We start from the raw sequence: 138,134 nt of genomic DNA, 5'->3' as shown, positions 1-138,134 counted from the left end.
TACATGTATGTGTTGAAATCCTATGTATGAGGTGTGTTGAAATGTTGGTTGTGTTTGAACCAAAGATGTTTGAAATGGCTATGTATGTGTTGAAATGGGTATGTATGTGTTGAATGTGTATGTGTAGGAACCCTAGATATGTTAGTGGATTTGGATATGAACCCTATATTTGTTCAAATTCTATGTATGTATGTGTTGAAATGTCTAATATTTGCCTAGCAAATGCATTCAAATGTGTTACATATGCCTAGTATTCTTGATGGAATAACTCATATTTGTTAGGAATGTATGTGTGATGGCTTATTTGGATATATTCTCATGTATGTGTTGCTCATATTTGGTATGAATGGCTCATAATATGTTGTATGTGTTGCTCATACATGTAGGATGGTGTGGCTTCTGGATGAAGAGTACGACAGGGTGCACCGGGCTGTTCATATGACGGAGAAGGGAACGGATCTTCAACCTTTGAAGATTCGTTACCATGGCACATCGGATATACCGTATGACGAGAGGTACACGGAGTTCATCCGGCCTACCGGTCTTCTCCCGTTCATATCCCTTGTAAGCCGTGGGGGGCCACTCATGAACCCTCGGCACTCACCGCCCTTGTCGACCGGTGGAGGCCGGAGACTCACACCTTCCACTTGAGGGCCGGCGAGATGGCCCCTACTCTCCAGGATGTTTCCATGATCCTTGGACTACCTATTCAGGGCGAGCCACTGTGTATGAACACAGCTTCTGATGGGTGGCGCCAGCAGATGGAGGTGCTTATTGGCAGGGCTCCTCCGCCGCGCCAGATCCAAAGAAGAGAGCTCCCGCCGGCGCGTCTTTCGAATGGATCAGGACTAACTTTGGAGAATGCCGGAAGAGGCCGACGAGGACACTCGGAGGACGTACGCCCGCGTGTACTTATGGTACATGATTTCGAGGACTCTCTTTCCTGACAGTGGGGGGAAGCTGGCCCATTGGTGTTGGCTGAAGGCGCTAACGGTGTTGGATAACCGTTGGAGTTGGGGAACAGCGGCACTTGCCTACCTCTACCGGCAGGTGATGATTTGGTCTATGTACTATTTTCCTATAGTAGTGTGCTAGACAAAGTACTAACCAAATGTCTTACGTGCGCAGTTGGACGAAGCTTGTCGCAGAACTGGGAGCAGGATCGGGAGCGGCGGTATTGGTGGATGCATGCTCCTACTTTCCGTATGGAGCTGGGACCGCCTATCGGTTGGGCGGCCTAGGGTACTCAACGAGAGGCCATGGCCTCATTACCCTCACTTTCGATCGGGAGCCCACTTGGGCATACCTTTGGGACAATGTCTCGGAGATGTCGGGCGATCCAAAGATCATGTACATGCAGTACACTGCGGAGTTGGACACTCTTACCGCTGAGCAGGTAACCGATCACTCTTTTGCAATCCTAGTTTTCATTGATTCTACTCGCATGTTCTAAATTCTGAGATATTTGTATGCTGCAGGTGGAATGGGAGCCATATGGTAGCTACTACCGTATTGGCGCGTCGATGACTGACCTCAACTACAAGTGCACGGAGGAGGCGCGGTTCTGGCGTATGCGCTGCCCACTCATATGCATGTGGCTTGTTGAACACCACCAGCCGCAAAGAGTGATGAGACAGTTTGGGCTGGATCGAGTGCCCACCAAGTGTGGCAAGACACGGACAAGGCGCTTCATAGGTAAACTTCTGGAATCATGCGATGGAAGATTCTTGATAGAAGAGTTACAAACTAACTTGTTGATTCTTGCAGGCTTGATAGGCAGCGGCAGAGGAAGATCACAAATTGGCCAGTCCATCATAGCGGCCACATCGCAGCGTTCCAACAGTGTTTGGAAGCGGCACGGAATGCTGGCCCTGAGCAGATTGTGCCTCACAACTTGGCCGCTTTCAACAACTACCTCGAGTGGTTCCATGAGAACACGCGTATCGAGTTAGTTAAGCACGCGTATCCTGAGGAGATCTTGGACGACCCCATCCAGTTCGATGAGGTTGGGCAAAGCCAGCACGACACCTTTGCTCGCAGAGGGAGATCGACTTCTATTGCTTCCGAGCTGAACTTCGTGGTATTCTATTCTCTCACTAACTAGTACATCATCTACATTGCCATGTGGTCGCTTCAATTGTGTATGCTATGTTTGTCACAGCGGAAGGAGATCGAAAAAACAGCTGAGGAGTGCGAGGTTATGTGGGAGCAGAGCGGGACAGATGACAAGCCTGTCGGACCGTTGCGGTATTTCATTAAGGTATGATCACCAACTTTGAATGTACGATACTATGATGTGGTGGATTTGTAACCATGAACGGGATGATGCAGAACACTGCACGAAAGATGCGGCGGTTAGCCAGCTTGCTAGGTTGCCGGGAAGCCGAAATCGCTACATCTTCCTCTTCAGAAGAGCGGGAGGTATGGACTATTTTGTTGCTGTCAAACATGTTCTTCCTAATTTCAACTTTGTAATCTCATGTGTTCGTGTTTGTGAAGATTCCTGAGGACGAGCTAATTCTGAGTCAAGCCATACTTCCAAAGCGTACCTCGCAGCAAGCCCCACGGTCAGCTTACCAGTTGAAGCCAAGGGGCAAGGGTCCAAACCGGTACACTCCGGAAGATTATGTCAACCGAGGAAAGAAGGTTGTCACTGAGGAGGATGAGGGGCCGCGACGGAGATCAGCTTTGTCGAAGATGAGGAACGACGAGCCGTTCTCTTCAGAGGAGGAGGAGGAGGAGGAGGAGCAGCAGCAGCAGCAGCAGCAGGAGCAGCAGCAGGAGCAGCCACGGCAGCGGACGAAGAGGATGGCCGTCCGGAAGCAGCCCGCGAGGACGGCACGTCGAGGACGCTACTAGGATGTGCTACGTGTTGTTGTGAACTCTATATTCATAAGTATCGATTTGTGAACCCTATGTCATTTCGAACCATGGTGTGTAATGCTACTTGTTGTTTGAATCTACGTGCTACAATGTGACCTATGAAGTGTTATATGTGTATGTCATGAATTTGCTACTTGTTGTGTCCAATGTTGTACTCGTAACTGTTGGATTTTGGTACTATTTTTCATGTTTTTAACACAAGTCAATGTGTGGCGCCCTTCAATCTGGCGCCACAAGTGCTTGTGTGGCGCCCGTGGCATCGGCGCCACACATGCCAACTTATATCAAGTATTGGGTCGAAAACATCCAGGGGCTCCGGACGATAAGTCCTTAGCCGTTTTCGCGAGCCTCTATGTGTGGCGCCCGTAGCATCGGCGCCACACATGCTAGTGTGCCGCCCGTGGCGTCGGCGCCACACTTCGAGCCTCGCAAAACGGTTAAGTCCCAGAGGAATTGTCCCACAGTATGTCCTGGGGGATTACAAGTGCATGTGTGGCGCCGTTGGGAGGGGCGCCACACATGCTGCCACGTCGGATGGGCGCACCAGCTCAGCGGCCAGGGGGCCACGTCGGCTGGGTCAGTGGCGCCGGCAGGAGGGGAGCCACATGGGCATGTGTGGCGCCCGTGGGAGGGGCGCCACACAAAAGGGTTAGATTGGTGAAATAATTTCGCCGGAGGGTTAGTCTGTGCTTTTCTTTCACTTTTGGGTTATTTTTTTGTAAATCGCCGCCGCCTCGCCTTCGTCTCCCCCGTGTTGTTGTTCATTACTCCGAGTCCGAGTTTCCCACTACAACAACCCCTGGCCCACCCACACTCACGCGCGCCCGTATAAGTAGCCCTACCGCAGGCACGGACACACTTCAACTTCGACACACGGACACGGCAGCCTAGCGCCGGAACCGACTCCTGCTGAGACACCCCCTGCGAAGAAGACGATAAATAGGTCGATCCGCGGCACGCCAAAAGCCTCTCAGCGGCATTCCAGATACGCAATCCACACGCATCATCAGCCATGAAGTTCGCGTGCTTCGGAGGCGCAGCGGCCGTGGCCGACGAGACGGTGGCGGCGGCTACCCGTCACCGACGCAGGGGGACCAAGTTCCTCTTCGGCAGCAAGGGCGACAAGTCGACGTCGCAGCAGACCAAGACCAAGGGGACCACGTCGCCTGGCCGCCGCCGGGAGATGACGGACTTCGACATCTACATGGCCGCCGCCGCCGCGAGGAAGTCCTCCGCGCCGTCCACGTCGTCGTCGGCGCTGAGTACCGCGGCGTCGCTCGACTCCGCCTGCACCTCCTCGTCGTCCTCCATATCCTCCTGCTCCCGGTCGTCCTCCTCGTCGTCGCTGTCCTCTCTGGCAGACACGACGCCTCCTCGGCCTGCCAAGAGGCCGCAGCAGCAGGGCGAGCGGAAGCGGTCGCCCGCGCTGGGCCCGGCGGCGGTGCTCGTCTGCCTCGTCATGATGGTCTTCGGCGGCCGGCTCGTGGCCACGCTGCTCACCGCGGCGGTGCTCGCCTTCTTCCCGCGCCAGTGCCCTGCCACAGGACTGCTCCGGCGTCCAGGAGAGAGGCGATCGACGCGACGGCGGTTATCCGTAGTTTCCCCTAGCTTGTAAAGAAACCAAGACCACTTTTTGTCCGAAAGTTTGTATAGATATTTGTAGATATAAAATTCGGATTAGAACTTGAACCAAAATACGTTTGCAGGATGATATTTTGCACCTACATACTTCAAAATGCAATCAATTTGTAGTTCTGTATTGCGAGTTCTGGAGTTCATGCATGTAGACATGGCACGGTGGATGTTGCATATGGGAGAGGAGGGACGCGTAAGAGCAACACACGCCTAAAACAGCCGCCACGTTTAAACGAGTTTACGACGTCTATTTTGCTAGTTTTGCATGTGCGGAAGGGGATCACTTCATCGGGTGTCCATAAGTATCAGGCGCGAAAAGAAGCGTTTTAACAAACGCGCTAAAATAAAGCATGCTGGCACCTCAATAAACACCAAATAACAACAAATATAGAACACTGAAGATCAAGCAAAACCAAAAAAGACATCAATTATATAGTTCAATTATTATTACAACACAAACAAATAGTTTATTGTCAATACATCATATAGTTCGTCAACAATAGAACAAATAGATCACGAACAGTACAACATGTAGTTTTTAAACAGTACAACAAACATTCATATGAGATGAAACATACTATTGTTGGCCATTCCACGTCCACCACTACTCGATGAGATCTTTTTGAAGCTGATCATGCATATCGTTCTCTCGAATAGCTTTGTATGAGGCAATGAAGCGGGCTACCCTCTCTTCTCCTCTACGCATTTGCACGGGGTGTCCCATCAACTCATAGTGTGAGTAGTCATTATCTTACCCTCGCTCATTCTCAATGATTATGTTACGCATGATGACACAAGCGTCCATAATGTACCAAAGAATCTTTTGATCCAAAATCTAGCCAGTACTCTCACAGTAGCAAATTGGGCTAGCAAAATCCCAAATATTCTCTCCATTTATTCTCTAGCCGCTGCTTGTGCATTTTGAAACTGAAGTTTTTTCTTACCGGGTGGTTTGTAAACTGGCTTCACAAATATCTGCCACCTTGGGTAGATGCCGCCGGCTAGAAAATAGTCGTAGTTGTAGGTGCATCCATATGCTTCAAACTCCACCTGTGGTGTTTCACCAAATGTAATTTTGTTCATTAGTGGTGACCGTTGAAGAACGTTGATGGCATTGCATGAACCAGGCATTTCGAAGAATGCATGCCAAATTCAAGTCTCGTAACAAGCCACAACTTCAAGGATTATAGTTGAATCCTTTTCCATTGCCTTTAAACTGTACATACCATGTTGTACGTAAGTTCTTTCAACTCCAATGCATGCAATCAATTGAACCAAGCATCCTTGGAAATCCTCAATTTTTGTTGAACTCCAGAAGCATGGATGTGTCTTGAGCATTGGGAGCTCTCAAGTATACCTCGCCAAACACTTATACAATTCCTCAATTTTTGTTGAACTCCAGAAGCATGGATGTGTCTTGAGCATTGGGAACTCTCAAGTATACCTCGCCAAACACTTATACAATTCCTCTACAGCAAATCATTTGACACACTTGGTAGCTTGAATCTCACCCATTGCCAAATGGTTATCAACTTGATCCACTGGAATCCTATATGCCAACATACGCAAAGCGGTGGTGACCTTTTGGTAGGTGATATGCCCAAGTTCTCCAGCGGCATTTCTCCTTTGGTAAAAAAACTTGTCATAATTCGCCAGATCCTCCACGGTATGCTTGAACAAGTTGATGATTATTCGAAAACGGCGACGAAAATAGCTTTCCGGAAATGTTGGATTCTCGGGCGTAGGCACGACGTCAGCGGCAGCGATTCGACGTCAACACAGCATGGGCGGCAGGATTCGCGCGGTGGGGTCGCGGGTCGCCGAAGGGGAGGGGGCATATGAATCAGCGCCGACGGGTGCCCCGGGCATAAGGGCTCTGCTAGCTCTATCGATCGGCGTGACCTCGAGATAACCGGGAAAGAATAGACTCCCTTAGCACAGGCCGCGCTTGTTTGTTGAAGCTAGCGGGCGATGCTGAGTTTACCTACGGAGGGAGTTGAGTGGAGAGTGCAAGATTTTGCGGGGACATCGAATGTGAGCGCCGGCGGTGGCTTTGGAGTAAGCGGCTGTTCGACCCTATGTTCGTAAGGGTATGATTCAACCTTATTTTTTATGGGCCAAACCTATAACCTAATGGTAGCAAGACATAGGTGCGGGACGAAGGGCAAACGGGCCAACCCGGACCATTTGCAACTTGAATTTTTCCCAAATCTGAAAAGCTGTGGAATCCGGATCTGACTTTGGTGAATTGCCCGGTAAATAAGTTAGAGAACCAGAAGTCAAAAGCTAAAGACTAAGTAGAAACCACAAAAGAGGCATCAAACTAAAAAACAAAAGAGGCATCAAACTAAACACCTGACGATATCAGTATCCGGCCGTAAGCTTGACGTCCGCAGTTCAGCGATTGCATTTCCATTACCAACACGAGGAAAACACGCGAGGACGGAAACACTATTGTCGTTGCAACCCCGACCGATCGAGCACCATATATATGTCCGTTCTTCAGGGACCAGGAGGATCAACACATTGTCGCTTCTCGCGACGTTCGCGTGCGTGCTGACACGCTAATGATCCTCAACCGCGTTGCCGGCCGCGTACGTTGGCTGCTAGCCCTCGTGCGGCACGCGCAAGGAGGAAAAAGAGGTTTACAGACATATATTGGGATGTAATTTTTCTCACGATTATTATAATATATTATATAATTTTTTCGACATCGTATGCAACCAGAAAAGCCTTTTTATCTTTTTCTAAACTTTTTTTTACAAAAAAAATAGAAATTCAAATTTGCAAAAAATGTTTGAATGCTAGACGAAAGCCCTGTTTAAACCGGAACTAATGTGATCCATTAGTCCCGGTTTCTTTTTAAACCGGGACTAAAACTCCCATGAATGCTAGACGAAAGCCCTGTTTTCTACTAGTGTGTCCCATTTTTTTGTCTATCCATATCAGTTAGAACTAATTTAACTCTCAACCGATCTAGTACTAGCAAAAGAGTTTTCATATTTTAATATGAACGACCGAAATGAGTGAACAAACACAGTATGAATTATGTCTAGACACATTCAAATTCACGAAAACGTAGAACATCTTATAATTCGGAGCGGACTAATACTTGACAACTGCAAACTAAGTCTAACTTGTTCGTTCAACATCGTTGCCTCATTCTGTCTTTTCTTCTCAAAATTATTGCAAAACTACATCATCAACAAACTATTTCATATATTTTTCGGCAGATCAGATTTTATGAAACCACAATTTTTTAATATCTGCATACATTAGCTAGCTTGAAACAACACTGGTGAAGATTATTCCCGAGAATGGGCACAAAGCAAGGAAATGGCTTCTTTGATAGGGAGGATTTCATTTTTTTTCGACAATACATATATTAATAATTTTTCCTGCATTTGTCATCTGATGTAGTACTACTAGATAGAATCCTTATATTTTTTCCTAATTATTAATGGGCACTCTATTTTGGAGAATAAAATAGACCCACCCAAGACCTATTTGATTTGTATATAACATAAGTGTCCTAGTAGACCAACCACAGAGTTGGATAAAAAAATGATTACCTATTTTATTCGGTAAAATTATTGAAACTAAAGCATCAAGGAATATTTTTTTGGTAAATCAAATTTCAAAAGCCACAATTTTTTACAATTGCATACATTAGCTGGCTTGAAACAACACTGGTAAAGAGTATTCTCGAGAATGGCCACAGAGCAACGAAATGGCTCCTTTGATAGTTAGGAGTTTTTTTTCTCGAGAATACATATATTTATGAATTTTTCCTGCATTTTTCATTTAATGTAGTACTAGATAGAATCCTTAGATTTTTTTCTTAATTAGCGCACTCTATTTTGGAGAATAAAATACACCCCCAAGACCTATTTGATTTGTATATAATATATTGGCTTTGTCAAATAAAAGGATATCCTAAATTTATCTAAATCCACATGTATCTAAACACAAACGGAGGGAGTTGCTGTCATAGTAGACCAGCCAGAGTTGGAGAAAAATGATTGCCTATTTAGAGCCCTGTCGTACCAAGCAGCAAGGTTACTCCGCTGATGGGCACGTACCATGGCGAAAAGACTCCACTAGCCCCGTGCCGCCATTCCCACAGAAGCCCATCAGCTCTATTAACAAAAATCCTTGTGACTTTTGCTAGCTTTCCTATCTAACCAAAGGTACTAGCATGTGGCGATTAAATAACACAAGGGTTATCCCTTTCTACAAAGTGATCGACTTTAGAAGAAGCCTTGAAAAGGCCATTGGAAACTTAGGACGGGGGGCATCAATAATCGTATTCCTCCACGGTAATTTTCTGCGTAGCTACATACAAGAAGCTAAGTGAACGATACATGAAAATTTATGAAATGGCTATCTGCCCTTTCCTTTGAGTAAGTGCGGTCAACGAACAACTTACTTGGTACAACCGGTAAGCATAGAAAACTACTAGTAGAGGTGAAAACTACCCTTTGTCCTAAAAAAAAGAGCTTCACTATTGTTATGATATTTGTTTTCCTCACACGCTTATACTTATTTTAGGTCTTTCCACTTGTGATGGTCATAAGAAGATGATTTTTTTTTTCATTCCCCACCTGAATTTCATTCATGATCTAAAACCCCTTTTTAGAGTTCAGAGTTACAAGCTGAGAAATGATCTCGCCATATCATGGCATCCTCTTTGTGCCTAGGGTTTTTAAACCTATGCATCATAAAAAATCATCTTCATAAGAAGATGATGAAGACATACTACAAGCCGCTTATAAAATAAAACATTAAGAGAATGTTAGGGCTCCGGATTTTGAGCTCTAAATGGTGATTGTGGGTTGGGGAAGTGTGTTCTGTGTGCCCCTCGGGCTTAGAGGGATGAGGAGGCAGATCGGCTATACCATGTGGTACTACTAGTTAGACATGCGTTACGTGGCAGATCGATTATCGATAAGGATCTAACAGACGTCAACACTTTGGAGGAGATGGTGAGGAAAGTGGTTAGTAGACATGCAAGAATCAGGAATATAGCGATGATACGTGGGCATAGGGTGGTGGCCGACATCTAAAAAGCACACTATATGGGAAATTGGACCATGATCGATTTGACATGTGTAGTCATTGAAGAGACAGGAGAAGCAAACGGTCTGTAATGATATGTGAAATGGTTGCAGGGGAAGTGGTTAGCACACAAGAAGAGTGAAAGGCGAAGACGGGGACTTACATGCCTAGTGTGGCGTGTCACCATATGTTGTTTTGTGCCATGGTGATTTGGCATATGTGGTAGCTGAGGACATATAAGAAAAGGGCCGACAATGATATATCGGGTGGTGGCGAAAGAAGTGGCTAGTACACACGAAGAGGGAAAGGGGGAGACGAGGACACGTAGAGGCCTGGAGTTGGAGAGGTCCGTCAAAAATGATCAAAATAGTTAGGAGTAGCTGCCTTTGCTTGTGCGGTGAACATTTTGCTGCTTCAATCTGAATGTAAAAGTTGCCCGAACAAAATAGAAAGACGAGATTCCGGTACGAATTTAGACAAATGTACGATAGTTAATATGAAACGGAGAAAGTAATAATGAATTATAGTCACTTAACCGGTGAAAATTGAGCGCGGTCAAAATAGGGTTGCTCATTGTTTAGCCAATATAGGTAGATCTGGCTTGGCCACCAATTTGTTGGGTGGGCCCAAGTTCCAGACTGCATTTCTGATCTTTTGTTGGCTGACTGTAATCCTAATATAGAGAAATAAAATCTCGATATTCCCCCCCGGAAAAAAAAAACGCAGCGTGCAAAACGCTAAAACGAGTAAAGACCAACATCTTTCGCCACCACCACGTATAGGCTGAACGTGTAGGGCCGATGGATTCGATACCGGGACCAGCCACCAGAGCAAAGCTCGACCGAAACCGAGTCGGACCCGCAAACGCGCCAAACTCCAAAACAAACCGAGCCGCCTCGCCTTCGTTCGTCTCCCCAGTGTTGTCGTTCATCACTCCGAGTTTCCCACTACAACAACCCCTGGCCCACCCACTCTCACGCGCGTATAAGTAGCCCTACCGCCGGCACGGGCACACTTCAACTTCGAGACGGACACGGCAGCCTAGCGCCGGAACCGACTCCTGTTGAGAGACCTGCGAAGAAGATAAATAGACACGCGAAAAGCCTCAGCGGCATTCCAGATCAAGACACGATCCACACGCATCAGCAGCAGCCATGAAGTTCGCGTGCTTCGGAGGCGCAGCGGCCGTGGCCGACGAGACGGTGGCGGCGGCTACCCGTCACCGCCGCAGGGGGACCAAGTTCCTCTTCGGCAGCAAGGCTGACAAGTCGACGTCGCAGCAGACCAAGACCAAGGGGACCACGTCGCCTGGCCGCCGCCGGGAGATGACGGACTTCGACATCTACATGGCCGCCGCCGCCGCGAGGAAGTCCTCCGCGCCGTCCACGTCGTCGTCGGCGCTGAGTACCGCGGCGTCGCTCGACTCCGCCTGCACCTCCTCGTCGTCCTCCATATCCTCCTGCTCCCGGTCGTCCTCCTCGTCGTCGCTGTCCTCTCTGGCAGACACGACGCCTCCTCGGCCTGCCAAGAGGCCGCAGCAGCAGGGCGAGCGGAAGCGGTCGCCCGCGCTGGGCCCGGCGGCGGTGCTCGTCTGCCTCGTCATGATGGTCTTCGGCGGCCGGCTCGTGGCCACGCTGCTCACCGCGGCGGTGCTCGCCTTCTTCCCGCGCCAGTGCCCTGCCACAGGACTGCTCCGGCGTCCAGGAGAGAGGCGATCGACGCGACGGCGGTTATCCGTAGTTTCCCCTAGCTTGTAAAGAAACCAAGACCACTTTTTGTCCGAAAGTTTGTATAGATATTTGTAGATATAAAATTCGGATTAGAACTTGAACCAAAATACGTTTGCAGGATGATATTTTGCACCTACATACTTCAAAATGCAATCAATTTGTAGTTCTGTATTGCGAGTTCTGGAGTTCATGCATGTAGACATGGCACGGTGGATGTTGCATATGGGAGAGGAGGGACGCGTAAGAGCAACACACGCCTAAAACAGCCGCCACGTTTAAACGAGTTTACGACGTCTATTTTGCTAGTTTTGCATGTGCGGAAGGGGATCACTTCATCGGGTGTCCATAAGTATCAGGCGCGAAAAGAAGCGTTTTAACAAACGCGCTAAAATAAAGCATGCTGGCACCTCAATAAACACCAAATAACAACAAATATAGAACACTGAAGATCAAGCAAAACCAAAAAAGACATCAATTATATAGTTCAATTATTATTACAACACAAACAAATAGTTTATTGTCAATACATCATATAGTTCGTCAACAATAGAACAAATAGATCACGAACAGTACAACATGTAGTTTTTAAACAGTACAACAAACATTCATATGAGATGAAACATACTATTGTTGGCCATTCCACGTCCACCACTACTCGATGAGATCTTTTTGAAGCTGATCATGCATATCGTTCTCTCGAATAGCTTTGTATGAGGCAATGAAGCGGGCTACCCTCTCTTCTCCTCTACGCATTTGCAGGGTGTCCCATCAACTCATAGTGTGAGTAGTCATTATCTTACCCTCGCTCATTCTCAATGATTATGTTACGCATGATGACACAAGCGTCCATAATGTACCAAAGAATCTTTTGATCCAAAATCTAGCCAGTACTCTCACAGTAGCAAATTGGGCTAGCAAAATCCCAAATATTCTCTCCATTTATTCTCTAGCCGCTGCTTGTGCATTTTGAAACTGAAGTTTTTTCTTACCGGGTGGTTTGTAAACTGGCTTCACAAATATCTGCCACCTTGGGTAGATGCCGCCGGCTAGAAAATAGTCGTAGTTGTAGGTGCATCCATATGCTTCAAACTCCACCTGTGGTGTTTCACCAAATGTAATTTTGTTCATTAGTGGTGACCGTTGAAGAACGTTGATGGCATTGCATGAACCAGGCATTTCGAAGAATGCATGCCAAATTCAAGTCTCGTAACAAGCCACAACTTCAAGGATTATAGTTGAATCCTTTTCCATTGCCTTTAAACTGTACATACCATGTTGTACGTAAGTTCTTTCAACTCCAATGCATGCAATCAATTGAACCAAGCATCCTTGGAAATCCTCAATTTTTGTTGAACTCCAGAAGCATGGATGTGTCTTGAGCATTGGGAGCTCTCAAGTATACCTCGCCAAACACTTATACAATTCCTCAATTTTTGTTGAACTCCAGAAGCATGGATGTGTCTTGAGCATTGGGAACTCTCAAGTATACCTCGCCAAACACTTATACAATTCCTCTACAGCAAATCATTTGACACACTTGGTAGCTTGAATCTCACCCATTGCCAAATGGTTATCAACTTGATCCACTGGAATCCTATATGCCAACATACGCAAAGCGGTGGTGACCTTTTGGTAGGTGATATGCCCAAGTTCTCCAGCGGCATTTCTCCTTTGGTAAAAAAACTTGTCATAATTCGCGGATCCTCCACGGTATGCTTGAACAAGTTGATGATTATTCGAAAACGGCGACGAAAATAGCTTTCCGGAAATGTTGGATTCTCGGGCGTAGGCACGACGTCAGCGGCAGCGATTCGACGTCAACACAGCATGGGCGGCAGGATTCGCGCGGTGGGGTCGCGGGTCGCCGAAGGGGAGGGGGCATATGAATCAGCGCCGATGGGTGCCCCGGGCATAAGGGCTCTGCTAGCTCTATCGATCGGCGTGACCTCGAGATAACCGGGAAAGAATAGACTCCCTTAGCACAGGCCGCGCTTGTTTGTTGAAGCTAGCGGGCGATGCTGAGTTTACCTACGGAGGGAGTTGAGTGGAGAGTGCAAGATTTTGCGGGGACATCGAATGTGAGCGCCGGCGGTGGCTTTGGAGTAAGCGGCTGTTCGACCCTATGTTCGTAAGGGTATGATTCAACCTTATTTTTTATGGGCCAAACCTATAACCTAATGGTAGCAAGACATAGGTGCGGGACGAAGGGCAAACGGGCCAACCCGGACCATTTGCAACTTGAATTTTTCCCAAATCTGAAAAGCTGTGGAATCCGGATCTGACTTTGGTGAATTGCCCGGTAAATAAGTTAGAGAACCAGAAGTCAAAAGCTAAAGACTAAGTAGAAACCACAAAAGAGGCATCAAACTAAAAAACAAAAGAGGCATCAAACTAAACACCTGACGATATCAGTATCCGGCCGTAAGCTTGACGTCCGCAGTTCAGCGATTGCATTTCCATTACCAACACGAGGAAAACACGCGAGGACGGAAACACTATTGTCGTTGCAACCCCGACCGATCGAGCACCATATATATGTCCGTTCTTCAGGGACCAGGAGGATCAACACATTGTCGCTTCTCGCGACGTTCGCGTGCGTGCTGACACGCTAATGATCCTCAACCGCGTTGCCGGCCGCGTACGTTGGCTGCTAGCCCTCGTGCGGCACGCGCAAGGAGGAAAAAGAGGTTCTGAGACATATATTGGGATGTAATTTTTCTCACGATTATTATAATATATTATATAATTTTTTCGACATCGTATGCAACCAGAAAAGCCTTTTTTATCTTTTTCTAAACTTTTTTTTACAAAAAAAATAGAAATTCAAATTTGCAAAAAATGTTTGAATGCTAGACGAAAGCCCTGTTTAAACCGGAACTAATGTGATCCATTAGTCCCGGTTTCTTTTTAAACCGGGACTAAAACTCCCATGAATGCTAGACGAAAGCCCTGTTTTCTACTAGTGTGTCCCATTTTTTTGTCTATCCATATCAGTTAGAACTAATTTAACTCTCAACCGATCTAGTACTAGCAAAAGAGTTTTCATATTTTAATATGAACGACCGAAATGAGTGAACAAACACAGTATGAATTATGTCTAGACACATTCAAATTCACGAAAACGTAGAACATCTTATAATTCGGAGCGGACTAATACTTGACAACTGCAAACTAAGTCTAACTTGTTCGTTCAACATCGTTGCCTCATTCTGTCTTTTCTTCTCAAAATTATTGCAAAACTACATCATCAACAAACTATTTCATATATTTTTCGGCAGATCAGATTTTATGAAACCACAATTTTTTAATATCTGCATACATTAGCTAGCTTGAAACAACACTGGTGAAGATTATTCCCGAGAATGGGCACAAAGCAAGGAAATGGCTTCTTTGATAGGGAGGATTTCATTTTTTTTCGACAATACATATATTAATAATTTTTCCTGCATTTGTCATCTGATGTAGTACTACTAGATAGAATCCTTATATTTTTTCCTAATTATTAATGGGCACTCTATTTTGGAGAATAAAATAGACCCACCCAAGACCTATTTGATTTGTATATAACATAAGTGTCCTAGTAGACCAACCACAGAGTTGGATAAAAAAATGATTACCTATTTTATTCGGTAAAATTATTGAAACTAAAGCATCAAGGAATATTTTTTTGGTAAATCAAATTTCAAAAGCCACAATTTTTTACAATTGCATACATTAGCTGGCTTGAAACAACACTGGTAAAGAGTATTCTCGAGAATGGCCACAGAGCAACGAAATGGCTCCTTTGATAGTTAGGAGTTTTTTTTCTCGAGAATACATATATTTATGAATTTTTCCTGCATTTTTCATTTAATGTAGTACTAGATAGAATCCTTAGATTTTTTTCTTAATTAGCGCACTCTATTTTGGAGAATAAAATACACCCCCAAGACCTATTTGATTTGTATATAATATATTGGCTTTGTCAAATAAAAGGATATCCTAAATTTATCTAAATCCACATGTATCTAAACACAAACGGAGGGAGTTGCTGTCATAGTAGACCAGCCAGAGTTGGAGAAAAATGATTGCCTATTTAGAGCCCTGTCGTACCAAGCAGCAAGGTTACTCCGCTGATGGGCACGTACCATGGCGAAAAGACTCCACTAGCCCCGTGCCGCCATTCCCACAGAAGCCCATCAGCTCTATTAACAAAAATCCTTGTGACTTTTGCTAGCTTTCCTATCTAACCAAAGGTACTAGCATGTGGCGATTAAATAACACAAGGGTTATCCCTTTCTACAAAGTGATCGACTTTAGAAGAAGCCTTGAAAAGGCCATTGGAAACTTAGGACGGGGGGCATCAATAATCGTATTCCTCCACGGTAATTTTCTGCGTAGCTACATACAAGAAGCTAAGTGAACGATACATGAAAATTTATGAAATGGCTATCTGCCCTTTCCTTTGAGTAAGTGCGGTCAACGAACAACTTACTTGGTACAACCGGTAAGCATAGAAAACTACTAGTAGAGGTGAAAACTACCCTTTGTCCTAAAAAAAAGAGCTTCACTATTGTTATGATATTTGTTTTCCTCACACGCTTATACTTATTTTAGGTCTTTCCACTTGTGATGGTCATAAGAAGATGATTTTTTTTTTCATTCCCCACCTGAATTTCATTCATGATCTAAAACCCCTTTTTAGAGTTCAGAGTTACAAGCTGAGAAATGATCTCGCCATATCATGGCATCCTCTTTGTGCCTAGGGTTTTTAAACCTATGCATCATAAAAAATCATCTTCATAAGAAGATGATGAAGACATACTACAAGCCGCTTATAAAATAAAACATTAAGAGAATGTTAGGGCTCCGGATTTTGAGCTCTAAATGGTGATTGTGGGTTGGGGAAGTGTGTTCTGTGTGCCCCTCGGGCTTAGAGGGATGAGGAGGCAGATCGGCTATACCATGTGGTACTACTAGTTAGACATGCGTTACGTGGCAGATCGATTATCGATAAGGATCTAACAGACGTCAACACTTTGGAGGAGATGGTGAGGAAAGTGGTTAGTAGACATGCAAGAATCAGGAATATAGCGATGATACGTGGGCATAGGGTGGTGGCCGACATCTAAAAAGCACACTATATGGGAAATTGGACCATGATCGATTTGACATGTGTAGTCATTGAAGAGACAGGAGAAGCAAACGGTCTGTAATGATATGTGAAATGGTTGCAGGGGAAGTGGTTAGCACACAAGAAGAGTGAAAGGCGAAGACGGGGACTTACATGCCTAGTGTGGCGTGTCACCATATGTTGTTTTGTGCCATGGTGATTTGGCATATGTGGTAGCTGAGGACATATAAGAAAAGGGCCGACAATGATATATCGGGTGGTGGCGAAAGAAGTGGCTAGTACACACGAAGAGGGAAAGGGGGAGACGAGGACACGTAGAGGCCTGGAGTTGGAGAGGTCCGTCAAAAATGATCAAAATAGTTAGGAGTAGCTGCCTTTGCTTGTGCGGTGAACATTTTGCTGCTTCAATCTGAATGTAAAAGTTGCCCGAACAAAATAGAAAGACGAGATTCCGGTACGAATTTAGACAAATGTACGATAGTTAATATGAAACGGAGAAAGTAATAATGAATTATAGTCACTTAACCGGTGAAAATTGAGCGCGGTCAAAATAGGGTTGCTCATTGTTTAGCCAATATAGGTAGATCTGGCTTGGCCACCAATTTGTTGGGTGGGCCCAAGTTCCAGACTGCATTTCTGATCTTTTGTTGGCTGACTGTAATCCTAATATAGAGAAATAAAATCTCGATATTCCCCCCCGGAAAAAAAAAACGCAGCGTGCAAAACGCTAAAACGAGTAAAGACCAACATCTTTCGCCACCACCACGTATAGGCTGAACGTGTAGGGCCGATGGATTCGATACCGGGACCAGCCACCAGAGCAAAGCTCGACCGAAACCGAGTCGGACCCGCAAACGCGCCAAACTCCAAAACAAACCGAGCCGCCTCGCCTTCGTTCGTCTCCCCAGTGTTGTCGTTCATCACTCCGAGTTTCCCACTACAACAACCCCTGGCCCACCCACTCTCACGCGCGTATAAGTAGCCCTACCGCCGGCACGGGCACACTTCAACTTCGAGACGGACACGGCAGCCTAGCGCCGGAACCGACTCCTGTTGAGAGACCTGCGAAGAAGATAAATAGACACGCGAAAAGCCTCAGCGGCATTCCAGATCAAGACACGATCCACACGCATCAGCAGCAGCCATGAAGTTCGCGTGCTTCGGAGGCGCAGCGGCCGTGGCCGACGAGACGGTGGCGGCGGCTACCCGTCACCGCCGCAGGGGGACCAAGTTCCTCTTCGGCAGCAAGGCTGACAAGTCGACGTCGCAGCAGACCAAGAACAAGGCGACCACGTCGCCTGGCCGCCGCCGGGAGATGACGGACTTCGACATCTACATGGCCGCCGCCGCCGCGAGGAAGTCCTCCGCGCCGTCCACGTCGTCGTCGGCGCTGAGCACCGCGGCGTCGCTCGACTCCGCCTGCACCTCCTCGTCGTCCTCCATATCCTCCTGCTCCCGGTCGTCCTCCTCGTCGTCGCTGTCCTCTCTGGCGGACGCCACGCCTCCTCGGCCTGCCAAGAGGCCGCCGCAGCAGCAGGGCGAGCGGAAGCGGTCGCCCGCGCTGGGCCCGGCGGCCGTGCTCGTGTGCCTCGTCATGATGGTCTTCGGCGGCCGGCTCGTGGCCACGCTGCTCACCGCGGCGGTCCTCGCCTTCTTCCCGCGCCAGTGCCCTGCCCACAGGCCTGCTCCGGCGTCCAGGAGAGAGGCAATCGACGCGACGGCGGTTATCCCTAGTTTCCTCGTCAGGAACCGCAACAAGTACTCATAGATTAAGATTCGTTTACACCTTGCTTGTAAAGAAACCAAGACCACTTTTTGTCCGAAAGCTTATATTCATGTTTGTAAATATACACAGTATAAATTTCGGATTAGACCTTGAACCAGAATACGTTTCAACTTCAAGTACTGTAGTAAAAATATGTGTAGTTCAAATTGCAGCCATTTTGCACTTCTGTATTGCGAGTTCTGGAGTTCTTGTAGATTGACACGGTGGATATTGGCGATGGGAAAGTGAGAGGGACGCGTAACCTTCTTGAAAACGAAATCCTAATTGCGGGCGGCAACTCACTCCATCATGCGTGCTGCATGTGTAGCTAGTGGAAACTAAACTTTGTGCGAATATATATATATCCAATAACGCGACCACTTCTATGCTTGAAGACAAGTGACTTTTAGGAAGATTGCCGATGATTGGTGCCTTTGCAAGGGTACGTGTTGTTAGTGCTTAGTCCTTTTTATGCATGGCCAGTCAAGACACGTGGACAGTGGACTGCAGAGTGAAAGTTCATACACTATCAACCAATTATTAGTGGGGGAGGAGATTTGCTCCTGCATGGTGCGTAACTGTGTGTACATAAATAATGCACATATCCTGTGCACACGGGACGACATTTCGTGCATATTTCTATCGTTAGATTCACTTTGTTTCATGCTTTGAGATCTGTGCTTCAGGTTTCATTATGTTTAGTGAAGTTTCGAAATTTTGAAACGTAATGATATGCAACAAAACTTGTGGATTTCGTGCGCGGGAGGTCCCGTGGACTGTGTACCCCTTTGCTATAGCATAGAGTTCTCCGCCAAGCAAACTATATTCACGACTTATCTTATGATGAGGAAAATATCTTCTTAGACTATTTCATGAGTGCATATCACACGCATAGCTTTAAGCTGAACAAATATCGCCCCCCTGCAAGTTTTGTCATACGCTAGAGAAATCATCCTTCTTTAGTCGATCAAGTTGCACGTTATTAAACACTAGGGTTGTAGAAACATTGTGCGCAAATATAGGTCTACGAAGGTTCGACTGGCCCACTAGAGATGAACAACGAATGTCCCGAGTCTTTTCCTTATTTAGAAATAAGAATGTGAAGTTACTGCATAGACGCTCCTCTATGTCTCAGTATTGGCAAAAGTTAACCCTTTCGGAATTATGAAATGGTTCAAGCCGTTTCAAACAAGTTAATGGTTTATCGTTGAAGATTCAAAAAAACATTTGGAGTAAACATTCAGATTTGAAAAAAAAAGTATTAGTGTCTTTGCAAGGTATTAGAGTATCTCTAGCAGATTCCGTAAATCTGAACCTGTAAACATGTGAGTACTAGGCATGGTAAACACGAATTTTGTTTAAAACGAAATTGGCAAAATATCATGAAAGATAAACTTTTAAAATATCATTGGCGCATGCAACTGAACCATCGGTGCATGCAGAAATTGAAAGGGGGTCGTGTTAGCCATCGGTTCACCGCAAGGTCCGGCCCTCGGCATTCCTAACCGTTCAAACCGACACCTATTTTTAAACGCATCCCCATTTGTCCCGGCCGCGCGCGCCGGCGCCAATCTCTGCCCTCCTCCTCGTCCGTCCGTCTCACCATCGCTTCGCCTCTCTCTGACGCGCCACCGTACGGACCCAGCTGGTTACCTCTCTTCACCGTCGTCGTTCCTCTTCCATTGCTCCTGACACCGGAAGAGGCGGCCTCTCGGCGGTCAGGGAGGAGGCGGCCACCGAGTTAATTCTTAAGATGGGTCTGGAGCTGGATAAAGTCCTGATGCTGCGCGCCACCGTGATCGCCGCCGTCGTTGGTCTCGCCGCCGCCGCCGGATTCATCTCAAGTTGGTCCACGGTCATCCTCGTTATGGCGCTTAATTCCCATCATTAATTTGACCTACGTGATTCAGTTTTCTGGATACGTGGTTTGATCTGTCTGACCGATCTGCCGTTTGGCCGCGTGGATGCAGATGACGCGCTCCACTCCCATGGCGCCGCCGGCCGGAGCTTGCTACAGACCAAGAAGGGTAAGTGCATTCTTTCGCGGTCCTCTCCCTAGTCCTGCGTACATTTCCCGTGCTTGCCATGCTCGTGGATTGTAATTCCCCGATCGATCGCTCTCGCACGCAGATTGCCCGGTGACCTTCGAGGGGGCGAACTACACGCTCATCACGAGCCGGTGCAAGGGTCCGCTGTACCAGCCGGCGCTGTGCTGCTCGGCGCTCGCGGACTTCGCCTGCCCCTACGGCATCTACATCAACGACCAGTCCACAAACTGCGCCGCCACCATGTTCAGCCTGATCCACCTCTACGGCAAGTACCCCTCGGGGCTCTTCGCCAACACCTGCAAGGGGGACAAAGATGGCATCAAATGCCCCGACGACGTACCGCAGGTCCAGCCAGGCCAGGAGGGCACGAACTCCGCCGCCCTCGCTACCGCTGCGCAGGCGGCGCTCGTCGCTGCTGGCGCCGTCGCGTTCTCTCTGTTCATTGTACTGTCCTGATCGGAGCCGGACCGGCGGCTGGTCGCCATGATCAGAAAGCATTCATGTATGTGCTCGCGCGTTCATTCCTATCTGTTGCATGCATGAGTTTGCGGTCATATGTAAATTCTGGATCCTATACAGGGTGCTAATTCACCAATTAACCTTTTGACTTGTTCTTTTAACGCTAGATCAACTTTGTGTGTACATATTAGCATGCAATGGCATCTCTTAAGTGTTCTAGTGCACTAAACTCCTAATTCAAAAATTCAAAGAAAATATACAAATTCAGCATGAAGGAAGTCTTGAATTTTTTCAAAAAAAGATGGCGACACTATGTCAACATTTTCCAGATCCAAATTCTATCGACAATTAAAAACCATAAATCCTACTACTATGAATAGTACCTACTTTATGGTATTGACTCTCTATCCTAATTTCGTATTATTCAGCCTATTTTCTGTTACAACTGGATTTGTCTTTTTACAAGAACGTGGATAAATGATTTATTTTAAATATTCTTGTGTTATGTTTGGAATTTTTAATATTCTTGGATTCTTAATGTTTTGGTATGTTCATTTTCATATGTCACATGCAAAAAAGAATTTCTATGTCAATTGTTTCGTGCTGACTAGCTAGAGAAAAATGAGTACTCTATGAGGAAATGAAGTGGGCTCAAAGAGCCAAGGTAAAGCATTTGCAACAAAGTGGGAACAACACAAAGTACTTCCATTTGGTTACAAACGGGAAAACACCGTAAGAAAAAGATTTTCCAATTAGAACAAGAGGAGGGAATAATTGTGGGGGGAAGACAATCTAAAGGTCTATATTTCTGAATACTACAAAAAAAAAATTGGGGATCCAATGCCAAAAAATTTGCACTGGAAGATTCAGTGGTTAATCAAGATGTACACCGAAACTTTCAGTAGATGATAATGTTAGCATTACTGCTGACAGAGGTTGAGGTTTACAATGCTATTATGCAAATGCAGAGGAACAAATCCCCTGAGCCTGATGGTTTTTCAGCTGAATTCTATCAAGCATGTTGGGGTTTTATCAAATTTGATCTAGTGGACATGTTTGCAAGTTTTCATTATGGAGAGTTACTTTTGTATCATCTTAATTTCGGTTCTATTGTTTTTCTACCAAAAAAAAAAAAAAAACAAAATGATGTCCAGATCCAGCAGTACCGTCCCATTTGTTTGCTTAATGAGAGTTTCAAGATATTCACTAAAGTAGGAACAAGTAGACTGACTATTGTAGCGCCTAAAATTATTGGTCCTACTCAAACTACGTTTATGCCAGGACGCCATATTTTAGAAGGGGTGGCAATTATTTATGAAACCATTCACAAGATTCATAGGAAAAAGTTATATGGTGTCCTACGTGTTAGACTATGTATAGCTTCTGTATACGTGTACGTATTGTACCATTGTAACACACCCATTATATATATAATGTGATAGGCCACCCCTAGAGGGTTGAGCCGGTTCCCCCAATTCTATTGTCTCACATGGTATCAGACTAGTTTTTGGTCCTACGCTTCCGCCACCCTAAACCCTAGCCGCCGCCCACCTCCATCGCCGCCCGATCTTCGCCGCCGCCATGGACAGCGCGGCTACCTCCGGCTCCTCCACCGCGGGCTACCTTCCGGCCTCGCTCGCGGCGCTTCTCTCCCGCCCCGTCGACCCCGCTGCCCTGCAGCAGCCTCCGATCGGGACAAGGAGCGTTGGCTCCTTCTTCTCCAACCCGCATGCGCTCATGGTTGCTACCTCCGGCGCCTCTTCGCCCGCTTCCTCGGCCGCCGCCCTTGGGTCCCTGGCCCTCACGTCGACGGAGGGGTCGCCGGCGGGGACGGTTGGATCCTCCGCCACCGGGCTTGCCTCGGTGCACCCTGCCCTCACGGCGTCCGCGCCTCCGGCAGGGTCCGCATCCTCGACGGCGCTATCGCCGCCTGCGGGTGTCACCTCTGCGCCCCTGCCCGTGCCGCCCGTCTCTGCCCCCATGGCGTACGCGCCCTCGGCAGTCTTCACAACGGGCTCGTTGCCTCCGCCGTTTCACTTTGGCAACCTCATCACCGTCAAGCTGTCGCCAGACAATTACATCTTCTGGCGTGCGCAGGTTCTGCCGCTTCTTGGGAGCCATTACCTGCTCGGCTACGTCGACGGCTCTCTCCCTTGCCCTCCCGTGCTGGTGGACAGCGTGAACGGTCCGGTCTACAATCCGGCGCACCGTGTTTGGATGGGGCAGGATCAGGCGAACCTCTCCTCCATCCAGGGGTCGCTTACCCCGGCTGTTGCCGGGCTCATTGTCTTTGCCAAGACGTCTCACGAGGCATGGACCATCCTTGAGCGTTCCTTCGCGTCGCAGTCGCAGGCTCATGCTAGTGCCGTCCGTCGTCAGCTTGGCGAGTGTGAGAAACTCGACGCCACGGCCACGGAGTACTACAACAAGGTTAAGTCCCTTGCCGACACGCTGGCATCCATCGGCCATCCGCTCACGGACTCCGAGTTCAACTCCTTCATCGTCAATGGTCTTGATGAAGAATATGATGGCCTGGTTGAAATCATCAATGAGCGGGGGCACTCCAATCCTATGATGGCCCATGAGATATACTCCCGCCTTCTTCTTACTGAGCAGCGTGTTGAGGCGCGCCGCGCTAGCCGTGGTCGTGGCTCTCCCTCCGCGCATGCTGCCTACAAGGGCGGCTCTTCCGCATCGGGCGCCCCGACGTCCGGCAAGGGGCCCGCGCCGTCCTCGTCTGCGCCTGCTCCTCCTTCGACGCTGCCTGGCAGTGGGGGGCGGCGGGTCTGCCAGCTCTGCGGTATTGATGGTCATTGGGCGTCCAAGTGCCATCGTCGCTTCCAGAAGAGCTTTCTTGGACTTGGCAATGATGGCCGGGATACGCGCAACAATGCGCGTCAAGCCGCCATGGCTGATCGCCCCGCCCCGCCTTCGAAGTCTCAGGGGCACACTCAGTCCTATTCCGTTGATCCGCATTGGTACATGGATTCTGGGGCAACAGAGCACTTGACGAGTGAGATGGGGAAGCTCCACACCACCGAGCCCTACCATGGGTCGGACAAAGTCCACACCGCCAACGGAGCAGGTATGCACATCTCCCATATTGGTCAAGCATCCCTTCTCACTAGCCATGCAAATAGGAGTCTTCAGCTTCGCAATGTTCTTAGAGTACCATCTGTGACGCGCAATCTTCTTTCAGTTCCTAGACTCACTGTTGACAATAATGTGTTTTGTGAATTTCACCCGTTTGATCTTTTTATTAAGGATCGGGACACGAGGGACGTGCTTCTTAGTGGGCGTCTATGCCAGGGCCTCTATCGTCTGGAGCATCCTGGCGTCTCTCGCGTTTTCAGTGGAGTTCGCGTCTCGCCGTCACAGTGGCATGCTCGTCTTGGTCATCCTGCCACTCCTATTGTTCGCCATGTTTTGCGTCATCAAGAGCTTCCTACCGCACCTAGTAATAAAGATGTAGCAGTGTGTGATGCTTGTCAGCAGGGGAAGAGTCATCAACTTCCTTTTTCGGAGTCTATTAGGGAGGTCAAACATCCTCTAGAGCTTGTATTTTCAGATGTATGGGCCCCTGCCCAAACCTCTGTTAGTGGTCATAATTATTATATCAGTTTCGTTGATGCTTACAGTCGTTTTACTTGGCTTTATCTTATCAAGCGCAAATCTGATGTGTTTGATATTTTTGTTCAGTTTCAAAAACATGTTGAACGCCTTCTCAAGCATAAAATTGTTCATGTTCAGTCTGATTGGGGTGGTGAGTATCGCAACCTCAACTCCTTCTTCCAGTCGCTTGGGATTGCTCATCGTTTAGCATGTCCACATACACATCAGGAGAATGGCTCTGTAGAACGTAAGCATCGTCATATTGTTGAAACTGGTCTTACTCTTTTGGCCCATGCATCGGTTCCCTTTCGGTTTTGGAGTGATGCTTTCACCACTGCATGCTTTCTCATCAACCGTACTCTCACACGTGTTCTTAACATGAAAACTCCTATTGAACTTCTCTTGAATGAACAGCCTGACTATACTTTCTTTAAAGTGTTTGGCTGTGCTTGCTGGCCGCATCTACGCCCATATAATAAACGCAAGCTGGAATTTAGGTCCAAAAAGTGTGTCTTTCTTGGCTATAGTTCCCTTCATAAAGGTTACAAATGTCTTCATGTTCCTACTAATCGTGTCTACATATCTCAGGATGTCGTGTTTGATGAGCGTGTGTTTCCTTTTGCCAAACTTCCTGTCTCCACCGATGAGTCTCCCTCCTTGCATTCATCTTCCATTGCCTCTGACCAATTTGATGATGTTGCATATTCTCCTGTACTATTACCTAACCATGGTGCAGGCACTGGACGTGGAGCTCGTTTGGAAATTCTGGAGGTCCCAGAACCTTCGTCGCCGCTGCCATCCGACGCGCACGTCGATCGTCCTGCGCCCCTGCATGGCCTCGGTCCGAGCGCCCATGCACGCTCGCCCGACCCGCCCGCCACGCCGCGGGCTGCCTCGCCTTCTGGTACTGGGCCGGCCTCGCCCCGGACCTGGCCTGCCCCGCCGAGCCCCACGCCTGCCTCGTCCTCGTCGCCAGCCTCTCCTGGACTGCCTCCTTCGTCGGGCAGTTCACCGCTCGTGACGCCTTTGGCAGATCCTGGCTCAGTCTCTCCGACGCGCCGTGCATCGCCCAGTCCTTCCCCGACTGGGTCACTGTCATCGCCATCATCCAGCCCCTCGCCGGCTGGGCCCTCTCCGTCGACGTCCTCCAGCCCCTCGTCGGCTGCTCCTTCGACATCGACAGCTCCTGTGCTGCGCCCGCATACGCGCAGCCGAAGTGGCATTTTTCGCCCCAAGGAGCGCACTGACGGTACTGTCGCCTGGCATGCTGCGTGTATGGCTGCCGCCATTGCAGATCCGTCCTCCGAGCCCCGCACATACCAGGCTGCTATGAGTATTCCTCATTGGCGAGAGGCTATGGAACAGGAGTATCATGCTCTTCTTCGTAATGAGACATGGACTCTTGTTCCTCCACCACCACGAGTTAATGTCATTGATTCTAAATGGGTCTTCAAGGTGAAGAAGCACTCTAATGGGACTATTGAGCGCTATAAAGCGCGTCTTGTTGCTCGCGGTTTTCGACAGCGTTATGGTCTTGACTATGAAGACACCTTCAGTCCAGTGGTCAAGCCTACCACCATCAGGCTTCTTCTCTCTCTTGCGGTCACTCGAGGTTGGTCTCTTCGGCAGCTTGATATGCAGAATGCCTTTCTTCATGGCTTGTTGGAGGAGGAGGTATATATGCGACAACCACCTGGGTTTTCTGATCCTGATCGTCCTGATCATCTCTGTCGTCTTACTAAAGCACTCTATGGGTTGAAACAAGCTCCTCGGGCCTGGCATGCCCGCCTTGCGACTGCTCTTCGTGCTCATGGTTTTACACCGTCTGCCGCTGACTCCTCATTATTTCTTCTACAGAAGCCTGCAGTCACTATGTACTTGTTGGTGTATGTGGATGATATTATCTTGGTCAGCTCCTCTCAGTTTGCTGCTAATGCTCTTATTCGTTCCCTTGGTGCTGATTTTGCTGTCAAGGACCTTGGGCAACTTCACTATTTTCTTGGAGTGGAGGTTGCTTCTCGCGGTGCTGGACTTGTTATGACACAAAAGAAGTACTCTTTGGACTTATTGCAGCGGGCTGGGATTCTCACATGTAAGCCGACTACTACACCCATGTCTTCCACTGACAAGATTACTGCTGTTGATGGTGAGCTTCTGTCTTCTGAGGATGCGACAGTCTACAGGAGTATTGTTGGTGGTCTCCAGTACTTGACGATCACACGCCCAGATATATCTTATGCTGTCAACAGAGTTTGTCAGTATTTACAGGTGCCTCGAGACACTCATTGGTCTGCTGTCAAGCGCATATTGCGCTATGTTCGACTTACTGTGTCTTATGGCCTTTCTATACGACCGAATCCCTATGGGGTGCTCTCGGCGTATTCTGATGCGGACTGGGCTGGCAGTCCGGATGACAGGCGATCTACGGGGGCTATGCTGTGTTCTTTGACTCTACATTGATCGCCTGGAGTGCTCGGAAACAAGCTACTGTGTCACGTAGCAGTACTGAAGCTGAGTATAAGGCTGTGGCTGATGCTACTGCTGAGATCATTTGGGTACAGTCCTTGCTTCAGGAATTGGGTATATCCCAACCGCAGCCTCCTATCCTTTGGTGTGATAACATCGGTGCTACATACCTCTCTGCAAATCCGGTATTTCATGCCCGAACGAAACACATTGAAGTTGACTATCACTTTGTACGGGAACGTGTGTCACAGAAGCGATTACGGATCAGGTTCATCTCTTCTAAAGATCAACTTGCAGACATCTTCACCAAGCCGTTGCCTCTACCACAGTTCGAGGCCTGTAGGCGCAATCTTACCCTTCTCGATTCTTTAGGAAGTGGCTAAGATTGAGGGAGGGTGTTAGACTATGTATAGCTTCTGTATACGTGTACGTATTGTACCATTGTAACACACCCATTATATATATAATGTGATAGGCCACCCCTAGAGGGTTGAGCCGGTTCCCCCAATTCTATTGTCTCACACTACGTAAAATAGATTTTGAGAAGGCCTACAATAAAGTTAAATGATCATTTCTCCAACAAGCTAAGGTATTGATCCTAAGTGGTGTACCTGGATTGACAGTATTTTAGTGATTTGCAGCACATCAGGTATGTGTATTAGATCTCGGGGCGGTCCATGGTTCTGCAACAGATGCATGTATTGTTTATTACACATGAACTATATGTTATTTCCGAAGTTATAATTTCCAGTAAAGAGCATAGTGTATTTGTCAATTATTGCTAGTATATATAACCGTATTGTATTTGTATAGATATACGGTTGTATATATGTAGTCCTTGTATAATTGTCCGTGTATTGTATGACCCGAACTCTGCCTTGTAACCTCTATATATTGATCCCATATTGATCAATACAGGGCACCACAACGTGTGGTTTCCATAATCTTACATGGTATCAGATGTAAAACCCTACCATGCGCCGCCCATCCTCTTCCGCCACCGCCGAAACCACCAAACCCTAACCCTCGTGCCTCGCTGCCGCTCCTGTCTCCATGACCCTCTCCCACGACGAGGCTGCCAAGGCCCTCAAGGAGCAGGCGGACGCAGACGCTGCCAAGAACAAGATGGCCCTCGCCACCGCCAACAGATCGACCTCACGGGCGTTCTCTCTGACCTCCCTGCATGCCCAAGCCGTCGGCCTGCAATCCATCAAGGGGCACGTCCCCGTCGAGCTCGCGCTTGACACTGGCGTTCACCGCCAGTGGCGCACCTTCTTACGCATCATTGTCCGCAAGTACGCCCTCCTTGATCACCTCGACAACGCCGCCCCCGAGGTGACATCGCCGGAGTGGTCTCTCCTGGATGCCACGGTCTTCTCTTGGCTCTATGGGTCTGTCTCCATCAGCATCCTCGACGCCATCATGACACCGGGCGATGACCCCCTCGCTATCGATATCTGGAACGGCATCAACAGTCTCTTCAACGATCACAAGATCAACCGCCAGCTTCACCTCATGGCCGAGCTTGGCGATGTCAGCATGGGCGAGCTCAGCATGACCGACTATCTGAAGAAGGTCAAGTCTCTCTTTGATGAGCTATCCGATCTTGGTTCCCCCGTCAAAGAGGCCGATATGGTGATCCACTTCCTCAACGGTCTCTCCGAGCAGTACGACTCCGCCGCCAATCTGATCTTGCTCATGCCAGGGATCACGCTCGCGCAGTGCTGCTCTCTCTTGGAACTTCAGGACATGAAGCGCAAGAACCGCGGCGGCCCTCTTCACCAGCCCCGGCGCACCTGTCAGGGGCACCGGGAAGGGCAAGAAAAAGAAGAACATTGCTGCCATTGATGCTGCCAAAGAGGTCACGCCACCCACCGGCCACTGCGCCGCCAGCCGCTCCTCCCGCTCCGGCCTCCGCTTCTCCGACACCCCTGGAACGGTGCCATCCAGATGTGGCCCTATGGCCAAGGGGTCTCCTCGGCCGACCGCCCTTCCACGCCCCTCACCAGCATAGTGTCGCGCCACGCCCCCTCGCTGCATGCCTTCTACGCGCAGGGGCCCTATGGTGTGGCGCCCGTCTCCTACAACTACGGCTACGCAGCCGCGTCGCTGCCCTACGGACTCAGCGCCACCCCTCCGCCATCACCAGGACCATCGACAGCCTCATGGGATCAGGCCGCGTTGATGAACCAGTTCCAACCATGGGCTTGCAAGCACCTACAGAGAATGGATCATGGACACTGGTGGCTCCTCCCACTTCACCTTCGATCCCGTTATGCTCACCTCCGTGTGACCGTGTCCCCTCCTTCTGTCTCCTCTCGTGTTGTCGTCGTAGGTAACGGCTCCTCCCTTACTATCACCGGGACCGGACATGCATGCTTTCCTGTTTCCACTTCATCTCGACCTCTTTACCTCCATAATGTTTTAGTTGCTCCTTTCATAGTCAAGAACCTTTTGTCCATTCGTCAGTTCACTATTGATAATCGTGTTTCCGTCGAATTTGATCCTGTTGGTTTTTCTGTGAAGGACCTTCTAACTAGGACCGATATTCTCATATACAATAGCTTCAGATATCACTACTCCATTTGTCCATCTTCCACTAGCCAGCCACACACACTCCTCGTTGCTGATCAAGCACTCGGGCACCGTCGGCTTGGACACCCAGGGCAGCCCGTCATGGAGACTTTAGCTCGCTCTTCGATTATTCCTAGGGATAAGAATAAAACTAGCTTGTGTCATGCTTGTCAGTTAGGTCGTCATGATCACCTTCCTTTTTATTCTACCAATCGTGTAACCACTTCACCATTTCAACTAGTTCATTGTGATTTGTGGACATATCATGTTTAGAGTATTTCTGGCTTGAAGTATTACCTAGTGTGTCTAGATGATTTTACTCAGTATGCTTGCGGTTTACCCTCTACGTCTTTAAGTCAGAAGTTTTCTCTCACATGTCGTCCCTACATGCTTTGGCTCTTACTCAGTTATGTGTGCCCTTGCAAGCTGTCCAATGTGAGAATGGTCGCGAGTTCGATAATTCCCTACTCCATTTGTTTGCCCAACGCCATGGAATTGCACTTCGTTTTTCATGTCCTTATACTTCCCAACACTTTGTACACCATGTTTCTTTAACACAAACATTCATGGAGTATGTGCTTACGATAAAGTAGTACTCCCTAATGCTTATCAATACATTGCATATTAGTTTTGGTTAAAATGAAATTCTGTAACGTTTGATGAAGTACATAGAAAAATTTCAGCATTCACAGTGCCTAAGGTTGGTACTCCTTCTATTGAATCTCAAGATATGTAACAACACTTTGTACACCAAGCTATTGGCTCAGTATATAACATGGAGGCGGCCCAAGACATAGGGATACGCTTAACAAAAACTTATAAATACTTTTCCATATAAACTTGGTCAAACTAACAAAGTTTAACTTTGATTAAAACTAATATGCAGTGCATTGAGAAACATTGTGAGTTGATAGTTGACCTAGTGGACACTTAACTCACAACATTATGGCCGCATTTGCAACATCAGAGTTTCTAGGGACATACGCACGAACTAGCACTTCTCTCGACCTGAAATTCAATAACAATGTAAATGTTATTATTTTTTCAGAACTTTTTATGACTTTTAGATATACTTTTTGCAGTGTAGAGCACCCTTGCACGGTTACACCTCAAGGTGCGTCCTCCACCAGAATTAACAAATGCCAGCCCCTAAATCAGCAGTGCACCATGTTTCTTTAACACAAACATTCCTGTATAACGCGAACAAGCCAAAAAAAAAAAAATCACCCTAATCTAGTCAATGCGAGCACTTGGAGCTTTAGTATGGCGCCACTCAAGATGCGTACTGCATAAAGTGAGATGTTTAATGCATCTTGATACGCACAATCAGTCCAAATTAGGCAAAGCTGTGACTTCTGTGATATACCCATGGGAGACAATGTTTAAAAATTATGCAGGATTGGGTCTTTTGTTGATGGCTATGAACATAACATGATTTAATATGGGTCCTGCCGTAGTAGCTTCGCCACTAAGAAATACCAGAACAGAAGATGGAGTCGTGTTAAACCCTAAAGGCGATGGGCCTCAGAGGATTAAACTAAAAAAATAGCTTTTAGCCTGCTTTAGCATCGCATCCACTGTAAGTCTGTATTTCTCTAGAGCACTTAGTTAACTAGAATGGGAATATAGATGAGCTTGACCAACCTAACACGGTTTAATTAAGCTCGTGGAGTGCATGCCTATGCTAAAGACGGTTTGATCACATGTGATAGCAACAAATATTCACTGCCGAACACATGGTTTTCACATGCAGAAATGTCAAAACAATATAAAAAAAACTGCAGTTTAGTCATGGCGTCAAGCCAGACATGTCTTGTGCGTGTTAAACTTTCAGAAGATGTAATCTGATGCAGAAGTACTGGACTGGAATATGCCAACTCTTTCGCTAGCTTAAAGAAATGAAAAGATACGTTATGAGCTCTGATTTCAGCTGAATTTCAACAAAAAAAATCCTCCAGATTTTGCACTATAGACTCCATTTTGAGGACGCTAAGTTTAAGAGACTCGGTGGAGTTGGCAAATAGTGTGTTCCTATGAACTGTCTAAACAAGCATTGTTCTCTAAAGTATTACTGTCTCTCCAAAACTTATTTAAGTACATTTTGCATGATATAGTTGCTTGAGTGTACTGCCATAGAAGAAGGAATTACGCAGATCATGAGAAATTGAGTGTGGCCCCTGTATACTCGTTCACACCCCGGGTGTTGCCAATGGTGGCGGCTGATATCGATTTTTTCTGTTGTGTGTCTTTGAGGGAGTGCAACCTTCAACTCGAGACCTGTGTGCCAAAATCAAAGAAGAAGCAAAAAACTTGGGTTATTGCAGGCGCAAAAGGGCTCAGAGATGTGTTGCCAACAACCTGGGACGTTCACTGAACTCCCCAATCTGTAATAAACTGTGTGCAAACTTCTTAGGAGGTGTGTAAACCAATTCTATCTTTTCAATGAAATGTAATGCAAAGAGTCCTTTGCGTTTTCTCGAGAAAAAAAAGTCGTTGTTCGCTTTGGGATACGTTTCATCTAGATTTTGACATTACGTTGTTACAAATGCGAAGTATAGTTGGGTATCATCTTGATACTAATATGTTCTCTTTACGGAAAAATGAGAAAATCATTGTAGTGATTAGTTCCTTGGATACAGTGATTTGATTATCGAGTCCGGTATTTTCTAAAGTACGAAAATAAATATATTTTAGAAGTTTTCAAATCAATTTCTTTTCCGCATATGTGTGTGGACGTCTTCACATATGTGCAAACTTTTACTGAATGACATATTAATTTGTAGGATTGTGGCTCCAAAATAAACTTGAGTTTAGTTCGCATACTTCTCTCTTTTGTGTAGACCATAGCTGAAATGATATGCTGATGAAAATCTGTACATATATCTTTTTTTCAACCAAGCTTCAGAACCCTTTCCATCGCATTAACGGAAATAAGCGGTTTGTTACAACTAGGGAAAAAAGGGGATATAAGAAAAAGAAGTGGGTCGAGGGAGCAGCAGAAAACCCGCTATACGGCATTTGGGATCGAATGCCCACTATGGAACGAAAACTTATTGCCACGTTCAACAAAGATAAGAATACTTTTTTTAGACGGAAGGCTCAAGGTCAAAGATAAGAATACTTGAATAGATTTATTACAAGCAGAACACGGCCAAACAGACACCTAAAGGATGTTGGTCCGGATGTGGTGGATCCGTCATTATTCCTCGACTTCTTCGATGGGAAGCGGCAGATCTTGGTTCAAGGTAGCACAGGAATGTGCGCCAGTCGACGTGCCGGAACTACATGTGCCTTGCAAGCAGCGGGCACGTTCACCGACTCACAAATCCTCATTGGCGATGTTGCTCTATTAGATCTGGCAATGTTGGAGGCTCGGCGTCTCTTCTAACGCGTGTCTAGGCAGCGTTGGACTTTGGCGACGGCTGCTAGCTTCGGCGAGTGCAGCTGTGCAGGAAGCCAAGAAACACTATTTTCTGCAAAGTTCCCAGGACACCTATTTTCTCATGGTCTGTGTGATAGTTTCACGTTTGTTTACTCATGTAACTTGATTTTCTATTAATGAATACGTGGTTTCTCTAATTAAAAACTACAAAGAACCAAGTCTAGACTCAAACATGTGTATTTCAGAAATATGAACATGTGTATTTCTGAAATTTGAGGTTTTAAGTATTGTTTCGAAATTTATTAAAAAACGAGAAACATATAGCTCAGGAGCCGTTTCGAAATTTTTGGTTGATGATGATTCATGAGAACAAACAAAAATGTGCCCCCGAGAACTAAAGACGGAAACCCCGTGGAAGAACGCATGCAGAACACGTACAGACATTTCAGTGGCTTGGCAAAGGTTATGAACACTACCCTAAAGCACTGCACTGAGCTCTCCTCCTTATCCCAGATGATTAAGAAATTGAAAGGTCGTCCCACAAGTAGGACAAAAGGTAAAAAGGGGGAGAACCATTCTGCATTAGGCAGGAGGCAGTAGCCTTTGTATTATTGCAACTTTTCAAAACTTTGTTAGAAGGCTTAACCTTTTCTGGAGTGCATCTGTTTATCTTAACAAAGTCATGTTTCCTCTGAAACCCAATCCATGTGTAGTGCTCTGGAGTACATATCTCTGTGGAGGCTGGACACACAAAATTTGATCCAACTGAGTTTTCCCTTTTGCATGTTATATGTAGTAAAGCATGTAGTTTTTGTCCATGAATATCTTCGGCATGGATCTGGATGTGCTCTGTCCAGCCAAACCCACCCCACTGTCTGTGTTTGTACTTGACATACGTATTTATCAGTTCTCACTTCTCAGAGAGAGAAAAAAGGTAAACGGTGTTAGTAAAGAGCAATGGGAGGAATTTAAAAAAACAATACTACCTCTGTTCCGCAATATAGTATATTTTGGCAAATTGATTTAGTTTTTCAAAACGAAGTATATTATGAAACAGAGGTGCTGAGGTGGTATCACAGATGCAGAACATTCAATTGAATTCATGGACAATGTTGCCGGAAATCATTGCACCAAGAAACATTTACACTTGGGATTCAGACATAAGCCCTGAGCATCATGACGTAAGTACTGGCATGGCATTCCACCTTAATACATCCAGTGCACGATAAACATTATCACCGCGGTGTTTACAACAGCAGGCCAACTGCACCAGTCATCAGCATAAGGTTGCTGCTAAGCCAGTTCTTCGTACTTGATACAGCAAACAAGCAAAGAATTACAGGACTGATAATTTCGTCGCAGAGTGATCCTTTTTCCTCTTTCGACAACACGCGGGAGAGGACCACCTGTTCCTTTTGGAATTGTACCGCAGAACGTAACAATTCCTTACTCATGTTCTAGTTGCACTGACGGGACAAGCGGTTGATGCTCATCAGCACCACTTGATATTCTGTCCATGCCACACAACTCGGGAGATTTTATAGGCACAAATGAGGATTTGTGTAGAGCAGCAAAGGCCTTGTTTCCTTCACCATTACTCCCTAAACAAATGGTATCACCCCGCCCGTGCCAGACACCACACTGGACATTATTCATCTCCAAAGTTCTCGCCTCCTGCTTATTCAAAATGAAGCAACAGTCAGGTCAAGATAACAAAAAATACACAAATCTAGTGAACTTGGACTTCAAGGGGATATCTATGTATATAACCTGGCACAGGGTACAGCAAGGACAGATTAGATGGAGAACACAGTCATCTAGACTGCTATCGGTCCCCTGAAAGCACACAAAATGGGTGACTGGTTAGCTTGATCACAATACAGATTCCAGCCAATGGGATCTTTGGCATTTCCCAAGCTTCAAAGTTATTTATAGTACATATACCAATATCTACTCAAAAGTTTGCAAAATAGTCATGGCATATAAAGTGGAATAGTATGACAAATTATCAATATTGCAACTCAATAAGTTTCAGAGAAGATAAAGCACCGTAGTCAGCAGCATTAAACACTAATGCACTTGTAAGCTGTTTGAATACTTTATTTAAAAATCCAAATTTCAAGAAATACTTACCAGGATATTGAACTGCTTCCTGATTCTTCTCCGGAAGTAACCGGTGTAGATTGCTATCAAGATAACAGAGCCAAGTCCCATATATAAATATACATGATGCCTTGTTACTGAGAAGGCAATTAAGCTGACCAGAACAGCAACTAAGGAAATGAAGTAAGCCATTGCCTGAAATGATTTCATCTTGTGTCAGAAGGGTGAATGATAGTTCTTAAGAAGACAACAAAGCTCCATTCAAGTACACTTATGGTAAATTCAGTCTTGTTTTATCTCTTTGCCAAAGGAAAACAAAAAACTGACAATATATTTGAAGAGAAGAAAACATATTTCATGTAGTATAAATAAGATGAGGAACTCCAAGAACAGTTTAATTATAAGCACAACAAATATAAAGTTGCAAGAAATCAACATTCAGGACTGACCTAGCGGCTAAATTAGTAAGACATGCTATCCCTCCACGAAGTGCAACGTGCAGTCACATTCCCTCCAACATATAATATATCTAGAGAACCTTACTATAACGTATCCTTCAGGGGATGCACAAGCTAGAAAAAATTGCAGGAAGCTATTCAGGTTGACCAGGTCTAAGTCCACGAAGATATATAATCATCCAAGTAAATGATGTTCACATTCGCAAGTCAAACATCTTGTGCATTATCTTTGCTGATGTAAAAGCATACGACCACTACAATTTTCTAAATAACTAGCATGAAAGTGGAATTCATTTCAGGAATTTGACAACAGACACTCTAACAAATCTGTCCACCTATCTGGCATTAGGAGGAAATTAGAATACATAGATAAAAGTCACAAAAATACACACTTCAACTCTTCCAGGCAACTGTATTTGTAATAGTCAACTAGACTATATAAATTTGACCTATAAGGTACATTCTGCATTCGGCAACGGAATAAAAAAAACACACCCTGAACAGACAGTTTCCTACCTCCTACCAGCAACAGTGACAAATACTAACGTCAACATGTTTTGCATGCTTACCTACATGCAGAGTGACCAAACTTTTTGCACAAAAAAAAAATGACAAGCAAGAAATGGACGAAAGATAGCAGTAAGTTGCTCGGTGTATTATCTGTACCTGAAAAAAGCAAGATCCGAGATTGGCTCTCCGCATGTTCTTGCCAAACCTATAGCATGGGCAGCTGCAAGTGGTAGCAAGCAAACATGAAATTTAAAGCGAGAAGTTTGATCACAGTTGCACATCAAAAAGAAAAGTAGTACAAGAGCAGAAAATGGAATCTTTTTCAAAGGCAGGCGAATAGAACAAAGGCACAACAAGGGGGGGAAGACCTCACATTGGGAATGTTCCCCGCAAACTTATTTATCTTAAACATGTTGACTTTTCTTTCACGATCCAAGCTAGGAAGTATTCGAGTTAAACTTTATAACTTATCGCCCGTGGATCGTTGTTAATCAAAATTAAATTAGAGGCACGAGATGTCATTTCAAGCAGTATTCATGAGAGAAAAGTATTCTACATGGACAACTAGAAGTAAAATAGGGAAAGACCTCAGGTTGCCTCCTAACCTATCTCAAACATGTCTGTTGTTTCTTCTAGAGTAGTACAATTGTAGCTAGGAAGCATTTAGAAATGATGAATTCAGGTACTGTGGTCGAGTTATGATGGGTTTTAGTGCTGCGGCTAACCAACCAACAATCCAAGACAGAAAACTAAAGCTGTAGCTAAAATCTCTCAATTATTTCTTGTATATATCTTTGTAATCTTGATGGATTGAGAAAAAAAAATGACATTTGAAACAGTATTCAGCAGAGGCGAAATATTCCCCGCCTGTCGACTCGGCAACAAAGACAGTGGAATCTATGCCCCAAATCCGCACAAAATCAATCAATCAAGCCGTAGGGGGGAAATTGAAATTGAGCTAAACCGCTAGAAACTCCAAGCTTTTCCCCTGGCAACGCAACCAGCAAGAACAGATCCTCCCCAACACACGCCTCCAACCAATACGACAGCTTTCATCATAATGGAACAGAGCAAGAAGAGTTAGCTCCACCTACCATGCGGCCTCGAGCGCGATTCGGCGGTCGTCGAAGCAATCGATGACCACGTCCCCCTCCCACATCCTCTGCACCCCTCCGCCGCCCCCCTCGCTCGCCGCCACCGCCGCCGCCAACCCGGCGGCGCCCTTCCGCCGCTCGGCCGACATGGCCACGGACGCGCAGAGCATGTCGAAGTCCAGCACCGCCATCGCCTCCTCCTCCCCTTCGCTCTCCTCCCTCTCCGGCTGGCTCCTCGACGCCGTGGACGCCTCCTCCGTCGCCGCCATTCTCTCTCCCTCTCCCAGTCTCCCTCTGCGTCTCTCCTCTCTCTCTTGCAGCTGTCCTGAACCAACCTGAAGCTTTTGTTTCGTAGTTGCTGGGTTTGGGTATCGCGGCCGGGATTTTAACGTCTTAATTAAGCGCCTCCGATCGGGGGAAGGGAAAGCACAGCGCATTCGATCGAGTTTTCGGACACTAACTTTTGCGCCCTCTTGGGCGCCGACAGGTGGGTCCGGACGGATATGGCTGCCAGCGCGGTCCCACGTTTCAGCGAGCGATGTCGGGGATCACGTGAGCGAGCAGCGGGGATTACCGGTGGTTAATTCGGGTAATTAGCCGGGTGTGGTAATGATAAATATCGCGCGTGATCGGAGCAGTAGTTTAGTGGTGGTTGGTGGGTCCCGCCTGTCAGTGGAGGTAGGTGGCTGCACGTCTCTCTGTTCTTATCCCGTTCCGAGGCAACAGCAGCCGTCCGCTAGGGGGCACCAGACGTGCACCTGAATTTTTGTAGTCATGGCCGAAAGGCAGGTAGGTTTTAGGTTTTTGCTGACGCTATGCTTAACGTCCATGCTGCGTCGCGTCGTTGCTTGGAGCAGTTCTGCCGAACCCAAACAGAATGGCAGTTCTGTTCTGACGTCTTCCATTTTCGTTCTGATCGGAGTTTGTTCCAATCATTTTGCGCAAATGTAGAAAGGTCTCGTGTTTCAGGTGTTTGTGTTGGGTGATATAGACTTGGGTATGTGTATACTCAGGAGTCAGGAAGGTTGTCCATTTCTGACCTAACCTAAGGATCCTGCCTGAATAGGAACCATGAAACCACATGTATTAATAAGCTCTTGAATTTTCAAATGCATTTTTAGCTTGGTTTTCCGAAGCGGTTTTGCATAACCGGCTTGGAATTCAGTATAATTTCATACCAAACTCGAGTCAATTAAAAGGAATCACAGGTGGTATACAAAAACTATTGTCTATAACCAATCTAGGGTTTTAGTTTTCCTAAGCTGAGAGTAAAGAGAGGACGGCATAGGTTCGACATCCAAGTCAAACTAGGATCCGTATACGCTTTGAAGGTTTCTACTGATTTCTATTATTTTCAAACTATGTAATTTATCTCTTATGCTCAGTTTTTCAGGAGCAAGTATGGGGTGAAAACCATGTTCCGCTAAGAAAATTGGGTGAATCGTTTTGTCTTGTTCTTGTAAGCAGCTGTTTCGGGCTTTATCATTACAACTATTCCCTCTGTTTCTAAAAAAAATTGCTCAACTTTATCTATATACGAATGTGTCCGTTCCTAAAATAAAGTTGCTCAACTTTATCTAGATACAGATGTTCATAGATATATTTTAGTTATAGATACATCTATATCTAGAAAAAGTTGAGCAACTTTTTGGAAGGGAGGGAGTAAGTTAGTTGAGCAATTTGCAACAATACATCGTTCAAAATATATGACCACTAATTGCAACCAATCATATGTATACTTTTGACATACATACCATTTTGTGCATGGATTTTATTTCTCTTGTACTCCCTCGATCCTTAAATAAGTGTACGTTTAGATTTAAAGTTTCTCCTAAAAAAAAGTGTACATCTACACTACCGATGTAGTTAATTAATGAAATTAGCTTCTCGCAATCACTCTCCAACTTCATCCCCTAAGACTAGTCACAATGAGAAGTATCATACATCAGTATCATGCACATGATACTAGTTTATGATACTACCCACACAATGCATAGTATCATAAGATAGTATCATAGTATCATCATATTTAATATTTTGTAGAATCTCAATGCAAATTGGTGTACATGATGTGTTTGACATTAAGTTTTCTAGTTCTATGTGTTATGATACTGTATCATATTATGATACTATCACTTTCATCTCTCACTTCATTAATTAATGCTCCATATCAGATTTCTGCCAACATAGCATGCATGATATTACACTACTTATGATACTTCCATTGTGGCTAGTCTAATCCTCATTCCACTCATCCACATCAGCCACGAATCATCATTCCTCTTCTTCAATTAATAGAATGGAGACTCATTAATAGAATAGAGAACTAAGTTATGTACTATCTCCTAGATGCATACTTATTCGCGACGAAGGGAGTATATTATATATTTCAAGTCTGAACCACCAGTTCTTATACATTCTGGCTGTTAGCAGGAACGATAAGCCAGAATGATAAGCAAGCAAGTGTGCCCAGTCGTTCCCACCCAGCCGATCCTATGATTCACATTGCATTTGATTAGAAAAGACATATCACCAGTGGCTTAGGTGCACATAATACACGTACGTAGACGTCGCAGCTACTATGTTTGTTTAATCATGTTATTAATAATAGTAATCCACAGTAGTGTTGCCTGCACTCACACGGTAATGGTCGAGTCGGCAAGCGGGTACGGGCGATGGAGGCAATCAGGCAAGGGATGTCGTGCCGGCGGAACGGTGGTGTGGGCGGAAAGGGACGGCGTACGTCCATCGAGCCTGGACCGTGGTGCAGCCGCAAGTGGGTCGAGCGTGCACGATTGGTTGCAGCCGGTCGCCGTTTCCGTTCTTAATTTAACACGACACGTATACGGCCGGGATCGCATTACGTGAACCGTTCGGTGCGATCAGAGGCTGCAGCAACTTGCCAGCTTGTTTAATGCACTTTATCGGATCCACTAGTTCCTTTTGTTCTCACAGCATAGCGATTGCCAATCCGGATCTCCTGTGTGTAGATCGTGCTATTTTTTTTTAACAAATTCAGAAGTAGATATTGATGTCTTGTATGTACTTGATTTTTCCAATAGGAAAATAGTACTCACGATTCATTGTGACTCTTATGGATTTAGCATTGTTTATTTGGATTGCCGGGTTCTCTCCATCACATCATTGTTTTGCGGAGGTCTTATATTTTTGCTAGGCTTGCTAGTGGAGATATTCCGGCTTGAAACTACATCGTCGATGGTCACGCCTGCACAATGACCTACTATCTCGAGAGGCATGCCGAAAAGACATTGCGAGAGCTTTCGGTGCTTTGCAAGCTCGGTTTGCTATTGTTCAAGCTTGGTTTGCTACTGTTCGATGTCATGCTTGATTTTGGAACAAGAAAACCCTCAACAGAGGAACTTTGATTTGAACTTCTTCTATGAAAATGTTGGTAGCCGTTTCAGACCAACAAGAAATCCGGACCGGATTGAAGAGAGTGCCATGCATACCCAGCTTCAAGATGATATCACTAAGCACCACTTAGTTGCATTGGCAATATTTTTCCCATTTTTACTCATTTTATTTCCTATTTATTCATGTGTGATCTGAACCATTATTTGCATTCAAGACCATTCGTTATTTGTTTAATTATTTAGATTTAAACTATTGACATAATTGGATTATTCGTCGTATTGTGTGATCTTTAAAACAATTATAATTTAGTTTATATTGTTGTCAGGTTTACATCTGGTTATCCAAAATCACACATATGTGTTGAAATGCAGAAAAATGTTTTAAAGTGTCACACAGGCTGGCGGGAACGGATCGTCCAAATGAAAACCCTAAAATAGAACATTTGCGGGGTATATTTCGTCAGAGCCCGTATGACAAATTAAAACTGGTTTCCAATTAGGGCTGCAAGCGGCACGAGATGCGGTGAAATTTTTTCATTAGCCATGCACTAATTCTGATCAGATTTCATCACTTATTTTGCTGTAATTTGGCGTGTGTGGGATGCCGCCTGCCACCCTATTTCTAGTGCTCTTAGTAACTGACGGCCCTAGAGCTCCTTTCCAGGGAATGTGGGTTGGGGAGGATAGGATAGGGCTAGCCCAAAGAAAAACTATCGGGTATATAGTAAAGGAAATTTGACATGGGTACTTCCAAACCCAATTAAAATTAGTCATGGATTAAGTTAGGTAGTGTACCGACATTAAGTTACAAAAATTTCGGGAGGAGGAAGTTTTCTTTAAAGTGTTCATTTGAAACTTGTAATTTTTAGCTAAGCTACATAATTTGGAATTTGACTATGAAAATTAGCACGCACATACATATGTGGGTCATCTATCCGTAGAACTATTTTCAGAATTTTAGGAGTGCTAAATATACGAAATTTTGGGATGTATAATAACTCGGGTTTATGAGTACCTAGGAGTCACTACATATTTTCGGAATATATAGGTGCAGAAAACAGACAAGACTTTGAATTGAATCCGCTTGAAATGAAAAGAAAAAAAAAAAAACGTTCGCGCTTGATCGAGCACAGGATGCCGACCAGCCGACGGTGGGTGAAATATAGATTGTTGAGAATTATCGAACAGGAAAGAACTCGGAACCAAACATCTCTAAACGCGTCTGTTCCCCATCCTATTTCTGCTGTATCTCTTTCCTAGCATCGTTAGGAGAGTTGCAGTCTGCGGCATAGTTTTCGATTCTTCAGTACCTCCGTCGATCGTGTATCCCAGTACAACGATCTAGAGTGTATCTGCTTGGTTAAGCCAGGGCGCCAGGCGCATCATTCTCGACCTGTTGAGCAAATGCTAGTACTATAATCTTCTCCATGACTAACACCTACGGACCAGAGCATCGAATTCTGCAGCAAAATGTACTAAATCGGTTCTGTACTTTCAAATTTTCCATAGAACCGCTGAGGTAAATGATTTTGACTATCGATTCTACTCCTTGTTTCTCCTGTTACCTTAAAATTGGTCATGGAGATTCAGAGAAAAATTGGACTTGGTCACGCAGAATTAAAGAAAGGTTAGACATGGTCTGCGAGAAGCAGCTTTCAGACATAGACTTTCAGGCTAACCCATTTTGCTCTTCAGAATTTGCCCGGAGCTTCCGATCTGCCAACGGCAAAGCTCTTTCCTTCCTACACACCACCGGCGGCAGGCCAGGAAATGGCGGAGGAAGTGAGCTCGCTGCCGGTGACCGACGACCTCCTGGCGGAGATCTTCCTCCTGCTGCCCACCCCGGCCGACCTCGTCCGCGCCTCCGCCGCCTGCGTCTCCTTCCGCTGCCTCGTCACCGACCGCGCCTTCCTCCGCCGCTTCCGCTCACTCCACACCGCGCCATTCCTCGGCTTCCTCAACCACAACGGCTTCCATCCGGCGCTCCCGCCCCACCCCTCCGCGCCCGCTGCCCACGCCGTCTCCCTCACCGCCGACTTCTCCTACTCCTTCCTCCCATCCCACGACGACGGCTGGAAAGTCCGGGACGTCCGCGACGGCCGCGTCCTCCTCGTCCGCACCCTCTTGGACGACGACGAGGAGTCGCCGTCCCTCGTCTTCACGGACCTCGCGGTGTGCGACCCTCTGCACCGGCGGTGCCTCGAGCTTCCGTGGAGCACCCGGCCCGCCGCCACGCGTGGAATTCCAGCGCTGGTGCGAGCCCTTCCTCGTCCCCCCATGCCAAAAGGATGATGCGGAAGACACGTCCTTCAGAGTCATCTGGATGGCGCAGTGCAAAACCAAGCTGGTCGCCTTCCTATTCTCCTCAACCACCGGAGAATGGCGAGCCGTCGCGTCCCAGGGCTGGGCCGATCTGCTACCGGGCACTGGCGTGTCCACGGCATCCTCAAAGAGCCCTGTTTTCTTCACCCGGCAGTACGCCGGCGGCTGCTTCTACTGGGTGATGGACTGGAGAGAGAAGCTCCTCACGCTGGACACCAAAACGATGGAGTTCTCCATCGCCGACCTCCCACCCGGCTGCCGGAGGCCACCGATCGCCATTGTGGATGCGGGGGGGGAGGCAGGCCCGGGATGTTCTCCCTCCGGGAAAATGTCGCGGGCGGCACGTTCGACCTCTACTACACCATCAGGCGAAACAACAACGATGGACCTCAGAGCATGTCTAACAGACCCCCTAAACCACGCCGGACTTGTATAGTTCCGGCGGTATACGGGGTGCGGGCGAAAATGGCCGTCTAGCAGGCCCCCTAAACGGTTCACCCCGTATCTAAAATATACAGGGCCCTGGGAATTTTCTCCCTCGCCCCTTACTTATAGAGGGTGGAGGGGCTTGTAGGGGGTGAAAACTGCACTCTGCACCACCGGACCTCGTCGCGCCGCCGCCAAACAAACTCCACTCCGGCGACCAATTCCAGCCAACGAGCTCTAAATTCTATCAAATCTCTACCAATTTCTTTCAACCCATCAAGATTTCTATCAAATAATGAAAAAACTAGATGAATTTTGAAGCAAAATTCCGCGTTCTCCCACTCGGGGCGGAGCTGGCGGGGACGGGGCGGAACTGGCGCCGGCGCGGGCAGGGCGGGTGCGCCACGACGGGGCAGGGCCAGGGTGGCCATGGCGGCCTGAGGCGGCACAAGGCGACGGGGGTCATGGCGGCCTCGATGCGGCACAAGGCGACGGGGGCCATGGCGGCTCGAGGCGGCGCAAGGCGACGGGGCCGCCCGCGGCCTAAGAAGCGGGGCGAGGCGGCGGGGCGGCGCGTGGCAGCAGCTCGGGGCGGCATGTCCGGTGGTGCGGGGCGGCAGGTCCGGTGGGGCGGCAGGTCCGGCGGCGGGGCTGCAGCGCGAAGAGATGAAAAAAGAAGCATATTCCTCTTTTACAGTTTTCGTATACGGGGACTGCTAGACGGGAGGCGTTTTTGTCCGGTTAAAAGTACTCGCGTTTTATATGCAGGACCCTCTACACGTGTTTTATGGGGCGGAAATTTAGGGGGTCTGTTAGACATGCTCTCACAGTTCCAACAACCGGTGGCAGATGGAGAGAATTATCCCGTTGGATTCTGGGTACCGGTATTACCTGAGAAGCGCAACGGAGAGGTACTTGCTGCTGAAGCATCACATCTTTTCCGCACACATATATACCAACTTCCCACCGTCGCTGTCGTCACACACAATCTGAAGCGGTAAGCTTTTCTAATGAATTCTAATGATCTCCTTACCTGCATAGCTATCACACTTGTCTGATGCTATTGTTCGCTATTGTAATTGTTAGAGTATACGGACGGTTTAGGTAGTCTAGGATAGAGATAGATCTGGTGTCTTGTCTTGCACTCCAAGATGATTCCTGTACGCCTATATATACTCACCCATGAGGCTCAATAATACATCCAACATATTCCGCATATCCCTCTATCCTTCAACATGGTCGCTCCTTGACCTAGCCGCCGCCCGCGCCGCCCCGGGAGGTCAATCTCCATGGCCTACTCCGGGGGCCGCGCAACCCGTATGAGGGTTCGTCCGCCGATCCGTTGATCCGCTGCTCTTGAGTCCTTTTTTTCAATCCGTAGATTGGTTTCCTTTTTGCGTCGCCGGTCGCTCGACCGATGTTTTTCGTTTTTGGTACCGATCATAGATCGGATTGAGTCGCCCATCGCCGTCGTCCTCTTGCGCCTCTACTCCGACAACGGCATCGACCTGCACCGGCCATCAACCGCACGGCACAGCCACACGCGCCGCACACGGGGCGCCCCTACGTGCATCACATCAGGCTGTTCTTGCTCGCGCGGTCTCCATCGCCTGTCCGTCTTCGTCGCCATCGACCGGGACTACATCGATAACGCCGCCATCGACTCCGATCTGCGCGTCGTCCACGCCATGGCGCGTATCGTGCCGCCGTCGGTCAGATCCGTCAGGCGGCCGGCGCCACGACCCGGCCGACCGGCCTCAGCACCGGACGGGCCGGCGCCACGGCCGGCAGACCGACCACCTGACCGGATTACCCAGCGCTACAACCGGCCGAACCGGCTTCCAGACCGGGTCGGACCGGACCAAACCGGGCCCAGAACCGGTGCCTACTGGGCCGCTATCCAGGGGCTTCCGCCCAGTCACCCGGCGCCCAGGCCGGCAGACCGGGCTCAAGGCCGGTTGGACCGGGGCCCTGGCTGGTCAGACCGGGCCCCAGGCCGGTTGGACCGGTGCCCAGGCCGGTCGTACCGGACCCCAGGCCGACCGTTCCAGCCGTGCATCCGGCAGTATAGGCGTCCCGTTCTGCAGCGCCATTGGCTCCGATCTGCGCATCGTCCACGCCATGGCGCGTATCGTGCCGCCGTCGGTCTGATCAACCGACCCCGCGCATGTCTACGCCAAGCACGTCCCCGAGCACGCGCCTACCACCGATCGAGCATCGGGTTGCCGCTGCGTCGCCCCTTCGGGTCGCAGCGCTGCCGCCTTTGGTCCACGCTGCTAGCCAACGACGTGCCTTCTGAGGCGCGTACGTCGCTGGTGGCGTCCCGCTGCTGCACCGACTCGCGCCCTGCAGCTACGCCAGCCCCTCAGGCCGTGGTGTCACCGCACGCGGTCACCTTCGCCGTCCCCCGCGCATCGACGTCTGAGGCCACCACAGCGCCGCCCCTTCGGCGCGGGTCGCCTCCGTCCGCGCATGGTCTTCGTCACGCCGCCGGGTCTTCCTCGCCTACTTCGTGTACCGCCGCCGCGCCTCCACCTCAGATCACCGCTGGGCTCGCCAACCACTTCAGGTCGCGCTGGGCTCGCCGCTCACCGCAACGCCCGTCTAGGCGTCCAGCATGACCACCTCTGGTCACCGCTGGGTTAGCCGCCTTCTACCTCTTCGTACACTACAGCTTTGCCGCCAGCGTCCTCGCCTCTTACCCGACTACATCACCTGCTTCTCTACTCCGACACCCGTCGTCGAGACTCGCCTCTTCCCCGACTACACCACCTGCTCCTCTACTCCGACACCCGTCATCGACACCTCCTCTACTAGTCTACTCCGACATGGCACGCACTTTGTAATGTTCCCTACCCCCGCACGCCCGGTACTGGCAACACCGTTACGTGCCTTCGTCCCCGACGCGTCCCCGGGCCTGGCAAGCTCGGACCGGCGCCTCGTCTTCATCGGCTTCGACGACGTCTTCATCGGCATCGCCTCTACGACTGCTTCGACGCGTCACCACCGAGTTCTTCTATGCGTACTCGGTCCTGGTAAAACCAGAGTATGTCTTCGTCCCCGATGTGCGCCTGGTTCTGGCAAAACTATGGTTGCACTTCGTCCTCGATGGCTCCGACTGCATCGACTTCGGCATCGACACCCTCTCCACGACTGCCTCGACGCGTCTCCGTCACTCTCCTCGCACACCACCTCGCCTGCGGCTACATCGACACCGGCACCCGGCCACGACATCGACCACGGCATCCCCTCGCGCGGCTACCCCGACCAAGGTTGCAGCACCCACGCTCTCGGCTACCTCGACATCGGCAGAAGGGCTACCACCTCGCATGAGCACATCGGCTTCTTCTACAGTCCAAGCATCCGCGACGCGACACCGTCCACGACGCTCCCGCTACGACTGCGGGGGAGTGTCAGCCTTCTGGGGTCCACTTCGGTTTATCTCCAGTCTGACCATCCACGTCGTTCATGTTGTTCACGACGCTCCCGCTACGACTGCGGGGTAGTGTTAGAGTATACGTACGGTTTAGGTAGTCTAGGATAGAGATAGATCTCGTGTCTTGTCTTGCACTCCAAGATGATCCATGTACACCTATATATACTCGCCCATGAGGCTCAATAATACATCCAACATATTCCGCATATCCCTCTATCCTTCAACAGTAATACTAGGTAGTTCTTGTTTAAATGATTTTGTTGTTTTTTCCTGGCGTTTGTGGCAAAGCAAATGCAACTCAGGAGCGGCCGTATTTGCTTGTCTGCTCAACATTATGACATAATGCCATTTTAAGATGATCAGACAAATAAATATGTAAATGAAAGGGTCTTGCGCAATCCTATACTTTTTAGTAGTGCATATATATCTATATCCATTCATCATTTGTAAACCTCATGCGTGGAGCGTTAAGTCACCATGAATGGACAGTGCTCCCTTGTCTAGGAGACAGTTCTTTTATATAATGTCACTGTGTGATGTAACATGAACAATCGTGATAAAAAATATATGTGTGCGGAAACCCCCAAATTCGGCTTTCAAGGATATAGGCACACTGCCAACACTTTGCAAACAAAGATATTTTCTAGATGTGTTTTTATGGTTAGGCTAACATACAAGGAATATAAGTTATAATCAAATTTATAATTTGATTGTTTCACCTAAATTCATATGAATTATTCACAACTTATCACGTCCACTATTCTGTACATAAGGACACAGAAGTTCCTGTCGTGGTTGACTCATCGTATCATCTGTATATTTCTCATGATGCCGAAATTGATCCATTTAACTGACATGCTTGCAATTTAGAGCCTGAATTATTACTCTGAATTGTATCAGGAATCGTCCTATATATGATGTGAGCAAAATCAAACTGGTGAACTTGATTATTAGTTAATGGACTTCGAATTCAAGTAGCAATCACTTGTGCTCAGAAGCCATAGAATTTGAACTCAGCCTTTCAAGATCAATTAGAGAGGTGGTGGGCGGCCTTTTTTTTTTTTTTGTTGAGACAGTTTTTATTTTCACCCACCTGAATCTCATTTCTAGAGGACACGTTTAGTTGATTATCAGGTTACTGATTTTGTATGATTTAACTTTGTGATTCATTTCTTTATGTTTGCCTGGCTGTCTCTGGCCATGTTTCCTAGTTGTACTATAAAATTACGTTGACAAACACATAATTCAAGCGCTTGCTGTTGCACTTCTCAAATCAGTTGAGGTCAATATTACGAGTTGGGCAAAAACTGAATTAGATGAATATCTGCAGTAGAGTTTGCAATGCATTCTGTGTTTTTTTTAAGTCCTTGTATGTGGTGTCTTCTTATATTTTGTCACATACAGGATCTATAACCCGTTCATGTTTGCATACTAGCATTTTGAGTTAAGAACCCTTCTCAATTCTCTCATCTGATGTCTTCTTATATATTGTCACATACAGGACCTATAACCGGTTCATGTTTTCATACTAGCATTTTGAGTTAAGAACCCTTCTCAATTCTCTGATCTGCTGTCTTCTTATATATTGTCACATACAGGACCTATAACCGGTTCATGTTTTCATATATACTAGCATTTTGAGTTAAGAACCCTTCTCAATTCTCTGATCTGCTGTCTTCTTTCTGTGTCAGATTCAGTGGAGTCATAGTCACTAGTCATAGAAAGAGCAACCATTCAAGTTCATAAGTGATTGGTGTGATCTCGTTGTATGAAGTGTTGGATCATGTGCCAGATTCTCATGGCCATCACTGCAGCTATCCACGATTGAGCCGCTTGAAGGAGCAACTGCTTCTTCGTGATTAGTCTTGTTTTACTAGTTCATTTTTGGTGCTGTGTAGATCATCATGCGAAACAAAACATATGTACTGTGTAATGTCACACCATCTATTGATGATAATGCAAAATTCCCTTCTTTAGCATCCAGTTTTTTCTGTTCGCGAATTCCTCTTCTTTCTTGGTTTTCAACCCCCATCTCTCCACTCCTCCTCCGCTCCTCCGCCCATGGCCGCCGCCACCTGGGTTCCGCCTACCATTCTCGAGTCCTACGGTTACGCCGACGCAGCTCCCCTCGACATGCGGTGCTACATCGCCAACCTTCGCAACCCCACCACCGCCTGGGGCGGCACAAGCAGCGGCTTGCAGATCCAGGTGACCTTCCGCGCCGCCCGCCCACCGCTCCTCTCCTACCTGTGCGTCCACTGCCCCGGCCTGGATTTCCTCCACACAGAGCCGAGAGTCGTCGCCACCGACGCCGACCTCGTGCTTCTCCGCGTCCCCATCAACCTCAACGCGCCCCTGGATGTACAATCGTGGGACTACTTCTTATACAGGTGGCGAGCCCATCATCTGGATCTGCTCCCTAACCCGCACCTCCCGAGCCTCGACGACTCTGCAACCGCCCTTCTCAGCCGCGAACATGGCGCCTCCTACGCTGTTGCCGCCATCAGCAGTTGGAGGCCAGTGCACGAGGGCAACAGCGACTCGATCATTAGGTGGGATTTCCTCCTCCACCTGTACCGCTCCTTCGAGTCCAAGGGGTGGATCACCATGCCCATGTCAGTGGAAAAGCTTGTGAGGGACAAGCTTGTCCCGGTACCTTGTGATGTGAAGGGTGACATGCTGTATCACAAGACGACCAAGACAATCGCAATTGGCGGTGAGCGTGGTACCATCGCCTGGGTGGACCTATGGCGTGGTATCCTCCTTTGTGATGTACTCGGTGAGCAACCAGTACTGTTCCAGGACATACCACTACCCATACCTGCAAAGGGAAACTGGGGTCGTCTCCTCGAGCAATGTGAGCCCAACTGTATCCGTGATGTTGCCATCAGTCGGCACAAAGACACTATCAAGTATGTCGAGATGGAAATCTGGCCACCAAGAAGGCTCAAGACCCGTAAGTCAAGTATCATCCAGGTCATCCCTAGTGGATGGAAGGCCACAACATGGAAAATGGCATTACCGGTTGGTTCATTCACGAATTGGCAGCTTGACTGTGAGGTTGAAATCAAAGATGTGACCATGGATGCTATCAACCCATATCATTGCAACCTGCTGTCTATGCTGAGCGGCAGCAACAGCGACAGTACGCTAACATTGCAGAAAGTTCCGATGGCATACCCTTCCATAAGCATGGATGATGATATTGTCTACTTTGTTTCTAGTACCAGATCCAGGCGCATAGGAGAATTGGAGCTGGTGATTTCTGTTGATGTGAGGAACAAAAGCCTGCGAGGAGTAGCCAAGCTTGATTTCCAAAAGAAATTCATTATAATGCCTGCCTCCGGCACCAGTGAGATCTCCCGTTATCCGAGGCACAATACAGGTTACTAACTTTTGTGTTCTGCTACGTGCTATGTTTTTGTGTGTGACTATCAGTATGTATGCCCTGTTGAGAATCCAAGGACATATAATGTTTGTTTTGCACTTGATGGTTTGGTAGGGTCTGAACAACCAACCTGTTACGTAGTGTAGCGAGTTGGCACACTTAATTCAGAAGCCACCACAGTTTTGAATCGATAGAGATATAGTTACTGAATTTGCGTTAACCGTCTTGTAAATTTGTGCAAAATACTGTTGTGGAAATAGACTCACAAGTACACAACTCTCAGTTTCCTTTAGTGCTGGTTGTGAACTTCTGTTAAGTTAATACATTGCATTTTTGACATATGCTTGTTGATTAAGTGAATTGCATCCTTGCCTTAACGTTATAAATGGAGAGGATAAGCAGACAAGAAACTGTGCTCAACATTTTGCCTGGCATGGCTATTGAAACTGCATTTGAGAAGACAATAAGTTTTTCAGTATCACCAAAACCACCCTTGATAATTGATTCTAGCTGCAGGTACTGGTGTCTTATTTTTGTGCTAGCAAATGACTGCAGTTAAATTTACAGTTGATGCGAAATAAAACAGTTATTGCACTTGTCCACTTCTTATTAACATGGGCTGTAACGCTTTGATGCAGGCACATCAGTAGAGCTTATAGGAACTGAAGAAGAAACTGTTAAGCCAACTGATAAAGATCTTGGAACTGATGAACCAACTAGGGTGCATGTGCTGGAACCGACCTGTACAAGCCGGCCTGTGCATAAGAAGGCATTGAAGATTTTGGAACTGCTAGAGGCAAGATCTTGGAGATGTCCGATGCAACTTGGTGAACAGATGGAGGAAGCTGAAATTGCGACAAAGGAGCTTGCTTAATTGATTAATGGAAATTATGCCAAAAATAGAATTATGTGACATGGCTACTTGATTTGTGTGCAACATGTGTTTGAACAGAAGGAGCGCACACGTTTTTGTTTAATTGTTCTATTTCTTTGACCAAGCGCCAATTGTTCTATTTCTTTGACCAAGCGTCAATATTATCATGTGTTTGTTATTTCTTGGTTGAACTATTTAGATTTGGAATGTCAGAGGTGGAATACTACTTTCAGTTTGAGCTTATGGAGTCAAGTTAATATAACAGCCCGAATTTTGAAACATCAATCATGCTGACACACAACAAATGATATTCACGAGAGGCAAAGATCTTAGGCTGTTGCCTCTGCTAAGATTATCGAAAGTAGCGGTGCGGCATCATCTCTAGCTGCGACCCTCAAAGGTATTTGGAGCTGAGCCGGATATTTTTTCGTTCCTAACTGTGCCCTAAAAGTCCTTTCCGTCCGGTACGGCCTAATACGGTGTCCGGCGCCTTGAGCCCAGGCACGCTGGACACAGCGAGAAGTGATGCGAGGAGTGGCAGGCCTGACATGTCAGTGACACGGAAGTCTAAAACCCGTCGTCTTATTAATGACGCCTAGCGTTCCCAGGCGACGCAGTGAAGCATCTCGTCGTGCATGGCCGCGTGGCCATCCGCGTCGGCGACGCCCTCTTCGTTACGAAGCCGGAGGTGAAGGAGGAGCAGAACGACGAAGAAGCTGCGAAGGCCGCGCGGGTGGTGGAGTACGAGCGGCGGTAGCGACTCATCGCCAGCAGCGACGACCCCGAGGACTGCCATGACTGCAGCTATTCTCGATTGAACTACCTGTCTCAGTTGTCTGGAAGAAGAAATCAAGATGGCCTCCAGTGGAGGTGGCAGCACCCGTACACTTCCTCCACTGCAAAATTGGATTGCAGATACAGACGGAGGCATAAATTTTCTGGTTTGTTGTTTTGGTGGCATCTGTTGTGTTCTGCGTTCTTTCATTTTACCCTGTTTGGCGTTCAATATTGTGTATCGTTTTCTGATAGTATCATCTGTCCAATTGCATGGTCAGTGAGTAGTGAAACTGGAGGAGTAATGCCAGTTGAATGTAAGTATGGAACACTTGAAATATCGTGTGCAAAAACTTACAGACAAGATTGAAAAATTATTATCACGGCTTCACTTTGTACATATTTTTGGCCACTGTGACTGGCAGCCAGTTCGGTTCTCACATCGTTTGACATATTTTCTGCCAGGTTTCACATTTAATTTAAGGGAAAATCTAAACGAAAGCGCCGCACGGGCGGCCTCTCTGTGCGACGGTGCGTCGCGATACGTGCGTCGCCATCTAAGGGCGCGAGCGCACGACCACGTCGCTCGGGTGGACAGCGCTCTGAAGCCCCACATGTCAGCGTCTCATCGTTTTGAATTTCGGGATCCGGGCTACATCCCATTATTTTCAGTTTTTTTTCTCCCACCGCCCATTTTCCGCGTCGGTTGTCCTATCCCTTTTCTGTCCGTCTCGGTGGCGATTTCGGCGGCGGAGCTCGCTTGCCGCCGCTGTTTCTCCTATTCCTCGCCGACGGCGACTAGATCCGCCGCACGCGCTTACTCGGTGAGTCTCCCCGCATCTGCTGGTGGTTTTTTTAGCCGTTCTCGTCGCCGCATCTGTGTGTATTTTATGCTGGTAGTTCGTCGTCCCCGGCGGTCGGAATCGCTGGTCGTCGGTGGGTATGGGTTTGGGGTTTTTGTCTGGGTGGGCGGCGTTGCGGTGCTCGTGTGGTGCTTCTGCGGCGGAGGGCAGGGGGCTTCCGTGACTGCGCACTGTAAGGCTCGCCCCCCGTGATGGCTCGGGTCAGAGTAGATTCGTCGATGAACACCGGCGCCGCCGTCGAGCTGTCCGTTGAGGGAGGTTAGCTACGGCGAGGAAGCGCTGGGTAGGTCGCTACCGAGGATACCCTATCGTTTTTGTGGGTCACGCGCCTTGGTGAGGTCTCTGCCGCTGGGGGAGGCCGTCGTCGAGGATACCCTGTCGTTTTTGTGCACGAGACGGCTGAAGTTTGTGTCGTTGTGAAGTCGTCGAGGGGGAAGTTACAGTTGGGCACGAATTGCATGAATGCGATGAGGAGGGCACGGCTGTCCTGTTGGTTGCCTAAGGTTCCTCTTCCCTCCCCACTACATCTCTATGACGATGGTGGCAGTCTGGAGTGTTGGTACTAATCTAGCTGCGCGACAAGCTCGTTTTGTAGCTTCTCGTTGGGCATGGCGTCGATGGTGAGTTTGACGGCGGGGTGGGGGGATGGTGGTGACGTGCTTCTTTTGGGCTGCCAGGTTTTGAGGTAGGCTTTTTGCGAGGATGCGAACCCCGGGCTACAATTTTTCTACCGATGGAGCATTTTTTTTTGGAAGCTCCTACAAGCTTCTTTGGTTTTGCTTTTTTTTTTTTTTTTGCAATGTGCTGTTATTAGCATGATTCCTAGCTCTATTTGTCCAGCCATGGCCTCTGTTTTTTGTTGTATTGTCTTAGACTGAGGGATATGAGTTGACTCAGTGGATAAGGAAAATGAGATTAATTTTTTTAAGATCCAGGGGGGATATTATGTGGAGTAGAAGCAAAATGGGAACTGGATATGATGTGGAGTCTCTGTTTTTTGATAAGCTTTTTGTAATTATGTTACTCTCATTCATGTTTTTAATAGAGTGGACTTTTTGTTTTGTTTAATCATAGGTGGTACAACCATGGCTAGGAGGAAGGCTGCGCGGAACAATGCTGGTCATAAAGGGAAAGCAGTTCGTAAGCGTCACCATGTATGTGTTTCCCTGATATGTAATTCAACAACTGTGGTAGTAGCATGTGAATAACGTGTAGATGCATCTGATGAACCCGGTAGCCATATTATACTAAGCTGGTAGGTTTTTTTTTTTGTAAACTATGGTATGGTACATGATTATGGTCTGTGGCAGGAGCCATGTTATACTAAGTTGGTAGGTGTGTTTTAAAAATAAGGTAGCTGTATTATGATGGTTTGTTTTATCTGCAATTCATTTTTTCCCTGGTAGCCATGCTGTACTAAGCTGGTAGGTATTTTTTTTAAACATGGTAGCTGTATGATGATGGTTTGTTTTTTATACGCAATTCATTCTCCTGGTAGCCATGTTATACTAAGCTGGTAGGTTTTTTTAAAAAATATGGTAGCTGTATGATGATGGTTCGTTTTTTATACGCAATTTCATTTTTTCCTGGTAGCCATGTTGTACTAAGCTGGTAGGTACTTTTTAAAAATATGGTAGCTGTATGAAAACCATGTTAGTTTTTGCAAGAAACCTGTTCATTTTAGTTTCTTTGTTGTTTTTTCGGCAGGGTTTTAGTGGAGACCGAAATAGGGCTTCTCCAGCTCCTATAATTAAGCTATATAGCAGTTTGACTCAAGATAAGCGTGATGCGATAGTATCAAGGTTTAAAATAGCGCGCTATTTCTCCGCTAATACCACGCAATAGCATATTTGGAGGGTCTACGCTAAATTTTAGTATTTTTGCTCGCTATGGCGCTATTTGTTAAATAGCATGATATTTCGTGCTAAAACTTCATAGCTTTAGCGCGCTATTTTTTCAGTCTAAGTTGCTTTCACTTTTTCGTGGTGATGAACTACAATATGTTGGTTCATATTGGTTCCTTTTCTAGATTAGAACTTAATATCGCTAATGCTGATAATTCTTAATAAAAAAAAATTATGTTGTTGCCTTGTGGAATACTGATGTTAGCCTTCTGAAAAATTAGAGATCTATTTGTTATATGTGGTTATGTATGTATGATTCAGTCATTTTTTGGACTAAATATCCAACCTTTTTCGCGAAATCCTTTATTTTTAGACTATATTTAATATTTTTTTCAAAACGCTATTTGAAATATAGCACGAAATTAGCACGATATAGCGTCCATAGCGTTTGAAGGAGACCGACGCTATTTCATTTACCACGCTATTTTAAACCTTGGATAGTATCAATGGGACTGGGAAGCTTTCTGAATATCAAGTGTGAACATCTGCACAATCCACTTATTAGTTGGTTTGTGCAATGTTACGAACCAGCTAGGAGAGCGTTTGTAGTCCCTTGTCGTGGCGTAATACCTTTGACAGAAGAGTCAGTTTATATCATGACTGGTCTTCCACGGGGGCAGTTAGAGGTTAAGTATTACGCTGATTATGAGTTGGAAGCTGTCATTGCTACAAGGCTTTTTCCTGGTGGAACTATTAGACCTAAGGTTTCCGATCTCGCAAAGATGGTTGAGCAGTATGTGGGGGCTAATGACTCTTTCAAGGAGCTGTGGATGTTGTTCATCATGTCAACAGTAGTAGCCCCTACAACTGATAACAAGATGAGTAACAAATGTTATCCTATGCTGGTAATAACATTTTCCTTTTTTATTAGTGTTTTTTTAAGTGGTGGTTATCTGTTTTTGTGTTGTGTGTGTGTTATCTCATGATTCTGGTTGGTTGCATTTTCTACCCAGGTCGACATTGCTCGAGCAAATGAATTTAACCTCTGCAAATTTGTTGCCAATCAACTTCATGATCACCTATCAAATCAGAAATACACAAAGGGTTGCTTATTGTACTGTATGGTGAGTTTCTTGTAGTTCCTCTGTATTTTAAACTGAAACAAATGGTTGTTTATTACTGCTCTTTTCTTTTTTCTTTCTACACATGGTTTTCATGTAACAACCCTAATTTCTGTTTTTTGCTTATCTTTTTTTCATGTGTCTTCATTTCTGTGGATATACAAGTTGAGATATTTCGATGCTCTTAAAACTGATCACTTTGAGCTAGAGCTTGGCAATGCTAATTTTGCTATAAATGCTTGGTCAAAGTTAGCTATTGATGTAGTGGGAGCATTGGATGTTCAGGAGTATGATACAACCACTTTTGGTGTATTGGAGGTTAGCATTTTTGTATATGTACAACTTTCTCCATGCAGTTTTGTACTCAAATGCATGTAATTCTCTGTATTTTTGTTGCTCACTGTATTTTTCATTCACTTTTTCAGTTGAAGGATGAGTATAAAGATGTTGGCGCCCTTGAAATGGGTCTTTTTGGTGGTCCAGATGGATTTGATTCCTGGATGAAGCTTAATACACATCCCAGTTGTACACAAAAGGTAGCTAACTTTGAACACGCTTTTTTGTGTTTTTTCCTAAAGGCGCTGCTGGCTAGTCTGTGTTTTTGGTTGTATGTGTGCCTTCATATTTTTTTCATGTTCAATTCTGTATTCACATATTTTAGCTTTTGTTTCTTTTTGTACAGCAACGGGTGAAAGCATTCAGTTTAATGCAGAACTTTGCATCAAGTCTAAATGGTCTGTTGAGCAGCCTTGTTCAAGGATTGACACAATGTAGCGATGGAGAATCAAGCGATGATTATGCTGATTCGTATCATGAAGATGTTGACACAGAGGTATCTGAACATGATGCACACGAGAATCATACATATAGAAATGTACCTGCCACTAGGAAAGTTGGATGTGCAACTGGTCATGCAAAGAAGAAGATGCTTGCGCCCCTTCCAGAACTGGCCACAAGGAATGGAGGTCAGCAAGATGGAACTACAAGCCAAGCTAATCTATCTCCTGCTGTTGGAATAGAGAAGAAACTTCAGGAAGATAATTTTAGTAGAGAATCTCCTCCTGCTATGCACTCACAAATAAATGTACCGTCCTTCAGTGACTTGGATGTATCTGATGAAGTGAATGGCGGCGGGAATGAAAGTGAATCACCTTTTGAGTCAACTCCGCAATATGATGATAGAATCAGGGGTAGTGCAGCACATCTTGCAGCAAGTCTTAGCAATTGTAAAATGATGAAAGAGTCAGGGTTTCCATCATCTTCTGAAAAAATTGCAAATAGTAGGATCAAGAATGTGGTAGCAGTAGAACTTGGAATTCCTGTTCGTGTGTCCGAGCAAGGAAATGATCCTACTGCCGTGCTAAAGTTTGTACCTGACCATGGACAACAAGTTTTGGAAACCATTCCAGAAAGGTATTTTTTGTTTTTACATTTGTTTATCTGGTTTACATGCATGGAAAACTGTGGATTTAGTTCTCAAGGGAACCATGAAGGAGCTGGTAGTAAATGCTAGATAATATGATAGTTGAACCAAATAAACTTGGTAGTTATTTCTGTCTTAACATGATAAGTTTTCATATATAATATGGTAATTTTGCATGAATAATTTTCTTTTTATCTATATATGCACACCCGATATCAGTATATTCCTCTGAAGAAACTGCTAGTTATTCTTTTTGGGCAAACATGGTGGTTAATTGTAAATAATATGATAGTTGAACCTGATAAACCTGGTAGGAATCATCGACTTAACATGATATATTTTGTATACATAATCTGGTAGTAAGTAAGGTTTTTCCTGTCTCTTTTTGTTTTTTGATGCAGGGATATTGTTGATGATCATTTAATTCCAACAAGTGGTTTTTTGGGAGGTGCCCAGGTGGCTCCAGTAGTATCAAATGAAACTCAAAAGAAAAGGTAAACTCTTACAACAAGTGGATTTTTTATCTGTGTGTTTTAAATGCAATTTATCCTGATAGCTTTTGCTGACATAATGTGGAAAATACTGATTGGTTAGTACCTAAGGTTTCTTTATTTTTTTATGTAGGGATATTATTGATCATAATTTAAATACAATCAGTGGTAATGTTGAATTGAAAGGCAAGGATGTCATTATTCAAGAGTCAACAAACAGTGGGTTTTTGGAGGATGACCATGTGCCTCAAGTAGTATCAAATCAAACTCCAAAGAAAAGGTTTCAATCAGTTTTTTGTTTTTGCATAACTCCAAAGAGGATAGCCATGACCATGTGTATCAGGTTTCTGGAAATGTTGATTTTTTTTCATGTTGAACATATAGGAAACGCCAATGTAAAGCAGCAACTACACCATCAAGGAAGTCTCCAAGGCTTGCTTCTATGAATAATGACAAATCTGGTAAGGTTGGTGGCAATGATGTGAGTACTGAATCAGGATTACCAAAAGATGGGAAGACCTCAAGCACAGCAATCCTTGTATCACCAACTGTTACTACCAAACAAGATCAAAAGGATGGTAGCCATACTGTTGGTGATGGCAACTCTCTGATAACTGCCATTGCAATTTCTCCTACTGTCACAATGCAGCAAGGCACAAGTTATGTTCCGAGTAGTTCTGGCGATAAGAAGTGCTCGTCAGTAGAAGAAGGCGCAACAAAAGAGAACACTATCCCAATTTCTCCGAATGTTCTTGAAGCTCAGGCATCACACATTGATGCAAACTCATGCAAATCATTAGTGTCCTCTCCAGTTGCACAGAGGCAGTTCACTGCAGGCAATTCTCAATATGGAACGCAATGGAGAGTGTCTCCTTTTGTTGGTGCTAACTTAGGGATTCCTGTGTTAATGAACCATGGACCTGTTGTCGTGCCACGTGAAGTTGAAGATGCAGTTAGGAAATTTTCTGAATCTGTGAAGAAAATGGGAGGACTATCAAGGTTTGCTGCACAAAAGTCAAGCTCAATAGAAGAGATGCCTCTGAAAAGGAAGATGGTGGAAATTGGAAAGGGTGGATCAAGTGGAGCTGTTAGGGACAACCGTATTGGTATGTTCACACCACCAGGTTTTCACCTTGGCTTTAGCTCCCAAGAATCTGCAGACGGTGATATCCAAGTGGATGAGTTTGACAAATATGAGGATGCAGCACCCAATATTGCAGCACCTAATCTTGCAGTACCACTGGCTTGGGTTGAACCAGAACCAGAAGGTACTTTTTGTATGTTCATATTTTATGGCAAATACTAGTGGTTATTTTATAGTTATTTGTATTTCATTATAGGCTAATCTCATTTTTGTCTTCATTTTATCTGATAGGTCGAATAACTGGAACTCAAGATGAAGCATCAAGTGGTGATGATTTTGAACAAATCCAATTATCTGAGGAGGTACAAGATGTCATGGCAGGGAAAACTGTTCATCTAAGTGAAAATGGTATGGCAGAGCTTGCAAGGTATGAGGAGTTGTCAAAGGCATTTATAGCAAGGAAGCGAAAACTTCAAATTGATGCAACTCCCCTAGCATCAAAAGAGGAAACTAATGTTCACAGTGCAACTCCGAAGGTATACCCGCATAAAGCTAGAGTGAAGAAGTCATCACATTATATGCAATCACCTTTTGACAGCTCAATCAAAGTTACTGCTGAACAAGAAGAAATCTATCAGAAGATCATGCTTAGCAACAAGCATCAGAGGCCAGTCAAATCGAACATAAGGATGTAAGTTTTTTTTCCATGCATTTTATGTTTTTACAAGCCTTTTTTAAATATGCCATTTTTGTTGTAGCTATAGCTTCATTTTCTTTTTTGGGTTACACAAGTAAAATACACTGACAGTTTTCGCTTACATGAGTGTTTGGTTCTGTTTCTATATCAGGTACCAGATAATAAAATACAATGACAGTTTTGCGTACACGAGTGATTTAGCAAATTCAATTCATGGCAGAGGTGAACTGTCTAATCATTGCATGGAAGTTGCAATAGAGTACCTGCGGCGTACTAACACTGTCGAGGGGAAATTGATAGTGCCTTACCAAATTTCTGTCTACCTTATGAATGGGGAATTCGAGAAGAAAGCGGTGGTTTCTCTATTCAAGAGGACCAAGGATTATTCACTAAGTGTGATGAAATTGGTAAGAATGCTTCTCTATTTTTCATGTTCTTAGATCTCTTTTCTCTTTTTTTCTTGCTCATTGTGTTAACTTTTTTCTCATGTATGTTATCCATTTCAGATTTCATTCCCAGTTTTGCAAGAGATGACAAGGCAGCAAAGGGAAGGAAATCATTGGTACTCCTTGCATATGAACTTTCAAGCTGAAAGGTTCGAAGCACTTGATTCAATGCGGGGCGAAGGTGATGAAGCTCTAATAAGCCACGCAAATGCTCTAATCAGTAGGATTAAGGCACTCTGGAATATACACTACATCACATCTAAGGTTCAAATCCAGAATTGGGATTTGAAAATTATAAATGTTCCAATTCAGGCAACCATGTAAGTCACAGGATTTTCTGGTCTGTTTTTCAGCTTTTCTTTTTGTGTTTTCTGTAGCATGCACCATATACTGAATTTTATAAAAAAAATTCCTCCCTGTTTCATGTTTCTAATATGTGACTCTCTTTTTTTTTGGCAGTTTTGATTGTGGGTATCATGCCATATACAATGTTGAGAAATGGGATGGACAGAACGTTCCTCCACTTGCGAAAGACGATGTGCCTAAGCTACGGAGGGTGTTACCTCACAGGTGGTTGACAGCCGATTTTAACAAAGAGAAAGATAATTGGAAGTGGATTTTGTTCAACAATGTTGTCCGGTAATACACCTACCCTATTTATCCAGATAAACTATCAGTTTTTTCCACTACAACTATCTCTTTCTTTATTTTTATGCAGCTGCCAGGTTATCCAAATCAATTTTTCCATGTAGCCATCAATTTCTTCTATAGAACTATCAAGTTTTTTTCCACACGTCAATATAGCTCTTTTCTATAGAACTATCAAGTTTTTTCTACAATGCCAATGTGTACATGTAGTAATATGCAGTAGTTTAAAATCTCGGAAGTGGAGGCTTTTTTTTGCGTTAGGAGGCCGATACGTTACTGACAAGTAGATCCCCCTCCCCCCCCAATTTAATAGCCCAGTAGGTACTTATGTATTCAGAACCTGGTATGTACTCTGTGGAAATCTCATAGCTTGGTACAACTAAGTTGGCAGGTCAGTCTTAGAGAACAAATGGAACAATAACATGTATTTTTTATTTTGGATTTTTCAATAATAAATATCAGAATCTGGCAGTTTCTCTATGGAAATCTCATAGGTAGGTGCAAATATTTTTGGCAGGTCAGTCCAAGAGCCTAAAAAGGATGTATCATATACATTTTTAGCATTTTTCAGTAATAAATATTAGAATCTGGTAGTTACTCTATGAAAATCTCATAGGTAGGAACAAATAATCTGGTAGGTCAGTTGGAGGACCTAAAAGGTACAATCACATCCATTTTCCTCTGGTATTCCAATAATAAATATTACAAAAATGTCTAGTACTTGCATTCAAACATACGGACAATAATAAATGAAGTACAGTAGCAACGAATACAAGGATCCAGTTTTTTAGTTCTGGACTGGAAGTTCTCCTCTCTGGGGGCACATTCTCAAATCATGTTGAGTAGAGCCACATTGTTTGCAGAAGCGTACTTCTTTTCTCCCTATGTCCAGTGGTTTCTGATATGCTTGCTTCCGCTTTCTTCCTTTAGTATTTGATACGCGAGGATCACGGATATTACTAGCTTCGGTAGTTTCTGAAGTTTGTTCAGCTGCAGTGGGATGTGAACCTTCTGTTTGCACCGCTGGATTTGTGCTTGACGATGGTCCTGTAGGTTTCTTTTGACGGTTAGTTTGTCGTGGTTTCGGACAAGAGGTACCTTCTTCTGGAGGTACCTGTTGTGTATGACAATCTTTGTGTGTTGTTTGGGCTGGAGCAGATTGCGTTGCTTTCCTTGCATCGCTTGAAGCAGATGCCTTCTTTGCTCTTTTTTCTGTTTCTCTTTTCAGTGAAGCCAAGTCTTTCTTCATTGATTTCATGTGGTTCCGAATTATCTTCCTGCCATCTTCGGTTTCATTCCCGCAAAGCGCTAGGCCTTTGAATTCATTGCATGTTACTGCTAGCCACATCTTCTTCTTAGATTCCTCTGGCATAACAGCCAGTTGTCCCGGTAATTCTTCCACTAGGTTTTCTTCAGCGCTCCATGTCCACCTGCGCAACACATATGCCATCGGCATCTGACAAACACCTAGTTGAACCATGGCCTGCATTTGAATGTCATTTTTAGTATTTTCTCTACAAATTCTTTTTTTTTAAATCATGAATGTTTTTTAGCAGGCTACCGCGCACAAACAATCTAGAAAGTAAGGTCTAGTTTTTTTTACCTTTAGGATGTGACAGCAGACGATGCCATCTCTTTCAAATTTGCAGCATGTGCATCTGTAAGTTTCATTGGGGGGGTCTGCATAAACCTGATATGTGCTGTTGTGGTAACTTGGTACAAAGTGTGTTATGCAGTACACTTCATATGCATTCTCAGCTACCTGCCTTATGTTGTAAGACATGGTGTACGACATTTCGTACTGAAAGCGGGTGTGTATGTTTTTTGTGTAGAGCTTTTCCATTTGTTTCTCTATTGGGTGCCAAGACCAGCTCCTAGCTGTCAAAAGTGATGAATCTGCCTCTTGTTTCTTCTCTGCTTTCATTATCTTAGCTTGGATATCAGCATACTGAAGAACAAACTCAAGCACAGAATTTGAAGGACTTATGTATTTTTTTAGCACCGCATTGAAACCCTCACTCCGCTGAGTTGTTTGTAAGAACGGATAGAACTTGTGCATGAAGTAGGCAGGAACCCATGAACTTCTTTTTTGGTACAAAGCTGCTATCTTCTCATGGTTTTGCACATTGTATTTTTGAATCATTAAGTTCCATCTTGTTTCAAACTCCTGCGGTGTCAAGCTGCAGTTTATGCAGTCATTCATCTCTTCCCGAAGCCCTAGTATCTTTGCAACAAATGGACCAATTTCTTCTGTTGCTTTATCGACAATGTGCCACCTGCAATTACGATGCGTTGTGTTTGGAAACACCTTTTCAATTCCAGCACGCATTGCACCATCCTGGTCTGTTATTATGTTAACTGGTGCTACTCCATCCATTGCAATTAAGAACGACTCAAATAACCATATGTAGCTCTCACTGAGCTCATTCTTTAGGAACCCACAGCCTAGTTGTATCGACTGACCATGGTTGTTTATACCAATGAATGGTGCAAAGGGCATCTTGTATGTGTTTGTCATGTAAGTTGCATCGAAAGAAATACAGTCATTGTAGTTCTTGTAAGCTCTTCTTGCTGCACTATCTACCCAGAACAAGTACTGCACACGGTCCTCATCATCAAGCTTGTATCTGTAGTAGAAATCCTTGTCTCGGGACTTCAAGTCCTCAAAGTATGCCATAGTGTTTTGCATGTCTACGAACTTGTTCTCTGCCCGAAGTTTGGATCTGAAATTTGCCATGTCTTTTGGTGTGTATGGCACTCCTTCTACTGATTCATATAGTGTAGCCATAACTTGCATCATTCTGCTTGTATCCATGTTTACAGTGTGTAGTATTTTTAAGAACTCTTGGTCTTCTTCCGGTATGTCTCTGTGTGAGCGTAGGAAACCAGTCAACGACCACTTCTTGAGTAGAGGGTGATTGTGATCATCACAGAATTCCGTCACCAGCCAGGCACCGTCTCTGAATTTCAACGCCATCCTAGCTGGACAGTCAGTCCTAATGTTGCTGCACTTCATCCTTTCTGGTACAACTGGTTTAGGTTTCTGCGTATCTTCTTTCTCTTTTGCTTGGTGACCTGCTTTATGGCAAACCATAGCTGCTCTTATGTATTCTCCAGTGACCTCGGATTTCTTCCTGTAATTGTATCTGATTCCAAATCCTCTCCTCCTTGCAAATGCCAAGTAGTGCCTCTGAGCATCTTCAAGTGTATCAAATCTCATGTCTGCTCTAGGTGCTTGTGGAGTTGAAACTACTTCTGCATTCCCTTCGATCCCATCGTTCTGTGCAGTCGGCGGAGTTTGTGCAGAACTTGCTTGTGGAAGTGTAATCTCAGTGCACGCTCTGTCTGCTGACATAGCCCTGGAGGTGGATCCTGCGTTGTCCATGCCTGCTTTTTTTGCAAAAAATAATGTACAAGCAAATAAAGATCTGCAAATTATAGTAGCGGTAAAACAGGGGGTGTTTTTTGTGTGGCAAGTATGATGGAGTAAACTTGGTTGCTTCTTACAATTAACTTGGTAGGTTTTTTCCAGCAGGCTTAGATTTAGCTTTTTACAATTAACTTGGTTTGTTGCTTTTTACATTTTAGCTGATAACTGTGATGTATTAAATCTGTTATGTGGGCACAATTAAATCTGGCAAGTATGATGGAGTAAACATGCTTGCTGCTTACAATTAACTTGGTAGGTTTTTCCAGCATGCTTAGAAATTAGCTTATTACAATTAACCTGGTTTGTTGCTTACAATTAAATCTGGTATCTGGGCACAATTAACTTGGTAGTTTTCAATTAAATTTTATCAAATTCATACATGCTTTTTTAGTTTTTGGGCATGGTTTTTGCTGCAGAATGTAATGGCAAAAAGTATCACTTGTTTTTTTAAAAAACTGCCTAACCTGTGTTTGCCGAAGCTACTTGAACTGATAAAGTAGCATTAGGCACATCTTGCCCTTTGAATTCTGTGATGTTCATCTTCTGCAACCTGCAAATCAAAATGTGAATTAGTTTCTAATACTGTTTTGGTTTTTTGTAATGCAGGAAGTAGAGTGAAGCAAGATGAATGCTGGCTGTGTAGTTATGCATTTTCTTCTTGTTTCTGGAAGGCACAGTGAAGCACAGATAAGTCTGACCAATGGAGAGTGAAGCAAGATGAATGCTGGATGTGTAGTTATGCATTTTCTTCTTGTTTTTAGCATGTGGTACTATTGGTTTTAGAAACCCAGCAGGCAAGTGCGTGTGACTCTGTCTTTTTTTAGTATGTTCTGATGGACATGGTGATGAGCAAGAATCTACCAGGCAAGTGTATGTCGTTTTTGGTTTGTAGGAACATGATGATCAACAAGAATCTGCCAGGCAAGTGCTGTTGGTTTTAGGAACATGACAGGGGTTCCTTTTTGGTTTTTGTTCTCATGGATGAACTAAAATTCTGCCAGTGCATGTGATGCTTGAAAAATACTTACTGTTTAGGGGGATCAAGGGAGGGTCAAAAAATTTATGGGGAGATGGTGTTTTTCCAGATCGTACCTGTCTGTTTTAGATCTGCAAATTCCCTTTGAAATCTGGTAGTTTCTCCCCCTGAACAAGGTGGTCACCTCATCCTGGCACTGTGTTTCTCCTCTTCTCTCCCGTGTTCTTCTTCTCTTCCCAGATCTAGTTTTCTGTTCTGTTTTTGGAGAAAACGTGAGGAAGAAGAAGATCCAGTGATGGGAGGTCACGAAATTGCTGTGTAGGGCCGACAAAAGCTTCAGGAAGAAGAGAGTCTTTTTGCACGTGATGTTGTCTCCCTGGACGAAATTTATGGTAGGGCCCACGTGGTTTGTTGGTTAGAAATATCCAGGCGTGGGTGGGGCCGGTAGTACAGCTGGCGGTGGACATGCGGTGAAGCTCACGCTTTTTTGCGTCCTTCGCGCGCACCCGGTCGACCGAATCACGTGGGTGGGCCCATCCAAAACCGTCGCACGGACGAGGGCTCTGTGCGGCGCCGCCGTGTAGTGCGGTCCTTAATTTAAAGATTATTTTCACTGTCGATTACTTCACCCCTGTGTTCGCTTCGTATTAGACTCATACAAGAGGTGCCCTCATACAATTTCTGAAATATTGTTATGGCAAAAACCTCTGACATGTTTTTCGTTATCAGTGGGTAATGAAAATCGATCCGTGAGGATCGCTTGGACAAAAAGTCTTGAGGATGCTAATTATGGACAACAGTTGGTGAAAAATGTAATACTAGTAGTAAATTTACTGAGACATATTTCATCCAACTATAGAATAACAACAAACTACAGTTCTCCCCATGTCCATGTTTCCGAAAGTTGCAGCAACCAACCCATGTTTTCTTATATATAAATGTCGCCTTTCTTGAAGCTAATAGCAGGTATGGCCTCTTCAGCACTATGCCACTGGCCTCTCTAGCTGCGTCGGCTTCATGCTCTCTGTCCGCTCTTATGCAGTTCGTTTCCATCTTTTCTTTCTTTTCAGGAGAGTGAAACTGGTACTAGCCGGGCTTGTTGGGTATTCTCCCGCGTGCAGCTGACGCCGACTCTGTCCGCCGCGAAACCGACTTACGCCAGGACGTGCTTCCAATTTCCAAAAACAACAACTCCGATCCCGAGTGGAGAACGGTGCGATTCACTTCCATATATACATAGCCAAGCATTCATCCGGCAAGCCCATCTCGATTCCCTTCTACCCTCACGCCCTAGCTCGTCTCCATCGATCATGGACAGCCTCGCCGCGGCCGCCGCCAACTGCCGCTGCAGCCGCGTCGTCTACGTCGGCAACATCGCCTTCCACGCCGCCGACAAGGAGGTCCTCGACGCCTGTGAGCTCATCGGCCCCGTCCGCTCCTTCCGCCTCGCCGCCGACGCCGCCACGGGCAAGCGCAAGGGCTACGCCTTCGTCGAGTACGCCGACGACGCCACGGCGCAGAGCGCATGCCGCAACCTGCACGGCCACCTCCTGCGTGGCCGCGAGCTGCGCGTCGGCCTCGCCGACAGGACCGGCGCGTCGGGGAGGCGCCGCGGCGACCACGACCCCGTCGGCATGGACGACGCCATCCACGCCGCCTCCCTCGTCGACTTCTCCGGGCAGCGCCACGCCGCCGCGGTCGCCTCCGTCACGCGGTATCTGGCCGGCCTGTCCAGGCACCAGCTGCGGGAAGCCGCGGCCGCGTTCGAGACCAACAAGCTTCTCAAGGACACCGCCATGGAGATGGTGCAGCGCCTGCTCGACATGGCGGCCGCCGACGCTGCCGCCGAGGAGGCAAAGAGGAAGAGGCAGGAGAGCGCCTCTGCTGCGACGGCCGATGATCACCGCGCCAAGATGAGGAAGCTGGAAGATGGCGGGAAGGCCACGCCGGTGCCCGCTGGAGTTGCCTGCGTCTGAGAGACCATGCCGCAGCAACTGCTTCTTCGTGATTAGTCTTGTTTTACTAGTTCATTTTTGGTGCTGTGTAGATCATCACGCGAAACAAAACATATGTACTGTGTAATGTCACACCATCTATTGATGATAATGCAAAATTCCCTTCTTTAGCATCCAGTTTTTTCTGTTCGCGAATTCCTCTTCTTTCTTGGTTTTCTTTCTCGGACTATTAGTATGAACTTGGTTACTAGAGATGAACTTTTCTAGGCCCGAAGCTTCAAATCAAAAGCAGACTCAAGTTGAGAAATGGATCTTCTCCAATTTTTTACAACGCTCACATCAACGTTAGACGTCACAACAGATGGCTCAAAATCACAATCATCAGACCCGTGAAATCACAGATTAAAGAATTGTCAAACATCACTTCTGTCCCAACGATCCCATCAGAGAGAAATGTCATCAAAATCGACCTAAAAGTTCAAACCAAACATACCAAAAACATCCAAGTCCTTCCTGGGCAGAAACAATCAATTAATAAAATGCCCATGTACCAGTGTATGCTTCCTAACTCCTACTGCACTCTAATAATGCACAAATATTACAAGACCGTACGACCAAGATATGCTTCCTAGGTTACAACGCTGGCCATTGTTCATCCGTTATATACCTTCCGACACATTTCCAGATTTTCCATTCGCATTTGATCAGGAGCTCGGAGGAGCAGAGCTGGGTATCTTGAAATGCTTCTTTACATAATGTGATGCCTCTGAATCATTTCTATGGCACAGGACCCTGAGCAAGGTTTTGGCGTCACCTCCCAATTTGCTTTTGCCTCCTTGAGTAACTTCTCGTAGATCATCAATAAGCACGCGGGTCTGGGAGAGAGAGAACATAAGAAATGTCATCTGGTCATTCAAAAATATGATTACAGCAAAGACAAGTGATTTCTTATACTACAGCAATCCCCAGTCCCAAGTTTCGATAAGTCGACGGCGTGTATGCTTCTTTTAAAACCAACATACTGCTTAGCTGTCTCTGATGCAATTACAGAATTTTTGCTAGAATTCAACTAGGGCCAGTTTGAAGATAAAGAAAATAGCTCAGGTGCCTCTACCATAATGAAAGAAGGCAGCGCTGACAGTTTCCGTAAAAAAATTAGCTAAGTTCACTCCAGTGGGCAGGTACAGACTATACCTAATAATTGGAGATACGGTAAAAGGTAATTATGGATGGTGCACTTGTAGAATATAGAGTCTAGAGTTTAACGGATCCAAAGTCTATGGTCCAATTCCCCCGAACCCCGAAAGGTTCATGAGAAGTTTAATTCAAAGTTTACCTCTTGCTTGATCAGATTTATTACAGGACGAACGCGCGAGACCAAATTCTCAACAGTTCCACGGGGGAGCCCATCTCCACCAGATATGAAGAATTCCTACAGAAAACAAGAAGTAACTTTTTTTAGGTAAGCAAACAAATAGTCAGTACGAGTTAAGACAACAGTTTATTGGTCAGACAGTAAAGACAGGGTGATATTGAACATATATTACAGACTTATGATAATCATGTCAGTTATAAAACAATACCACCGCCACTGCACACAAGGTGTCCCTTGTATGTAAAATAAAAGCAGCCAAGATGTCTTAAGACAACAATATACCTTCAGAATTTCAAGATCTTCCTCCAAAAGAGGGGCATCATTTGGAGAGAAGACACGTGTAGGACCTCCATCTAGTATTACACGAAGTAAGCCATCCTATGAAAGATAAATGACGTTAAATTATAATTCAAAAATTGTTACAGCATCTCACTAATTTTAATAGCCGAAAATTATCACCAGGGATGCTTGCAGAAGCCCTGTAACCACACGATCCCGCAGTTGCTCCACAATGACATCACAAAGTTGATTAAGTACCTAAACATCGAGCATTGACATCAAATACATGACATTTAGTTCAACAGAAGCTTGGACCGGACAGCAAATGAAAAACCTTTACTAAGAAATTCTAATAAGCGGTAAAACTATGCCTGTCCAAAGTTTGAGGTAACAGCATATGCTAAGCATTTGGCCACACCCAGTTTCTGACATAATACAGCTATCCATATACTTTCTCACAAAAATAGAATATACTACAAATAAATATGCATGGCATGGATTAGGGCATGCTTGGGTTGCATTCAAATGTAGAAGTGCTCATAAACATAACACATAAAGCTGAATTGTTGCAGTCAAAAATTGCTTTGCATGCCGGTCCAAAAATATTAACAGGCAGAGTTCTGTATAAAGGTTAGCCAGATACGTAGCTAGCCAACACAAGGTAATGGATAGAAAAAATAAGTTGACATGCCAGCTATCACATCAAATGATGCAAACTTATGAACATACCAAATCAAGCACTTCCACAATAGTGTCCAGTCGAGCTTGGGGAACACTGTTTTTGTATAAGTTGTCGATGAATGGCTGTTGCAGGTCCCAGAATATGACCTTTAACCCTACAAATGAAAATATGCACACTTTAACATTGATGGGCTGCCAGCTTCCCAGTACAAGTGGTGAGCGCATGCATATTTTCTTACCTGTAAATTCACATACCCGATCAATAGCAGCATTGATTTCTTTTCTACTGCCATCAAATTGATTCTTCTGATTGGAGACAGCACTCTTTGATTTTCCGCTCATTGATCGTCCTAACACAGTTAAATATTACAAATAAAATTCAGTTTGATCTAATGGACTATGCCAAACAGAGTAATTGGCAATCCTTCCAGAGGATCTAACAGATAAACTAATTGCTATATTTTAAGGCGCACTTACTGATGTTAATGTTGTCACTTTTCCTTCTAGCCCACCGTTCACTTATGCTGTCCTCCAACTTGCCTAGATGGCTTATACCATACTGTTTGCATATTCATAAAAAAGCTTCGAGTTCAGAAACTCTGACGGTAATAAAAATGAACAATAAATAGGAAGAAAGTCAAATATCAAAAGAACGTCATGGGTCCTGTTGTGTAAATCATGGCAGCAGCTAGTAACAGCTATTGCCTCCATACTAGAATACTGCTTTAAGTCCAGAACTATCAGTATGATCAATAGCAAATTTCTCCACTTAGTGTAAAATTATGTTGCTGATAAATCATTGATAATAGCTACTTTCGAAAAGTAACAGCGTCAAACAAGGAACCATGAAAGATACAGCTACCTACATAGATATATTTAATGGGGCGTATGATGTATCAGGCTGGTAGCATAATCACAAACTCCATGTCTGAAGTATAAATTTTTTAAGGAAATGCTGCTCCAGCGTCAATGCCAATCATTCCAAAATATATCTTCTATGACAATAGGTATGTTTTTTCTTCTCATTTACATCTTTGTGTACCATAAATTTCTCAGGAACTTGATAAGTTGTTCCACATAAAAGCAACGTAGCGGCATCAGTTAGAAGAAACTCACATATAGACTGTTAAGCCGCACACAGAGCTTTGACATTGTAAGTTGAACAATTTCACTTGCTTTCTTCTCATCAACGGTTCTAACTTCCGGGATTTCCTTTTTTACAAAAGCTTTGATCCCAAGCTCCTTTTTATATCGAGTAAGAACAGGAACAGGTGGAACTAAATCTTCTTTATCAACTGCAGGCACACAAAACCATTTTTTCTTAGAACCTAGATAAATAAAGAGCGTTCAACCAAAGCATAAGTGTTTAAAAAAAGGACATAAGCATCTTTTGTCCATCCTAGATACGACCATCAATCTAAAGCATGATTTTATACTACGTATTCTGATGCAAGAGAATATTTTCCTTTCAAATCAATTGATAGGAAATAAATGTGAAGGAATAAATAAATAACATGCAGCAAGAAGATAAGTACAAAGGTACTTTAGGAGAAATATAAACGTGAAGATGCAAACCTATGGGTCCAATAGCAAGTTGTGTATAAATTTGAAATGCCTTGTCGATACCACGACAGAGGCTATTTAGCTCGCTAATTCGCATGGGAACCTTGAATGCAAAAAACTGATCTGCAGTCTGCAATACATCACAAGTAACAAAAATTAATTTCACAAAGGCAGCGTGATTATCAGGCACAAATCATATCTGAAACCATTAAGGCATTTTTTGAAACAACTTCGAGATATTGTGGCATATAAGAGAAACAAAATCGAAGATTAACCTATAAGGAGATAATTAATTAACAAAATTTAAAGAGATAATGAAGGACAAGAGGAACACCTCTTCTATGATTCTATAGACTTCTACTATAGAACCCCCATGCCGTTGTTGAGGGGATATAGGATCCCAAGCCTGTCAAGCATAAAGTTTAGCATGGAGAAAATGTTGCAGAAAATTTCAGAACAACACTCGATGAGTACCAAAGTAATGTTTGAAAGCAGACAGGTCACAGGCAAAGATACATTGTAACTAGCAGCAGTAAAACAAAATACATTATCATACCCAGTAAGATGCCTATACAAACTCGCAAACAGAGTCATATTCAAAATAAATGTTATTTTGGCAATTAATGTGTTAACCTCTTGTTCAGCAGCCCTTTTAACCCAAGTTTCAATTCTCTCCAGTTGCCCATTCACCCAGCGTAGAACAACCGTGCCAGATTTACTTTCAATCTGAGATAAAATTAAAGTAGAGAATCAGCGTTGAACAACACAATAAGCAATCCCAGCAAATAATAATGGATGATGCACAAAAATGGCATGAACATGGCATACATCCAAGCAATTTAAAATTTGGTTGTTTGTAGTCAAGGAAGATAAGATCTAACCTGGTAAGGAGCTAGCTTTTGTTTACATATACTGTCCAAACCATCTTCACCCACAACAGAAGCCATCACAGACATTATGTACTGCTCGAGAGAATCAGCTGCCGGAAATACAGAAACTACGTCCTCCGTAAGATGCTCAGCATGCTCAAGAAAAGGTCTCTGGCACAACAACTTAATGTAAGCATGTAGTACAGACGTTATGATGGATTTAGCAGTCATCTACAACTTACCAATTTGTTCCCATAAAGTTTATGGAGAAGGGAAGCAGAAAGAACAGTGGCCTGTGGATGCCATCTTGACAAAACTGGCGAAAAAATGTCTGTATCTTTCTTCAGAAGCTTCTTTGTCTCATCAGCTAGAGATGCTAAAACATGCTCATGTGCCGTGTCTGCTTTAACCTCTACAGAATGTGCAATCTGAAACAATACAAAAATGATCTATATAATGTTGACATATTAGACAGAACTAGAAAAGTATTTGACATACTACTATACAAATACAGATTGTGCATTTGTACTATCTGGATATGGATGATGTCCACTTCAGATGCAGACATGGCTTTCTGATCTAGAACACTAAAAAAACTAATGGTCTCACCAGAATAAATAGTTACAATTATCAGTACAAACATGACGGTTTAGAGTCTAGAATTTTTATTTTCTGATATGCAGACGAAAGCTCTGTCCTGTCATTGACCATGTGCTTACACTCTTACACGCATATAGAGTATGAATATTTCCTAGAAGGCCTCATGTCATAGTGTCATACTGACTTCCGAGAAATATAGTGACCAGGAAAGACCAAAATAAAAATGCCAAAAGGTATACACAATTTTGGGGAAAAACAAAAATACAATCCTAAAGATTCTCGGATGTTTAAGCTTGGGTATCTCCTCTTCCTAATAAATGCAACTAAGTTCATAACACATTTTTCCATATACAAGAAGACAAATCGATGATCGAACACCTCTAACTGCAAACAATCTTGCCAATAGTGGAAACAATGGTATTACGGTTTCTATGAGTCAAGGTGATCAAATACAACACAACAACTCCAATATACGTATACATGAACAACATTCATGGTCCCACATAAACAGGCATGCGTGAGTAAGTGATCTTATTATATCCACCTCATGGTAAAATGAAAAAAACATCAGCAAATAAATAAAATCAGCAATATTAAGCTATACTACCAAAAGAATAACTGAAGCTGCAAATAAGGTCACCTTAACGAAAGCACTTTTGACAGAAGATGTGATGTAACGCTCAATCTGGTCTCGATCAGGTGACTCCATTGCCTGATGCACAAAAGTAAAATACGGGGTGAAATCAGATTTTCTATATGTGCAAACAGTAGCGTAAGTTCTGTTTCTGCAGTGCTTGCTATTGATAAAATAAGGTTGCCACTGTATACTGCCACAGCTTAGAAGGCAAGGAGTGTGGGGACCAGTTTGTGAGGAACTCCACTAGATCGATTTGTAGTCAAGCGATTTTTGCAAGAGAAATTCCTGGATGCATTGGTGCTTATATGTACGCAAGTCGTACACAGACGGTTCAATATTAATATTAAAAATGCTATTTAAAATGACAAGTGAAGGATTTAAGGTTTCAGCACCTTGTCATTTTCTTCACCAAGGATCCGCCTAGTGAGCATTGCCACTGTTACGATATCAGCCAACATATTGGGACCCTGCAGATGTAAAGACAAATTTGATGTGGCCATGCATGTTAGGGTGCACATGAGAAAACCAGGATAGAGAAAAACCAAACCTCGGAGAACTGCAGGTGATAATCATTCAATTTCTTGTCCACCCATTTCTGAACTGGAGACAGGAAAGACTGAAAAAACGTGAAGTCTTGACAGCTATCATCGGCATCAACAGAACTGCGTAGACTTTTCAGGTGTAATCGCTCTTGTGGACCACGCTGTTCCTTCAAGGGTATTTTCCTCAAATGCTCAATCACAACTTTCAGGAGTCCTTGTTCACCTGTAAAAACAAACTGTGTTGCAGATGCTACATTAATTGCCATACTATTATGATGGTGACTCAACTCATGAGCAAATAAATCAGTAGCACATTACTGAACAATACTATATTTAGTCCAGTATGGTTTATGCAAGAGCATCTTTTGATCTAATAATAAACATGATCCAGTCCAAGTGGTTACTGGTTATAGATATGATTCACCACTTAAACGATAATCGTACATCATAACAGACTTGCATTTTTAGGGAAAGCAATCATTTCCATAAAATGGTGAAGGCAAAATGGGAGTTTGGAATCGATCTTTTTTTTCCAGATAATGGTCTCTGATACTATTGGGTTTCATATCCATAGGAATGGCTGGTTTTTACGTCAGCTCGCCAAGCCTATCACACCCTCCTCCTTTGATTGCTACAGGTCTTTGTTGGGTTTCATCGCTAGCCTACCTGAATTTCTTGGGACAAAAGGCTTTGTGGTTGTTGTGGTAACTGTCTCTCGACACTGAAGAGAAAAGGCTAGAGAAAAATACAAGATGCAAGAATCCAGAAACACATCTGATTGTTGTTGAAGAGAACTATATATTTAAGGCGCAGTGGCGGAGTTAGCCCCTCGCTGGAGCCTGGGCAGAAACTTGCTGCTGCATCGGTAAACTTTTGCCCAAACAAACAGTATGTGAAACTCTAAGCTACCTCAGTTTTCTAGTGGAAGATCAAGGGCAGAGACAGGGCAGCTGCCCAGGTTCGCAAGTGGCTCCGCCACTGTAAAGGCCAACAACAGCATGGGCACAAAATATTCGAAGGATAATATCTTACTCCTCGATTATTGTTTTACCTGTCGAAATAACACCCATGCATAGCATGTATCATGAATTGTCTCCGTGATTCCTAGTATCCGCCAAGTTGACTTTAGGAGTTCAAGGATTTCTTCCACCTCCTGGCGTATTAAAGCAAAAGAATGTAAGAGAAATATTGAAACCGACAGCATGGACAGCAGAATATGATAGACAAGGATTTCAAGTACTGGCCTCTGTAAGTTTTCCCTCATCTAAGATGTCAAAAACACTGCCGAGCATTTTTTCATACAAGGCGGCATTCAGATGGTAACCATCAGCCCAATGACAAACTTCACCAGTAAGATCACCCCGAGCAGGCCTTTCAGAGAAAGATGTGGCAACTTCTCTCAGTGATCGTAGGCATTCTGTACGTTGAACCTCCGCAGCAGATGGTGGAAGGGACTAGCAAAAGATATGACATAATAACCTCCATTTAGTGTATATTCTATACGTCGCTTATTTAATTAAATAAATCAACCATATGAACTGACTGGGGTACGCATAAAACCTCAGATTCTTCAATCTTCCTGAAAAGGTTCCTTAGCTCGTTGACTTTTCGACCTAACTCTCCAAATCCAACAACAGGATGGTTTATTAGGCCCTCCTCCAGCATGTTTAGCTAACCAAAGACACAAAAGCAATTATACTGTTAAGTCATGCAACAATAGTCCAAAATCATTAAAGCACTAATGGATGGCTAACCTGTCTTTTCTGCCAACGAAGATATGCCTTCATGTCAGAAAATTCAGCTCTAGATATACAGCACAATAGTTCCAGCGGAATCAATAGATTGTCCATCCGTTTCCCGACTTTACCCACCATAGCATTGAGTAGTCCTTGTCTAGTCCTAATATCCATGGACTCGGTTATCTATTCAAAAGCAGAGGGGTGAAGGAAGTAAGCAGATTAGCATCCTGAGTATGAACAAATCTGGTTGTACACAAACATATTAAGAAAAGGAACAACAATCTTAAACTCAAAGAGTTGCTCTAGAGTTCTTTTTGAGAAGTTGCACTACAAATATAAGACAATGGTGTTCAAATGTACAAATAAAAGCTCAACCGAGTGCAGTAAATACAAAGTACAGAATAACAGAAAACACAAAGGTGGAGTTTTTTCTATTGAAGTATTCATCAAGAACAGATAGGTAAGACAACCCACCTCAAGTTGCGCTCTCAAGATTTCAAGCAAACCAACTAAACCTGGTTGCCGCTGAGTATGTGATTCAACACTTTCACTCTTACTACGGCCAAGTTTCCTCATTAATCTGTGTCTCTTCTCTTTCTTCTTTTCTTTCTTTGGAACTATAAGCCCCCTATAAGCCAGCTGGGATAGGTTAGTACTATGATACTCATGGAAACTTGTGATCTTCTAATTAAAATAATAGCTTTTCACAGTGAGCTGTGCAGGCTTACCCTGAAGCACCAGCAGCAGCAACAAGGATTTCATATGCTGTTTCACGAAGATCATCATCTGTAATACCTGGAAAAATAAAATAGTTATTGTTATCCAATAACTTTCTTTACCAGATAATTCATAATTTAGAGTCAAACAAGCTTAAGAAGAGAACAACAATGACCTAGTTATTCCAATAACTAAAGAAAATGCCTTTGCTTTCTTTATCCAGTACTTCATACTTACGAACAAACATGTTAAAGTAACTGGAGCGCACAATGACAACCAAGTTATTTCGAAACTATAATGAACACCTTCAGGTGATTAAGAATACCAAATAAATAATTAGTGCATCACTAGCAAGCTAGGAGGAGACAACCAACAAAACGCACTTCAAGGGAAAAGGAACAGATGAAGATCATCGAGACGTCTCTAGTAGCAATAGCATGATGATTATTTTAAGGAACATACGATATGGCTAGTTAACTTCTATTATCAGACATGCGATACTGATAGTTGTTAAGTAATAACTATTACCTGTTTCAAATAATGGTAACCGCAATGATAGATCGTTGGCATCGGTTTGATGCCTTCTAGAAGCCCTTCGGCTATCGAATTCATCTTCTTCATCCTCAAAGTCTTCAATGTCATCTATTGTTAATTCCTTCTCAGTGGGAGAGTCCAATGATAGTGATTTCGGCAGGTTTGCAACTGGTAATGGCACAGGAATCTGTGGTTGTTCGACAACTGGTGGTGGTATCACAACTGGTGATGGTGCAGTGGCAGGGACAGGGGGTGGTTCTCTTGCTGGTGGTGATCCAGAATATTCGGGTTTTGTAAGTAAATAAAACTCTTCCACAGTTCCCGTGTTAGCCTGGAAAAAAAAGATTTGAGGCAAATGAATGCTTGAATTTTAGTGGCTCTGAACATGGTCTGCAAAACATAGCAAATAAGCATGTAGCTGAATATGAAATATTCTATATAAAAATTTGAAAGGTCATACAAAAATGCACGTATGAGGAGATGTTAGGTATCTGTGGGTATTCAGCAGAATGATTAGTAAAGTAAGACATGCAGCACTTATCGTGAATGTTCGTAAATCATATCAAACCTACTTTGCGAAATGGAAATTTCTTAGAAAAAAAATAACAATACAAGAAGAAACCATAGGTGTACTCACGACATTAGGGTAATCAAGGCTGTCATGGTAAAGCCGGATGGCATCTCCAAGGTCAAGTGGATGCCCTGTCACATCAGAGGACTATCAGCATGTACGAGAACTGCCAAAGCGAGATACTAGAATGGTGAAGGCTACAGCTGCTTCACCTTTCTTGACGCAGTTGAGGACATAATCGACACAGACTTGATCGATATCCACGTCGTCCAAAGAGATTGCGCCGGGGGGCATCACAACTTTCTTGATCAAGTTACCAGACAGGATGTAGTTGAGCAGCACATGGCGATCGCGGCGATAGCGCTGCAGCAGCTCAACAGCGTTTTCTCTGCTCAAGTTGAAACACGGTGGACTTAGTTTACTTACAACTCGTGTTAACATCTGCTACATGTTGTGAAGCGATCATTACTCATCCATACTGCGTGCAGTGCAGGGGAGACAAGAAAAGCTGAGGAAGTACTAGGAATTGCTTGCCGTCAGCATAATGAACCTGAGGACGGAAAAAAGGTATAAATTTTAATTACGTGACGCAACAAGAGGATGGAAATGGCTGGCACAGGTGTTTACATACGTAAGAAAATAATAATTTTGAGCGAACTTGAAATCTTGTCCTACAGCTGGTGCGTGCCTGTCCAGAGAAGCAGGCACGAAGCCATCCACTTGCTCTAGATTTTGATGGTTAAACCAAGCAGCATATAATGGAGGAAGAAGAGGCGCGTACTGACCGAAAGGCTTGGGCGGAGGTGCGGGGGACTCGCCGGCGGTGGAGATCCAGGCAGGGAAAGTTGAGGGGTTGCTGCTGCGACGGCGAGTGGTGGAGATGGGAAGGAGGGGAAGGCGGCGAGTGGCGGTAATGGGGATCCGGGGGCGGAGGGGGTGCGGCGGCAGAGATCCGAAGGAGGAGGGGACGCAGCTGGGGGTATCGGGAAAGGCAGCAGTGGAGCCAAGAATTTTCAGAGTTTTCAGACTGGAGAGTTTTTTTTTTGCTGTTGTTGAGAGTTGAGAGTAGAGAGTTGGGGGAGGAAGGAGGGGCCTTGGGAAAGACGTTACTGCCCCCGTGGCAAACTTGCAATTTCTGCCATCCATTTATGTTTGTACAGGCCGCCAGAACCCATCTCCTCCCCCGTTCGTTCACGGCAAGGGCGGAGAGCAGCGCCGCCGGCCACAGGAAGAAGACATCAACGCCAAAAGGGCGTGACCCGCCGAAGACCGAGTCTTTCTCGTGGCACCACGCCGACAGCCGCACCTAGGCGGAGAAGGGCCGGCGGCGGCGGGCGGAAGACGGGAGGAGGGGCGGGGAGTAGCAGCCGAAGGGTGCAGCGACCGGCAACTTACAGGTCGCGGTGGCAGGATCGGTCTCCACCGTCGCGCGGGTTCCGGTCGCCGCCCCAGTCAGGAATGGAGGACGAGCGGGGGAATCGCCGGACCTGCGCTTCATATATCCAGGATTCGAGGTACCACATTTGCGTCCACACTTTCTTCTGGCCAATTGTATATATCTAGCGTACATCCAAGCGGGCGGAATCACTGTACCTGCACCTAAGACGCTTGCTGGGTCTTCCCGGCGGCGCCTAGAGGAGCCATGCTGCCCTGGTGACCTCAGGCTGAATGGCGAGAATGGCACGTGTTTGGGGGGTTTCTCGGCTGCATCTGCAAAAGCTGAACCCGAACAGAATTTGCAATAAAAACAAAGATGGTCGCCATTCAAAACATGACTCGTCCAGCACGACGACCTCAGCCTGCTCTGTCGGCGACACCGATACCATCGCTAGTGTACTCGCCGATGTCGACGCAAGTGTGCTGGCTGTTGTCGTCGCGGACGCACCTGCTGATGATGCCGCTGCCTCTAGAGCTAGAGTTGATGCTGATGCCGTGGACGTGGCCATTTTAGCGTCAATCTCGTCGAGGATCATGACTTTGTAAAAGTTGTGCGCTGCTAGAACCTGGGGATCCATTCCCACTGTCGAGGCGGTCAAGAGCATGAAGTCCTCTTTGCGTTTCTTCACGGCGACATGCTCCTTCTCGATCTACATCTTCTCTTCTTTCTTCTAAAGTAGCATCGCCCACCTCTCGTCGGCCTTCTTGTCGCGAATGAGCAGGTTCAACTAGAAATCGACGAGGCATCTGTTGATCGACGACTAGATCTTCTCGGTCGACACTGCTTCAAACGCGGTGGCCTTGGCCGCCTTATTGCCGATAGGGCGCTCTGCCAATGCGGTGAACGGCACATCCAGATCAATGATGCCACCCCTTCGCCGAGGAGATACGCGTCAACCTCCACTTCTCACAGCTTTTGAGCTTGCTATAGCGACACAACAAGCCCAATCCTCCATGGCCTTCTGAATTCTTCCGGTGCAAGCGAAGAGTGTGGTTCAACTAATCAAAGGAAGTGCAAAGACAATCATGCCTAGCCACATAGAAAGAAACGCGAGAAGGGACGGTGGCGCACATACCTGGTCGACGGGGGTTGTGCCGCTATCCGCCCATTACTTGATTTTGAAATGGTAGCCATGGAAGATGTTCACCTGCGCCAGTATGATGGCCTAGCGCGTCGACATTGCCTTCTGGCTCCTCTTCATTACCATCATGGCATAGTCCTTATCGAGGTATTTGCGCTCGACAAACTCTTCCTTGATCCTCGCCCAATAGGCGCCTGATAATGTTGGGACTCCAAGTGAAGACACTCGATGGCAAGGTGGGCTGCTACGTCGGTGCCGAAGAAGATTCCTTGAAGAACAAGACGAAGAGACGAAGAATACAAGGAAAGTCTAGAACTAGGGGCCTTTGTAACCTAGTCGTACCCGGACAGATCTCTCGAGACCTGACTTCCTATACAAGGGCCAGGAGAGGGGCTGCCGAGGGACACACGCAATCTTAGCAATCTTAGCCACCATAAGTCCAGAGCTAGGTCCTTGTAGTACTTAGCCTCTCGACGAGATTACAGTCGAAACCTTAGGCACCCCATTGTAACCCGATATTTTCATAATCAAGATCAGACAGGCAGGATGTAAGGGGTTTTACCTCATCGAGGGCCCCGAACCTGGGTAAATTGCTTTTCCCGCTTGTTTGATAACCGATGTCTCGTGTCAGCCTACAGGATTAAATCTACCCTAAGCCCCAAACGGAGGGCATTGCCGAGGAGTATCCTCGACAACAGGATTTTCCTGTTGTGTAGAGTTATAACTCAAATAAAGGGGTCATTGGTAAATCCCCATAAATCAATGTAAAACATGGTATTATCATCATATATGTTGCAAATATGGGGAAATTCATGCTAGTAAAGGACAAAGTTCATATATGCATTTTACATGCATTAGCGCCATATTTTTTATTGGCGTCGGTGGTCGCGTCGATGCTCACTGTCTTCCATGAGTCGCACATGCACCGATCTTCCAGATCCTTCCACTTGGGCCCTTGTGTTCCCGTCGCTACATTCTTTTTCTTCTTGTCTGCCGTGTAAGGCCGCCCTCTGCATTGACGATTTCCTCTACCTCGACGCCTCCTTCCTCGTCTTCCCCTTCTCCGTCCTCGCCCTCGTCCTCTTCATCATCATCGTCCTCCTCTCCATCCTCGCCCGCCGCCTCCTCTTCCGTGCGCGTCGGCATTCCGTCAAACGGGGTACCGGCGCCTCCCTCGAATTCGAGGGGACCCCTGCGCATAGTGAAGGCAACATCGTTGCCATGTCCTTCGTGACGCCTCTTGTCATGCATCTGGGAGAACATGGCATTCGGGTTGAACCAACCGTGCGGCGCGACGTCAGCGTGAACCGCGGCGTCGCTCTCCCAGGGTGGCTGAAGAAACCTGGCATCGATGGGGAGACCATCCCCGGAATGTACACCGGGCCGCTCTTCGAGCCGTTCCATGGGCTTGCGGTAGTGGCAGCGGTGCGCGAGGCCAGCGCAACGACATGCTTCAGATTGGCAGCTCTCGTCTTCTTCGCACATGCTGACCTTTTCGCTCCGATATTTTGAAACCGTGCCGCACGCAGTGTGCCTCCCATTCCTCCTGGGTCATCGACTCCGGCTTCGTCTTCGGCACCGGCGCCTTTCGCAGCTTCATGAAGGGTGCCTTCACCCCTTTCCGCGCTAGTGCCTTGCCCTTGCCAGTAGCATTGTTGGGGTTTTTCGGCGGCATGTCTACGAGTGGAGGCAACGGTCTAGGTGGGAGAGATCAGCGCTGGGAGGGAGAAATGAAAGAAGTGGCTGACGAAAAAAAAGCAGCGTGAGGGAGGGAAATGGCGGAAGAAATGGAATTTCTTTGTGTGGATGACACGGCTGGCCCGCCACTTGCCGCTTTGTTTTTAGTTGTGTCCGTCGCCCCGCACCCCGTGTGAATGGCATCGGGGTGCCGGACACCGTATTGGGCCGCGTCGGGTCGAGAAGGGCTTTGAGGCGCGCGGTTGTGGGCAGTTGAACGTCCAACACGCCCCAAATCCCTTTGGGGGAAGGTTTGGGGGGCGCGACTACATATGCTTTCGGCCTACCTAGTCAACAAACCAGGATCCAGCCCATCCGTCTACACCCGAGCAACCCCCAAATAACCGCTATTTTAAAGTTCCGAGGGGGAAACGCGACTACGCTATATCTGAGTGACCTTTAAAAAGATCTTAGGGGGTCGAACCCTCACATACAAGGATTTCTTGGTCGACCGGACGGTGCTTCTATCTCGCGAAAGCCCTTGGCGGGAGGAAAGTTTCAGCTCGCGCTTCCCATTTTAGACCGTCCGCCTCCAAGATCCTCCGCCGCCGCCACACGCCGCCTTGGATACCCCCCCCCCCCCCCCCCACACACACACCCTTTCTCAATTACGACTTGTATAAGCTCGCTGGCCGTCTGCTGCACCCCCACGGGGGTCGCCACTTGCGGTATCGATGGGATCCCGTCCATGCTCGTGGTGGAAGTCGTGGCTGCCATGGATCTTGCATGAAGCTTGGGTGTGCCATTGAGCTAGGCGGTCAGTCCCGTCCTCGCCGAAGCAGAAACCGCATGTGCTGCTGATTTGGCCCGCCCTCACCACGAATCAACCATGGCGGTTCTTTGCGTCCCTCGAGAGATCATGACGACTTGTGTGATTCTCCACAATATGATTATCGAGGACGAAAAAGATTTGAACTTGGATTTCTTCTACGACAATGTTGGTAGTCATGTGAAGCCAACAAGAAATCCAGATTGTATCCAACCATTTCTTGAGACATATCGGCAGATTTAAGACTTAGGCACGCAAACTTAACTTTATTTTGATCTCATTGAGCACCACTAGTTGCACTGGCAACATTATGTCGTTTCTATTCATTTGATTTCATATTCATTCATGTGTGATGTGAACCATTATTTGCATTTGGGACCATTCATTATTTGTTTAATTACTTGGATTTGAACTATTGATGTAATTTGGATTATTGTTGTATTATGTGATGTTGTATTATGTGATGTTGAAAACATTCATATTTTAGCGAGTATTTGTGCCATATTTGCATTTTATGTCCAATATCACACATATGAGTTGAAATGCTGAAAATATTGTTTTAAGGTCCGTTTTATTTTGTTGTATCTGCTCGACTGCAGCCTGTGCGAGACCTTAAAATGCGTTTACCGCGCCCTTTATGCTTTAGAGGCCGCGGATATAAGGGGTCTGCTAGAGATGCTCTTACATGCCTCCTAGTGGGGTCTCCTATTTGACGTGTGACGCGAATGAGAACGATCGTCGGAAGCCACTATGGGCTATGGCCCACCATCTTGGTTGCCCTTCTTCTTCTTACCACCTTCATCCTGGCTCCTTCTTCGTCGATCTCCACATCAACAATCCCGCCACCGGTCGTGACTGCCTACCTCTGCCACCCGCATCGCCTCGGCGTCCATCCGCGGCCTCCACTGGTCCACCACCACCCCACCCTTTAACCCCCTCCCGGACACTCACCTTCTTTTTTGGCGCCGGCCACCCCACCTGCATAGCGTCGGAACACTAAACCCCTGCGCCGCGACGGTGAGAGGAACGCCTCGTCTCAGCCTTCTCCGAAGGTCGTCGCCCAACTGTTGCACCTCGCCTTCCTCCCCTCCAGTCGTCTTTCTACTCTATGGTAGCCATCTGAGGTTAACGGGTCAGGCCCACACACCCACACCCCTACGCGCCGCGACGCCAACCTTCGTGTGAAGCGTCAAATAGGATTTGCCTTCCTAGGCCGAATAAGGGGAGCCACCTAGCATCAAATAGTGGCCCTAAGTATTTCTAGATGGGTCACATTTGTGTAGCCATTAACAACTATTTACTTTTTTATTTAAATATAAATCTAAAATATATGTTTTACTAATATTATAATGTTTTTAATAAATATAAAGAAAACATGTGTTGTGTTGGAAATAGGAAGTGCTCGTTAATGTCACAATAAATGTTGTATATTCAAAAGTAAATCTTATTTTACTTTATAAAATTTGTATTTATATGTGAAAACAAATGTTCTCAACTGAGGCATTGTATCCCACCAAAGTTTTGGACACGACAACATATCCTTTATCTTGGTTTTCACTTGACTTCTCTTCACTTATGCAGTTTTGTTAGAATCTTGATTGTTTTTCTGTTTGATTAGGATTGTTTTATAGAACATAGACAATAAGATAAGAATGTAAATTTTGGTTGAAATTTTGTAATATCACATTTGCTCCCCTCCTGTGGATAGCCTCAGTACTTTCACTATTAGAGGCAAATGACAATAATAACAACAACAACAAAGCCTTTATTCCCAAACAAGTTGGGGTAGGCTAGAGGTGAAACCCATAAGATCTCGTAACCAACTCATGGATCTGGCACATGGATAGCAAGCTTCCACGGGGCTCTTTCCATGGCTAGTTCTTTGGTGATACTCCAGTCATTTAGATCTCTCTTTACGGACTCCTCCCATGTCAAGTTTGGTGTACCCCGTCCTCTCTTGACATTATCAGCACGCTTTAGCCGTTCACTATGCACCGGAGCTTATGGAGGCCTGCGCTGAATATGGCCAAACCATATTAGAGGCAAATGACAATAATAACACACATAATTTAATACTTATTATAAAAAATAGAATATTTTTTATTCATACACAAATTAGTGCAACAATTAACATGAAACCCATAAATTTCAAATTTGGGCCAAATAAGGTAACAAACTCAAATATATAAGACAAAACCGAATGAAGTGATGCTAGATGTCCAAGAAATGTTACCGATTAGTCCATGATGGATCAAATGGGTATTTTAATAATGAAAAGGGTGGGAATTATGTAATGTACTCTACCACATTAAATGAGGAAATCTTATATTGTAGCGATTGTTGGGTACTAATTTAATACCCGATCTTCGGTATTCCCCATCTCTTTCTTGGTGTCTTCCTTATTGGTCGTCGGCCATCAGAGAGCTTCGTCAACCCATCAATCTCAATGGAATCATTCCCTGTGCCGTCGCTCCCCGAGGAACTTTTAGCGGAGATCTTCCTGCGTGCGCCTTCCCTTGAAGACCTTGCACGGATCTCCATGGCAAACAACTACTGTCACGACATCATCAGCGACCCCTACTTTGTTCGGTGTGTTCCTTTGCATCGCTACCCTTCCTTCTTCCTTGGCTTCTTCACTAGGGATGGCTTCAAACCTGTGCAGCCACCTCACCCATCTGCTTCCATCTCCAATTTGCTACTCACCGCTTCAGATTTATCCTTCTCGTTCCTTCCGTTCCCTGGTAGCTGGATTGTCCAAGACATTTGTGACGGTCGTGCCCTACTAAGTCGTAGCCATGGAAGCAAGGGAGACCAAGAGAGCATCTTCATGCACCTTGCGGTATGCGACCCTCTGTCCCGTCGCTATGTTCTACTCCCTCCACTACCTGATGATCTATACACCTATGTCCAAGACTTGTGCCACAATGGATTCAATTACAGATGTGAAACTTTCCTTGTTCCTCGCGGTGAATGTGTGGTAGCGGAGACTTCATTCAAAGTGATATGGATGGCACGTGGTCATAAGAAGCTACTTGTCCTAATCTTCTCTTCTGTTGTTGGAAAGTGGCATGCCGTTACATCTCTAGACGGTCAATGCATTGGTAAAGTCATCTCATTCAGTCGTCGTGTGCACTCTCGTCGTAGTTATGCATATGGTTGTTTCTACTGGAAGATGGGTGAGGCACGGAAGGTTCTTGCTCTTGACACAAGGAAGATGGAGTTCTTTTTTTCCAACAGTCCACTTGGCTATCTTGAGTATGATTGTGCCGTTGTAGAGGCAGGAGAAGGTAGACTTGGGATATTTGCTCTCTTTCATCACATGACAGGTACAAGACTTCACCTCTATTGCACAACTAAGAAAAAGGAAGCTTGGAGCACCGATGAGTGGTGCTTGGAGAAGACAATACAGTTGCCACCCACTGCGCATGACTACCGCATCATGTGTGCAACTAATGGGTACTTGTTCATGCAATACACTCAAGGCTCCTCGTACCCCAGTTCAAAATATGGATATATTTTGATGGGTGTGAAGACTTTTCTCTTTGAGAGATTCTATGAAACAAATCGCCCTTCTTCGTTTCCTACTCCATATTTTGGTTTCCCACCATCATTGTCACCACCAAGTATATGAAATGGTAAGTTTTTTATCATGGTATTTTTTCCTTAATGTACCTACTTCGTCGATAGTGTGCTTCTCTATCAACTGACTTCCTTAGATGCAAAAGCTATTGTAGTTGCAACCTAATGCATCACCTGTGGCCATAAAGTAGCTTTCTAAAATGGAAATTTGACCTCCTAGTTTGTTAGATGGAGATGTAATTGGTAAATTATTCTTCCATTTTATTTCTTTCTTGGCATCAATGATAAACTGATTTTTTGAAGTGAATAAAAGTGAAACATGCAGTCAAATTAACAAAGCTTATAAACTTAGAAAACTTGGCTATACTGGCCATACTTTGAATCTTCGAAATTGTGTATACCAGACTTCATACTTACCAGCTCACTCAAAGAGTTTCTTTTTGTACGCGGAATGTCATTGGAGTACAAATATGGTTGTATGACCATGATTATGTTATTCTAATGGTTGAGCTTGATTTCAAATATTAGATCACGTATTGAAAATTGGATTACCTTTAGTGTTTGAACATGCATTGTAGGGTATATTTCCTTTTGTGTACTAGACAACTATTAGACTGAATACCTATAGTTAGAGGCTAGGGTTTGTATAAGTATCTCAAATAGTTGGTTAATAGAGATCGAAGAGAAAATGGTCAGACTCGATTCTGTGCATATATAATTCTAATAGCTCTCTTCCAGAAAGACACTTGCAACTACTCACATGTCTTGATATGTTATTAGCAAGATACCACCACTTCCAAAATATCTTTGCTTGTTTCTATGTCTTGGTACTAGTGCTAGATTATTTCTTCATGCATTAACAATCTTCACTTTCACTTTCTCCCTCGCATCACAAAAAATTATGGTGTCTCACACTCTTAGTAACAAGGCTGGTCGACTACTAGGTACTCTAAGTCTCCAAATAACCGACACATCGCATTGAGTTGATTGTTTGACTATCTAATTAGAAATCATATCGGCTGCTCCAACACAAAAATGATGTAATCCTTAATTATACTATGTTTTTGAGATGAATATTTGTAATTTCTTACCAGTGAGTATATGCATTAATAACATAAAGGACACTATTAAATTTGTATTTTGGAATTACTTTTATATGACATTGCTATTTTTTTTGCGGGTATATGACATTGCTATTAACACTACATCTAGAAGAAAATTTACTAGAGACTGCCAAGGGCAATCACAGTGCACCGCACTAGCACTACCACTCTTCGAATAATTGATTGTTAGAAAAAAAATGACTAGCACAATGCACCGCATTATTACTATTTTAATAATTGATCCATAAAGTAAACAAGCGCCAAATAAGACAAACAAATTATAGATTCAGCTGTATATAGCTTGCGTCTATTTTCTGGTGATAAAAAAATCATGTGTGTCTTCTATCTGTTTAGCAATATATAGTCATTTGTGATAATCTATGTCTTAATTTATGAGTACCATAAAATATTATTGATTTGTCGAATGGTGGAAGCAAATGGTATTATTGCTTCGGTATAACAAGGTTCTATAACTACGTCTGGTTGAATATGCAGAATTGTTTCGCTGTGATGCTCGGAGCTTGGATATCTAGCATCAAGCTGTAGTGGGTGATGAGGCTGGCCATGGTATCATGCTAGTGCTGGAAAATCTGCGCAGGACGATCCTAAGCATGAGTATTGCTACCAGGCAATGAGTGCCATTTAATTTTTTACTTCATTAGTCAAACTTTGGTTGTGTCATTTCAATGCTTCTGTTAGTGTGATAGAAGCAAATGGCAATGAGTGCCATTTAATTTTTACTTCATTAAGTCAAACTCTGGTTGTGTCATTTCAATGCTTCTGTTAGTGTGATAGAAGCAAAGACATCTTGTAAGAGAAAATGTCCGTGTAAGGTTGGAATGCTCCTGTGACGCAACATCAGTCCTTGGATATTTAGATATTTTTATTTTGGAGTTCTAATGGGCTTGCAGCCAAGCTGAGTCTCTGAATTATTCAGTAGCTTTGTCGTACCGCAGTTTTGCCGGTCTAAACTTCGGTGTCCAAATAAATGGCGCTTAGTGTGAACTTAGCTAACTGGTGTGTGCTTTCTCTAAAGATGGAATATCATTCTCGTTGTGCATCACTGGTATGTCATTCTGTTATGTTCTGTGTGTAGTGGTAGTTGCTTTTGTATATTGTCATTTAGCTTGCGGAGTATGTTCTTCAAGATAACTGTTCAACATGGCAGATATAGACTCCTATATGCAAATGTTATGTTTGTTTCAGGAGCGTGAAAGTTGATGTGCTCTAATAGGATGGGACTGTCAACCAGAAAAAAACTAACAGAAATTGCAGGAATTGTATGTCTCAGTTTGTAAACTGACTTTGGCTTGAGTGCTTGACTAATACTACTCTGCGTTTGGAAGCAAATCAGTTGATCAGTTCACTTTGTACATGTTCTGTTAGTCTTTGTTTTGGTCTGGTCAAAACATATAGAGACGATACTTTCTAACATAACCTAGGTTTTGCTCGACCTTCAAGTGTTGTTGCTGCTTACCTGAAATGTTTATTTTTTTTTTTTTTTTCCTTTTACCGAGAGATCTTCTTCCGTTCGTACGAGAGTTCTTGAATTCGTAAACGATGTCTTCTCTCGAAAAGGCCACTTTTTAAAAGGGTCTGTATACTTCATGAAGTGTTAAATGAAATTCACATGAAGAAACCTGGGGCGCTTTTTCAAATTGACTTTGAAGAAACCTGGGGCGCTTTCCAAATTGACTTTGAAAAGGATTTTTACAAGATCAAATGGTCTTTCCTTCTGCAATTAATGGAAATGAAAGGCTTCCCTAGGATACTAATTGACTGGGTAATGAAAGCGGTTACAAGTGGAAAAATTGGTATTTAAATTCATAGTTTGATAGGACCTTACTTCAACACATACCAGGGTTTAAGGCAGGGTGATCCACTTTCACCTAATCTTTTTGACTTGTTGGTTGATGTATTAGCTAAAATGATTGATAGAGCACAAGCACGGGGATTAGTATCTGGTTTGGCGTACAATTTGATTAACAAATGTGTGGCCATTTTGCAGCATGCATATGACACCATACATTGTTTTGAGAATGATTTAGAAAGGCTAGAAATCTAAAAGTTATCATGTGCTTATTTGCACAAATATGTGGTCTTAAGATAAATTTTCACAAGAATGTTATTTATTGCTTATTTCTTAGGGCAGGATGTGGATAATTCTTTTGCTTTTCAATAGATCCTGACTTGCAACTCAGGAAAACTCATGCTGAAGTATTTAGGTGTTGGCTTGATGAGAAGAGGTTGAAACGAGCGATTGGAGACCGCTAGAAGAGGTTGACAAGGGAAGATGCTCCCCATTGGAGCAGGGTCATTTTGACTAATTCTTCCCTTACTAGCATCTCACTATACATGCTATCCGTCTACAGGCTACATGTGGGCTCTAGAGAAAAGATGGATAGAATCAGATCAAGTTTCCTTTGGATTCTTTTTTAAATGGAGGTAAAAACTTTGCCTCATTTATTAATTAAAATTAAGAAGAGGGTGTACAGCTTTTAGGAGAAAATCGAGTGAAAACGTACAACAACGGGGCCAAGCCCACACAAACATCACACCTAAACACACTCACAACCAAGCCTAACAAAGACCTGAACAATAGGACCTCACCCACTCTACCTAACACAAGAGGCCACAAAGCAGACACGAACGAATACCCCAAACAAGACACTCCAACACCGCGCAGACAAAGTCAAGCCATGACATTGTGGGGTATCCACCAATCAAATGTGGATCCAGGGTAGGCCACCGTCAAGGTGGCGAGAAAAATGCAAACCTCTCTAGCGTCGATAGCTACGGGGACCGTTGCCAACGGTCCTCACTTAGCAACCTCATCACCAATAGGGAACACATGTCTGCTGGGTTCAGGCGAGAGAGACTGCAGCGTCAATAAGACCACTCTTTTCAAAACGCCTGACGGCGAAGAATCGACAAGCGAGATCTTGTACGAGTCAAACCTCACTTCCTCGACGGAAGGAGGCATAACCACAACCACCACACAACTCCATGAGGCATGATCTGCATGACCGGAGCCGTGACCATCGATCTCTTCCTAGCATGAGGAGAGAAGCAACCATAAAGGCCTGCTGGGCTCGCGCCCACTTTGCCAACATTAGGCAGAAACAAAGGATCGTAGGCGTCCAGGAGAGCCTTCCCAACGCAGCTTCCGCCCGCTCCAGAAACCCCCAATCACTAGCAGCAGGCCGTGCAAGGAGTCAACAACCTCGTGAAGAGGAGGGACGGCCTCCATGTAATAACTCAACTTGCTTCTCCAAAGCGGATTGCATATCCGAGATGGTGCTCCGGTGATGGCACCAGACAATCTTGCTAAGCGTTATTGTGGAAGCGTTTGGGAAACCCCAAGAGGAAGGTGTGATAAGCATAGCAACAAGTTTTCCCTCAGTACGAAACCAAGGTTTAATCGACCAGTAGGAAAAAGGAGTGACTTCTGAAGGTGTTGCTGGCTAACTAGTGGCAGGGCGCACTACCGTCATCAGCAACAACGTGGAACCTACACACAACACAACCAAAGTACTTTGCCCCAACTTGCAGTGAGGTTGTCAATCTCACCGGTTTGCTGAACACAAAGGATTAGACGTATCAAATGGAAGGAGATGTTTGCACAAAGTAAACAGAACATAATTGCAGTTGAATTTATCAGTAAAGGAAATAGGACCGGGGTCCACAGCTCACTAGAGGTGTCTCTCCATAAAGAAATAACATGTTGGGTGAACAAATTACAGCTGGGCAATTGACAGAATATCGATCGACACATGACAAGATGATTACTATGATAATTTGGTATTGGGAATTACAACATAATACATAGACCGTAATCTAACTGTGTCTATGACTAATAATCCACCTTCAGGTTAGCGTCTGCACCCCTTCCAGTATAAAGTTGCAAGCAACATACTATCACATTAAGCAACGTGTGTAAAGTAAACAATAGAATTGCTCTTGGATAAAACATTAATGGGTTATCCCTAGTAGCAACAACAAACTAGAGGCATGAACCTACTATCGAGAATAAATACCCCCTTTTGAAGTCGCAAGCGTCCAGTTGACCAGAGTTTCTACTAGCAACGGATAGCATGCAAGATCACAAATATAACATATGACAAGATCATCAATAGATGGTGTGACATTACACATTACATATGTTTTGTTTCGCGTGATGATCTACAGCACCAAGCCACCAAGAATGAACTATAACATCGAGACAAGCAGAGACTAATCAGGAAGAAGCAGTTGGTGCGGCATGGTCTCTCAGACGCAGGCAACTCCAGCGGGCACCGGCGTGGCCTTCCCGCCATCTTCCAGCTTCCTCATCTTGGCGCGGTGATCATCGGCCGTCGCAGCAGAGGCGCTCTCCTGCCTCTTCCTCTTTGCCTCCTCGGCGGCGTCAGCGGGCGGCCGCCATGTCGAGCGTGCGCTGCACCATCTCCATGGCGGTGTCCTTGAGAAGCTTGTTGGTCTCGAACGCGGCCGCGCTTCCGCACTGGTGCCCGGACAAAGCCGGCCAGATACCGCGTGACGGAGGCGATCGGCCGCGGCGTGGCGCTGCCCGGAGAAGTCGACGAGGGAGGCGGCGTGGATGGCGTCGTCCATGCCGACGGGGTCGTGGTCGCCGCGGCGCCTCCCCGACGCGCCGGTCCTGTCGGCGAGGCCGACGCGCAGCTCGCGGCCACGCAGGAGGTGGCCGTGCAGGTTGCGGCAGGCGCTCTGCGCCGTGGCGTCGTCAGCGTACTCGACGAAGGCATAGCCCTTGCGTTTGCCCGTGGCGGCGTCGGCGGCGAGGCGGAAGGAGAGGACGGGGCCGATGAGCTCGCAGGCGTCGAGGACCTCCTTCTCGGCGGCGTGGAAGGCGATGTTGCCGACGTAGACAACGCGACTGCAGCGGCAGTTGGCGGCGGCCGCGGCGAGGCTGTCCATGATCGAAGACGAGCTAGGGCAGAAAGGGATGCGATCTAGATGAGCTAGGGCGTGTGGGTAGAAGGGAATCGAGACGGGCTTGCCGGATGAATGCTTGGCTACGTATGGATATATGGAAGTGAATCACACCGTTCTCGACTCGGGATCGGAGTTCTTGTTTTTGGAAGCGCGTCCTGGCGTAAAGTCGGTTTCCAGCGGGCAGACTCGGCGTCGGCTGCACGCGGGAATTCTCAACAGGCTTTGCGTTCAAAATCATGTGCTTAAGAAGAGAGACACTGTAACATTATAAACGCGAGTTATATCTATACCTAATAATAAAAGCAAAAGAGCTTCTTGTTGGTCCAGCTTTTTCTACCCCTGATTTTTAACCGAAATTACAGCACTGCCACCGCTTAAGTGAAGAAAAACGATTCGTTTCTTATGTTTCATCTGTCGCTGTTTTTCTTCGTCCATATCATCGCCTGGCCGCCGAAGTGGGCCATGAACTTTCCCGAACGCGGCCCAACCCAGCCAACGCCTGCACCATCGCGTTCTACACCCCTATCAACGTTACCCCGAGCCCCCGATGGCCCATTGCGTTTCTTGACGTATACGAGTAGGACACGTTCGGATGAATTTCGAAAAAAGAGAGATCCTTTATAATCCAATCCAATCAGCAGAAACAAGGATCGAGATCAAAGTTTCGTTGCCGTCAAAATTTATGAAGGTATCGGAATTCAACAGCTACCGCTGGTGGAAGTCATGGTCCAGCCAGATCCGTGGAAACCGTGGTTGAGCACCTCCAAAGCGCCGGCGCCGTGTATGGGGGATATGGAGTGCAAGGATGCCACCGTCGGGCACGACGACGGCAAAGAATAGGAGGAGTATGGTCGTATGGATGGTGACATGCCCTCCGTCAGATCCAACGCCACGGGATGCAGGAGTTCTTCGTCCAATTCGAACTTAGACGCTGCGTCACAGCATGGGACCCCTGATTACTTGCCCGAAGAACCTGCGCCTTTCATGTCGGAGATAATACAGATGGGTCGTGGCAGCAATGGACGTCACAGCTAGAACGAATTTCGGGATTTCCTCAGCTTAATAGTTATCTTGGACTGTGATTTTGGGTATTCCTGATGGGAAGTGGCTGAAGCATTCTAATGGAGACAAAGTTCAGTAGCAATGTTGATGTGAAGCGTCGCTCTGTTCTTGGCATCCGAAGGAGATGAATGATGAAGGATTCAAAAGTTGGATAAATGTGTTGCCTTCAAAGCTAATTAATATAGAATTCCTTTGTTCAGGACACTAGACAAGGTAGTGGTCAATGCATGGTGAATCAATCTTCTCTACTAGCTATAACCCGGAGGGATATACTCACTGAATAGTCTGAATAGCTGTTAAGAGCATCTCCACTGGCGGTTCCGATAGCGTTTTAGGGGCCGGCAGCGAAAATGGGCTCACACCAGTGTGCCCCAAACGGCGCCGGTGCTTTTTCGAGCCTAATAGAAGTGCCGGCAACCCCGTGCCGGCCCCTGACGAAGGGCGCGAATCGGCGCGCCGGCGCCTCGCGGAACGACGGTTTTCGCTGGTGGGGGCGCCTTGTCAGCGAGAGGAAGCGGCGGTTCGCATCGGAAACGACACGGGGAGGTTGGTCGTCGGTGTTAATGGCCTCCCGCGCGGACCCAAGCAGCGAGGGCGGCGACTGGCCATGCGGCATCCACCTACCTTACCCACGTGCCTTCAATGCGCGTCCGCCGCCTCCCTTAAAACCCCAGCGGCGCGCACTTCTCTCTATTCCCCGCCTTCCAACCCTAGCCGCCGTCGTCCAACCACCGTGCAAACCTCCCACGCACCCCGTCGACGATGGCGCACAACGACGAGGCCGGCGGCAGCGGCGTGCTCCGCTCGTTGCAGCTCAACCTCGACGAGGCCGACGTACTGTACTGGCACCGCATCCCCGTGCCAGTAGAGTACAAACTGCCGCACGGCTGGCCCGTCTCCAACGGCGGCTTCACCGTGCCACGGTCGCCACCGCCAGGACCACAGACGCGGGCCCTCGCCAGGGAACGGGGGAGCCTGATGATGACGGAGCAGAGGAACTTGCCGGACAACGCGGTCGACAACCCAGCCTGGGCATAGCGTTTCGAAGACGAGTGCGCCATCGAGCTCGCGCGGGCGACCGATCGCTCGCGCGGGCGACCGATCGCTCGCGCGGCCTCTTCAACACCGTGGCCGCCGTGCCTGGTGGTACGGCTGCGACGTTGACACAACCGTTCGCCTGTACGGCTTCCGCCTGCACGTCTGCGGCAAAGGCAACGGGACCCGATGTACTTCCCGCAGCGGTGTGCATGGCGCCAGCAGCGTCGACTCTGCAGAGGGCACCGGAAAGGACCCCTACGTGCGGAAGCTCACGCACAGGATCGTCATCTGTCATCGCTCGGACGCGCTCGGCCGCCCGCGCCTCCTTCCGGAGGCGTCGTCATTCGCGACGAGGCAAGGCGCGCATCCTCTGCTCTGGCCCGTCGGATGACGGGGTCGGGCCGCTGCCCCCCGTGTCAAGGAGGAGGACGCCGCGGTCTCGCCACCACTTCCACTGGCGAAGAAGAAATGGTGGGAGAAGGAGGCGGAGGCGCAGGCGGACCTCCGTGGTGACGATGACGAGGAGGAATTCCTCGGACTAAAGTGCATGGCCGGCCACTCTGTCGACGAGGACTACCAGCATATTACGCTGGACCTGCAGCAGGCGGCAGTGTGATCCGCCAGGGATCACGACGCCAACTTCGTCGACCTCGCCGGACCATCGGAGCTGTCGGCGCCAAAGGAGGAGAAGGCCGACGAGGACGACAACTGGTCCTTTGGGGCATCCAGCGACGCCGACGACGAACTAGACTTCAGCGCCTTCGACTCCCAGCACCGCTAAATGTTTTTTTTTAGTTTTTAGTTTAAATTCACGTTAAATTTGTATAATTTTCGTTCGAACTTCGTATGAATATCATTTTCAAAATTAGATTTTAACTTTCAAAATCTACCGGGACCGCCGGTTTGGAGACGCCGGTGTGGGAACAGCATCCCTAAATAGAGGATGCTATGCCGGCGCCTATTTTGGGGCCGCTGGTGGAGACACTCTCATGGCGCCAATTGAGTTAGAGAGTGACTGTTGTGATGCTGTACTGGAACGCGGCCGGCGCTGGCCAGCTGGATGCTGCTACTAGATGTGTTCGGGAAAAAAAAATTGTGCTTTGCTAACGTTGTTTGTGCTTTGCAATTTTTTTGTACCAAATCTTTCTCATCTAATCTTTCATTTGCTTTTCATTTTAGTTTTAGTTGATTTCAAATTGTAATGTGCAAATTTTAGCATAGCTATGTCATTTTTGTTGCACTGAAATACAAGGAAATAATAAATAATAATAGAATACTAATATAAATTTAAACCTAATATACCACAAAGCATACCCACTGGCCTCAAAAAGGACTCAACAGGCTTCGTCGACAGGTCATTCATGGACAATTGCTCACAAAGTGCCGCAACGAATGTCTTTATCGAGATCCTAAATGTGAGCATTAGGAACTACATCGTGTTTAGTGACATTATAGGGAGGTTGGGTAGTCGAAGAAGACGATGTGCGACCACAAGCACAATAAACGCTACGACCACTTCATTGACCACCAGGAGATGGAGGTGGCTATTGGTGACATGAAGAGTAGCTACACAACAGTGCTCAAACATGTTATCAACTCAATGCATCCGGTGACCGTTAACTGTTGCAATGCATTTTTCCCCGGTGCATCGCACGGGCAATTTTCCTATAATCTACCAATGGTGTTCGCGCAGGTTTTAGGCGGTTTCAAAAGCCCGGCCAGTACAAGTTTCACTCTCCAGAAAAGAAAGAAAAGATGGAGACGAACTACACAACAGCGGCCAGAGAGGATGAAAAGACCTAGCTAGAGAGGCTAGAGTGGCATAGTGCTGAAGAGGCCATGCCTGCTATATTAGCTTCAAGAAAGGCGACATTTATATAAGAAAACATGGTTGGTTGCTGCAACTTTCTGAAACATTGACACGGAAAGAACTGTAGTTTGTTGTTCATTTGTAGTTCGAAGAAATATCTCGGTAAATTTAGTACTAGTTCAAGACTGTTGTCCGTTTTAGCATCCTCAAGACTGACAGTTCAACATGACCAACACTGACAGTTCAACATGACCAACACTGAAGGAGACATAACAATCGTATGTAGCTTCTAAGACGAAGCGGACACAGGGGTGAAGCAAACCGACAGTGAAAATAATCTTTAAATCAATGTGAAAACTCGCAGAAAATATGTCAAACGATGTGAGAATCAGACTGTCTGCAAGACGTACACATTGGCCACAAATATGTACAAAGTAATCGACAGTGTTACATTCAACTGGCATTACTCCTCCAGTTTCGCTACTCACTGCTCACGCAATTTGACAGATAATATTGTCAGAAAATGGTACACAATATTGAACGCCAAACAGGATAAAATGAAAGAACACAGAACAAAACAGATGCCACCAAAACAACAAACCAGAAAATTCATGTCTCCTTTATCTATATCTGTAATCCAAGTTTGCAGAGGAGGAAGTGTACGATGTCATTACAGGTGCTGCCGCCTCCACCAGAGGCCATCTTGATTTCTCCTTCCAGACAGGTAGTTTAATCTTGGATAGTTGCAGTGACGACCATGAGAATCTGGCACATGATCTCACACCTCATACAACAAGATCGCACCAATCAGTTTGAGTTATGGACTTGAATGTCTGCTCTTTGATCTGACTAGTGACTACGACTCCACTGAATCTATCTGACAGAGAAAGAAGACAGCAGATCAGAGAATTGAGAAGAGTTCATAACTGAAAATGCTTGTATGCAAATATGAACGGGTTATAGGTACTGTATGTGGCAAAATATAGGATTGGTAAACTTATGAGGAAGACATCTGTAACATTCCATAAATACAAGGACTTCAAAAAGCACACAGAATGCATTGCAGACGTTCATTTAATTTAGTTTTTGCCTACTGGTAATATTGATCTCAACTGATTTGAGAAATGCAACAGCCGCACTCGAATTATGTGTTTACCAAAATAATTTTATTGCACAACTAGAAAACATAGCCAGAGATAGACAGGTAAACATAAAGAAATGAATCACAAAGTTAAATAATACAAAATCAGTAGCCTGATAATCAATTAATGTGCCCTCTAGAACAGAGATTCAGGTGAGTGAACAAGGGCGCCCGCCACCTCTCTAACTGATCTTGAAAGGCTGATTTCAAATTCTATGGCTTCTAAGCACAAGTGATTGCTACTTGAATTCGAAGTCCATTAAACTAATAATCAAGTTCACCAGTTCAATTTTGCTCACATCATATACAGGAGACTGATTCCTGATACAATTCAGAGTAATAATTCACGCTCTAAATTGCAAGCATGTCAGTTAAATGGATCTATTTCTACATCATGAGAAATTTTAACTTATTCCTTCTCTGTTAGCCTAACCATAAAAAGTCAACTATAAAATAGTTGTTGGAGCCAAGGCAACACACAATATACCAAGGAAATGCAACCAAAAGGAAGAAGATGTGAAGCGTTGTTTGCAAAGTTTTGGCAGTGTGCCTATATTCTTGAAAGCCGAATTTGGGGGGGTCCGCCCAGATATATTTCTTATCATGATTGTTCACATTAGATCACACAGTGACATTATATAAAAGAATTGCTCACAGACAAGACAATACTGTCCGTTCATAGTGACTTATGCTCTACGGATGAAGTCTCCAAATAATGGATGGATATGAGGCTACTAAAGAATATATGATGGCGCAAGACCCTCTCATTTACTTATTTATTTGTCTGATTATCTTAAAAATGGATATAGTACATTAGAACTCTCGAGCAGACAAGCAAATTAAATTGCCCCTCGGTTACATTTGCTTTCCCAAAAACTCGGGAAAAATCAACACGATCATTTAAACAAGAATTACCAATAATGAACAATAGCATCATAGAAGGTGTGTGATAACTATGCAGGTACTACGGAGATAATTAGAATGCATTAGAAAGCTTACGGCTTCAGATTGTCTGTGACGACAGCGACGGTGGGAAGTTGGTATATATGTGAGCGCGCAGGATGTGATGCTTCAGCCTGCACACGCTCTGAAACTGCAAGGTCTTGACATCCAGTGAGAAGCATTCCACGTCCGCCATCTGCAACGATGAGCTCTCTTCTTCTGATCTTATCAGTAGCAAGTACCTCTCCGTTGCGCTTCTCAGGTAATACCGGTACCCAGAATCCAACGGGATAATTCTCTCCATCTGCCACCGGTTGTTGGACCTCTGAGGTCCATCGTTGTTGTTTCGCCTGATGGTGTAGTAGAGGTCAAACGTGCTGCCCGCGACATTTTCACGGACAGAGAACATCCCGGGCCTGCCTCCCCCCGCATCCACAATGGCGATCGGCGGCCTTCGGCAGCCAGGCGGGAGGTCGGCGATTGAGAACTCCATCGTTGTGGTGTCGAGCGTGAGGAGCTTCTCTCTCCAGTCCATGACCCAGTAGAAGCAGCCGCAGGCGTACTGTCGCCCGAAGAATACGGGGCTCTTTGACGACGCTGTGGACACGCCCGTGCCCGCTAGCAGGTCGGCCCAGCCCTGGGACGCGACGGCTCGCCATTCTCCGGTGGTTGAGGAGAAGAGGAAGGCGACCAGCTTGGTTTTGCACTGCGCCATCCAGATGACTCTGAAGGACGTTTCTGAAGTCTCATCCGCTTGGGATGGGGGGGCGAGGAAGGGCTCGCACCAGCGCTGGAACTCCACGCGTTGCGGGTGCTCCACGGAAGCGGCCAGGTCGTCGGGGATCGGGGGAAGCTGGAGGCACCGCCGGTGCAGAGGGTCGCAGACCGCGAGCTCCGTGAAGACGGGGGACGACGGATCCTCGGCGTCGTCGTCCTCGGGGGTGCGGTCGAGGAGGACGCGGCCGTCGCGGACGTCCCGGACTTTCCAGCCGTCGTCGTGGGACGGGAGGAAGGAGTAGGAGAAATCGGCGGCGAGGGAGACGGCGCGGGCGGCGGGCGCGGAGGTGTGGGGCGGGAGGGCCGGGTGGAAGCCGTTGTGGTTGAGGAAGCCGAGGAATGGCGCGGCGTGGAGGGAGCGGAGGCGGCGGAGGAAGGCGCGGTCGGTGACGAGGCGGCGGAAGGAGGCGCAGGCGGCGGAGGCGCGGACGAGGTCGGCCGGGGTGGGCAGCAGGAGGAAGATCTCCGCCAGGAGGTCGTCGGTCACCGGCAGCGAGGTCACTTCCTCCGCCATTTCCTGGGCTGTCGCCGGTGGTGTGGAAGAAGGAAATAGCTTTTCCGTTGGCAGATCGGAAGCCTGGAAGTCAATGTCTGAAAGCAGCTTCTCTCAGACCATGTCTAACCTTTCTTTAATTCTGCGTGACCAAGTCGAAATTTTCTCTGAATCTGCGTGACCAATTCTAAGGTAACAGGTCGTTTGGTATCCATCATTTGGCCTGGAATCCTGGAATTCATTTTGGAATTTCACAGGTGGGTTGTTTGGTTGCCACAGAATTGTGCTGTCATTTCATTTAGGAATTCTAGCAAAATGACTCCATGGGTAAACATGATTCCAAGCTGAAACCTGTCATTTGCAATTCTCTCTGGAAGCCTCTACACATTCAATATTGAATTCTGCTGTCATTTACAATTCCTGTGGCAACCAAATAAGTGTATATTTCTGAAATTACAATGTAAATGAAATGAATACATGTATTCATTTTCAAATGCTACAAACGAAATGAAAGCATGGCTTCCAAACGACCTCTAAGGAGAATTTGAAAGTTCAGAACCGATTTACATTTTTCTTTAGAATTCGTGGCTCTTGTCCTGAACTGGCTGCTCAAGGGGGACGCCAACACTACCTTCTTCCACGCGATGGCAAATGGTCGGAGGAGGAAATGCATGATCTCGAGACTTGTCTCCGACGCAGGAGTCATCTCGGAGCCGCGTGCCCTCCAGGACCACATTTACACATTCTACCGCAACCTGATGGGTGCGGAGGGGGAGGCCCGCGTTTTCTCTCTTGCCACTACCCTCTGGGACCAGCTGGGGCGGGTCTCAGAGGAGGAGAACGATGGGCTCATGCTGCCCTTCACCGGAGAGGAGCTGGACAAGGTGCTCGCTAGTATGCGAGTGGAGACGGCACCTGGGCCTGACGGGTGGCCGGTGATCTTCTTCAAGAAGTTCTGGTCACTAACCAAACCCTATATCCTCGCCATCCTCAATGGCTTCGCCTTGGGGCGCATAGACATTGTGAGGCTCAACTTTGGGGACCTCTCTGATTCCCAAAGTCCAGGGTGCAGACGATATTCGGCAGTTCCGACCTATTCCTCTCATTAATGTGATCTTTAAGTTTGTCGCCAAAGCCTATGCTATTTGTGTCTCCCCTATAGCTCACCGTGTTATCAGCCGCACTCAGTCCACCGTCATTAAGGGCCGGCACATCCTTGAGGGGATCGTCTCCCTTCAAGAGATCATCCATGAGACCAAGTCTAAGAAACTCAGGGGAGTTTTTGTTAAACTGGACTTCGAGAAGGTGTTTGATCGTGTCAACTAGCAGTTCCTTCGAGAAGTCTTACACATGAAAGGCTTTGACCCGGGGTGGGTCCATCGCGCCATGACTCTGGTCTTGGGGGGGCAGACGGCGATCACGGTCAACAGGGAAGTTGGGAACTACTTCCGCAATAGCCGCGGCGTCCGCCAGGGGGGTCCGCTCTCCCCTCTCCTCTTTGACTTTGCGGTTGAGGCCCTTGCTGCCATTCTCCAGGAAGCCTCTAGGGCTGGTCACATTGCAGGGGTGGTCCCACACCTGGTGGATGGGGGCATCACCCACCTGCAATATGCCGATGATACGATCATCATGCTCCAACCGGATGCGCTCGAACTTGCGAACCTTTAGTTCCTCCTTCTCTGCTTTGAGAACATGTCCAGTCTTCGCATAAACTTTTGAAAGTATAGAGATGGTAAACCTAGAGGGGGGTGAATAGGTTTCTACAAGTTTTAATTCTTTCTTTGCAATATTAGGCTTTGCGGAATATAAAGGTGAGCCTAATGCAAACTAGGTGAAGCAACCTATATGAGGATACAACTAACTCGAGCACGAAGGCTCTCACAGGCAGTTAAATCACAAGTAAGGAGTTCGGTTAGAGATAACCGATAGCACGCGGAGACGAGGATGTATTCCCGTGTTCCCTTGCTTTGCAACAAGGTACGTCACGTTTGGAGGGGTGGAGGTCCCACGAAGGATTCCCCACGCCACGAAGGCTCACCCTATTCTCCGGAGCCTATCCCACGAAGGAATAGCTCACTCACTTGTGGTAGACTTTGAGGTAGCCTCCAAACCTTCACAATCTTGCCCGGAGCAAATCCACAGCCCGGATGCTTTCGGACTCCTCTTGCCCACCTAGGGTTTCCAAGGAACCCTAGGAAGCAAGCTTCTCGATGAATACAAGGGGGAATGAGATTTGGCTTGGTAGAACAGTAGATCGGATCCTCCTCTAACGATTCCCCGGAGGGATTTGAGTTTGGGTGGAGGAGGATGTAGATCTGAGGCTTTTGGTGTTTCTAGCAATGGAGTAAGAGAGAGAGAGAGCTCAAGAACAGCTTGTAGTGTAGTGCCTAACTGTTCAGAGGTAGAAGAAGGCCTATTTATAGTGTTCTTCGAAATATGGCCGTTGGTCACTTGCCACCTCAGCTTTTCTCTCGACAAACCCGGTTGACCGGACCACAGACCGGACTGTCCGGTGGTGAGGCCGGTCGGACCGGGCCAGTGACCGGATGCCCTTTGCGTCGTCCTGGAGCTCCTCCGGTTGGCGCCCGGTTGGCGACCGGTCGACCGGGTCGCACGCCGGACGCTCCGGTTGGTAGGCCGGTTGACCGGTCGGCAACCGGATATGTTGGTTCCTCGTATGGAGCCCGGTTGGCGGCCGGTCGACCGAGCCGTGCGCCGGACTCGCCCCGATTGGCGACCGGTTGGCCGGGCAGCACGCCGGACTGGCCGGTCTGTAGTCCGGTTGGACCGGGCTGCAGACCGGATTTCTGCTGTAGACCCCTTTTCGATTGTTGTTGAAGTGGGGGGTCTCCTTTAGCCTTCTTGTTCCTTTGATACACCATTTATGCCTCTTTGCCTAATACCTGAGATTATCCTTATAAAAATATTAGGCCAAATACTCTAGCACAGTGTCATTGTTACCAAAATAATGGTTAAGGGTAAAATACCCTTACAATCTCCCCCTTTTTGGTATACGATGACAAACCGAGCTAGAGTCACAAATAGATATTATGATAAGTCCTAAACCTTGATTCCATATAAGATATTACGACAGCTCCCCCATAATGTGTGCACTTGGAGAATTTGTGTTTGAATGCAAAGTGCACCATTTGTGGAACATGAGAAGCTCCCCCAATATCTTTAGGAAACAAGCATGGTATGGAGATGTGCATATCAAGATATATAAGCATAGCACACATAATCATCCTAACATAGAGTAGCACACATAATAGTCATCCATACATGAATTATTGGAAGTAGCAAATGGTTCTTGAAAACTCAAAGCAAATAAGCACAAGCCATATAAAATCCAAATAAAGCAACTCCCATGGCTTGTGGCAATCAAAGAACCCCGTGGTCCTAGACTCTACTCTCTTCTCCCCCTTTGGCATCGGAACACCAAAAAGGCGAAGAAAAGAGGAGAGATGCTATCGCACCCATCAGTAGAACTCATGCCCGGTCGAGTAGGAGTTCTCGCCATCTCCGCGTGCAGCCGCATCACCCTCATCCTGATGGCGTGTATTTCACACGTTCGTTGGGCAACCCCAAGAGGAAGGTATGATGCGCACAGCAGCAAGTTTTCCCTCAGAAAGAAACCAAGGTTTATCGAACCAGGAGGAGCCAAGAAGCACGTTGAAGGTTGATGGCGGCGGGATGTAGTGCGGCGCAACACCAGGGATTCCGGCGCCAACGTGGAACCTGCACAACACAACCAAAGTACTTTGCCCCAACGAAACAGTGAGGTTGTCAATCTCACCGGCTTGCTGTAACAAAGGATTAACCGTATTGTGTGGAAGATGATTGTTTGCGTAAAACAAGAGAACAAAGATTGCAAGAGATTGTATTTCAGTAAAGAGAATTGGACCGGGGTCCACAGTTCACTAGAGGTGTCTCTCCCATAAGACGAACAGCATGTTGGGTGAACAAATTACAGTTGGGCAGTTGACAAATAAAGAGAGCATGACCATGCACATACATATCATGATGAGTATAGTGAGATTTAATTGGGCATTACGACAAAGTACATAGACCGTCATCCAACTGCATCTATGCCTAAAAAGTCCACCTTCAGGTTATCATCCGAACCCCCTCCAGTATTAAGTTGCTAACAACAGACAATTGCATTAAGTATGGTGCGTAATGTAACTAGTGACTACATCCTTGAACATAGCACTAATGTTTTATCCCTAGTGGCAACAGCACAACACAACCTTAGAACTTTCTCATCGTCCCGGTGTCAATGCAGGCATGAACCCACTATCGAGCATAAGTACTCCCTCTTGGAGTTACAAGCATCTACTTGGACAGAGCATCTACTAGTAACGGAGAGCATGCAAGATCATAAACAACACATAAGCATAACTTTGATAATCAACATAACAAGTATTTTCTATTCATCGGATCCCAACAAACGCAACATATAGAATTACAGATAGATGATCTTGATCATGTTAGGCAGCTCACAAGATCCGACAATGAAGCACAATGGGGAGAAGACAACCATCTAGCTACTGCTATGGACCCATAGTCCAGGGGTAGACTACTCACACATCACACCGGAGGCGACCATGGCGGCGTAGAGTCCTCCGGAGATGATTCCCCTCTCCGGCAGGGTGCCGGAGGCGATCTCCTGGATCCCCCGAGATGGGATCGGCGGCGGCGGCGTCTCTGGAAGGTTTTCCGTATCGTGGCTCTCGGTACTGGGGGTTTCGTCACGGAGGCTATTTGTAGGCGGAAGGGCATGTCAAGAGGCGGCACGGGGGCCCCACACCACAGGGCCGCGCGGCCAAGGGGGGGCCGCGTCGCCCTATGGTTTGGCTCCCCTGTGGCCCCTCTTCGTCTCTCCTTCGGACTTCTGGAAGCTTCGTGAGAAAATAGGCCCCTGGGCTTTGATTTCGTCCAATTCCGAGAATATTTCCTTACTAGGATTTCTGAAACCAAAAACAGCAGAAAACAGCAACTGGCACTTCGGCATCTTGTTAATAGGTTAGTTCCAAAAAATGCACGAATATGACATAAAGTGTGCATAAAACATGTAGATAACATCAATAATGTGGCATGGAACATAAGAAATTATCGATACGTCGGAGACGTATCAGCATCCCCAAGCTTAGTTCTCGCTCGTCCCGAGCAGTAAAACGATAACACGTATAATTTCGGAGTGACATGCCATCATAACCTTGATCATACTATTTGTAAAGCATATGTAGTGAATGCAGCGATCAAAACAATGTATATGACATGAGTAAACAAGTGAATCATAAAGCAAAGACTTTTCATGAATAGCACTTCAAGACAAGCATCAATAAGTCTTGCATAAGAGTTAACTCATAAAGCAATAATTCATAGTAAAAGCATTGAAGCAACACAAAAGAAGATTAAGTTTCAGCGGTTGCTTTCAACTTGTAACATGTATATCTCATGGATATTGTCAACATAGAGTAATATAATAAGTGCAATAAGCAAGTATGTAGGAATCAATGCACAATTCACACAAGTGTTTGCTTCTTGAGGTGGAGAGAAATAGGTGAACTGACTCAACATTGAAAGTAAAAGAATGGTCCTTCATAGAGGAAAAGCATCGATTGCTATATTTGTGCTAGAGCTTTGATTTTGAAAACATGAAACAATTTTGTCAACGGTAGTAATAAAGCATATGCATCATGTAAATTATATCTTATAAGTTGCAAGCCTCATGCATAGTGTACTAATAGTGCCCGCACCTTGTCCTAATTAGCTTGGACTACCGGATCATCACAATGCATTGTTTTTACCAAGTGTCACAAAGGGGTACCTCTATGCCACCTGTACAAAGGTCTAAGGAGAAAGCTCGCATTGGATTTCTCGCTATTGATTATTCTTCAACTTAGACATCCATACCGGGACAACATAGACAACAGATAATGGACTCCTCTTTTATGCATAAGCATATAACAACAATTAATAATTTTCTCATTTGAGATTTGAGGATTGTTGTCCAAAACTGAAACTTCCACCATGGAGCATGGCTTTAGTTAGCGGCCCAATGTTCTTCTCTAACATATGCATGCTTAACCATATGGTGGTAGATCTCTCTTACTTCAGACAAGACGGACATGCATAGCAACTCACATGAAATTCAACAATGAATAGTTGATGGCGTCCCCAGTAAACATGGTTATCGCACAACAAGCAACTTAATAAGAGATAAAGTGCATAATTACATATTCAATACCACAATAGTTTTTAAGCTATTTGTCCCATGAGCTATATATTGCAAAGGTGAATGATGGAATTTTAAAGGTAGCACTCAAGCAATTTACTTTGGAATGGCGGAAAATACCATGTAGTATAGGTAGGTATGGTGGACACAAATGGCATAGTGGTTGGCTCAAGTATTTTGGATGCATGAGAAGTATTCCCTCTCGATGCAAGGTTTAGGCTAGCAAGGCTTATTTGAAACAAACACAAGGATGAACCGGTGCAGCAAAACTCACATAAAAGACATATTGAAAACATTATAAGACTCTACACCGTCTTCCTTGTTGTTCAAACTCAATACTAGAAATTATCTAGACCTTAGAGAAACCAAATATGCAAACCAAATTTTAGCATGCTCTATGTATTTCTTCATTAATGGGTGCAAAGCATATGATGCAAGAGCTTAAACATGAGCACAACAATTGCCAAGTATCACATTACCCAAAACATTAATAGCAATTACTACATGTATCATTTTCCAATTCCAACCATATAACAATTTAACGAAGGAGAAACTTCGCCATGAATACTATGAGTAGAAACCAAGGACATACTTGTCCATATGCTACAGCGGAGCGTGTCTCTCTCCCATAAAGTGAATGCTAGGATCCATTTTATTCAAACAAAACAAAAACAAAAACAAACCGACGCTCCAAGAAAAAGCACATAAGATGTGATGGAATAAAAATATAGTTTCAGGGGAGGAACCTGATAATGTTGTCGATGAAGAAGGGGATGCCTTGGGCATCCCCAAGCTTAGACGCTTGAGTCTTCTTGATATATGCAGGGGTGAACCACCGGGGCATCCCCAAGCTTAGAGCTTTCACTCTCCTTGATCATGTTGCATCATACTCCTCTCTTGATCCTTGAAAACTTCCTCCACACCAAACTCGAAACAACTCATTAGAGGGTTAGTGCACAATATAAATTGACATATTCAGAGGTGACACAATCATTCTTAACACTTCTGGACATTGCATAATGCTACTGGACATTAGTGGATCAAAGAAATTCATCCAACATAGCAAAAGAGGCAATGCGAAATAAAAGGCAGAATCTGTCAAAACAGAACAGTTCGTATTGACGAATTTTAAAATGGCACCAGACTTGCTCAAATGAAAATGCTCAAATTCAATGAAAGTTGCGTACATATCTGAGGATCATGCACGTAAATTGGCTTAATTTTCTGAGTTACCTACAGGGAGGTGGACCCAGATTCGTGACAGCAAAGAAATCTGGAACTGTGCAGTAATCCAAATCTAGTACTTACTTTACTATCAACGGCTTAACTTGGCACAACAAAACACAAAACTAAGATAAGGAGAGGTTGCTACAGTAGTAAACAACTTCCAAGACACAAAATAAAAACAAAGTACTGTAGGTAAAAACATGGGTTGTCTCCCATAAGCGCTTTTCTTTAACGCCTTTCAGCTAGGCGCAGAAAGTGTGTATCAAGTATTATCAAGAGATGAAGTGTCAACATCATAATTTGTTCTCATAATGGAATCAAAAGGTACCTTCATTCTCTTTCTAGGGAAGTGTTCCATACCTTTCTTGAGAGGAAATTGATATTTTATATTACCTTCCTTCATGTCAATAATAGCACCAACAGTTCGAAGAAAAGGTCTTCCCAATATAATGGGACAAGATGCATTGCATTCAATATCCAAGACAACAAAATCAACGGGGACAAGGTTATTGTTAACGGTAATGCGAACATTATCAACTTTACCCAAAGGTTTCTTTGTAGAATGATCAGCAAGATTAACATCCAAATAACAATTTTTCAGCGGTGGCAAGTCAAGCATATTATAAATTTTCTCAGGCATAACAGAAATACTTGCACCAAGATCACATAAAGCATTACAATCAAAATCTTTAACCTTCATCTTAATGATGGGCTCCCAACCATCTTCTAGCCTTTTAGGAATAGAGGCTTCGCGCTCTAGTTTCTCTTCTCTAGCTTTTATGAGAGCATTTGTAATATGATGCGTGAAAGCCAAATTTATAGCACTAGCATTAGGACTTTTAGCAAGTTTTTGCAAGAACTTTATAACTTTAGAGATGTGGCAATCATCAAAATTCAAACCATTATAATCTAAAGCAATGGGATCATCATCCCCAATGTTGGAAAAAATTTCAGCAGCTTTATCACAAAGTGTGAGCCAAAGTAGCTTTAGCAGTTTCAGTGCTTTTTCGCGCTTTGCATTAGAAGTGGAAACATTGCTAACACCAATTCTTTTATTAGTATGAGTAGGAGGTGCAGCAACATGTGTAGCATTAGCATTACTAGTGGTGGTAATAGTCCAAACTTTAGCTACATTCTTCTCTTTAGCCAGTTTTTCATTTTCTTCTCTATCCCACCTAGCACGCAGTTCAGCCATTAATCTTATATTCTCATTAATTCTAACTTGAATGGCATTTGCTGTAGTGGTAATTTTATCATCTAAATCCTCAGGTTTAGCAGCCATTTTATTAATTAAAGAAGATTGTGATGCAGACATGTATGAGATTCGGGTTTCAGCATTAGCAAGTTTAGTTTGTAACCCCGAGATCTCCCTATTCAAATTTTCAAGTTGATTCCCTATATTCTTCAACAAGGTAGATTGTTCATTCATAGTTTTAGTAAACAATTTATTTTGCTCATATTGTGATTGCATAAAGCTCTTAGTGGATCTTTCAATTTCTAGCATCTTTTCTTCATTAGATGAAGCATATCTACCATAAGAATTACCATTAGCAGGGTATGGCCTAGAATCATTGTGATTGTTATTTTTAATGAAATTCACATCAACATATTCTTTTTGAGCAACTAATGACGCTAACGGAACATTATTAGAATTAACATTAGGCCTACCATTCACAAGCGTAGACATAATAGCATCAATCTTATCACTCAAGGAAGAGGTTTCTTCGACAGAATTTACCTTCTTACCTTGTGGAGCTCTTTCCGTGTGCCATTCAGAGTAGTTGATCATCATATTATCAAGAAGCTTTGTTGCTTCACCAAGAGTGATGGACATAAAGGTACCTCCAGCAGCTGAATCCAATAAATTCCGTGAAGAAAAATTTAGTCCTGCATAGAAGGTTTGGATGATCATCCAAGTAGTCAGTCCATGGGTTGGGCAATTTTTAACCAGAGATTTCATTCTTTCCCAAGCTTGAGCAACATGTTCAGTATCTAATTGTTTAAAATTCATTATGCTACTCCTCAAAGATATAATTTTAGCAGGGGGATAATATCTACCAATAAAAGCATCCTTGCATTTAGTCCATGAATCAATACTATTCTTAGGCAGAGATAGCAACCAATCTTTAGCTCTTCCTCTTAATGAGAAAGGGAACAATTTTAATTTAATAATATCACCATCTACATCTTTATATTTTTACATTTCACATAATTCAACAAAATTATTAAGATGGGCAGCAGCATCATCAGAACTAATACCAGAGAATTGCTCTCGCATAACAAGATTCAGTAAAGCAGGTTTAATTTCAAAGAATTCTGCTGTAGTAGCAGGTGGAGCAATAGGTGTGCATAAGAAATCATTATTATTTGTGGTTGTGAAGTCACACAACTTAGTATTTTCAGCGTTGGCCATTTTAGCAACAGAAAATAAAGCAAACTAGATAAAGTAAATGCAAGTAAACTAATTTTTTTGTGTTTTTGATATAGCAAACAAGATAGCAAGTAAAGTAAAACTAGCAACTAATTTTTTTGTATTTTGATTTAGTGCAGCAAACAAAGTAGTAAATAAAACTAAGCAAGTCAAAAACAAAGTAAAGAGATTGAGAAGTGGAGACTCCCCTTGCAGCGTGTCTTGATCTCCCAACAACGGCGCCGAGAAAATATGCTTGATGGCGTGTATTTCACACGTTCGTTGGGCAACCCCAAGAGGAAGGTATGATGCGCACAGCAGCAAGTTTTCCCTCAGAAAGAAACCAAGGTTTATCGAACCAGGAGGAGCCAAGAAGCACGTTGAAGGTTGATGGCGGCGGGATGTAGTGCGGCGCAACACCAGGGATTCCGGCGCCAACGTGGAACCTGCACAACACAACCAAAGTACTTTGCCCCAACGAAACAGTGAGGTTGTCAATCTCACCGGCTTGCTGTAACAAAGGATTAACCGTATTGTGTGGAAGATGATTGTTTGCCAGAAAACAGTAGAACAAAGATTGCAAAGAGATTGTATTTCAAGAAAGAGAATTGGACCGGGGTCCACAGAGTTCACTAGAGGTGTCTCTCCCATAAGACGAACAAAGATGTTGGGTGAACAAATTACAGTTGGGCAATTGACAAATAAACAGAGAATGACCATGCACATACATATCATGATGAGTATAGTGAGATGTAATTGGGCATTACCACAAAGTACATAGAACGTCATCCAACTCCATCTCTGCATCAAAAGTCCACCATCAAAGTTATCATCCGAACCCCTCCGGTATTAAGTTGCTAACAACAGACAATTGCATTAAGTATGGTGCGTAATGTAACTAGTGACTACATCCTTGAACATAGCACTAATGTTTTATCCCTAGTGGCAACAAAGACAACACAACCTTAGAACTTTCTCACATCGTCCTGTGTGTCAATGCAGGCATGAACCCACTATCGAGCATAAGTACTCCCTCTTGGAGTTACAAGCATCTACTTGGCCAGTGCATCTACTAGTAACGGAGAGCATGCAAGATCATAAACAACACATAAGCATAACTTTGATAATCAACATAACAAGTATTCTCTATTCATCGGATCCCAACAAACGCAACATATAGAATTACAGATAGATGATCTTGATCATGTTAGGCAGCTCACAAGATCCGACAATGAAGCACAATGGGGAGAAGACAACCATCTAGCTACTGCTATGGACCCATAGTCCAGGGGTAGACTACTCACACATCACACCGGAGGCGACCATGGCGGCGTAGAGTCCTCCGGGAGATGATTCCCCTCTCCGGCAGGGTGCCGGAGGCGATCTCCTGGATCCCCCGAGATGGGATCGGTGGCGGCGGCGTCTCTGGAAGGTTTTCCGTATCGTGACTCTCGGTACTGGGGGTTTCGTCACGGAGGCTATTTGTAGGCGGAAGGGCAGGTCAAGAGGCGGCACGGGGGCCCCACACCACAGGGCCGCGCGGCCAAGGGGGGGCCGCGCCGCCCTATGGTTTGGCTCCCCTGTGGCCCCTCTTCGTCTCTCCTTCGGACTTCTGGAAGCTTCGTGAGAAAATAGGCCCCTGGGCTTTGATTTCGTCCAATTCCGAGAATATTTCCTTACTAGGATTTCTGAAACCAAAAACAGCAGAAACAAAGAATCGGCACTTCGGCATCTTGTTAATAGGTTAGTTCCAGAAAATGCACGAATATGACATAAAGTGTGCATAAAACATGTAGATAACATCAATAATGTGGCATGGAACATAAGAAATTATCGATACGTCGGAGAAAATTAACGACCGCCATTAAATGGCTCTCCTTGGGAGCGGATTGAAAATGAGCACACATCCCTACACTTAGCATGATATCCGGCCTAGAGGCATAAGAAATTAATGACCGCCATTAAATGGCTCTCCTTGGGAGCGGATTGAAAATGAGCACACATCCCTACACTTAGCATGATATCCGGCCTAGAGGCAGAAAGGTAGAGCAAGGATCCTATCATGGAGTGGTATACCTTTATGTCCACATCCTTCTCACCGTCACATGAGCCAAGTTGCCCCTTTACGGGCATGGGTGTCTTCATTGGGATTGCATTGGTCATGTTGAATTTCTTGAGCATGTCCTTCACATACTTTTCTTGAGAGATGAAGGTGCCTTTTGCAAGTTGCCTCACTTGGAAGCCTAGGAAGAACTTCAACTCTCCCATCATGGACATCTCAAATTTCCTAGTCATCAATAGCTCAAAAGCTTTGTTATGATTGGGGTTAGTTCCACCAAAGATAATATCATCAACATATATTTGACATATAAATAGGCCACCCCCTTTAACCCGTTTGGTGAAAAGGGTGGAATCGACCGTACCCATGCAAAACCCATCATGTAGTAAGAAATCCCTAAGGAACTCATACCAAGCACGTGGAGCTTGCTTGAGACCGTAGAGTGCCTTATGGAGTAAATACACGTGGTTGGGTCGGCATGGGTCTTCGAAACCCGGGGTTGAGCCACATATGCGGTTTCTTTTAGAGGACCATTCAAAAATGCACTTTTCACATCCATTTGATATAGTTTGAAATTGTGGAAAGATGCAAATGCAAGCAAAAGACGAATAGCCTCAAGACGGGCTACCGGCGCAAAGGTATCCTCAAAATCCATACCTTCTATTTGGGCAAACCCTTGCGCCACTAACCTTGCTTTGTTTCGTATGACAATGCCATTCTCATCTTGCTTGTTCTTGAATACCCATTTGGTCCCTATAACATTGATGCGATGATCTTTGGGTCTCTCAACTAGAGACCACACTTCATTACGAGTGAAACACTCCAATTCTTCTTGCATAGCAATTACCCAATCCGGATCAACCAAGGCTTCATGTACCTTGAGTGGTACAAAACTAGACACAAAAGCATGGTGTTGGCAATAAGTGATAAGTAATGCATGGTGTCTACGAGTTACTGATACGTCTCCGACGTATCGATAATTTCTTATGTTCCATGCCACATTATTGATGATATCTACATGTTTTATGCACACTTTATGTCATATTCATGCATTTTCTGGAACTAACCTATTAACAAGATGCCGAAGTGCCAGTTGCTGTTTTCTGCTGTTTTCGGTTTCAGAAATCCTAGTAAGGAAATATTCTCGGAATTGGACGAAATCAACGCCCAGGGTCCTATTTTGCCACGAAGCTTCCAGAAGACCGAAGAGTCAACGAAGTGGGGCCATGAGGTGGCCAGGAGGGCAGGCGGCGTGGCCCCACCCTTGGCCGTGCCGACCTGTCTCTTGGGCCCCTCGCGACGCCCCTGACCTACCCTTCCACCTACAAATAGCCTTCGTCGCGAAACCCCCAGTACCGAGAGCCACGATACGGAAAACCTTCCAGAGACGCCGCCGTCGCCAATCCCATCTCGGGGGATTCAGGAGATCGCCTCCGGCACCCTGCCGGAGAGGGGAATCATCTCCCGGAGGACTCTACGCTGCCATGGTCGCCTCCGGAGTGATGTGTGAGTAGTCTACCCCTGGACTATGGGTCCATAGCAGTAGCTAGATGGTTGTCTTCTCCCCATTGTGCTTAATTGTCGGGTCTTGTGAGCTGCCGAACATGATCAAGATCATCTATCTGTAATTCTATATGTTGTGTTTGTTGGGATCCGATGAATAGAGAATACCATGTTATGTTGATTATCAATTTATATCTATGTGTTGTTTATGATCTTGCATGCTTGATACGTCTCTGACGTATCGATAATTTCTTATGTTCCATGCCACATTATTGATGTTATCTACATGTTTTATGCACACTTTATGTCATATTCGTGCATTTTCTGGAACTAACCTATTAACAAGATGCCGAAGTGCCGCTTGCTGTCAAGTCGCTGTTTTTGGTTTCAGAAATCCTAGTAAGGAAATATTCTCGGAATTGGACGAAATCAAAGCCCAGGGGCCTATTTTTCCACGAAGCTTCCAGAAGTCCGAAGGAGAGACGAAGAGGGGCCACGAGGGGGCCACACCCTAGGGCGGCGCGGCCCCCACCCATGGCCGCGCGGCCCGGAGGTGGTGGGCCCCCGTGCCGCCACATTACCTGCCCTTCCGCCTACAAATAGCCTCCATGACGAAACCCCCAGTACCGAGAGCCACGATACGGAAAACCTTCCCGAGACGCCGCCGCCGCCGATCCCATCTCGGGGGATCCAGGAGATCGCCTCCGGCACCCTGCCGGAGAGGGGAATCATCTCCCGGAGGACTCTACGCCGCCATGGTCGCCTCCGGTGTGATGTGTGAGTAGTCTACCCCTGGACTATGGGTCCATAGCAGTAGCTAGATGGTTGTCTTCTCCCCATTGTGCTATCATTGTCGGATCTTGTGAGCTGCCTAACATGATCAAGATCATCTATCTGTAATTCTATATGTTGCGTTTGTTGGGATCCGATGAATAGAGAATACTTGTTATGTTGATTATCAAAGTTATATCTACGTGTTATTTATGATCTTGCATGCTTTCCGTTACTAGTAGATGCTCTGGCCAAGTAGATGCTTGTAACTCCAAGAGGGAGTACTTATGCTCGATAGTGGGTTCATGCCTCGCATTGACACCGGGGACAAAGGATGAAAGTTCTAAGGTTGTGTTGTGTCGTTGCCACTAGGGATAAAACATTGATGCTATGTCTAAGGATGTAGTTGTTGATTACATTACGCACCATACTTAATGCAATTGTCTCGTTGCTTTGCAACTTAATACTGGAGGGGTTCGGATGATAACCCGAAGGTGGACTTTAGGCATAGATGCAGTTGGATGGCGGTCTATGTACTTTGTCGTAATGCCCAATTAAATCTCACTATACTCATCATGATATGTATGTGCATTGTCATGCTCTCTTTATTTGTCAATTGCCCAACTGTAATTTGTTCACCCAACATGCTGTTTGTCTTATGGGAGAGACACCTCTAGTGAACTGTGGACCCCGGTCCAATTCTCTTTACTGAAATACAATCTACTGCAATACTTGTTCTACTGTTTTCTGCAAACAATCATCTTCCACACAATACGGTTAATCCTTTGTTACAGCAAGCCGGTGAGATTGACAACCTCACTGTTTCGTTGGGCCAAAGTACTTTGGTTGTGTTGTGCAGGTTCCACGTTGGCGCCGGAATCCCTGGTGTTGCGCCGCACTACATCCCGCCGCCATCAACCTTCAACGTGCTTCTTGACTCCTACTGGTTCGATAAACCTTGGTTTCTTACTGAGGGAAACTTGCTGCTGTACGCATCACACCTTCCACTTGGGGTTCCCAACGAGCGTGTGCTTTACGCGTCATCAAGCTAAATTTCTGGCGCCGTCGCCGGGGAGATCAAGACACGCTGCAAGGGGAGTCTCCACTTCTCAATCTCTTTACTTTGTTTTTGTCTTGCTTAGTTTTATTTACTACTTTGTTTGCTGCACTAAATCAAAATACAAAAAAATTAGTTGCTAGTTTTACTTTACTTGCTATCTTGTTTGCTATATCAAAAACACAAAAAAAAATTAGTTTACTTGCATTTACTTTATTTATTTCATCATGTTTCCTTTTAATTTTACCACAAAAGACATACCGGTAGGACGTGGGTCTATAGTTGGGAGAAATAATATAGAAGAATTTTTCAATCATGTTAGTACTATTGAAAATTTTGAAGATAGACACTTGGTAGACCTTGCGCCTACTTATGAAATTGCTGCTGCGCATTTAGTTCGCCTGTTGGAAACTAAATTTGTTAATCTTAATCCTATAATCCAACACATGTTTTTCACACTTGGCGATATGGAAGAAGGGGAAAAGAAAGATTTTGTTTTAGAAACCCTTCTTAGAGAATTTGGTGGTCTAGCAAGAGAAGCTAGGAAGGTCTTTGCTAAATTCAATATGCTTGGTTCTCATACTAATTTTGTTAGTCTCCTTGAAAAGATGGACATGGATAGAATAAGATGCACTAATAATATTGATGATGGTGGGGAGATCAAAGCACCAATACCATGTAAACTCCTAGCTATGAATGATGCACTAGAAAATAACTATGCTTGGCTTGTTCCTGAAAATTTGTTTGATGAGAGTAGCACGCCTAAGACTAATGAAAAAGGAGATGCTAAAACTTATGTATCTAATATATTATGCCTGGTTGAGAAAACTCCGCACCCCGCTGAGAATGCACCACCCTTCGATAATACTTGATACACACTTTCTGCGCCTAGCTGAAAGGCGTTAAAGAAAAGCGCTTATGGGAGACAACCCATGTTTTTACCTACAGTACTTTGTTTTTATTTTGTATCTTGGAAGTTGTTTACTACTGTAGCAACCTCTCCTTATCTTAGTTTTGTGTTTTGTTGTGCCAAGTTAAGCCGTTGATAGAAAAGTAAGTACTAGATTTGGATTACTGCACAGTTCCAGATTTCTTTGCTGTCACGAATCTGGGTCCACCTCCCTGTAGGTAGCTCAGAAAATTAAGCCAATTTACGTGCATTATCCTCAGATATGTACGCAACTTTCATTCAATTTGAGCATTTTCATTTGATCAAGTCTGGTGCCATTTTAAAATTCGTCAATACGAACTGTTCTGTTTTGACAGATTCTGCCTTTTATTTCGCATTGCCTCTTTTGCTATGTTGGATGAATTTCTTTGATCCACTAATGTCCAGTAGCATTATGCAATGTCCAGAAGTGTTAAGAATGATTGTGTCACCTCTGAATATGTCAATTTATATTGTGCACTAACCCTCTAATGAGTTGTTTCGAGTTTGGTGTGGAGGAAGTTTTCAAGGATCAAGAGAGGAGTATGATGCAACATGATCAAGGAGAGTGAAAGCTCTAAGCTTGGGGATGCCCCGGTGGTTCACCCCTGCATATATCAAGAAGACTCAAGCGTCTAAGCTTGGGGATGCCCAAGGCATCCCCTTCTTCATCGACAAACATTATCAGGTTCCTCCCCTGAAACTATATTTTTATTCCATCACATCTTATGTGCTTTTTCTTGGAGCGTCGGTTTGTTTTTGTTTTTTTTGTTTTGTTTGAATAAAATGGATCCTAGCATTCACTTTATGGGAGAGAGACATGCTCCGCTGTAGCATATGGACAAGTATGTCCTTGGTTTCTACTCATAGTATTCATGGCGAAGTTTCTCCTTCGTTAAATTGTTATATGGTTGGAATTGGAAAATGATACATGTAGTAATTGCTATAAATGTCTTGGGTAATGTGATACTTGGCAATTGTTGTGCTCATGATTAAGCTCTTGCATCATATGCTTTGCACCCATTAATGAAGAAATACATAGAGCATGCTAAAATTTGGTTTGCATATTTGGTTTCTCTAAGGTCTAGATAATTTCTAGTATTGAGTTTGAACAACAAGGAAGACGGTGTAGAGTCTTATAATGTTTTCAATATGTCTTTTATGTGAGTTTTTCTGCACCGGTTCATCCTTGTGTTTGTTTCAAATAAGCTTTGCTAGCCTAAACCTTGTATCGAGAGGGAATACTTCTCATGCATCCAAAATACTTGAGCCAACCACTATGCCATTTGTGTCCACCATACCTACCTACTACATGGTATTTTCCGCCATTCCAAAGTAAATTGCTTGAGTGCTACCTTTAAAATTCCATCATTCACCTTTGCAATATATAGCTCATGGGACAAATAGCTTAAAAACTATTGTGGTATTGAATATGTAATTATGCACTTTATCTCTTATTAAGTTGCTTGTTGTGCGATAACCATGTTTACTGGGGACGCCATCAACTTTTCATTGTTGAATTTCATGTGAGTTGCTATGCATGTTCGTCTTGTCTGAAGTAAGGGCGATCTACACTGAGTTGAATGGTTTGAGCATGCATATTGTTAGAGAAGAACATTGGGCCGCTAACTAAAGCCATGATCCATGGTGGAAGTTTCAGTTTTGGACAAACATCCTCAAATCTCTAATGAGAAAAGAATTAATTGTTGTTGAATGCTTAAAGCATTAAAAGAGGATTCCATTATCTGTTGTCTATGTTGTCCCGGTATGGATGTCTAAGTTGAGAATAATCAAAAGCGAGAAATCCAAATGCGAGCTTTCTCCTTAGACCTTTGTACAGGTGGCATAGAGGTACCCCTTTGTGATACTTGGTTAAAGCATATGTATTGCGGTGATAATCCAGGTAGTCCAAGCTAATTAGGACAAGGTGTGGGCACTATTAGTACACTATGCATGAGGCTTGCAACTTATAAGATATAATTTACATGATGCATATGCTTTATTACTACCGTTGACAAAATTGTTTCATGTTTTCAAAATCAAAGCTCTAGCACAAATATAGCAATCGATGCTTTTCCTCTATGGAGGACCATTCTTTTACTTTCAATGTTGAGTCAGTTCACCTATTTCTCTCCACCTCAAGAAGCAAACACTTGTGTGAACTGTGCATTGATTCCTACATACTTGCTTATTGCACTTATTATATTACTCTATGTTGACAATATCCATGAGATATACATGTTACAAGTTGAAAGCAACTGCTGAAACTTAATCTTCTTTTGTGTTGCTTCAATGCCTTTACTTTGAATTATTGCTTTATGAGTTAACTCTTATGCAAGACTTATTGATGCTTGTCTTGAAGTGCTATTCATGAAAAGTCTTTGCTTTATGATTCACTTGTTTACTCATGTCATATACATTGTTTTGATCGCTGCATTCACTACATATGCTTTACAAATAGTATGATCAAGATTATGATGGCATGTCACTCCAGAAATTATCTGTGTTATCGTTTTACCTGCTCGGGACGAGCAGAACTAAGCTTGGGGATGCTGATACGTCTCCGACGTATCGATAATTTCTTATGTTCCATGCCACATTATTGATGTTATCTACATGTTTTATGCACACTTTATGTCATATTCGTGCATTTTCTGGAACTAACCTATTAACAAGATGCCGAAGTGCCGCTTCTGTTTTCTGCTGTTTTTGGTTTCAGAAATCCTAGTAAGGAAATATTCTCGGAATTGGACGAAATCAAAGCCCGTGGGCCTATTTTTCCACGAAGCTTCCAGAAGTCCGAAGGAGAGACGAAGAGGGGCCACGAGGGGGCCACACCCTAGGGCGGCGCGGCCCCCCCTTGGCCGCGCGGCCCTGTGGTGTGGGGCCCCCGTGCCGCCTCTTGACCTGCCCTTCCGCCTACAAATAGCCTCCGTGACGAAACCCCTGCATCGAGAGCCACGATACGGAAAACCTTCCCGAGACGCCGCCGCCGCCGATCCCATCTCGGGGGATCCAGGAGATCGCCTCCGGCACCCTGCCGAAGAGGGGAATCATCTCCCGGAGGACTCTACACCGCCATGGTCGCCTCCGGTGTGATGTGTGAGTAGTCTACCCCTGGACTATGGGTCCATAGCAGTAGCTAGATGGTTGTCTTCTCCCCATTGTGCTATCATTGTCGGATCTTGTGAGCTGCCTAACATGATCAAGATCATCTATCTGTAATTCTATATGTTGCGTTTGTTGGGATCCGATGAATAGAGAATACTTGTTATGTTGATTATCAAAGTTATATCTACGTGTTATTTATGATCTTGCATGTTTTCCGTTACTAGTAGATGCTCTGGCCAAGTAGATGCTTGTAACTCCAAGAGGGAGTACTTATGCTCGATAGTGGGTTCATGCCTGCATTGACACCTGGGAAATTTGAAGAAAGTTCTAAGGTTGTGTTGTGCTGTTGCCACTAGGGATAAAACATTGATGCTATGTCTAAGGATGTAGTTGTTGATTACATTACGCACCATACTTAATGCAATTGTCTGTTGCTTTGCAACTTAATACTGGAGGGGGTTCGGATGATAACCTGAAGGTGGACTTTTTAGGCATAGATGCAGTTGGATGGCGGTCTATGTACTTTGTCGTAATGCCCAATTAAATCTCACTATACTCATCATGATATGTATGTGCATTGTCATGCTCTCTTTATTTGTCAATTGCCCAACTGTAATTTGTTCACCCAACATGCTGTTTGTCTTATGGGAGAGACACCTCTAGTGAACTGTGGACCCCGGTCCAATTTTCTTTACTGAAATACAATCTACTGCAATACTTGTTCTACTGTTTTCTGCAAACAATCATCTTCCACACAATACGGTTAATCCTTTGTTACAGCAAGCCGGTGAGATTGACAACCTCACTGTTTCGTTGGGGCAAAGTACTTTGGTTGTGTTATGCAGGTTCCACGTTGGCGCCGGAATCCCTGGTGTTGCGCCGCACTACATCCCGCCGCCATCAACCTTCAACGTGCTTCTTGACTCCTACTGGTTCGATAAACCTTGGTTTCTTACTGAGGGAAACTTGCTGCTGTACGCATCACACCTTCCACTTGGGGTTCCCAACGAGCGTGTGCTTTACGCATCATCAATGCTCTCCGTTATTAGTAGATGCTCTGGCCAAGTTGATGCTAGTAACTCCAAGAGGGGGTATTTATGCTCGATAGTGGGTTCATGTCTCCGTGAATCTGGAGGAGTGACAAGAACCTCTAAGGTTATGGATGTGCTGTTGCCACTAGGGATAAAACATTGATGCTATGTCCGAGGATGTAGTTATTGATTACATTACGCGCAATACTTAATGCAATTGTCTGTTGTTAGCAACTTAATACTGGAAGGGGTTCGGATGATAACCTGAAGGTGGACTTTTTAGGCATAGATGCATGCTGGATAGCGGTCTATGTACTTTGTCGTAATGCCCAATTAAATCTCACTATACTCATCATAATATGTATGTGCATGGTCATGCCCTCTCTATTTGTCAATTGCCCAACTGTAATTTGTTCACCCAACATGCTGTTTATCTTATGGGAGAGACACCTCTAGTGAACTGTGGACCCCGGTCCAATTCTCTATACTGCAATACTGTTCTACTGTTTTCTGCAAACAATCATCATCCACACTATACATCTAATCCTTTGTTACAGCAAGCCGGTAAGATTGACAACCTCACTGTTTCGTTGGGGCAAAGTACTTGGTTTGTGTCGTGCAGGTTCCACGTTGGCGCCGGAATCCCTGGTGTTGCGCCGCACTACATCTCGCCGCCATCAACCTTCAACGTGCTTGTTGGCTCCTACTGGTTCGATAAACATTGGTTTCATACTGAGGGAAAACTTGCCGCTGTACGCATCACACCTTCCTCTTGGGGTTCCCAACGGACGCGTGCTGTACGCGTATCACAAAGCAATCAAGATTTTCTGGCGCCGTTGCCGAGGAGATCAAGACACGCTGCAAGGGGAGTATCCACTTCCAATCTCTTTACTTTGTTTTTGTCTTGCTTTATTTTATTTAGTTCTTTGTTTGCTGCACTAAAACAAAATACAAAAAAATTAGTTGCTAGCTTTACTTTATTTACTGTCTTGTTTGCAATCTCCATATTAAAAACACAAAAAAATTAGTTACTTGCATTTACCTTATTTTTGTTACCATGACTAGTCCTGTAGTTGTTACTCTATCACCCGAGGAATCGATCTTCACTTTTAAACAAAGGGGTGAAGAGGGTTTCAAAGAAGCTTGGTCTAGAATTTTTGATTCTTATAATAAAACTGAACCTAAAATGACACTAAGTTTGCTTCTTAGTAATTTTTATTTTGGGCTTATTCTTCGCTATAGATATGCCTTAGATGCTGTAGTGGGAGGAGATTTCCTTCACTGTGATGGGGATCAAGCTTTTAATGCCATAAAAAAATTGGTTGCATCATCTAGCTCCACTAATAATTATGATCCATCCCTTGTTAGTGTCTATAATAGATTGAATACTCTTGAGACACATGTATCTTGCTTGAAAGAAGGGTATGGTCGGATTCGTGAGCATTTTGATTATGTTCCTATAAACTCTGAACCATCAATGTGGGACCCCACTATTAAAGTTACTATTGATGGTAAAAATTTTGATGCTCGTTGTGATATTATGACTGAATTTTGCCTTATGCCTGAAAGTATTTATAAATCTTTGACACTCTGGGGACTTACCGAAGGAGGAGAAGGAATAACTCTCACTGATAACTCTGTTATAATTCCCAAGGGAATAGCTGAAGGAGTATTCACAAACCTTCTTGGAAAAACGGTATCCACTGATTATCTTGTTATTGAATGTGTAGGTACAGGACAAATCACACTTGGAAGATCCCTGCTAAAGCTCTTCGGAGTAACCATAGATGTGGAAAAAGGCACTCTAAGTTCCTCCATACCTGGATGACATCATATATTCCCTAAACCAAAGAGTAAGAAGGGTAAGCGTAGAGCCTCTGGTAAGAATGCCAATGCTTCGTCTCTTGATAATACTTGATACACACTTTCTGCGCCTAGCTGAAAGGCGTTAAAGAAAAGCGCTTATGTGAGACAACCCATGATTTTACTACAACACTTTTGTTTTATATTTGAGTCTTGGAAGTTGTTACTACTGTAGCAACCTCTCCTTATCTTAATTTTGTTGCCAAGTAAAGTCTTTGATAGTAAGATTCATACTAGATTTGGATTACTGCGCAGAAACAGATTTCTTGCTGTCACGAATTTGGGTTGAATTCTCTGTAGGTAACTCAGAAAATTCTGCCAATTTACGTGAGTGATCCTCAGATATGTACGCAACTTTCATTCAATTTAAGCATTTTCATCTGAGCAAGTCTGGTGCCTCTTAAAAATTCGTCTTTACGGACTGTTCTGTTTTGACAGATTCTGCCTTTTATTTCACATTGCCTGTTTTGCTATGCTTGATGGATTTCTTTGTTCCATTAACTTTCAGTAGCTTTGTGCAATGTCCAGAAGTGTTAAGAATGATTATGTCACCTCTGAACATGTGAATTTTGATTATGCACTAACCCTCTAATGAGTTGTTTTGAGTTTGGTGTGGAGGAAGTTTTCAAGGATCAAGAGAGGAGGATGATACAACATGATCAAGGAGAGTGAAAGCTCTAAGCTTGGGGATGCCCCGGTGGTTCACCCCTGCATATTTCAAGAAGACTCAAGCATCTAAGCTTGGGGATGCCCAAGGCATCCCCTTCTTCATCGACAACATTATCAGGTTCCTCTAGTGAAACTATATTTTTATTCCGTCACATCTTATGCGCTTTACTTGGAGCGTCTGTTTGTTTTTGTTTTGTTTTGTTTGAATAAAGTTGGATCCTAGCATTCATTGTGTGGGAGAGAGACACGCTCCGCTGTTGCATATGGACAAATATGTCCTTGGCTTTACTCATAATGTTCATGGCGAAGGTTGAACTGCTTCGTTAATTGTTATATGGTTGGAAACGGGAAATGCTACATGTAGTAATTGGTAGAATGTCTTGAATAATTTGATACTTGGCAATTTTTGTGCTCATAAGGATCATGTTTAAGCTCTTGCATCATATACTTTGCACCTATTAGTGAAAAAATACATAGAGCTTGTTGAAATTTGGTTTGCATGATTGGTCTCTCTAAAGTCTAGATATTTTCTAGTAAAGGTTTGAGCAACAAGGATGACGGTGTAGAGTCTTATAATGCCTGCAATATGTTTTTATGTGAGTTTTGCTGTACCGGTTCATACTTGTGTTTGTTTCAAATAACCTTGCTAGCCTAAGCCTTGTATTGAGAGGGATTACTTCTCGTGCATCCAAATCCTTGAGCCAATAACTATGCCACTTGTGTCCACCATACCTACCTACTACATGGTATTTCTCCGCCATTCCAAAGTAAATTGCTTGAGTGCTACCTTTAAATTTCTATCATTTATCTTTGCAATATATAGCTCATGGGACAAATAGCCTAAAAACTATTGTGGTATTGAATATGTACTTATGTATCTTATTTCTTATTAAGTTGCTTGTTGTGCGATAACCATGTTCCTGGGGACGCCATCAACTACCTTTGTTGAATATCATGTGAGTTGCTATGCATGTTCGTCTTGTCTGAAGTAAGGGCGATTTACCATGAGTTGAATGGTTTGAGCATGCATATTGTTAGAGAAGAACATTGGGCCACTAACTAAAGCCATGATCCATGGTGGAAGTTTCAGTTTTGGACAACAATCCTCAATCTCTTATGAGAATATTATCTGTTGCTGAATGCTTATGCATTAAAGAGGAGTCCATTATCTGTTGTCTATGTTGTCCCGGTATGGATGTCTAAGTTGAGAATAATCAAAAGCGAGAAATCCAATGCGAGCTTTCTCCTTAGACCTTTGTACAAAGTGGCATAGAGGTACCCCTTTGTGATACTTGGTTAAAACATATGTATTGCGGTGATAATCCAGGTAATCCGAGCTAATTAGGACAAGGTGCGGGCACTATTGGTATACTATGCATGAGGCTTGCAACTTGTAGGATATAATTTACATAACACATATGCTTTATTACTACCGTTGACAAAATTGTTTCTTGTTTTCAAAATAAAAGCTCTAGCACAAATATAGCAATCGATGCTTCCCTCGTCGAAGGGCCATTCTTCTACTTTTATGTTGAGTCAGTTTACCCATTTCCTCCCATCTCAAGAAGCAAACACTTGTGTTAATTGTGCATTGATTCTTACATACTTGCATGTTTGCATTCATCATATTACTTTATGTTGACAACTATCCATGAGATATACATGTTATAAGTTGAAAGCAACCGCTGAAACTTAATCTTCCTTTGTGTTGCTTCAATGCCTTTACTATGAATTTATTGCTTTATGAGTTAACTCTTATGCAAGACTTATTGATGCTTGTCTTGAAAGTACTATTCATGAAAAGTCTTTGCTATATGATTCAGTTATTTACTCATTGTCTTTACCATTGCTTTGGATCGCTGCATTCATTACATGTGCTTACAATAGTATTGATCAAGGTTATGATGGCATGTCACTCCAGAAATTATCTTTGTTTATCGTTTACCTGCTCGGGACGAGCAGAAACTAAGCTTGGGGATGCTGATACGTCTCCGACGTATCGATAATTTCTTATGTTCCATGCCACATTATTGATGATATCTACATGTTTTATGCACACTTTATGTCATATTCGTGCATTTTCTGGAACTAACCTATTAACAAGATGCCGAAGTGCCGCTTGTCGTTTTCTGCTGTTTTTGGTTTCAGAAATCCTAGTAAGGAAATATTCTCGGAATTGGACGAAATCAACGCCCAGGGTCCTATTTTGCCACGAAGCTTCCAGAAGACCGAAGAGTCAACGAAGTGGGGCCACGAGGTGGCCAGGAGGGCAGGCGGTGCGGCCCCACCCTTGGCCGCGCCGACCTATCTCCTGGGCCCCTCGCGACGCCCCCTGACCTACCCTTCCACCTACAAATAGCCTTCGTCGCGAAACCCCCAGTACCGAGAGCCACGATACGGAAAACCTTCCAGAGACGCCGCCGCCGCCAATCCCATCTCGGGGGATTCAGGAGATCGCCTCCGGCACCCTGCCGGAGAGGGGAATCATCTCCCGGAGGACTCTACGCCGCCATGGTCGCCTCCGGAGTGATGTGTGAGTAGTCTACCCCTGGACTATGGGTCCATAGCAGTAGCTAGATGGTTGTCTTCTCCCCATTGTGCTTAATTGTCGGGTCTTGTGAGCTGCCGAACATGATCAAGATCATCTATCTGTAATTCTATATGTTGTGTTTGTTGGGATCCGATGAATAGAGAATACCAAGTTATGTTGATTATCAATTTATATCTATGTGTTGTTTATGATCTTGCATGCTCTCCGTTATTAGTAGATGCTCTGGCCAAGTTGATGCTAGTAACTCCAAGAGGGGGTATTTATGCTCGATAGTGGGTTCATGTCTCCGTGAATCTGGAGGAGTGACAAGAACCTCTAAGGTTATGGATGTGCTGTTGCCACTAGGGATAAAACATTGATGCTATGTCCGAGGATGTAGTTATTGATTACATTACGCGCAATACTTAATGCAATTGTCTGTTGTTAGCAACTTAATACTGGAAGGGGTTCGGATGATAACCTGAAGGTGGACTTTTTAGGCATAGATGCATGCTGGATAGCGGTCTATGTACTTTGTCGTAATGCCCAATTAAATCTCACTATACTCATCATAATATGTATGTGCATGGTCATGCCCTCTCTATTTGTCAATTGCCCAACTGTAATTTGTTCACCCAACATGCTGTTTATCTTATGGGAGAGACACCTCTAGTGAACTGTGGACCCCGGTCCAATTCTCTATACTGCAATACTGTTCTACTGTTTTCTGCAAACAATCATCATCCACACTATACATCTAATCCTTTGTTACAGCAAGCCGGTGAGATTGACAACCTCACTGTTTCGTTGGGGCAAAGTACTTGGTTTGTGTTGTGCAGGTTCCACGTTGGCGCCGGAATCCCTGGTGTTGCGCCGCACTACATCTCGCCGCCATCAACCTTCAACGTGCTTCTTGGCTCCTACTGGTTCGATAAACCTTGGTTTCATACTGAGGGAAAACTTGCCGCTGTACGCATCACACCTTCCTCTTGGGGTTCCCAACGGACGCGTGCTGTACGCGTATCACAAAGCAATCAGTTACCACTCCCCTTGAGATGCTACCAAGGACATGATCTACTTTCATGTCACTTGCCCTTGTAGCGGCCTTGATCTTCCGAATGGTTCCTTCATGATCAATGAATTCATCTCTTGCTAGTGCTTGATCATGAGGGACCACTTGAGCTTGATCATGAGTTGAGGATGTTTCTTGATCATCATCATGGTCTTGCTCCGTGGAATGAGGACTTTCTTCTTGTTCTTCGGAATGTGACTCATCTTGAGTGGAGGATGGTTCTTGAGTTGCACTTGACGGTTCGGCTTGAGTTGAGCTAGGCTCCACTTGAGCCATGCTTGATACTTCTATTCCATCATCTTGATCATCACTATGAATTTCCATGGGCCGAATGTGTCCAATGCCCATATGCTTGATGGCACTAGATGGATCATCATCATTACCTGCAACACATGGAACAAATTGCTCCACTTGGGAGCCATTATCCTCCAAGAACTCCACATCACAAGATACTTCAATAGTCCCAGTGGACCGGTTGTAGTACCTATAGGCGTGAGAGTTCTCCGCATAACCAACAAATATGCCCTCTATGGTTCTAGTTTCAAATTTACCGATCTTTCCTTTGTTGTTCTTAACAAGGCATTTGCATCCAAAGACACGAAACTACATGACATTAGGCTTGTTACCGGTAAGAAGCTCGTATGGAGTTTTGTTGTGGAGGGGACGGAGGAAGAGCCGGTTGGAGTAGTGGACGGCCGTAGAAATGGCTTCTCCCCAAAAGTTGTGGGGTGAGTTGAATTCACTCAACATGGTTCTTGCCATCTCAATGATAGTCCGGTTCTTCCTTTCAACAACACCATTTTGTTGAGGGGTGTATGGCGCCGAAAACTCATGCTTGATGCCCTCATCATCGACAAACTCTCGCATGATGTAGTTCTTGAACTCGGTGCCATTGTCGGTCCTTATCGCCTTGATCTCGGATTCATACATACGTTGAGCTTTCTTGGCGAAGACAATGAATTCCCTATGGGTCTCGTCCTTAGACTTAAGGAGAAAGACCCAAGAGTATCTTGAGTAATCATCAACAATGACGAGTCCATACTTGCTCCCACCAAGAGTATCATAATGTGATGGCCCAAAGAGATCCAAATGAAGGAGCTCCAAAGGCCTAGATGTGGTGACGATACTCTTGATAGGATGTCTCTTCTTGAGTTGCTTTCCGGCTACACATGCACTGCAAACACGATCTTTCTCAAAAGAAATGCCGGTTAGTCCCACAATGTGTTCACCCTTTAGGAGTTGTTTGAGATTCCTCATGTTGACATGACCAAGGCGGCGATGCCACAACCAACCTTCGTCATGCTTGGTCGCCATTAGACATGTGGAGTGAGAGGAGCTCTCTTTCGAGAGGTCAACCACGTAAAGGTTGTTCTCCACATATCCAACGAGGACCAATTTGAGATTGTCACTCCTAAAGACTTTCACACAATAATTAGTAAAATATGAATTGTAACCGGCATCGGCAAGATGATATATAGAAAGTAAGTTATAGCCAAGGGATTCAACAAGCATAACCGTCTCAAGGCACAAGTCCTTAGAGATTGCTACCTTGCCATACCCAAGTACCTTTCCCTTTGAGTTATCACCAAAGGTAATGCTTGACTTCTTGTTGATATCTTCAATGAATTGATCAAGCACACCTCTTCCTCCGGTCATATGATTGGTGCATCCACTATCAAACACCCATTTTGGACCACCGGAGGAATACCCCTACAAAATCAAGTAGAGGATTCTTTCCAATGGCAACAATATCTTTTGGTACCCAAATTGAGTACTCTCTATAAGCATAGCCATTAGGAGGGCCAACATAGTTAGCATAGACATCACCATAATAATCAACAAATAATGCATAGTGATCGTTTGGCCCCGTGCGGTCACCACTAGTGGCTTTGCCCTTTGAGGCTTTGCCATTATTAGTGACCTTCTTGTTCTTATCTTGAGCGGGTTTCTCCTTGTTGTAGTTCTTCTTCTTGTGAGACTTGGAAACATATCCAAGTCCAAACTTTTGATTGTTTGACCTTTGCTTACTCAAGAGGTCATCCAATCCCATCTTGTTCTTGGCGGTGGTGAACTTTGCAAGTTCCTTTGTTAACCTAACATTTTCCTCAAGAATAGATGCATGCTCACAAGAGGATTCATTAGGATGATAGTCGAGACCACATTTAGTCACCAAGGATTCAAGATATGCATTGGTCTCAACATGCAAAGAGAGTTCCTCTTGTAAACGAACATGTTCCTCAACAAGCTTAGCATGCTCACTAGTAAAAGAAGTAGGGGAACTAGCATGCTTTTCAACAACAATGGGATCCTTCATTGATTCAAGTGCTTTTGTGTAGGTTTCTTGGAGTAGGTCATGGTTCTCTCCAAGTTTCTTGAGCTCATCCTTAACAAGCTTGTTAGCTCTTTCAAGGTGGTCAAGATCCCTAGTGAGAGAAGCATGAGCAACTTCAAGTTCCTCCTTTGAGGTATGGAGCACTTGAGTCAAAGATTGAGCCCTATCAATAGTTTCTAGGTCCTTAACTTTATCAAGTTCATAAGTTTCAATTTGTTGCTTAAGACCTTGAGATATGCACCTTTCGGTTTTTAGCTCTTGTCTTAGGAGATTGAATCTCCGTTCCTTCTCATTTAAATGATATTCTAATTCCTCAATGGACTCATCCTTTTCCTTGAGTGATTCCATCAAGAAATCAAACTTGACAAGAGCTTCACCACGAAGGGTGCATCTAACATCATAGAGTTCCTTAAGCACAATTAATTCTTCTTGATTTTCGTTTTCATCATCAAGAACACTAGATAGGGAAGGTGGAGGTTCCATTACCTTGGTTTCCCTTGCCATAAGACAAGAGCCAACGATTGTAGAGGAGGGAGAGTCATCGGAGTCATCATCTTGAGTTGTTCTTGCCATGAAGGAAGAACCAACATTATTCTCCGTGGAGTAGTCCTTGGAGTAGTCATATGTGAAGAGTGACCCGGGCTTAGAGAAAGCCAAGCCGGCCACCCCGGCCTCCTTCTCCTCATCTTCCTCTTCATCATCGGACAAGTACTCGGCCCCAACAAAGGCTCTTCCCTTGTTCTTCTTGTATTGATCGTTGATTGGGTTTGGCTTCAATCTTGGCTTGACCCCTTTGATGAATCTTGGCTTGTCTACCCTTTTCTCATAAGGGCACTCATTTGCAAAGTGGCTATCTTCATCACAATTGTAGCAAGTTCTCTTCTTCTTCTTCTTCTTCTTCTTCTTGTCATTGAGGAGCATTGGGAACTTTGCCTTGTATTTCTTGGCAAAGAAAGCAAAGTCGGTAGCAATGTCACTAGTTGAAGTCATCTCTTCTTCTTCTTCTTCAATTTCATAGTCTTCTTTGCTTCCATGATCGGCCCTAGCTTTGAGAGCAAGGTTGCGTGACCCTTCATGGTTGTGTGAGGCTTCATCAACACGGTTCATTGCCATGAGCCTCTTTCCCGCTTTGGCCATGTTTTCATTGGCGGCCACATAGGAGACGAGATCATCGGAGTTGAGATCGGCACTCTTGGTCATGATTTGCAAGTTGAGTGCAAGGTTGGTGTCTTCTTGCTTGACGGCAATCATAGCAATGACCTTGGACTTTATGAATGCTTCATTCATCTCGAAGCCATCATTGTACTTCTCAACACCAAGTCCCTTGACTCTTACTCTAAGAGCACCAAGCCTAGAACAGGCATCGGCCACGGATTCTCCATCTCGAATCATGAACTAGTGAGCCTCTTGCTTTGCGGTCTCATAAAGAGCTGATTGGATCAAATCGGTTCCCTCTTGGAGTACTACGATCCGATCCCACAACTCTTTAGCGGAGTCGATGTCATTGACTTGATCAAGAAGCTTGCGGTTGATGCCACTTCTAATCTTGTCACGTGCGGAGGCATTGAGTTGACGGTTGTAGAATTCGGTGGAGGTCAACCGAATGGGATCTTGTGGCTCCCGGTATCCATGAACAATGATCTCCCATAACTCCACACTGCAGCTGCGAATATGAGATTCCATAGAAGATTTCCAAAAAGAAAAGTGAGTTCCATCAAAATGGGGAACATTCCCACTATGGTTTATATGAGGCATGGGTGAAGTGTTTTTGGGATAGTCATGATTAACTTCATGGAAATTCCCTAGAGAGGCCGAAGCCGTACTAGGAGGAGGTCCACTAGTTAATTTCTTAAGCATTGAAGACATTTCTGTCATTTGGTTTTGTAGCTCATCCTCCTTTTTCTTCTTCTCGGCATCATATGCCAAGAGTCTAGATTTCATCTCTTTAACCGAAAGGTTAGAGTCGTCATCTAGACCCTCGAAGAGTTTATCCATCTCAATCTTAAGGCGGTGAAGCCCTTAATAAGAGTCCAGGCTCTGATACCAATTGAAAGTATATAGATGGTAAACCTAGAGGGGGGGGTGAATAGGTTTCTACAAGTTTTAATTCTTTCTTTGCAATATTAGGCTTTGTGGAATATAAAGGTGAGCCTAATGCAAACTAGGTGAAGCAACCTATATGAGGATACAACTAACTCGAGCACGAAGGCTCTCACAGGCAGTTAAATCACAAGTAAGGAGTTCGGTTAGAGATAACCGATAGCACGCGGAGACGAGGATGTATTCCCGTGTTCCCTTGCTTTGCAACAAGGTACATCACGTTTGGAGGGGTGGAGGTCCCACGAAGGATTCCCCACGCCACGAAGGCTCACCCTATTCTCCGGAGCCTATCCCACGAAGGAATAGCTCACTCACTTGTGGTAGACTTTGAGGTAGCCTCCAAACCTTCACAATCTTGCCCGGAGCAAATCCACAGTCCGGATGCTTCCGGACTCCTCTTGCCCACCTAGGGTTTCCAAGGAACCCTAGGAAGCAAGCTTCTCGATGAATACAAGGGGGAATGAGATTTGGCTTGGTAGAACAGTAGATCGGGTCCTCCTCTAACGATTCCCCGGAGGGATTTGAGTTTGGGTGGAGGAGGAGGTAGATCTGAGGCTTTTGGCGTTTCTAGCAATGGAGTAAGAGAGAGCTCAAGAACAGCTTGTAGTGTAGTGCCTAACTGTTCAGAGGTAGAAGAAGGCCTATTTATAGTGTTCTTCGAAATATGGCCGTTGGTCACTTGCCACCTCAGCTTTTCTCTCGACAAACCCGGTTGACCGGACCACAGACCGGACTGTCCGGTGGTGAGGCCGGTCGGACCGGGCCAGTGACCGGATGCCCTTTGCGTCATCCTGGAGCTCCTCCGGTTGGCGCCCGGTTGGCGCCCGGTTGGCGACCGGTCGACCGGGCCGCACGCCGGACGCTCCGGTTGGTAGGCCGGTTGACCGGTCGGCAACCGGATATGTTGGTTCCTCGTATGGAGCCCGGTTGGCGGCCGGTCGACCGGGCCGTGCGCCGGACTCGCCCCGGTTGGCGACCGGTTGGCCGGGCAGCACGCCGGACTGGCCGGTCTGTAGTCCGGTTGGACCGGGCTGCAGACCGGATTTCTGCTGTAGACCCCTTTTCGATTGTTGTTGAAGTGGGGGGTCTCCTTTAGCCTTCTTGTTCCTTTGATACACCATTTATGCCTCGTTGCCTAATACCTGAGATTATCCTTATAAACATATTAGGCCAAATACTCTAGCACGGTGTCATTGTTACCAAAATAATGGATAAGGGTAAAATACCCTTACAATTTTCACAAGACTGAGGTCATGGCTTTGGGATCCACTGACCAAGAGCAAGATACGATTGCCAAAATGCTAAACTGCAAGAGGGGCTCGTTCCCCTTCACCTACTTGGGCCTGCCCATTAGCGATCATTCCGTTACGGCGGCGGACTGGGGTCTACTCGGGTGGGTCGGAGAGCGGACCCTTGGATGGGAAAATTCATGTCATCCGCGGCACGTTTGACCCTCATCAATGCCTGCCTCTCCAACCTTCCCCTCCACGCAATGGGGGTGTACCTCTTGGGGGAGGGCATCCACGCTGTGCTTAGGAAACACCGGGCCAGATTCTTCCGGGAAGCCAACGGCCCGAGGCGCAAATACCACTGGGTTAGATGGGAAGCGCTATGCAAACCTAAGTCCCTGGAAGGACTGGGTATCATTGATACCAGGCTCATGAACATTTGTCTCATGACCAAGTGGATCTGGAAGGTCTACACTGGGGAGCAAGGGCTTTGCGCCGAGATCCTTAGAAACAAGTACCTCGGATCGAAGGACCTCCGGGTAGAATCTCACCAGACTGGTTCCCAATTTTGGAACTTTCCAAACAATCAAAGAGGTGTTTCGCTTGGGAGCGAGACACCAAGTGCGAAGTGGATCCTACACTCTCTTCTGGTGCGACTGGTGGCAAGGGTCTGGACCCTTATGCTCCCGGTTCCCCGCACTCTCCTCCATCGTTGTTGACCCGCAGATCACGGTGTCCAGATGCTTACGCGCGATGGGAGGGAACCCAGCCTTTTGCCGAGGATTGGGAACCCGGGAACACAATGACGTTGCGCGCCTTACGACGGATATTGCTGGGACGCAATTATCTGAAGGACATGACATTATCTCATGGGCCTTGGAACCCTCTGGCAAGTTCTCCGTCAAGTCCTTATATAGGAAGCTTTGCCAGGGGACGCCGCGAAAACACTTCAGCGACATCTGGAAGATTGCGGTGCCCATGAAAATCCGCATCTTTATATGGCAACTCCTTCGGAAACGCCTTCCTTCGAATGATAATATCCACCGCAGAAGGGGCACATCGTCGGGGCGATGTGCCCTTTGCTCGGACTTGGAAGACACCGCCCATATTTTCTTTCTCTGCCCTCTGGCGAGATTCATGCGGAGTGCAGTTCGGGAACTACTTGGGTGCTCCTGAAACCCTACCTTTTTTGCGGAGCTTTATAGGCTCCTCGATGATCTCTCAAGCCAAACGGGTTATGTGGATCTGTTGTGCGGCCCTATGCTGGGGGCTTTGGAACATTAGAAACAAGTTTGCCATTGATGGGATTTTCCCTTCGCAACCTGCTGACGCCTTATATAAAATGTTGATGTACTTACAGGTGTGGAAGCCAGTGGCTAGGCGGCAGGACCGCGAGGCGTTGGAGTTGGCGATCGGGAGACTACGCTCGCTCCACGCCAACATCCGGGACCGCCCGACATGAGGATCTCCGTCGGCGGACCGTGTCGAGCTAGCATATCTTATGTCCTTCCCTTATGTTGAACTAGTTCGTTGTGCACGTCGGAAGGTCAGGTTGGGGCGACTCCTTTCGTTTATGTGCTGTTGTTGTGATGCTCAGGTCGGAGCATGTCATGCGCGTGCGTGTTGTGCTGCAAACTTTGTCGGTCTTGTAATGTTATGTCATGTACTCTACTGTTGGGCTTTTGGTTTGAGCAAGGTCGTCAACTGGTCGTGTTGGTATCATGGTATCATGCTTCTGCTAGGTTAGTTCGACTGTTGGAAAAAAAATTGTCCAACACTAGCTACTATGCACCGAATATGTGTAAGCTAACATGCTGTCAAACGCTCGTTTGGTAAGTATCGAATATGTGTAAGCCAACATGCTATCAAACAGTAGCTTATTATATCGTTTGATATGTACTGGCAAATGTTGTGCATTGATCTTGGTATAGGGGCGCCGGAGAACAGAACAGATTGCGTGTAAAGCAAGGGTTGTGCACTTGGTTTAGAGCATCCGTAGAAGAGCCCGTAAACACGTGAACTGAAAACTTTGAGTTCAGTTCACCGAACTCGTATTTATAGGTCAGAAAACGTTGTCACATAGCAGAACCCGTAAAACACAAACTAAAAAAGTGCATTTAAAATATCACGGGGAAATTGGTCGATGATCATATATATAGATGGATTTGATGCTCCGATTAAACATCAAAAATTACATAATTTGATAAATAAAATCTAAATTACTTAGTACACCGGCCGGCGCTACTAATTTTAACCAAAATGCGGCCTAATGGCCTATGCGTGCGGCGGTGCCGGTTGTAGCGGGGCGTCGAGGCGGACGACGGCGTCGACGCTGGCGTCGAGGAGCTTCACTCCTCCTCGGCGTCAAAGCTCGACTATCTCGAGCTTGACGCGGTGGACGCGCTCCTCCCGGTGCACCGCCTCGTACTCGCGCTTTCGGCGAACGGCATCCGCCTCCTCCCAGCGGAAGCAAGCGCGGGCCTCCGCTGCTGAGATCCCTCGCCGCCGTTCGCGTACCTCGCTAGGGCGTGAGCCCCCAGTTCGTCCACCAGCGGGCGATGCGCTTCCGCGCGCCCTCCGACCGGTTCCACTTCCGGCGTTCCGCGTCGGTGCAGAACACGGGGGTACGCGGCGGCGAGTCCCCATCGCCCAATCCCGCGCCGCGGCCTGCTGAGCCACCTAAGGGAGGCCATCGCGCCGCTTAGGAGGGTGGAGGGGTGGCTGCACAGAGATGGATTGCTCGCCAGAATATGTGTGAGGCGGCGGCGGAGGGAGTGGAAGCGGGGGAGGGGAGTAGGGTTTGGAAACCGAACTCCCCTCCATGGCCCCTTTTAATACGGGGTGGCCGCCGAGTTTCTCGGGCCCTCGAACTCGCTTTACGGGCCAGGCCGCGAGTTCGGGCTCCATTCTGGCCCAGTTTCGGTCCGAACCCGTAAATCCGCCGAATTCGACATGTTTTACGGGTTCTGTTAGAGATGCTCTTAGCTTGTTGGTGTTGAGGGAGCCTGGGTCAGAAGGTGATCAGGGTGGTGAGTGGATTTGGTGGCGGTGGTGGTTGCGCTCCCATGTTTGCGCGTGGGTTTCAAGCGTTAGCACGAGTTCCTGAGTTGGCCGTTTCAACGTTTGCCATGCCAGTGTTACCGTCCGTGGCCATTGTGGTTTGGTGTGTGGGCTCTGGCATGATAAGGACACATATTGTACTACCTTATTTTTGGAAATCTATTTCCTCTGGTTAGACTCCTCAAGCCTTGACTACTCTTTGGCCCTTGCTGAATCTGCTCTCTGAACTAACTTAACGCCACAACACATATGCTAAGCTTAAAGAAACAAGCATTTTTTTCGTACTTGGAGACTATCAGTTGGTTTACAATGAAGGACTCTGAAGCCACCCTCGTCAAGATGAATAGGTACATCCAAGATTCAGATCATCAAGTTGAGGACTCTGAACAAGATCTTCCTCAAGAATCAGTCATTGGAGAGACTCTGAACAAGATCTTCCTCAACAATCTGACAATTAAGGCAGAGATGTGATTCTATATAATCATCAGCGAGTTCGATCTGACCATTAACATAGGAAAGTTGTTACTCTATAAACACATAGCACCATACTTGCTATTTTCATCCGGTGATAAAAAAGATGAGGATGTTACGCGGTTCACCTAATAACTCGTGTGTGTGCACCACCTAATTCTGCATTCAGGCTATTCTCGACTAAATCTGGAAATATCATAAGCGTCCATGTGACAGAAATCAAGTGCCCGGATCATACAACAATCGAAAACAAAACTGCAAGTCTTGAAAGCTCCAGCAGTGAAAGAACAGATTACTCCGCAAATGTAGCACTCAACACCACGATCTATAAAGAACTAGTAAAATGAAATAACCAGAGCACCATAACTGAAACCTGCACCTGACGGACCTCAAGGGATACACCAAATCGGCGGCGAGTAGTCAGAATGTTGCTTGTTGGTGAACCAGCGCCGGAAGACTTGGAGACGCGGCTCCCCCTGCACCCACCGACACATCCCGTTGTCACTGCATGTGTACCAGCGCCGGGGCGCCGCATGTGCTACGAGGGACACCATGTCTATGTCGTAGGATTTCCTGTCATCCAAGAAGTAGATGCCTTCTCCAAAGGCAGAGCCGGGGAAATCAGCCACCTCGTAGGACCTGGAGCATCCCCGAGCGAGGAACAGCATCCTTCCATCCAGCGAATGCAGCTCGGTCCAGGCGAGCTGAACCTGGCCGGTGCTGGTGGGGAGCTGCGTCGCCTGGTACACCTGGAATCCCCCTGTGTGCGGGAACCATGTAGGAGAATTTCCCACGTATCTCGCGACCATCAGCAATTCCCCGCGGGACTCCACGAGGTAGCGAGCCATGACTGATGTGGAGCTCCGAGGCACCCCCTGCATCAAATACTCATGGTGGCGCGCACCAATCCTCAAACATATACCCCTACCTTCTTCAACTTCTTGGAGCTTGAATATGTCGTACACGACAACATGCTCTGCATCGGTTAGGAAATGGAAAGCTCCTCTGTGATATATGACATCCTCAGGCCGGGACCACGGTTCACATAAACTCTTCAAGAAACCCATGGCCACGGGACGACGATCACTGGCCACCTCCATGCTCCAGAAGGCAAGTTGCGGGCGACAGACCCCCCACGTTGAGTCGATGATGGCAGCGCCGAAGCACTGCGTGTCTTGCCCCGGCGGGGAAGAGAAGGTGGCGACCAGGATGGTTGTGGACACGGGATTCAATATAGCCCCTCCCACCGGTGACACATAATAGACACAGTCTGGGAGGAATAATCGTCGGTTGGTATGGAGGTTGGTGAGCATGTGGTGGTCGGTCTGCCCATGGGCGAGCAAGATCCAACCACCATCATAGGAGCCGAAGAAGCGTGAATTGCCAGTGTCTTCCCCGATGCGGAGGCTGTGGGTGTCTCCGCTGCCCTTGGCAAGGACACAGCAAAAGGTAACCCTCCGGATGTTCATGGGAGAAGTGGTGGTGTCCGGGAGGAGGAGCCACGGGAGTTGACGTGGAGGCGGCAGCCGATTGGCTGCGAGCCACCAATCGTGGCACGTCATCGACATGCCGAGGCGGTCGACACGGCACGGTAAGAGGCGGGCTATCTCGGTGAGGAGGTCGGCTGCGAGGTCCTTCCACGACCGAAGTGCAGAGTCGGCCATGGCAACAGAAAGAGAAGAGGAGGGTAGATGCGGAGGCTTGATGGGCACTAAGAGGGGGAGAGGTATCAAGCGAGGATGGAGAAGAAGATGTGTGTTCTCGTGTGAGCTTTTATTCTCTTTAATAGCCATCAATTTCTCTTCTAGAAGGAACGGGGAAGATGGTATATACTTGTAGATAGATATTTTTATACAATTAAAAAATTGACACTCACTTATTAAGCACTTTCTAGTGCGTGCCACTCTCATAGTGTCCAATTGTGTCATATATACGTAATGATTTTTGGACTAATCGTCACTACATTTACGGTGTATATACGCTTGCACTTTTGGCGTGACACGTTTTTCCAAGCTAGCACGCGTTTGCTGAAGAAGAAGATGCCATATTTTGTGGGGCGCACCACGTGATACTTTTTACTCTTCTCCTCTAGTTGTGCTCTCGCTCCATAAAAATATATAGAGGAGGTACCTCTACCTATCTACGCCACTTTTATATTCTTGTCCACCTAAAAATATATAGAGATAGTACATTTGTCATGACATATGTTTATATAATTAAAAAATGGACACTCACTTAGGAAGCACTTCCTACTGGGTGCCACCCGCATAGTTTCCAATTATGTCATATATACATAATGATTTTTTAGTAACCGTCACTACATTTATGGCGTGTATGTGCTTGCCTTTTTAGCATGCCATATTTTTCCAGGCTAACACGCATTTGATGAAGAAGAGGGTGCATTTTGCGGGGCCCACCATGTGATGCTTATCCTCCGCTCCTCTTGTTGCCCCCACTCGATAGAAAATACCAAGGGGGTCCCTCTACCCATCTACTCTGATTTATATTCTTGTCCACCTACGTGTGGAGGCATTTGTGACCACTGAGGTGGACGGTAATGAGTTTCCCTAGGGATTACCCCACACATAAGCACCACTAGACCACCACATAGGAAACTCCACCTCCTCGAAGACCGTCCACCAGGTGTTATTGCGTGTCTCTCGTTCGGTCCACTTGGAACCACCATGACAACCCTTGTGAAATGCTTCCCACCTACTAGTGAAATCGCCATATGTCGTGATCGGTGACGCCTTCCATGACGCCATAGTAATCAGTTCCCAGTGGGTGCCAATCACAGACTGTCCAATTGTTCATATATACATAATAATTTTCTAAGTAATTGTGGGCATACTGACGATGTGTAAACGCTTGTTTTTGTTGGCATGCCATGTTTTTCCAACCTAGCATGCATTTGATGAAGAAGAGGGCGCATTTTGCGGGGCCCACCATGTGATGCTTTTCCTCCGCTCCGATTGTTGCTCACACTCGATAAAAAAATATCGAGGAGGTATCTCTACATATCTACTCTAATTTATATATTTCTCCACCTACATGTGTAGCCATCGATGACCACTGATGTGGACAATAATGAATTTTCCTAGGGATTACCCCACACGTAAGCACCAATGGACCACCACATGGGAAACTCCGCCTCCTCGAAGACCGCCCATCAGGCGCCTATTGTGCGGCTCTCGTTCGCACCACTTGGAACCACCATGACAACCATTGTCAAATGATTTCACCTTCTAGTGAATTCGCCACAGGCCGTGAGAGGTGGCGCCTCCCATGATGCCAAAGTAATCACTTCCCAATGGGTGCCACTCACAGACTGTCCAATTGTTCATATATAAATAATGATTTTCTGAGTAACTATGACCATACTTACGGTGTGTATACGTGTAATATCCTAGGTTTAAGGACGATCTTAGGTTAGTTTTAAGAAAGGGTTGTGCATTGCATTGTAAAACGGGTAAATTTTCGTGCCTAAATGCATAGAACCTAGGGGGGGTGATGTCTCTCTCTCGCTATGAACTAGGGTTCAGCCCTGGCGAGAGTGCGATAGATTTTGACATGACCTCTTTGGAATTAGGGTTTTGAGGGGAAACAAAATTGAATTGAAATTTAAATTTAAACATTGATTTCGAAATAGAAGTGCATTAAGGAAAAAGCACTTGAATTCAAATTACTACTTTGAATTTGAATTCACACAAACCATTTGAACTAAATTTAAATAAACAAGCCTTCAATAGTGCCTTCATTGCATTGCTCCATCTCTTGATCTTGCACATCTGCAAAACAAACAAGGAAGAACTAGACAAGTGGAAATGCCCAAGTGGCATTCGAAAATAAGGTGAAACTAGGATAACATCACCATGGTCGTCCCTATCCAAGGTAGCTTAGGGGTTAAGCCACCCCGAACTTCCAAGCATCTCACACAAAAGTAAACAGAAGAGTCACCATAGCACCTGTCAATCAAAG

At 45.4% G+C, this 138,134-nt stretch overlaps 12 protein-coding genes, 1 long non-coding RNA gene and 2 pseudogenes across 17 annotated transcripts; 9 read left to right on the top strand and 6 right to left on the bottom strand.

Moving 5' to 3' along the window:
* Positions 1-1,766: 1,766 nt before the first annotated feature.
* LOC139835178 (uncharacterized) lies at positions 1,767-2,548 on the top strand. Its single transcript, XR_011750910.1, has 4 exons — positions 1,767-2,080; positions 2,162-2,260; positions 2,332-2,421; positions 2,500-2,548. It is a non-coding gene; the product is annotated as an uncharacterized lncRNA (long non-coding RNA).
* A 1,214-nt stretch (positions 2,549-3,762) lies between these two features.
* On the top strand, positions 3,763-4,642 carry LOC139835177 (uncharacterized). The gene has a single exon (XM_071825128.1). It carries the CDS (start codon positions 3,896-3,898, stop codon positions 4,496-4,498), a length of 603 nt encoding a protein of 200 aa, XP_071681229.1. The 5' UTR covers positions 3,763-3,895; the 3' UTR covers positions 4,499-4,642.
* A 5,932-nt stretch (positions 4,643-10,574) lies between these two features.
* LOC127333137 (uncharacterized) lies at positions 10,575-11,477 on the top strand. The gene has a single exon (XM_051359447.2). The coding sequence runs from the start codon at positions 10,731-10,733 to the stop codon at positions 11,331-11,333; it is 603 nt and encodes a 200-aa protein (XP_051215407.2). The 5' UTR covers positions 10,575-10,730; the 3' UTR covers positions 11,334-11,477.
* A 5,942-nt stretch (positions 11,478-17,419) lies between these two features.
* LOC127333136 (uncharacterized) lies at positions 17,420-18,299 on the top strand. The gene has a single exon (XM_051359445.2). The coding sequence runs from the start codon at positions 17,564-17,566 to the stop codon at positions 18,185-18,187; it is 624 nt and encodes a 207-aa protein (XP_051215405.1). The 5' UTR covers positions 17,420-17,563; the 3' UTR covers positions 18,188-18,299.
* Positions 18,300-19,737: 1,438 nt separating this feature from the next.
* LOC127333134 (GPI-anchored protein LLG1) lies at positions 19,738-20,857 on the top strand. The gene is made up of 3 exons (XM_051359443.2): positions 19,738-20,028; positions 20,155-20,211; positions 20,315-20,857. Exons 1-3 carry the CDS (start codon positions 19,938-19,940, stop codon positions 20,686-20,688), a joined length of 522 nt encoding a protein of 173 aa, XP_051215403.1. The 5' UTR covers positions 19,738-19,937; the 3' UTR covers positions 20,689-20,857.
* Positions 20,858-33,819: 12,962 nt separating this feature from the next.
* Positions 33,820-37,255, bottom strand: LOC127333133 (uncharacterized). Its single transcript, XM_051359442.2, has 5 exons — positions 36,891-37,255; positions 35,953-36,016; positions 34,859-35,023; positions 34,496-34,561; positions 33,820-34,399 (listed from the first exon to the last, which is right to left on the bottom strand). The coding sequence occupies exons 1-5, from the start codon at positions 37,157-37,159 to the stop codon at positions 34,172-34,174; spliced, it is 792 nt and encodes a 263-aa protein (XP_051215402.1). The 5' UTR covers positions 37,160-37,255; the 3' UTR covers positions 33,820-34,171.
* Positions 37,256-41,944: 4,689 nt separating this feature from the next.
* Positions 41,945-43,410, top strand: LOC127333132 (uncharacterized; annotated as a pseudogene).
* Positions 43,411-48,441: 5,031 nt separating this feature from the next.
* On the top strand, positions 48,442-50,953 carry LOC127333130 (uncharacterized). Its single transcript, XM_051359441.2, has 2 exons — positions 48,442-49,833; positions 50,475-50,953. The coding sequence occupies exons 1-2, from the start codon at positions 48,510-48,512 to the stop codon at positions 50,708-50,710; spliced, it is 1,560 nt and encodes a 519-aa protein (XP_051215401.1). The 5' UTR covers positions 48,442-48,509; the 3' UTR covers positions 50,711-50,953.
* A 10,560-nt stretch (positions 50,954-61,513) lies between these two features.
* On the bottom strand, positions 61,514-63,486 carry LOC139835527 (protein FAR1-RELATED SEQUENCE 5-like). The gene is made up of 3 exons (XM_071825385.1): positions 62,410-63,486; positions 61,864-62,049; positions 61,514-61,531 (listed from the first exon to the last, which is right to left on the bottom strand). Exons 1-3 carry the CDS (start codon positions 63,484-63,486, stop codon positions 61,514-61,516), a joined length of 1,281 nt encoding a protein of 426 aa, XP_071681486.1.
* A 2,244-nt stretch (positions 63,487-65,730) lies between these two features.
* On the top strand, positions 65,731-66,635 carry LOC127333129 (uncharacterized). Its single transcript, XM_051359440.2, has one exon. The coding sequence runs from the start codon at positions 65,818-65,820 to the stop codon at positions 66,481-66,483; it is 666 nt and encodes a 221-aa protein (XP_051215400.1). The 5' UTR covers positions 65,731-65,817; the 3' UTR covers positions 66,484-66,635.
* A 229-nt stretch (positions 66,636-66,864) lies between these two features.
* On the bottom strand, positions 66,865-77,606 carry LOC127333127 (protein unc-13 homolog). 3 transcript variants are annotated; one of them, XM_051359437.2, is made up of 28 exons: positions 77,355-77,605; positions 77,201-77,294; positions 77,039-77,119; positions 76,782-76,957; positions 76,636-76,700; positions 75,993-76,329; positions 75,476-75,542; positions 75,222-75,375; positions 74,763-74,930; positions 74,569-74,679; positions 74,253-74,462; positions 74,060-74,161; positions 73,014-73,244; positions 72,859-72,933; positions 72,470-72,541; positions 71,472-71,657; positions 71,242-71,400; positions 70,994-71,086; positions 70,695-70,766; positions 70,373-70,490; positions 69,914-70,092; positions 69,275-69,356; positions 69,037-69,147; positions 68,846-68,952; positions 68,297-68,374; positions 68,120-68,215; positions 67,799-67,894; positions 66,865-67,337 (listed from the first exon to the last, which is right to left on the bottom strand). In XM_051359437.2, the coding sequence occupies exons 3-28, from the start codon at positions 77,044-77,046 to the stop codon at positions 67,167-67,169; spliced, it is 3,324 nt and encodes a 1,107-aa protein (XP_051215397.1). In that variant the 5' UTR covers positions 77,047-77,119; positions 77,201-77,294; positions 77,355-77,605; the 3' UTR covers positions 66,865-67,166. The 3 variants fall into 3 exon arrangements, with proteins under 3 accessions (XP_051215397.1, XP_051215396.1, XP_051215398.1); XM_051359436.2 differs by lacking the exon at positions 77,201-77,294; XM_051359438.2 differs by lacking the exons at positions 66,865-67,337; positions 67,799-67,894; positions 68,120-68,215; positions 68,297-68,374; positions 77,201-77,294 and having other exon boundaries at positions 69,053-69,147; positions 77,355-77,606.
* Positions 77,607-77,725: 119 nt separating this feature from the next.
* On the top strand, positions 77,726-87,212 carry LOC127333128 (uncharacterized). Of its 2 annotated transcripts, none has more exons than XR_007870991.1 (2): positions 77,726-78,083; positions 86,772-87,212. XR_007870991.1 is itself a non-coding variant. In XM_051359439.2 (2 exons), the coding sequence occupies exon 1, from the start codon at positions 84,041-84,043 to the stop codon at positions 85,223-85,225; it is 1,185 nt and encodes a 394-aa protein (XP_051215399.1). In that variant the 5' UTR covers positions 78,288-84,040; the 3' UTR covers positions 85,226-85,229; positions 86,772-87,212. The 2 variants fall into 2 exon arrangements, 1 of the variants encoding a protein (XP_051215399.1); XM_051359439.2 differs by lacking the exon at positions 77,726-78,083 and adding an exon at positions 78,288-85,229.
* Positions 87,213-90,604: 3,392 nt separating this feature from the next.
* Positions 90,605-91,302, bottom strand: LOC127328693 (uncharacterized; annotated as a pseudogene).
* Positions 91,303-95,521: 4,219 nt separating this feature from the next.
* On the bottom strand, positions 95,522-98,612 carry LOC127333126 (uncharacterized). Of its 2 annotated transcripts, none has more exons than XM_051359435.2 (2): positions 97,280-98,612; positions 95,522-96,012 (listed from the first exon to the last, which is right to left on the bottom strand). In XM_051359435.2, exon 1 carries the CDS (start codon positions 98,511-98,513, stop codon positions 97,284-97,286), a length of 1,230 nt encoding a protein of 409 aa, XP_051215395.1. In that variant the 5' UTR covers positions 98,514-98,612; the 3' UTR covers positions 95,522-96,012; positions 97,280-97,283. The 2 variants fall into 2 exon arrangements, with proteins under 2 accessions (XP_051215395.1, XP_051215393.1); XM_051359433.2 differs by having other exon boundaries at positions 95,522-96,016; positions 97,280-98,611.
* A 35,067-nt stretch (positions 98,613-133,679) lies between these two features.
* On the bottom strand, positions 133,680-135,913 carry LOC127330100 (uncharacterized). Its single transcript, XM_051356437.2, has one exon. It carries the CDS (start codon positions 135,818-135,820, stop codon positions 134,546-134,548), a length of 1,275 nt encoding a protein of 424 aa, XP_051212397.1. The 5' UTR covers positions 135,821-135,913; the 3' UTR covers positions 133,680-134,545.
* Between the last annotated feature and the right edge of the window lie 2,221 nt (positions 135,914-138,134).

The sequence above is a fragment of the Lolium perenne genome, chromosome 2, assembly GCF_019359855.2.
Source record: "Lolium perenne isolate Kyuss_39 chromosome 2, Kyuss_2.0, whole genome shotgun sequence".
Classification (NCBI taxonomy): Eukaryota; Viridiplantae; Streptophyta; class Magnoliopsida; order Poales; family Poaceae; genus Lolium; species Lolium perenne.
This window is presented reverse-complemented; position numbering and strand designations above follow the sequence as displayed.

Bases quoted from the DNA above. Each gene is read 5' to 3' on its own strand.
- LOC127333133 (XM_051359442.2), bottom strand. From the start codon at position 37,159: ATGGCGGCGACGGAGGAGGCGTCCACGGCGTCGAGGAGCCAGCCGGAG. The intron at 35,024-35,952 runs GTACAGATAATA...AAATCATTTCAG, and splicing joins TCGGATCTTGCTTTTTTCAG to GCAATGGCTTACTTCATTTC. The intron at 34,562-34,858 runs GTAAGTATTTCT...GTGTGCTTTCAG, and splicing joins GGAAGCAGTTCAATATCCTG to GGGACCGATAGCAGTCTAGA.
- LOC139835177 (XM_071825128.1), top strand. From the start codon at position 3,896: ATGAAGTTCGCGTGCTTCGGAGGCGCAGCGGCCGTGGCCGACGAGACG.
- LOC139835527 (XM_071825385.1), bottom strand. From the start codon at position 63,486: ATGGACAACGCAGGATCCACCTCCAGGGCTATGTCAGCAGACAGAGCG. The intron at 62,050-62,409 runs GTGTTTCCAAAC...TTTGTTCTTCAG, and splicing joins TGCGTGCTGGAATTGAAAAG to TATGCTGATATCCAAGCTAA.
- LOC127333128 (XM_051359439.2), top strand. From the start codon at position 84,041: ATGGAATCATTCCCTGTGCCGTCGCTCCCCGAGGAACTTTTAGCGGAG.
- LOC127333126 (XM_051359435.2), bottom strand. From the start codon at position 98,513: ATGGCGGAGGAAGTGACCTCGCTGCCGGTGACCGACGACCTCCTGGCG.
- LOC127330100 (XM_051356437.2), bottom strand. From the start codon at position 135,820: ATGGCCGACTCTGCACTTCGGTCGTGGAAGGACCTCGCAGCCGACCTC.
- LOC127333127 (XM_051359437.2), bottom strand. The intron at 76,701-76,781 runs GTGAAGCAGCTG...CTGATGTGACAG, and splicing joins CCTCAACTGCGTCAAGAAAG to GGCATCCACTTGACCTTGGA. The intron at 76,330-76,635 runs GTGAGTACACCT...TTTTTTTTCCAG, and splicing joins GCCTTGATTACCCTAATGTC to GCTAACACGGGAACTGTGGA.
- LOC127333136 (XM_051359445.2), top strand. From the start codon at position 17,564: ATGAAGTTCGCGTGCTTCGGAGGCGCAGCGGCCGTGGCCGACGAGACG.
- LOC127333129 (XM_051359440.2), top strand. From the start codon at position 65,818: ATGGACAGCCTCGCCGCGGCCGCCGCCAACTGCCGCTGCAGCCGCGTC.
- LOC127333137 (XM_051359447.2), top strand. From the start codon at position 10,731: ATGAAGTTCGCGTGCTTCGGAGGCGCAGCGGCCGTGGCCGACGAGACG.
- LOC127333130 (XM_051359441.2), top strand. From the start codon at position 48,510: ATGGCCGCCGCCACCTGGGTTCCGCCTACCATTCTCGAGTCCTACGGT. The intron at 49,834-50,474 runs GTTACTAACTTT...GCTTTGATGCAG, and splicing joins TTATCCGAGGCACAATACAG to GCACATCAGTAGAGCTTATA.
- LOC127333134 (XM_051359443.2), top strand. From the start codon at position 19,938: ATGGGTCTGGAGCTGGATAAAGTCCTGATGCTGCGCGCCACCGTGATC. The intron at 20,029-20,154 runs GTTGGTCCACGG...GCGTGGATGCAG, and splicing joins CGCCGCCGGATTCATCTCAA to ATGACGCGCTCCACTCCCAT. The intron at 20,212-20,314 runs GTAAGTGCATTC...TCTCGCACGCAG, and splicing joins CTTGCTACAGACCAAGAAGG to ATTGCCCGGTGACCTTCGAG.